This window comes from Loxodonta africana, chromosome 3 (genome assembly GCF_030014295.1).
Source record: "Loxodonta africana isolate mLoxAfr1 chromosome 3, mLoxAfr1.hap2, whole genome shotgun sequence".
NCBI classification, from domain to species: domain Eukaryota; kingdom Metazoa; phylum Chordata; class Mammalia; order Proboscidea; family Elephantidae; genus Loxodonta; species Loxodonta africana.
This window is the reverse complement of record NC_087344.1, coordinates 204167131-204306948: the sequence shown is the minus strand read 5'-3', so window position 1 is coordinate 204306948 and position 139818 is coordinate 204167131. Positions and strand designations below refer to the sequence as shown.

General features: G+C 41.0%; 1 protein-coding gene across 2 annotated transcripts; it reads right to left on the bottom strand.

Annotated features, from left to right (window-relative positions):
• Window positions 1-34580: 34580 nt before the first annotated feature.
• On the bottom strand, window positions 34581-95369 carry MAEL (maelstrom spermatogenic transposon silencer). 2 transcript variants are annotated; one of them, XM_003415217.4, is made up of 12 exons: window positions 95238-95369; window positions 94767-94859; window positions 92828-92927; window positions 91801-91956; window positions 89913-89954; window positions 73859-73983; window positions 72914-72968; window positions 72647-72788; window positions 58467-58529; window positions 57625-57757; window positions 35401-35476; window positions 34581-34831 (listed from the first exon to the last, which is right to left on the bottom strand). In XM_003415217.4, exons 1-12 carry the CDS (start codon window positions 95367-95369, stop codon window positions 34644-34646), a joined length of 1305 nt encoding a protein of 434 aa, XP_003415265.1. In that variant the 3' UTR covers window positions 34581-34643. The 2 variants fall into 2 exon arrangements, with proteins under 2 accessions (XP_003415265.1, XP_010593234.1); XM_010594932.3 differs by lacking the exon at window positions 94767-94859.
• Window positions 95370-139818: the final 44449 nt, after the last annotated feature.

Below are 139818 nucleotides of genomic sequence, written 5' to 3'. Positions count from 1 at the left end.
TCTCCAGGGACTGGTCCCTCCTGATAACATGTCCTTTGTATGTGAGGCGAAGTCTAACTATCGTTGCTTCTAAGGAGCATTCTGGCTGTACTTTTTCCAAGACAGATTTTTCCTTCTTCTGGCAGTCCATGGTACATTCGATGTTCTTCACCAACACCATAATTGAAAGGCGTCAATTCTTCAGTCTTCCTTGTTCATTGTCCAGCTTTCACATGTATATGAGGTGACTCAAAATATCGCACCTTAGTTCTCGAAGTGACGTCTTTGCTTTTTAGTTTAGTACTTGAACAATCTTGTCTCTGTCCCACAGCCAATCATGGGCCATGTGGTGCCCTACCTGAGCACTGTCTCTGTCCTGAGTTAGAGTAGGAGCTTCACGGGCAGGGCCCAGGCCTCCCCATTTTGTTCTCGCAGAAGCTCTGGCAGCCAGCTTCCCAGCCAAGTGGGAGCCTAGACCACCACCAGTTGCCGTTAAGTTGACCCCGACTTGTGGCGACTCCATGTATGTCAGAGTAGAACTGTGCTCCACAGGGTTTTCAAAGGCTGATGATTTTTCTAAAGTAGATTGCCAGCCTTTCTTCTGAGGTGCCTTTGGATGGACTCGAACCTCCAACCTTTCATTTAGCAGCTGAACGTGTTGACCCCTTGTACCACCCAGAGACTCCAGCGGTAGCTGAGTCAAGCTCAGTTTGGAGAAATGCTCCCCGTCTCCGGCCTCCGCGATGTGCCTGTGAATGCACTGACAGCTCCCATCCAACCCCATCTTTTAGGTTAATGAATCAAAGATGAGCTGATTTGAAATTTACACACACGAGCATGTACACATACACAGGCACTTCGCTGCAGGTGGGCCAGGACGCTCGTGTCAGGGTGGCTCCTCTCAAGGCCAGGATAGCTGACGTGCCCATCCCTCTCTCCCCAGCCCATGCTTGCTCCTGCTTGTTCCTGCTCCCTGCTCTCTGGTCCCTGGCCAGGCCGCCCGGCCCTGCTGCTGGCCCTGTCTTGCAGACGAGGCTGTCTTACTGGCCCTCCTACAGCTTTCCGCTTCGTGTTGAGCATTTCTGCAGAGTGCAGGCAGGTCTTCTTGCCCAGAGGCTAGTCTCGCCCAAATGCAGTTCCCTGTTAAATAAATGCTGGTGTCTTTTCCGGATGAGCAGACAAGCAACTCTGTAAATCTATTGTTCACTTGTGTTCTTTTTTCACTTATTTTTTTTTTAAAAAAATACATATTTTTATATATTTTGTTAAATTCTTTGCTCCATTCAAAATGCTTGCAGTAATAATAAAGTTTTCAGTGGAAAATCTTACTGCATCTTTAACGTGGGTTGTGTTCACGCCACAGCAGAACCCCTGCTGCATTCGCATGTACATGTCTTGGGCCTCTTCTGCTTCCAGGGAGGGGTGAGGTGATGGAGTTGATCAGGGGGAGTAGAGGTCCGAATCCTGGGGATCCCATTGCTGGTGGCTGCAGGAGGGTCAGACAGTGTCTCTGGTAGTTGCTGGGACAGGATGGAGCCCTACCTGGTATTGGAAGTATATTCCAGGTGCCTCCAGGTGCACCAGTGGCAGGAAGACCATGGCGGGCCTGGGAGTCAGCCCACGTCCTCAAGAATGATGGTGGGGACGTTCTTGCCAGTTGTGTCCACAACGGCCCGCTTCCTGAGAAGGGGAGAAGGCGGTCTCTTGCTCTCTCTGTTGGAGAGAACTGGTGACTCTGGTTCCATGGTCGGGTCTCAGTGTTGACACTGCCTGTCCTGCGATTCGTTCAAGATTCCCTCCACCATGTTCCTTCCCATGTTGCCATGTGCTCCCTCCTCTCCCGGCACCTGTCACAGTGGTCTGTTGTTACCTGTGTATAGGCCTGTCTCTGCCTGGGCCTGTAAGATTCTTTTCTTTGTTACAATTTGATTGTAGATGATTAGGTTTATGGAATTTTTTTTTTTTTTTACTTTTTTTTAAGCAATAACTCCCCATCCTTCCCTTCCCCACCTGTAAAACTCTTGAGGCTAGAAACTGAGTCTCGTTCATGGCCTGACGTACATTGGCACTTGACAAGTGTTTGTTGAGTGTGTAATGTTTGGGGTCCCAGTATCTTGCACAAGAATATATCATAGTCATCTAGGTACCTTGAGGTGCCGTCTAGCCCTCACAGCATGTTCTTGAGCTATCTGTGCCAAGGGCAGGGGTCCTTCTCCCCCAGTCTTGGCCTGACTTGTTTCTGCCCCCTTGAAGCGCTCTGAAGATTTCCCTACCTTAGCCCCGAGCTTAGCTAAGAAAATGAAGGAAGTGAGTACCCATTGCATTAATTCAACCATGAACGCTTACTGAGCACCTACTATGTGCCAAGCACTGTGCAGTTCTAGGGTATATAAAGGTTGCTAAGATGCTGTCATGAGCCCTGGTGGAGCAGTGGTTAAGCACTTGGCTGCTAACTGAAAAAGGTTGGTGGTTTGAACCCATCCAGTGGCCCTACGGGAGAAAGACCTTTTGATCTACTTTCACAGAGATTGTAGCCTGGGAAACCCTATGGGACAGTTGTTCTCTGTCACATGGGGTCACTATGAGTTGAAAACTGACTTGATGGCATCCAACAACTCAGAAGGAGCGAAATGACAGACTAGGAACATACTGAGGGGTTTCAGGAAAGCTTCAGAGAGGAGGTGACACTCGAGCTGCATCTTGAGGAGAAGCGGAGAGTCTGACACACGGAAAAGGAACGGCGCTGATATTTCTGTCATCCAGCTCGAGACCCCATTACTTGGTCTCAAGTCACGTAATCAGTCGGTAAGGCTACCATCCGGAAACTTGGTGGGAATTAGATTGTTGCAGCTTCTCGTACAGTTAAAATTAACCCAGCAGTATAATTTCTTAGGCTGATAGGCATTTGCTTCTCAATCTGTGCTTTCTAGCTGGCAGTTCAAAGATGAATGGTATTTTAAGAGAGAGAAAAAGGCTACCATTTGTTGAGCAGAGATTGCGTACTAGACATTTATTAGGCACTTGAGATAGTTTTTCAATAACCCTCACTTCTTGTTTCAAGTTTTAAGGCATATGGCAAAGTAAGGTGTGCATGCCATTACTTAAGGAAAGATTCTGGTTGCTCAGAGAGGTCCCCACAAAGTAATACATACCTTGATAAGTTAACCACGCTTCAGGGTCTTGTTTTTAAGTTGCTTTTGTTGGCACGATGAAATAGCATTCATCCTCATAGTCAGAGTCACATTTACCAAGCTCACAGAGCCTGATGTGCAATACCAAACACTTAGCAAACACTTAGGCAGCAATTACTCTGGACAGCCACTGTTCTAAGCACTTTTCATCTATCAACTCCTAGCCCTCACAGCAGTTCTATGAGATATGTGCTATTATTATTCTCATTTTCAGATGGGGAAGCTGAGGCACTGGGAGTTCAAGTAATTTGGATAAACATAGAATGTCAATCTGCTAATTTATACTTGTCAAGTAGACCAGACTTTCTGTCCACATGCATTTCTGAAAAACCTTGCATTCTGTAAAATCACAAACTAAAAACAATGGGGTTTATGGAAAAATTAGGGTTAGAGGCAGACTATATAAAGCCAATGAAACTTTGCAACCAGATTGCTTCCAAAAACAATACCAATAACTGTGAAAATAGAAGCATCATTAAATCCTCACTGGCTAGCATCACATATGACCGTCGGCCAACCTTAAACCTTTTATCCCTGTGAGCATTCATTTCTAATAGAGACCAGTTTATCAAAATTTAAAAAAATAATCTAGGCAGTTCCTCTGACTGTAGAGTTGGGGATCTCTCTCTTAAAAATTTGGCTTTCATTTCACGCAAGTTGATTTTTAGCTATGAGCTTATCTTTGTACTTGAATTTTCTGGTTTATAAATAGACGTATCCTGCCTTCACTGGCTGTGGGGACCAGGGTACGTTGGAGGGTAGGTGTGCTATTAGCTCGTCTTTTTAAAAAAATGGTCAGGGGTGTGGCCTTCTTTCTTGGCCTTTTTTTTTTTTAAATAACACAAGGGGAATGTCTTTTGCATGAGTCAGCTTAAATCAAGTTATGCTGTGGTAAAAAAAAAAAAAAAAAACCCTCAAGATCATGGTTTACAACCGCAGAAAGTTATTTCTTGCTCACTCAACATGTTGGTTCAGCCTTGCTCCACATCCTCCTTGTGATGGTTCATTTTATGTGTCAACTTGGTTGGGCTATGGTGCCCAGCAATTTGGCCAGACACTAGTCCAGTTGCTGTTATGGAGCAGTTAATTAAATCAGTTGGCCTTAAGTAAAGAAGATTACCTGCCCTAATGTGGATAAGCCTCAATCAGTTGAAGGCGAAAGAGCAAACAGGAATTCCCCCAAGGTGTGTGCTGCCTCCAGACAATAAACACACATTTTGGCAGAACTCTGACGTCAGCCTTCCCCTCACCTTGCCCACAGCTCTTGTGACACAAGCCTGCAGGAGTCTCCACTCCAATTTTGAACTTGCCAGCCCTGCACAATCTAGTGAGCCAATTCCTTGCGGTACATCAATTTCTCTCTCTCTTTCTCTCTCACTGGTTCTGTTTCTCTAGAGAATTCTAAGATATTCCTCATTCTAGGATCTAGGCTGATCATTGGATCCAGCTTCTGGAACACTGCTGATCTCATGGTAGAAAGAAACAAACAAAAAAAATGACTGAATCATGAGATGACTCTTGAAGCTTCTGCTGAGCAGGCACTCACATCACTTCTGTTCCTATTCTATTGCCCAGAGCAAGTCACACATCGTTAGGGCAGGGTTATAGCCCTCCCTCAGAGCAAGACAGTGATTGGTTTCTTCATCTGTACTCACAGCTTGCCCCAAACACAATGGAGAGTGAATCAAATCTTGAAATCACTGAACACCCATTTCTTGTAGGAAAGGAAGACCCTTGTGCAGAATATTCAGCATTTTTCTTAAGACCACCATGTACTGCTCAGGCTTTCATTGTGGAAAAATGTGTTCCTCTTTGCTTCAAAACCCTAGAGCATTTAGAGGCATGTGGCCCTGCCCACACCTTGATTTTGGACTTTTTTTTTAGCCTTCAGAACTACGAGAGAGTGAGTTTCTGTTGATTCATGTCACCAAGTTTGTGGTAGTTTGTTAAGGCAGCCCTAGAGGATGAATACAGGAGGGGTATCAGGAAGCAGAAGTTGCAGAGCGAGGAGAGTGGGGTAGTGAAGGGAGAGAAGACAATGGAGCTGGTTAGAGCCATGGGCAGCTAGCGCTCAGGCCCACTGGGGAGCATCTAAGAAGCTGTGCTGCACGTGCCTCAGAAGTGTCCTATTGACAGGACGGGAGGCTGAGGCATTTTCCACCAACCTCCAGCCCGTACAGATTCTGTTGGTGGCTGATCGTCCTCGGGCGTTCAACTCCCCCACACTTCCCAGCTGCGCCTGCATAGCTTGTGTAGCATCCTCCTGAGGCAGGAAAGGACAGAGATTGTAGCATATTCTCAAGTTGCTGCAAAGGTATCATCGTTAGTTGCCATCAAGTAGACTCCACCGCAAAACAACCTTTCCTAGAACAGAACAAAATATTGCCTGGTCCTGTGCCATCTGCATCATCTTGTTCGTCATACCAAACCAAACCAAATCCATTGCCGTTGAGTCAATTCTGACTCATAGCAATCCTATAGGACAGAGTAGAACTGCCCCATAAGATTTCCAAGGAGCGGCTGGTGGATTGGAACTCCTGACCTTTTGGTTAGCAGCCAAGCTCTTAACCACTGTGCCAACAGAGCTGAAATCAGATGGCCAAGGGAATGAAGCGTAGGGACCACAGCATCTGCCTGGGCCCTAGTTCCCAGGTCTGGGAGTCTACAAGGCTGTCCCATCTCTAGGAGCCCCTGACACCAAGGAACCTCTTTACATCTGGGCCTCAGGCACTGCTTCTCTTCAGGTAACTTCTTTCCTCATTGCAGTCACTGCCTCAAGGGTGGGAGAGGGAGGAGGGCCCAGTCAGGGCCTCTCTCTTTGTATTTGCTCTGACTTGGACGGCCTTGCTGCTTGCCACCAATTCTTGCAGTGTCAGGCTGCAGTAGCTGTTCTTCTCCTCACCTCCTCTCCTCATATTTTATTACGCAAATAACACCCACCTTGTATGTTTGTTTGCTACCCACAACCTCCCCCCCAGAGTATTTTTGTAAGTGCGCTATGCTAATTTTTTTTGCAGCAACCTGTAAAAAAAAATTGGCATAGCAGTGCTTACAGAAATACCTCTGGGGGCATAGGGGGCCGTTGGCCGTTTTTTTGCGTAAAAATACGGTAGTGACTAGACAGAGGGTGGTTTGCTCAGGTAATATGGGGAAGAGAAAAAAAGCACAAAATGGAAGTCTTTCCCCAACTTGAGAGTCCCCCTAGACTCTATTCTCTCCTCAATCCAACCAGCAGCTAGTTCAGCAGATTCTCGCCTCTCATTTCTCTGATGAGTCCTCCTCCTCACCATCTCTTTGCTCTCGTGGCATTGACCTTGGCAAAGAGACCTGGGGCCTCATCTACTGATGCATCTCTGGTTTGGAGTGAACCTTGGATTGCTTACTGCCCATTGGTAGTCCCTCAGGCCATCTCCATACAGAAACAGGTGGAGTGACCTCTGCTCATGCAAGCAACTCCATTAGACATGTCAACTTCGTGAAAGGATGTGACTCTTCATCTGTCCCCATGGACTTGCTTTTAAAGCAAGTGTGTCTGCACCTAACTGCTACAGAGAATAGTTACACGACAGAAACTTCAAGAGATTGCAACTTAGGTTGCTGCTCAATATATTCCAAACCTCTCTTAAAAGGAATACTATCAAGAATTGCATAAAATACATAATATTTATTACTTTACCTTTGGCTCCAGCCAAGTAAGCTGCCAGAACTTGGTTTGAACCACCTTGATCCCTCCTGGAATTCTGAGGAACTCCTTTTGCCTTATTCCATTGGACTCTACTGTAGGGGATTGTTAAAACGGTATTAGGTCTCTCATTTCTGAACTTGCTATTTAGGAAGATGTTGAGGGTCTTGCTCACCACACTGCAAATTTCTTGTTGATGAGAACCCATCAGAGAAACTTCTCCCAGGGCTGCTTACTAGAAGTGATTTGGTTACCCTTGAACAACAAATTTACTCTGGACATATGGTTTTAGTTTATGGACACTATGAAGTGTATATATATATATATATATATACAGAGCCCTCATGGTGCAATGGTTAAGCGCTCAGCAGCTAACCAAAAGTTTGGTGGTCCACACATATCTAGTGGCTCTGAGGGAGGAAGACGTAGTAATCTGCTTCCTTCAAGATTACAGCCAAGAAAACCCTACCACACGGAGTCTCTCTGAGTCCAGATAGACTGGATAGCACCCAACAGCATGAAGTATGTATAACTTATGTGGCCTACTTTGCAATGGCAGCCAGGAAGCTCAAAATCAAACTTATGATACATGTCAAGCAACTGTCTAAGACTTTTCTAAATGGATTTGATAAGCTAAATTTGTCCGTTATTTTATCTTTTTCCCCCTCTGCCCTCGTTTTCCTGTTGATTTTGCCTTTATTTAGCTCTCATCAGCACTTGGGAAGTCCCAGGCGTTCAGGAGGCAGGTGAAGCCTTGGGTGTGGAGGAGACGCCCTGGGTAAGGGTGTGGTGGGAGAAAGGAGCCAAGGACGGAGCCTTGGGACATCTTTAACCACATGGAGGAAGAGAACTCAGCAAAGGAGACCAGCGTGAACGGCCTCAGCAAGGTTGGAGGAGGGCCCACAATGCAGCTCCCCGACTTCCTCAGGTCTCCTGTGCCTGATCCGACGTAGCAAAGTAAGGGGCATTCATGGCAAAAAAGAAAATATTGGCCAATATTGTTAAGAAAAGCAGATCTATGAGAGGATTTTTAAAGAATTTTGTTTACCTTTATTTCCTTATTTTTATGCACTCTTTGGGTAGGTAACGCAATCACAGGTTTTGACAATAAACCACACACAAACTTACACAGGGAAAATCTCTGTCCCGTCCTTGTCCCCAGGCATCTAACTCCCACTCACTCGGCCCACCCTCCCAAGGTGACCACTGCCCTGTGTTCTCCCACATCCTTTCAGAGGTGAAGGACATAAACAAATGTCAACATACATGCTTCCCTTTTAGAGTATTTTAGACAAATCCATTGTGTTTCTATTCCACCCTTTTCCTTAAGAAACCAACAAAAGGAATTCCAGTTGAAAATCTTAATAGCTTTTTTAGCCTGACAATCTTCTAATTATTATTATTTTCTGAATCAAAGTAAGACTGCCCACAGAGCTGTTCTGTTTCCACGTAAAGTTTACTCCACAGTTTCCCGGCAGCCTTGACAGACACCTGTTTGGCCTGCGGCCAGGTTTCCTGAGCCTTCCAATATTTTCATTGCCATAGCATGCCCTGGGAGGAGCCCTGGTGGCCCAGTGGTCAACTGCTAACTGCAAGGTGGGCAGTTCGAACCCACCGGCAACTCAGCGGACCAAAGACCTGGTGATCTGTTCCTGTAAAGGTTAAAAAAAAAAAAAAAAAAAAAATTTCTGTAAAGTTTACAGCCTAGAAAATCCCATGGGGCAGCTCTACTCCGTCAAGTGGGATTGCTATGAGTGTGAATGGATTCCACAGCACACAACAACGACGATAATCATGCCCAGGACTGACAAGGTTTGCTCACTGGGTATGCGCCTCTTCTCCAGGTCCTTCCAGGCCAAGGAGCTGCGGCTTTTCGGGCGGCCACTGCAGGGCTGCAGGCAGCACCCCCAGCCTCCTCGGGCCCCCAGGACGCATGTGCAGCGCAAAGCCACAGCCCTGGCTCCGGAGAGCAATAGAGAGGCTGAAGTGGATTTCTGTGCAGAAGACACCTGGACTCATTTAGGCTACTTTGTCTCCCTCCCACAGTTGGCAATCAAAACCGGAGATGTTTTGAGCTTCCTTTGTGCTGCCCAGAGAAGAGACAGGCTGGCTGTGCCAATGGGCGATTCTTCATATGGCTTTAAAAAGCGCAGGCTGCAGCTGTCTTGGAGCAGGCGCTTTGGGAGGTGGAGTCAGCGTCGCATCTCTCCACGCTGCCAGGAATGGCTTTCCAACACCCTGCCAAAACACTGAGCAACTTCCTAGAAAAGGTGGCCTCGGCGAATCATAGCTAGTCTTCCTAGCTCAGTATCTGGTGTGTCTGCACATGCTTGAGGTTGTGAGGGGTGGGGTCAGTTTATCAGCGGTGCATGAATGGCCAGCTCAGGAGCTGAAAGAAGTATTGAACTTTATAAGCCATATTCGCAGATGCACCCACTTTAATCAGAGCCACACTATCAACCAAGCATTGTTAGTCTCGACTTACAGATGAAGAAATCAAGGCTCGAAGTATTGAAGAGACTTTTCCAAGATCATGCAGCTGGTTAGAGATGGAACTGGAACCCAAACCCAGGTCTGTTTAAGCTCTGGGCTTTATTATATGACATTGTCTTTCCGAGGGAGACCCAGACCCCTAAGTAAATGTCCTAATGTTGCTTAAGTACAATTTTTCAAACCGTGAGCATTGGTCCTTCTCTTCAGGAACAATCTGTATGGTTTTCAGCTCAGATCAGCCTTTCTCCTCTACCAGCATGTGCTTTTGGCTTCCTGCTCCCATTTTTCTCTAACTGGCTTTCATTGTCACCCTTACAATATTAAAAGCATCCTGCAGTCCCTTTGAACCTGCTCCATGGTCCCGGGTACAGTTAGGCAGAAACAAGGCCTCCACCAAATAGTGCCCAAGGCCCCATTAAGAAGGGTCTTTCTCTAGACCAGAAAGGATCAAAGGGCATGGTTGCATTGGTGTTATTTTTGCTCCCTTAACTTCTTTACAAGGTAGAAGCTGTGGAAATAATCCAGGAAGACCTGAGAGTCAGGCTCTGTCACTAACTAGGTGTGTGACTTTGGGCAGTGACATGACATCTGGATCTTTTCCATCTTTTTGCTATTGTGAACAGTGCTGCAATGAACATGGGTGTGCATGTGTCTATTTGTGTGATGGCTCTTATTTCTCTAGGATATATTCTTAGGAGTGGGATTGCTGGATCCTATGGTAGTTCTATTTCTAGCTTCTTAAGGAAGCACCATATCGTTTTCCAAAGTGGTTGCACCGTTTTATATTCCCACCAGTAGTGTAGAAGCTTTCCAGCCTTTCCACAACTTCACCAGCATTTATTATTTTGTATTTTTTGGATTAGTGCCAGCCTTGTGGGGGTGAGATGGTGTCTTATTGTGGTTTTGATATGCATTTCTCTAATGGCTAATGATCATGAACATTTCCTCATGTATCTGTTAGCCACCTGAATGTCTTCTTTGGTGAAGTGTCTGTTCATGTCCTTTGCCCATTTTTTGATTGGATTATTTGTCTTCTTGTCGTGGAGGTGTTGCAGTATCTTGTAGAGATTAGACCCTTATCCAATACGTTGCAGCCAAAATTTTTTTCCCAGTCTGTAGGTTTGTTACTGAATGCACTGAGTTCACCACCTGTGCTCTTGTGAAGAATAACCAAGAGTTACGTGAATTTAAAGCAAGGCATAGTTTATTGCTTGCAGCAAGCAAGGAGGCAGGGAGATCGTTCTCAAAGCACTGTCTCTCTGAACAAAGGGCTGGAGGAAGTTTTAATGCTACTTGGGAAAAGGGAAGTCGTACATATTCATTAAATTTCTGGGAAATGGCATGCATATTTAAAAGGGATGTGGGGTGGGTGGGCATGTAGGCTGTGCGTGCAACTGTTGGCTCAAGATGGTGGCCTGTGTTCTCTCAAAATGGCTCCTCATGTACTCTTGACATCTGTGTGTTCCTAAGAAAATGGTGGTGTATGCTGAAAACGTGGTGGCGGGGTTCACCTTCAGGTCACTGTTTTATAGCGCATGCACTAAATCTGGTTCTAGCCGGTTTGCCTGAAAAACAACAGTAAGCAGGAAGATTAAAAGGAAATGTGGTGGAGTGTTTCTTAATCTTAACGGCAATATGCTGTTTATAGTTGTTTTATAAAATTTTTCACTGACACAGCTTTTGGCTCAGGGCCTATTTCCTAGCTGGTCTCAGTTTCTCTTTTTCCTCTTTTGGTGAAGTCTTTTGTTGAGTATAAGTGTTTGATTTTTAGGAGCTCCCAGTTATCTAGTTTCTCTTCTGGTGTTTATGCATTATTAGTTATGGTTTATATACTATTTATGCTATGTATCAGGGTCCACAGTGTTGTCCCTATTTTTTCTTCCATGATCTTTATCATTTTAGATTTTATATTTAGGTCTTTGATCCATTTTGAGTTAGTTTTTGTGTATGGTGTAAGGTATGGGTCCTGTTTCATTTTTTTACACATGGATATCCAGATACACCAGCACCATTTTGTTAAAGAGACTGTGTTTTCCCCATTTAATGCACTTTGGGCCATATAGATGGATGGATTTACATCTGGGTTCTCATTTCTGTTCCATTAGTCTATGTGTTTGTCGTACCAGTACCAGGCTGTTCTGACTACCTTGGCAGTATAATAGGTTCTAAAATCAGGTAGTATGAGGCCTCCCACTTTGTTCTTCTTCTTTAGTAATGCTTTACTTATCCAGGGCCTCTTCCCTTTCCATATGAAGTTGGTGATTTGTTTCTCCATCTCATTAAGAAATAACATTGGAATTTGGATTAGGATTGCACTGTATCTGTAGATTGCTTCGGGTAGAATTGACATTTTCACAATGTTGAGTCTCCCTATCCATGAGCAAGATGTTTTTCCACTTAGGTAGATTTCTTTTGGTTTCTTGTAGTTTTCTTTGTATAGACCTCTTATGACTCTAGTTAGATTCATTCCTAAGTGCTTTATCTTCTGGGGGGTTATTGTAAATGGTATTGATTTGGTGATTTTCTTTTCAAAGTTTTCTTTGTTGGTGTAGAGGAATCCAACTGATTTTTGTATGTTAATTTTGTATTCTGCTACTTTACTGAAATATTCTATTAGTTCCAGTAGATTTTTTTTGTGGATTCTTTGGGGTTTTCTGTGTATAAGATCATATCATCTGCAAATAGGGATACTTTTACTTCTTCCTTACCAGTCTGGATACTCTTTATTTTCTTTTCCTTGCCTTATTGCTCTCCAGCACAATGTTGAATAAGAGAGGTGATAGACAACATTCTTGTTTGGTTCCTGTTCTCAGGGGGAATGCTTTCAGTCTCTCTCTTTAGAATGATGTTGGCTGTTGGCTTGTATAAATGCCGTTTATTATCTGAAGAAATTTCCCTTCTATTCCTCTTTTGCTGAGAGTTTTTATCATGAATGGATATTGAACTTTTTCAAATGCCTTTTCTGCGTTGATTGATAAGATCATGTGGTTCTTTTGTTTTATTTATGTGATGGATTATGTTGCTTGGTTTTCTAATGTTCAACCATCCCTGCATACCTGGTATGAATCCTGCTTGGCCATGATGAATTATTTTTTTGATATGCTGTTGAATTCTATTGGCCAGAATTCTGTAGAGAGTTTTTGCATCTGTGTTCTTGAGAGATATTTGTCTGTAATTTTCTCTTTTTGCAGTGTCTTTACCTGGTTTTCGTATCAGGGTTATGCTGGCTCCATAAAATGAATTTGGGAGTATTTCTTCCTTTTCTGTACTCTGAAATACCTTTAGTAATACTGGTGTTAACTCTTCTCAGAAAGTTTGGTAGTATTCTTCAGTGAAGCCGTCCAAGGCTAGGGCTTTTTTCTTGCTATTTTTGAGTTTTTTTTTTTTAATTACCTCTTCAATTTCTTCTTTTGTTATGAGTTTATTTAGTTTTTCTACCTTGGTTTGTGTTAGTTTAGGTAGGTAGTGTGTTTCTAGAAATTTGTCCATTTCCTGTAGGTTTTCAGATTTATTGGAGTACAATTTTTCATAGTATTCTGTTATGATCCTTTTTATTTCAGTTGGGTCTGTTGTGATATCACCCATCTCATTTCTTATTTGGGTCATTTGCTTCCTCTCCTGTTTTTCTTTTGTCAGTTTGGCCAATGGTTTGTCAATTTGGTTGATCTTTTCAAAGAACCAACTTTTAGTCTTATTGACTCAATTATTTTTCTGTTCTCTGTTTCATTTATTTCTGCTCTAATCTTTATTATTTCCTTTTTCTGGTGCCTGAGGGCTTCTGTTACTGCTCTCTTTCTATTTGCTCTAGTTGTAGGGTTAATGTTTTTATATCTGCCCATTCTTCTTTTTGGATGTGTGCATTTAGTGCTATAAATTGACCTTTCAGCACTGTTTTTGCTGTGTTCCGAAGGTTTTGGTAAGATGTGTTTTCATTCTCATTTGATTCTGTGAATTTGTTTATTCTGTTCTTGATTTCTTCTATAACCCAGTAGTTTTTGAGCAAGGTATTGTTTCCATGTATTTAATTTTTTTCCCTGCTGTTTCTGTTATTGATTTCTACTTTTATGGCATTATGATCAGAAAAGATGCTTTGTGTTATTTCAATGCTTTGAATTCTGTTAAAACTTGCTTTGTGGCCTAAAATATGTTCTATTCTAGAGAATGTTCCATGTGTGTTAGAAAAGAATGTATACTTGACTGCTATTGGATGGAGTGTTCTGTATATGTCTATGATGCTAAGTTGATTGATTGTGGCATTCTTCCATTTTTTTATTGAGTTTCTTTCTATATGGTCTGTCCTTCACCGAAAGTGGCGTGTTGAAGTCTTCTACTATTATTATGGAGCTGTCTTTTTCTCTTTTCAATGCTGTTAGAGTTTGTTTTATGTATTTTGGAGCCTTGTCATTGGGTGCGTATATATTTATTATGGTTATGTCTTCCTGGTATATCGATCCTGTAATCATTATATAATGTCCTTCTCTATCCTTTGTGGTGAATTTAGCTTTAAGGTCTATTAATTTTGCCATTCCTGCTCCTTTTTCATTGTTGTTTACTTGATATATTTTTTTTCCCATCCTTTCAGTTTGAGTTTATTTATGTCTTTGTGTCTAAGGTGAGTCTCTAGTAGACAACATGTAAATGGATCGTGTTTTTTTAATCCATTCAGCCACTCTCTGTCTCTTTATTGGTGCGTTTAGGCCATTTACATTTAGTGTAATGATTGATAGGTATGTGTTGTTTTTTTTTTATGTGTTTACTATGGGGCAGTTCTACTCTGTCCTATAGGGTCGCTATGAGTCGGAATCAACTCAATGGCACTGGGTTGGGTTATGTGTTTACTGCTGTCATTTTGATGTATTTCTTTCTTTTTTTTTTTTTTTTTTGTGGTTCTCATGGATTGAATTGTGTCCTCTCAAAATATCTGTCAACTTAGCTGGACCATGATTCTCAGTGTTATGTGATTTACCACAATATATATGATTGTCCACCATTTTATGTGATTTTGCTATACGTTGTAAATCCTGTCACTATGATGCAATAAGATGGATTAGCAGCAATTACACTGATGAGGTCTACAAGATTACGTAGTGTTTTAAGCCAATCTCTTTTGAGAAATAAAAGAGAGAAGCAAGCAGAGAGACATGGGGACCTTGTACCACCAAGAAAGCAGTGCTGGGAGCAGAACACAATCCTTTGGACTTGAGGTCCCTGCGCTGAGATGCTCCAGACCAAGGGAAGACTGATGACAGGGACCGTCCTCCGGAGCGGACAGAGTGAGAAAGCCTTCCACTGGAGCCCGTGCCCTGAATTCAGACTTCTAGCCTACTGGACTGTGAGAGGATAAACTTCTCTTTGTTAAAACCATCCACTTGTGGTATTTCTGTTATAGCAGCACTAGATGACTAAGACAGTGGTGTTGACAGTTTCTTTGTTCCATTTAATTTTCTGTGCTGAGTTCTTTTTCTTTGCATATATTCTTTCCATCTTTTCCATTTTTGTTGATTTTGTGTTTGCTGAGTCTTTAAGCTTTTCTTCTTTTTTATTTTGATGGTTAGGTTTGCTAGCTTCCTTTGTGGTTACCTTGAAATTTACCTTTATTTTTATAATTTTAAACTAATCTTTTATTTCTTGATACAGCCTTAACTTCATCTCCACATGGAAGTTCTGTGACTACACTGTTTATTCCCTGTTTTTTGTTTTGACATTTTCATCATTTACATAACAATGTCTCTGGGTCTCTATTTCCAGCCTTTTAGCTTCGATTTGTCTTAGTGAATTCCCTATCTGGGTTGATAACTGGCTGATCTGTCCTGTGTCCTAGTTTTAAATTGTTGTCTGATATTGTTGATTCTCTAACCGGAGGACTCCCTTTAATATTTATTGTAATTTTGGTTTGGTTTTTACAAATTCCCTTAACTTCTGTTTATCTGGAAATGACCTAATTTCACCATCATATTTGAGAGACTGTTTTGGTAGATACATAACTCTTGGCTGGCAACTTTCTTCCTTCAAGACTTTATATATGTAATCTCATTGCCTTCTTGCCTGTATGGTTTTGCTGAGTAGCCAGAGCTTAGTCTTATTGGTTCTCCTTTGTAGGTGACTTTTAGTTTATCCCTCGCTGCTTTCAAGATTCTATCTTTGTCTTTTTTGGCAAGTTGAATTATGATATATCTTGGTAAGTTTCTTTTGGGTTCTACCCTGTATAGGGTTCATTGAATTTCTTGGATAACTTCTCATCTTTCATATCAGGGACGTCTTCTACCACCAAATCTTCAACAATTCTCTTGTGTTTTCTGTCATCCCTCCTGTTCTTGTACTCTGATCGCTTGTAGATTTTTCCTCTTGATAATGTCCCATGTAATTCTTAGGCTTTCTTCATTTTTTTAATTCTTTTTTTCTGGTTTTTCTCAAATAAGTTAGTCTTAAGGGATTTATCTTCAGCCTCACTAATTCAGATTTCCATTGTCTTCATTCTGCTGCTATGACCTTCTGTTGAGTTGTCTAATTCCGAAATTTTATTGTTAATCTTTTGAATTTGTGGTTGCTGTCTCTGTATGTTGTCTAGCAGCCTGTTTGTCATTTTATTCTTGTATTGTTTTCCTGAATTCTTCTATTGGTTTGTCTGTGCATTTCTTAGCTTGGTCTGAGTTTTGCCTGATCCCATTCCTGATCTCTTGGAGAGTACTGTATATTAGTCTTTTGAATTCTTTCTCAGGTAGTTCCATTGCCTTATCTTCCTCCAGAAGGTTTCCTGTTTATTTTGGTTACTTGCTGGGGCCACCTTGACCTGCTTCTTTATGTGATTTGATATTGACTGTTGTCTCTGAGGCATCAATAAGTTATTATATTTATTTATCGTATGTTTGTTTACGGTGTCCTGACTTTCTGTTTTGTTTTGATATGCCCAAGTAGGCTGCGCATGTGAGCTACTTTGGTTGTTGGCTTCTTTGAAGCTGTCACATCCCGTCTCCAGGTGGTCAGAGCAACTACTTGCTGTGTGAGCCCAGGAGTCTGTTCACTTTTCTTGTGTGGGTGTGGCATAGGTGTCCAGGTCATTGGTTACCAAGTATGTGGTGTAGACTCTCACCTACAGTCCTAGGTGGGCAGGCTGTGTAGGACTGTTTGGAGCAAAGATAGGTGTCTGGCTGTAGTGGGGGCTATGTGCAGAGCAAGGCAGGAGGCTGATGGCCGGCCCTGGATGCCTGAGTGGAGGGTGTAGCTGCAGCTGGTCCTTGGGCACCTGATGCTGTTGGCTGGAGAGACGGGGAGGCACCACTTATTCTCAGATACCTTTCATGGGTGACTAGGTGGAGTGGGTAGTACCACCAGCCCTCAGGCCCCTGCTGTGGGTGGGTGAGGCCCCTGTTTAGGGGGCAGGATGATGTCAAATGTCACAAATCTGAAACTCCCCCTTGGCTGCTTCAGTTAAAAATGAGCTTGAGGTGTATGCCTTGCTGTTTAATGCTAATAAGGTCATGTGGTGTTGAATCAGGCCCACAGGTGATTCAGGGATGAAGGGTGCTGTAAGCCCATGGACCCCTTATGCCAGTGGCCGGATGAAGGGGCAGGGCCTCCTGATCAGCCCTGAGTTCATGGCTTAGGCGGTGTGGCAGTTCTTGAATACTGTGGGGCTGGTGTCAGTGGGGTGGGATGGGGGGTGGGTGAGGGGAAAGGAGTGCTTCTCTGCTGCAAGATTGTGGGAAGGGGAGGGTTATTTTGCCCCCATGTGGTAGATTAGGAGCGGCACTTAACTTCTGCAGGTCCCGTGTTGCTCCTACTTGGTTCTGGGGGTGCACGCAGATGCACTGCTGCTTGACCGCGCTTGGTGTGGTGAAGCTCGTCTCTGGGTGCTGCTGCCCGCCTCAGCCCACGTGCGGGGCGCAGGCCCCGCCTCAGCCCACGTGCGGGGCGCAGGCTCAGCCAGCAGGGGCCGGCGGCCTCACGACCTGTGCTTCCTCGCTGCTTTTGAATCGCCTCTGATTCACCTACTGCTCAATCTGATTCTTCAGCTTTGTCTTTGATGATTAGGGTTCCTAGATTGTTGTGATAATCGATTCACTTGTGTCTTTGGATCTCCGTTGTAAGAGGGATGACAGTGAGCATCTGACTATTCCATCACCTTGGCCTTGCCTCTTAGTTCTGTTGTTTTAAGCCGCCCAGTTTGTAGGGATTCTTTACAGCAGCCCTAGGAAGATAACACAGTGGTCAATGACCAACACCCTCCAAAAAAGAGACAACCAAACAGTCCTCTATTAGAAGCACAAATACAACCTGTAACGCAGGCTTGGGGGGAATGAAAGAACAAAATGTGACCAAGGCCCTAGAGGCAATGCAGGGGAGAGAGGACACCTGGGTGTGCAGCCATGGAACTGGCAAAGCCCAAACTATAGGGAACGACAGAACAACTGAGCTTGTTCCTTCAACAAAATTGTGCAGAAAATGAAATGTGATGGATGGAGAATCTCTAGAATATAAGAGACACATCAGTCAAACAAAGAAAGGAAAAGGTGAACAAGGGAGTTGAGAGCATATGCAAGGAAGTGATTATCACGCTTGACCATGCAATTTTACTAGGGTAAATAAAAGCAAGGTGAGGACACAGGCCTGGTAAGAGGCGTGTGATAGAATCAGTGGGTTGTAGGTCCCGTGTGCATTGGAAGAATTGTTGAAGTTGAGGTGCCAGAAGCTATGAGCTAAAAAATTGAGGTGGTGAGCAGAGGGTGGAATGCTTGAAATGGAGTGTGTGGACAGGTTGGGTTACTGGTAGTGATGAGGAGTAGGATATGACTAGGAGAGTGGGTAGTTGAGGCAGGATGAAAAACAAGTTCACTGAGGAGAGGAAGTCAAACTGAGATGTCAGGTTTGAGAAGATCATCTCCATGGATATACTGCAACCACCAAGAACCGTGGCAGAAATAATATTGGAAAATGACAGTGAGCCTAGAGCTGAAATCATCAAAGAATGAGGGGGTGTGATCTGCTGGAGCAGATGACAGCAACAAAGAGGGGTGGCATATGTAGCAGGTGATATAATCTGTCGACAAGACACTTGATCCTGGAAGCTTTTAGGGGGAAGGAGGGAGGATGATCAGCAAGCCACAATGAGGAGATGGGGGCACCCCCTCACCTGTAGGCTCAGGGTACGAGCCTAGAAAACATGGTAGAAAACCAACCAGCAGTAGAGAGGGCTAAAAAGCATGAAAGCAAAGGGGATATACTGAGAAGAGTTGGTGTCCATTAATGCCCTTGAGCTCCTGAAGGCTCAGGGGAAGGAAGGGTTTGGTGAGATGGGGAGGGATGAGAGATGGGGCAGGATGAGAGATGGGGCCAGGAAAGGAATGTACAGAGTTTAATGGGGATTTCAGTCGGAGGGAAGAGAGATAACCTGGGAGTCTGGTGTTTGGGGGCCGGGGTGGGAGGGAGCATAGATGACATAAACAGGAACAAAGGGCATAATGAGATTGGTCTGGATGGTCTCAGGGCAGATGGTGGGGAAGCCCCTGTGTATTGGATGTGAGGGAGTGGTGGGGTCTGGAGCAGTGTTGACACTTCTGTCAAGGGAAATGGGGAGATTTGGGGGAGCGGCCATCTATCAAAGCATTCAGAGATGCTAGAGGCATGCAGGGGGCCAGGCAGTGTTGTCTTCCTTAGAACTTACCTGGTGCTAAGCAATGCTCTAAGTGTTTTAATGCTTGTAGTCTTCATAACAACCCCATAAGGTAGGCATTATTATCCCCACTATACGGGAAAACAGAAGCAAAAAGAAGTCAAATAATTTGCCCAAATACTTTGCCCACTAAGTGGTTCAGACCAGATTTGAACAGAAATAATCTGCCTCAGGATTCAATTTGATATTCGTCAAACATTGAGTGCCATCTGCATACCTATTTCTCTGTGGCCTGCCTAAGAGTAGGAATTGCCATTCATTCTTTTCTCCTGCACCTGGGTGGTGGTGGTTGTTGTTGTCGGGTGCCGTCAAGTTGGTTCCAACTCATAGAGACCCCATGTGACAAAGTAGAACTGCTCCATAGAGTTTTCTAGTCTGTAAATCTTTACAGAAGCAGACTGCCACATCTTTCTCTCATGGAGTGGCTGGTGGGTTTGAACTGCCAACCTTTTGGTTAGCAACAGAATGCACTACCAGGGTAATGCTTGGTGTTTAGGAAGTGTTTAATACATGTTTGAATGAATGAATAAAGGAGTGAATGTATTGAGTGAATGAATACGTGAATGAAACAAATTTGACCTTGGAAAAGGACAGAGATGGGTTTAAAAATTGAGTGAGAGAGTTCATCCCTTGCATAGCAAATATTAAACATTTGTTATAAAGCTATAAGTTAAGCAGGAGATTGGGCCAATGAATAGAATAGAAAGTCAGGAATTAGAGCCAAATATCTGTGGGAATTTGTTACGTGAAAAAGTAACCTTTCTGAAATCAGGCGGGAATGTGAGTTAATCAAAAAGTGATATGTAGAAACTGGCTAACCACCTGGAAAAAAACACAGTCTCAATCCCTATCTCACACTGTCACCAGGATATGATTTGGATGAACCAAATAATAAATGCAAAACAATGAAATCCTAAATCCTTGAACCAAACGTGGCATGTATGCTTTTCATCTCAAAGCAGGGAAGGTCTTTGAAGTGTAACACAAAACCCCCAAACGTAAAAGACTGAGAAATCTGACCAACATAAAAATTAAAATTTTTGCATGGCAAAAAAATTAGCACAATTAGCAAAAGTAAAACATACATAGTAAGCTCAAATAAAATATTTGAAATGCATATCACAGATAAGGAGTTAACATATAAAGGGTTTCTACAACAAGGTAAAAACAAACAACTCAATAGCACAGTGGACGAAGGATAGAACACTTAGTTAACAGAAAAGGATAAGAAATATAAGTTGCCCTTAAGCATCTCCCCAGCCTCACTCATAAGGAAATGCAGTTAAAATTATACTGCAATACCATTTTTACCTATCACGCTGGCAAAAATCCCAAAGTTTGATCACATACTCTGTGATAAGACTGTCCCAACATAGGCACACTTAGGTATTCACACATGTGCAAAGTGACATATGTACAAGGATATTCCCTGTGCCTTTGGTTACAATGACAGATAGGGAACAACCTAACGTGCAGGAACAGGGATTGGCTAAATACGGCACACCACACAATGGAGTAACATGCAACGGTTGAAAGGTATGAGGAAACTCTGCAGAATGATGTGGGATGAGCTTCAAGATACATCAAGTGAAAAGAAGCAAAGTGCAGAAGAGCGTATTTTTCAAAGTGGGATTGAGAATATCTGACTGTACGCATGTGTTGGTACGGTTCTACCGGCGCCAAAGACTTTGGAAGGCTACCCAGGAAACGGACAACATCGGCTGGTTGCTTCTGAGAGGAAGAACTGAGTGCATGTGGGTGGCGCTGTCACGCGTGAGGTTTGCGTGCGCCCTTGGGTATCCGTACCCAGGTCGCTGTGTGAACAAGCGGACTGCTAACCAAAAGACTGGGGGTTGGGGTCCAACCACAGGTGCCCCAAAGAAACGCCTGGTGCTCTAATTCTGAAAAATCAGCCACTGAAAGCCCTACGGAGCACAGAGTGACTCAACGGCAACTGGTTTTAACTGTAGCACCTATTTCAAATCACAATGACAATAATAGAAAGTTGCCGCTGAGTCGCCTCCGCCTCATGGCGACCCCACGTGCGTCAGAGTAGAACTGTGCTCCGCAGGGTTTTCAGTGGAAGGAGATCGCCAGGCCTTTCTGCTAAGGCACCTCTGGGTGGACTCGAAAATAATAATGATAATACTTGAAAAGAATGCCTGGTTTTGCCCTCAAGTTGGGGAGATAATATATACATGCACTTCTTTACATCAAGAGGGAAAGTGGTGCCATAAAACAAGGTGGAGATGAGGCCACGCTCTGCACTTGGCTAGAAAGACAGGGCCGCTGGAGACCGAGGCGGAAGCGTGAGCTTGCCGCTTATTTAATACACTCGAATGGAACTGGGATGAGGGCACGAATCTCCAAGTTCTGGTCGTCTTCAGCAGTGCTTTGGCCTCCAACAAGTTTTTCTGGCTAAAAGCAGGTGACTGAAAATTCAAGGAGTTCCAAAAGAGCCCTGAAAACATCTGGTAAAAGTCAAGTGTCTAACGTGACGAATTACAGGCTTTTTAAGCGTTTCTCACCCTCCCTGGCGACCTGTTCCAATGCTAAAAGTTGCTACGCTTAGCACCATTGTCTGTCAGCAGGAAACAGAAAATGCCTGTTATTTTTAGCCGACTGTAGGTTTGTAGTACAAATGGTAGGTGCTCTTTGGACTCTGCTGGCAGACTTGCCCCTCGGCACCAAATTTATGTAAATTGCCATCCTTGTCTGTTATCTCAAGTGATGAAATGGGCTTGTTAGATGCCTCAAAATGTGATGTGGTGGGTGGGTGAATAAATTCTCCAGGTGGCCTCCAACTGGGGCTGGACTGAAAGCTTTTTGATTTTTTTTTTTTAAGCTGAGTTAAGATGTAAGTTTCAGCTCAGCTGTTGATAAAGACATCTAAATTACTGATAAAGCACTCAGAGTCCTCCCCCATTTACTTTCTAAAATAGAAGAAAAGTCTCAGGTTGCTCATTAAATCCAGCCCTTTCCATATGCACTAGTAGAAAGTGTTTTAAAGAAAGAGTTGTTAATTGCCGTCAAGTTGATTCCGACTCATGGCAACCCTATATGTGCGGAGTAGAACTGCTCCTTAGGGTTTTCAAGGTCGTGACCTTCTGGAAGCCTAACTCGAGGCCTGTCTTCTGAGGCATCTCTGGGTGCGTTCCAATCGCCAACCCTGCGGCTACTACTCAAGCCCCTTAACCATTTGCACAGCCACCTAGAGACTCCAAAGTGTGATAAAGAAACTATTTCACTATTGCTGGAGTCACCTAAAAGCCTCTATTAAGATTTGGTCTTTATTATCCTTTTAAATATAATATTTGACACGTACATTCCTCTGCGTTCCTTTCTCCTTCCCAGAGGCAATCACTGTCTTGAATTCTGTGCTTACAATTCCCAGTTTGTGGCTTGTCTTCTCAGATTCTCTCTATGCATTAAAAAAAAATTTTTTTATTGTGCTTTAAGTGAAAGTTTACAAATCAAGTCAGACTCTCATACAAAAATCTATAAACACCTTGCTATATACTCCTAATTGCTCTCCCCCCTAATGAGACAGCACACTCCTTCCCTTCTCTCTTTTCATGTCCATTCTGCCAGCTTCTGACCCTCTCTGCCCTCTCATCTCCCCTTCAGACAGGAGATGCCAACATAGTCTCATGTGTCTACTTGATCCAAAAAGCTCATTCTTCACCAGAATCATTGTCTCCAGCCCAATTCCTGTCTGAAGAGTTGGCTTTGGGAATAGCTCCTGTCTTGGGCTAATAGAAAGTCTAGGGACCATGACCTCAGGGGTCATTCTAGTCTCAGTCAGACCATTAAGTCTGGTCTTTTGATGAGAATTTGGGGCCTGCATCCCACTGCTCTCCTGCTCCCTCAGGGATTCTTTGTTGTGTTCCCTGTCAGGGCAGTCATTGGTTGTAGCCAGGCATCATCTAGTTCTTCTGGTCTCAGGATAATGTAGTCTCTGGTTTATGTGGCCCTTTCTGCCTCTTGGGCTCATAATTACCTTGTGTCTTTGGTGTTCATTCTCCTTTGCTCCAGGTGGGTTGAGACCAATTGATGCACCTTAGATGGCCTCTTGGTAGCATTTAAGACCCCAGATGCCACTCTCCAAAGTGGGATGCAGAATGTTCTCTTAATAGATTTTATTGTGCCAATTGACTTAGATGTCCTCTGAAACCATGGTCCCCAAACCTCCGCCCCTGATACACTGGTCTTTGAAGCATTCAGTTTATTCGGGAAATTTCTTTGCTTTTGGTTTAGTCCAGTTCTGCTGACTTCTCCTGTATTGTGTGTTGTCTTTCCCGTCACCTAAAACAGTTCTTATCTACTATCTAATTAGTGAAAACCCTTCTCCTTCCCTCCATCCCTTCCCCTCTTATAACCATCAAAGAATATTCTCTTCTTTGTTTAAACTACTTCTTGAGTTCGTATAATAGTGGTCTTGTACAATATTTGTCCTTTTGCAGCAAACTAATTTCACTCACCATAATACCTTCCAGATTCCTCCATGTTATGAAATGTTTCACGGATTCATCATTGTTCTTCATCAATGCATAATATTCCATTGTGTGAATACACCATAATTTATCCATTCATCCGTTGATGGGCACCTTGTTGCTTCCATCTTTTTGCTATTGTAAACAGTGCTGCAATGAACATGGGTGTGCATATATCTGTTCGTGTTAAGGCTTTTATTTCTCTAGGATATATTCCAAGGAGCGGAATTGCTGGATCGTATGGTAGTTCTATTCCTAGTTTTTAAAGGAAGTGCCAAATCGATTTCCAAAGTGGTTGTACCATTTTACATTCCCACCAGCAGTATATAACTGTTCCAGTCTCTCCACAACGCCTCCAACATTTATTATTTTGTGTTTTTTGGATTAATGGCAGCCTTGTTGGAGCGAGATGGAATCTCACTGTAGTTTTGATTTGCATTTTTCTAATGGCTAATGATCGTGAGCATTTCCTCATGTATCTGTTAGCTACCTGAATGTCTTCTTTAGTGAAGTGTCTGTTCATATCCTTTGCCATTTTTTAATTGGGCTATTTGTCTTTTTGTAGTTGAATTTTTGCAATATCATGTAGATTTTAGAGATCAGATGCTGATCGGAAATGTCATAGCTAAAAACTTTTTCCTAGTCTGTAGGTAATCTTTTTACTCTTTTGGTGAAATCTTTGTATGAGCATAGGTGTTTGATTTTTAGGAGCTCTCAGTTATCTGGTTTTTTTTTCTGCATTGTTACTAATGTTTTGTATACTGTTTATGCCCTGTATTAGGGCTCCTGGCATTGTCTCTATTTTTTCTTCCATGATCTTTATCGTTTTAGATTTTATATTTAGGTTTTTGATCCACTTTTAGTTTTTGTGCGTGGCATGAAGTATGGGTCTTGTTTCATTTTTTTGCAGATGGATATCCAGTTATGCCAGCACCATTTGTTAAAAAGACTGTCTTTTTCCCATTTAACTGACTTTAGGCCTTTATCAAAGATCAGCTGCTTATATGTGGATGGATTTATGTCTGGATTCTCAATTCTGTTCCATTGGTCTGTGTATTCGTTGTCGTGCCAGTACCAGGCTGTTTTGACTACTGTGGTGGTATAATAGGTTCTAAAATCAGGTAGAGCGAGACCTCCCACTTTGTTCTTCTTTTTCAGTAATGCTTTTCTTATCTGTGGCCTCTTGCCCTTCCGTATGAAGTTGCCAATTTGTTTCTCCATCTCATCAAAAACTGTCGTTGGAATCTGGATTGGAATTCCATTGTATCTATAGATGTCTTTTAGTAGAATAGACATTTTTACAAAGTTAAGTCTGCCTATCCACAAGCAAGTTATGTTTTTCCACTTATGTAGGTCTCTTTTAGTTTCTTGCAGTAGTGTCTTGTAGTTTTCTATGTATAGGTCTTTTACATCTCTGGTAAGATTTATTCCTAAGTATTTTATCTTCCTGAGGGCTACTGTAAATGGTATTGATTTGGTGATTTCCTCTTCAATGTTCTTTTTGTTGGTGTAGAGGAATCCAACCGATTTTTGTGTGTTTATCTTATATCCTGATACTCTGCTGAACTCTTCTATTAGTTTCAGTAGTTTTCTTGAGGATTCCGTAGGGTTTTCTGTGTATAAGATCATGTCATCTGCAAATAGAGATACTTTTACTTCTTCCTTACCAGTGTGGATGCCCTTTATTTCTGTATCTAGCTTAACTGCTCTGGCTAGGACCTCCAGTTACCTTTGAGTCAATATCGGCTCATAGCAACCCCACAGGACAGAGAACTGCCCCATAGGATTTCCAAGGAGTGCATGGTGGATTCAAACTGTCAGCCTTTTGGTTAGCAGCTGTAGCTCTTAACCACTACGCCACCAGGGTTTCCACATGTCTGCCAGTTTGTCGTATGTGGGGGCTTGCATGTTGCTGTGATGCTGGAAGCTATGCCACTGGTAGGTCACCCAAGGAGGACAGGTTTCAGCTGAGCTTCCAGACTAAGAAAGACTAGGAAGAAGAACCCAGCAGTCTACTTCTGAAGAGTGTTAGCCAGTGAAAACCTTATGAATAGCAGCGGAACATTGTTTGATATAGTGCTGGAAGATGTGCCCCGCCAAGCTGGAAGGCATTCAAAAGATGACTGGGGAAGAGCTGCCTCCTCAAATTTGAGAAGAGTTGACCTTAATGATTTGGATGGAGTAAAGCTTTTGAGACCTTCATTTGCTGATGTGGCACAACTCAAAATAAGAAGAAACAGCTGCAAATAGCCATTAATAATCAGAACCTGGAATGTACATAGTATGAATCTAGGAAAATTGGAAATTGAGAAGAAACAGCTGCAAAATCCATTAATAATCAGAACCTGGAATGTGTGAAGTATGAATCTAGGAAGCCTGGAAATTGTCAAAAATTAAATGGAACACATAAATATCGATATCCCAGTCATTAGTGAGCTGAAATGGACTGGTGTTGGCCATTTTGAATCAGACAATCATATAGTCTACTATCCTGGGAATGACAACTTGAAGAAGAATGGTGTTGCACTCATCATCAAAAAGAACATTTCAAGATCTATCCTGAAGTACAATGCTGTCAGTGATAGGATAATATCCATACGTTTACAAGGAAGACCAGTTACTACAGGTATTATTCAAATTTACTCACCAACCACTGGGGCCAAAGATGAAGAAATATAAGATTTTTATCAGCTGCTACAGTCTGAAATTGATCGAACATGCAATCAAGATGCATTGATAATTACTGGCGATTGGAATGTGAAAGTTGGAAACAAAGAAGGAGGATCAGTAGTTGGAAAATATGGCCTCGGTGATAGAAACAATGCTGGAGATCGAATGATAGAATTTTGCAAGACCAACAACTTCTTCATTGCAAATACCTTCTTTCACCAACATAAATGGTGACTATACACATGGACCTCGCCAGATGGAGCACACAGAAATCAAATTGACTACATCTGTGGAAAGAGACGATGGAAAAGCTCAGTATCATCAGTCAGAACAAGGCCAGGGGCCAACTGTGGAACAGACCATCAATTGTTCATATGCAAGTTCAAGCTGAAATTGAAGAAAATCAGAGCAAGTCCACGAGAGCCAAAATCTGACCTTGAGTATATCCCACCTGAATTTAGAGACCATCTCAAGAATAGATTTGATGCCTTGAACACTAGTGACCAAAGACCAGACAGGATGTGGAATGACATCAAGGACATCATCCATAAAGAAAGCAAGAGGTCATTGAAAAGACAGGAAAGAAAGAAAAGACCTAAATGGATGCCAGAGGAGGCTCTGAAACCTACTCTCGAACATCGAGCAGCTAAAGCAAAAGGAAGAACGGATGAAGTAAAAGAACTGAAGATTTTAAAGGGCGTCTCGAGAACACAAAGTAAAGTATTATAGTGACATGTGCAAAGAGCTGGTGCTAGAAAGCCAAAAGGGAAGAACACGCTCGGCATTTCTCAAGCTGAAAGAACTGAAGAAAAAATTCAAGCCTCCAGTTGCAATAGTGAAGAATTCTATGGGGGAAAATATTAAATGACGCAGGAGGCATCAAAAGAAGATGGAAGGAATACACAGAGCCATTATACCAAAAAGAATTAGTCGATTTTTAACCATTTCAAGAGGTAGTGTATGATCAGGAACCAATGGTACTGAAGGAAGAGGCCCAAGCTCTCCGAAGGCATTAGCGACAAAAAAGGCTCCAGGAATTGTCGGAATATCAATTGAGATGTTTCAACAAACAGATGCAGTGCTGGAGGTGCTCACTCATCTATGCCAAGAAAAATGGAAGACAGCTTCCTGGCCAACTGACTGGAAGAGATCCATATTTATGCCTATTCCCAAGAAAGGTGATCCAGCCAAATGTGGAAATTATAGAACAATATCACTAATATCACACGCAAGCAATATTTTGCTGAAGATCATTCAAAAACAGCTGCAGCAGTATATTGACAGGGAACTGCCAGAAATTCAGGCCGGTTTCAGAAGAGGATATCATTGCTGATATCAGATGGATGCTGGCTGAAAGCAGAGAATACCAGAAGGATGTTTACCTGTGTTTTATTGACTACGCAAAGGCATTCGACTCTGTGGATCATAACAAATTAGGGATAACATTGCAAAGAATGGGAATTCCAGAACACTTAATTGTGCTCATGAGGAAGCTTTACATAGATCAAGAGGCAGTTGTTCAGACAGAACAAGGGGATACTGATTGGTTTAAAGTCAGGAAATGTGTTCATCAGGGTTGTATTCTTTCACCCTACCTATTCAATTTGTATGCTGAGCATACCAGAAGCTGGACTATATGAAAAAGAATGGGGCATCAGGATTGGAGGAAGACTCATTAACAACCTGTGTTATGCAGATGACTCAATCTTGCTTGCTGAAAGTGAAAAGGACCTCTTTAAAGTGTTGAAAAGCAAAAATGTTGCCTTAAAGACTAAGGTGCGCCTGACCCAAGCCATGGTATTTTCAGTCGCCGCCTATGCATGTGAAAGCTGAGCAATTAATGACGAAGACTGATGAAGAATTGACGGCTTTGAACTGTGATACTGGGAAAGAATACTGAATATACCACAGACTGCCAAAAGAATGAACAAATCTGTCCTGGAAGAAGTACAACCAGAATGCTCCTTGGACGCAAGGATGGCGAGACTGTGTCTTACTTTGGACCTGTTGTCAGGAAGGATCAGTCCCTGAAGAAGGACATCACGCTTGGTAAAGTACAGGGTCAGTGGAAAAGAGGAAGACCCTCAATTAGGTGGATTGACACCGTGGCCGCAACAATAGGCTCAAGCATAACAATGATTGTGAGGATGGTGCAGGACCTGACAGTGTTTTGTTCTGTTGTGCATAGGGTTGCTATGAGTCAGAACTGACTTGACAGCACCTAACAACAACATCCATGAACATAAGGATTTGTATTTATTTAGTTCTTTATTAAGGAGCCCTGGTGGTGCAGTGGTTAAGTGCTTGGCTGCTAAGCGAAAGGTCAGTGCTTTGAATCCACCAGCCACTCTGCAAGAGAAAGATGGGGCAATCTACTTCCGTAAAGATTTACTGCCTTGGAAACTCTATGGGGCAGTTCTGCTTTGCCCTATAGGGTCGTTAGGAGTCAGAATTGACTCCATGGCAACAAATTAGAGCTTTTTTAATGTTTTATAATTTTCTCTATATAGGTCTTGCATATTTTTTAATCAGATATATTCTTAGATACCTTATAGCTTTTTGCCATTGTTAATGGTATCTTTTGTTTCCTGTTTGTTGCTAGTGTATAGAAAAAAATTTTTTTATTCATCTTACAGACAACGAAACTATTTCTAATTCTTTATTCTTTTGAATTTTTATGTAGGCAACAGTATCTATGAATAATGACAATTTTATTCATTCCTTACTCCACTACTTCTGTCCACTTCCACTGCCACCATCATCTCTCACCTGGATTCATGCAAGAGCCTCCTAGCTGTCTGTCTGCTTCCACTCTTCTTCTACTGCTGCAGTCTCAACACAGCAGCCACAGTGAGCCCATTAAAACCTGAGTCAGCTTCTGTACCCACTCTGCTCACAACCTTGCAGTGGTTACCATTTCACTATGTTCTCCAATGTTCCTCACCTTCTGACCATCTCCACTTTCTGTAACTGTCTGACCACCTCTCCTGTTGCTCTCCCCTTCACTCTGTTACAGGTATACAGGCCTCCTTGCTATTCACCAGACACACCCGGCATGTTCCCTCTGTTGGGCGTGCTGATCTCCCAGCTAGCGACTTGGTTAGGCCCTTACCTCCTTCAAGTCTTTGCTTGAACATCACCTTCTCCACCAGGTCTACCCTGACCACGCTATTCGCTAATCTGCCGCTTATGCACCCCGTGCTGGAACTCCTGACCCTCCTTACGCAGCTCTGCTTTTCTTTTTTCCCACAGCACTAATCAGCTTCTAACCAAATACATAACTTATGTATTTTATTGTCTGACTCCCTGACAACTATCATGTTAGCTCCATGAGAGCAGGGATCTTTGTTTTGTTCAGCTATGTTCCAAGCACTTAGAATGTGCCTGGCACATAGTTGATGCTCAGTAAGTACTTTTCAAGAGGTTTGTTGAGGTATAATTTACATGCCAAACATTCACCTGTTTTCAGTGTACAATTCAGTGATTTTTCAGTAAGTTCAGGGTAGCGCAACTATCACAATTTTAGAACACCTCCATCACCCGAAAATAGATCCCTCATGCTCATTTGCAGTCAGTCTCTTCCCACCTCAATAAATGTTTGCTGAATGAACTATCTACCCTCAGGGGACCCCACCTGGCAGTACCAGCTAATAATCTATGTCATTTTTCTTATTAGGGAGGGAGAACTTGGAGACCTTGCCTGTCTTTTGTGAGAACAACAAAGTCCCAAAGTCCCAAAGTGAGAGGATTTTTATAAACACCTAACCAAAAACCAAACCAAACCCGTTGCCAATGAGTTGGTTCTGACACATAGCAACCCTATAGGACACAGTAGAACTGCGTCATAGGATTTCCAAGGAGCGGCTGGTGAATTTGAACTGCCGACCTTTTGGTTAGCAGCCAAGTTCTTACCACTGCGCCACCATTGCTCCTATGAACACCTACTCAGCTATAATGCGAACACTGGAAATCTATTCATCTATTCAACCTTGCTTTCTTCGATGTAATAGAATCAGCATTCAACTTGGAGTAGGAAGAGCTGGATTCTAGCTCTGATTCTGTCACTTCCTAGTGGTCTGACCACGGGCAACTTTGAATTCTTTTGTGAAATGTAGAGCATGAAGATAAAATATTAAGTTGTTGATTGGAAAGTACTGTAGTTTGCATTTCTCTAGGAGTTTTGCCCTTAACATTTTTTTTTTTGTAACTACAGCTCTGGCTAACGAAGTATCTGCGTCTTCTTTCTCAATAAAGCAAGAACAGGATATACAGGCAGCAGTTCTTGGCATAGTTTTTCTCTTATTTATGGCACTTGGCGCTCAGTGGGCCCCTTCTGTTTAGCAATTCCTCAATTTCTGATCTTGTTTTTGAGTGTGGCCTGTAGAGTCACTTACTTGTGTTTCCTTTTATTTGGGGTAAGTGAGGTAGGCCTGTGCTCAGTACTCTGTTGGAACCTAGCTTCCTGAGTCTTTTTATCAGCAGCACAAAAGCCAGCTACTTGGCATGGCACACTATCTTCTTTTCCACCTCTCCCTCACAAGCATCCCAAATTCCAATCATGAAACATTTCTTTCAGTTCTTCAAATGCACGGCTTTGTTTCAAATAGCTATGCTTTAGCAGAGGCTGTTCCTTAATTCCCTCCCCCCACTTCATCTCTTTGGAAATTTCCTCATTTTTTATGGCCCCAATCCACCACATCTTCCTATAAAATCACCCCAGCCCTCTGTTATATTCTTCTTTCCTCAACAGAGTTAACCATCCCCTTTGTCCGACCCCTGTACTGCATACGTACTTGTTAGCATTTTTTTACTGAGGTATAATTAACACACCATAATAGTCACCATTTTAAAGTGTGCAATTTGACGGTTTTTAGTGTATTCACGAGATTGTATACCATCACCACTAATTCCAGAATATACTTACCACTCCCAAAAAGTGACCTCATACCCATTAACAGTCACCCCCCACTCCTCCCCACCCTCCAGTCCCTGGCAACTGCTAACTTAGTCTTTATTAATTGCCTATTCTTGACTTTTTATACAAATAGAAATCACACAAAATGTGACCTTTGTGTCTGGCTTCTTTTATTTAACACGTTTTCAAGGTTCATTTGCATTGTAGCTCGTATCGGCACTTCATTCTTTTTTATAGTTGAGTAATATTCTATAACTACACCACATTTTGTTTATCCATCCCTGATTTGATGGGCATTTGGACTGTTTCCACTCCTTAGCTATTATGAGATGAACATTTGTGTACAAGTTATGTTTTTATTTCTCTTGTATATATAACTAGAAGCAGAATTGTTAGATTGTATGGTAACTCTATGTTTAACATTTTGAGGAAGTGTCAAACTGTTTCCCACACCAGCCACGCCATTTTACTTTTACACTCCCAGCAGCAACACGCGATGGTTTTAATTTCTCCACGTTCTTGCCCACACTTTTTGTTATTATTATTTAGTCATCCCAGTGGGTGTGATGTGGTTATCATGTTGTGGTTTTGATTTGTACTTGCAAGTTGGAGTCGACTGGACAGCAGTGGGTTTTTGTTTAATGACGTTGAGAATCTTTTCATGTGCTTGTTAGCCATTTGTATTTTTTCTATGGAGAAATGCCTACTCATAGCCTTTGCTCATTTCTTAATTGCATTATTTGTTTTATTGTGGAGTTGTAAGAGTTTATTACATATCATAGATATAAGACTCTTACTGGGTCACTATGAGTCGTAATTGATGGACAATAATGGGTTTTTTTAAAGACCCTTCTAAGTTATTTGGAAATATTTTCTCCCATTCTGTGGGCTGTCTTTTCACTTTAAGTGTCCTTTGATGCGTGTTTTTAATTTTTAAGTCCAATTTATTTTTTTCTTTTGCTTGTGCTGTTCATTGTCCTATCAAGGAACCACTGCATAATTCAAATTCAGGAAGACTTACATCTGTTTTCTTAACCATTATAGCTTTAGTTCTTACCTTTAGGTCTCTGACCCATTTTGAGCTACTTTTTTGTATATGGTTACAAGGTACGGATCCAAATTCATTCTTTTGCATATGGATATCCAGTTGTCCCAGCACTTGTCAAAAAGACTATTCTTTCCCGTTGAATGGTACTGACACCCTTATTGAAAATCAACTGACTGCAGATGTATGGATTTATTTCTGGACTCTTAATTCTATCCCATTGATCTACATGCCCCTTGTGCTTAATATTACTTTTAATAATGCACTGTAATTGTTTATTACCCCCATAAAACTGAATTCCTTGAGAGCAGGGGCCACCTTTTATTCATCTTAGTATTTTTAACCCAGCACACAGCACATCCTCAATGCATGTTCACTGAACAAATGACATTAACCACTTACTTCTGAGGACAGGAATGGGGATGGCATCCACAAGAAAGAAGAACCCCTTTCCCCACAGAGTACTTTACACTTTGAGGTGGCTCTGAAATTCTGGCATCCTTTTCCCATTACTTGCAATGGCAAAAATTCATTCTAACATTTAGTAAACACCTTCTCGCATAGAAATGAGCGCCTCAAAGTTTACAATTAAGGATAGGAGATATGTCATGAACCCAAATAGCTGTAATGAAAAGCACTAAGTGTTGTAAAATAACATAAAGGAAATGCTGTTAGAGGGAGAAGAACTTGCCTCCAGCTAGGATTATCTCGCATCATGATCACTCGTCTTCTTGGAGGGTAATTAATGCTTCAAATTCACTACCTAAAGAACTTAAAAAATAGGAGACAAGTTTGAATTTTACTGATAATATAGGAAAGGGTCTAGACATTTTGATTATTTTTGAAGGGGAAGACCAGATATTCCCCTAAAATAAATCACCAAGGTCTACTGTTTATTTGGCAGATATAACCCAGAAGTAAAAACCAACAATATTTCTAAAAATCCTAATTTGGATTACCACAGGATTAAACTCAGATGAAACAGACTTGGGCTTACTGAGGTGTCTGAGGTATAATTTTAGGCCGTTCCTCTTCCCCAGCTGACCCAATTACTGTCATGCCAATTTTTAATATAGATAAAATGATTTCAAAGCTTGGATATGAGGTTTAGAAATATCTGCTAGTAGAAAATGCAATATATAAACCTACCAGTCAATGAAATAACTTAAAAAACCTGCTATCAGAAATAGATGAAAGGGAGCTAGAGGACAGCGTAGTGTATTAGGAACATGGTCTTCCAGTCAGACAGGCCTGGCTGAGAGTTAAGTTTCGCCACTTAGTAGCTATGTCACCTGAGTCTTCTATAAAACGGTGCTATCTCATCCCACGAAGTGGTTATAAGGATTCCATAAGACGATATATATAAAATATCCACACAGCAGGTATTCCATGGTTATTAAAGGAAAACATGGATATTAAGGGAAACCAGAATCCTGTGACTGAGTGACTCTCTGTAATCAGAGGGACCAGGCGCTGGGCCAGACAGAATGAAATGGGAATGCTGCCTCTGCCATGTGTGGTCTTGGCTTGAGGTTCCAAGTAGGATATAGGTTCCTATATCCATTTTCCTCCTCCAGAATTATGTAATATATCAGCTGGTTTATGTAAGTTACGAACAGGGAAAATGCTTGACTCAGTATGACATCTGCTTGGTATAACGTGAACATCTTTGTGGTCAGATAGACCTGGAATTCAGTCACTTTCTAGGCATGTAATTTGGGACAAATTAAATAATCTCTCTCATTTTGGCTTCTCATCATTCAAATGACTCCTTTTGCCAAAGACAGCATATTTCAGACTTTAAGTTGCTAAATTTTCTTTTTACTAAAAGACTAATTCTTTTAGATATCTATAATGAAAATAGCCTACAAGTTTCTAATGGAAAGCTAGCACTTCCACCCCAGATATACTGAATCAGAGTCTACAGTTTAACAAGATCCCCAGGTGATTCTTATGTATAACAAATGTTGAGAACCACTGCTCTACAGTGGCTCTCAGAATTGGTCCCTAACCAGCAACATTAGCATCTTATGGGAACTTGTTAGAAATGCAAATTCTCAGCAGGGGTTCAAAATGGAAACCAAACAAACTGGTTCAAAGCCCTGGTATAAAGTAAGGTTCCTTCATAATGGGAAGAAACAGGGTAATGCTATCTTAGAACTTTCCACAACAGATATGCAGTACCTTTACTGTAGAGGAAAAGAATTTAGAACACTCCAAAAAACGCAACTCTGAAAATGCAGTTTTGTTCTTGTATGGCTCAAACTTAAACAGTATTCCTATCATACAGTCAGGAAGTAGAGTAAGCCTTTAAGAAAAAAAAAAGCAAAAATCCAAGTTCTTCTCCAACCACAATTATTTTTAATCTATGAAAGAGAATTTCCTTACAAATGAAGTAGTTTTTACAGTAGTGATATATTTATCATGGATGGGATCTGTTGAATGACTGCTGTCAGAAGGGAAGCTGGGCTGTTATTTTTCCAGAAATTGAAAAAAGTACCATCATTAAGATAAGGAAGAGAAAGATTTGTATCCATCTTTTTGGGACATGTAAGGTGTTAGTGAAGTCTCACAGGTGGAGAATTTGTGGATATTGCTGGAGCAACTGGAAATGCTTTCTAGTAAGCGGGTAATCCCTCTTCCCCGAACACTGTTGTTTTGGCCAGAAATTTTCACCCCAGATGGGTAGTCACCTAAGATATTGAAAATACAAAAAAGAGAAATATTAGTGATTTTGTAGTTTTATTACAAAGTGATCTCTTCATTAACTGCAGGCAAGTCACTAAAATAGCCATAATGAACTGGATCTCGAAGACGGGAGAAATTCTTAGAACAAAGGCAAATAGACTAGTTAGACAAGAACATTTTTGTTTTTACATCAGGCCAGGACTTATTTAGACCTGGAAACCTTAACTGAAGTTCTTTATTCAGTACCTGAAATTTTATGTGACTAGTTTTTAAACTCCTCCCATCTCCTGAAAGACATCACAACAAAACTATAAAACTATAGCTGATACCAGAAAAATCAGGTTTTCTTTTATATGCCCTGAACGAGTCTAAGGAATAAGTTAAACTTTATTCAAGTGACACACTAAAATGTGCACATCCAAATTGTTCAAGGTACTAATACCACGTAACACCTCAATTCAACAAGGTCTTTATAGCCTAAACCTAATTTAGAAGTACCACACACCCTGGAATCTTAAAAAACTTTAAGGCTCCAACCTTCCTGAGGTACCTTCTTGTAAATGTAAATGCTTACCAGTGGCTGTGTTTGATCCTTGTCCCTGACTAGAAGAGCTGAAATGAGGAAATCCTGCATTCTCAACCCTTAGCTTCTGTAAGAAAAAGATACCAGTAAAAAAAAAAAAAAAAAATGTTTATTACTGGAGGGTCTACTCCAATTCCAAATTACTCTTTAAAAAATGCAAACACACCTAAATACTTTTTTAATGTCTGATCAACTTTACATTTTACAGATAAGCAATTTCCACCAGATAAGGAACTTGCTTTAAGTCACTTGTTATTTCACTGTCCTTTTTACTCAGCTTAAATGTTGCTTCCATCACCGGAGCAGAGAATGTCATAACACAAGCCTGGCCTAAGCTGTTACTTTCTAACGGTCTGGGAAGTTAACAACATCGACGATAAAGTATAATGGAAAACAGGTTTTGGAGTCAGACAGCCTGGGTTAAAATCCTCAGTCTATTACCAAGTTACATTCTTGTTAAGCCTTGGTGTATCACCTGTAAAAATGAGATATTTACACACAGCAGGAACAGCAGCATTAGCCTGCTTTATTCAATGCTTACCAGGTGCCAAACACTATTCTAAGTGACTGTTACAGATTAATTTATTTCATCTTCATAGCCCTTCAGAAGGGGACTATTATTTCTACTACGGAACAGAGATAAGCACTTTGCAAGGATCCCAAATAGTACGAGTGGAGCCAGTTACACGAACACATGCGGGCAGGCTCCATAGCCTGTGCTTTTCACCACTACTAATGAAGTGAAACCGCACACCAACTACCTGTCACTGAACGCATTCGGTACTGCGTTCCTTCACTCAATTAATACCTACTTAACAGCACAGTGATCAGACTCTGTTTTAAGAAGGGGGGAGGGAACCCACAGTAAAATAATCCTCATGGAGCCAATGTTCTAGTCAGAAAAGAAACACCAAACAAAATAAATTACTAGTAGTTATAATGTTAGGTAAGTACCAAGGAGAAAAGTAAGGTAAGTGATATCAGTACAGCATCCAGGGAAGGCCCCAAAGCACAGGGTGTCTGGGCAGAGAGCAAGGTAAGGGAACAAGTCATGAAGGTATCTAGGAGAACAATGTTTCAGTCAATATAAAAAGCCTGTTCTAGAAACACCAAAGAAGCTCATGGGGCTGTGACACAATGAGTAGGCAGCAGAGTGGTAGGTGATCTGGTCAGGGAGGCAGTGAAGGGTCAAATCACGCACAGCCTTATAAGCCATTGTGAGGAATTTGGCTTTTACTTGAAGTGAGATAAGAAGTTTGGAAGTCTGAACAGAAGAGTCATGTTATCTGCTTTAGGTTTTAACAGGATCACATTGGCTGCTATGCTGGAGAGAGACTGTAGGGAGGCAGGGAGGAAACAAGGAGGCTACTTGTAGTGAATGAACTCTGTTCCCCAAGAATATGTTTTGTAGTCCTAACCCCTGTATCTGTAAATATGACCATGTTTGGAAATAGGGGTTTTCTTTTGTAAATGAAGTCTTACTAGAGTAGGGTGGGTCCTAAACCTTATCACTTCTTCTTAAGTGGTACCTTATAAAAAGAACAAAACAGTCACAGACACACACAGAATAGACATACACCATGTGACAGCCCGTCTACAAGCAAACAACTGCCAAGGACTACCGCCAGACTCCAGAAACCAGGAGAGAGGCCACAAGAGGAATCCGTATGCACAAGATCCTGATTTGGACTTCCGTCTCCAGAACCGTGAGAAAATAAATTTCTGTTCTTTAAAGCCTCCCGGCCACCCACTTGTGGTATTTTTTTGTTATGGCAGGGTCAGGTAACTAAGACACCACCTAAGATGCTACTGCAATAATCATGGTAGCCTGAACCAGGGCGACAACAGTGGAGATGGAGGTGGTAAAAACTGTTGAATTCTGTGTATAGTTTTGAAGGCAGAATATGAGAGAAATATGTAAAGGGTGATTGCCAAGATTTTGGACCTAAGCAGCTGAAGAACAGAACTGCCATTTAAAGAATTGGGGAAAAGCAAGGGAGAAAGTGTTTGTTTTGTTTTGAGGGAGTATAAGGAGGCTGGCTTTAGAAATGATAATTTTGATTATTCAGGAACATAATGAAAAGTTTAATAAGCTGCAAAACTCCACAGAGAGACAGCAAGCAGAAATTCAGAAGATTAACAGTAAAATTACAGAATTAGACAACTCAACAGAAAGTCCGAGGAGCAGAATTGAGCAAGTAGAAGGCAGAATTTCTGAACTTGAAGATAAAGCACTTGGAACCAATATATTTGGAAAAAACTCAGATAAAAGCATTTTAAAAAATGAAGAAAACTTAAGACTCATGTGAGACTCTATCAAGAGAAATAACCTATGAGCAACTGGAGTACCAGAACAGGGAGGGATAACAGAAAATAGAGAGAGAATTGTTGAACATTTGTTGACAGAAAACTTCCCTGATGTTGTGAAAAGATGAGAAGGTATCTATTCAAGATGCTCATTGAACTCCACATACAGTAGATCTTAAAAGAAAGTCACCAAGACATATTATAATCAAACTTGCCAAAACAAAAGATGAAGAGAGAATTATAAGAGCAGCTAGGAATAAACGAAAAGTCACCCACAAAGGAGAGTCAATAAGAATAAGCTCGGACTACTCAGCAGAAACCATGCAGGCAAGAAGGCAATGGGATGACATATAAAAATTGAAGGAAAAAAACTGCCACCAAGCATCATATATCCAGCAAAACTGTCTCTCAAATATGAAGGTGAAATAGGACATTTCCAGATAAACAGAAGTTTAGGGAATTTGTAAAAACAAAACCCAAACTACAAGATATACTAATGGGAGTTCTTTGGTTAGAAAATCAATAATATCAGGTATCAACCCAAGACTAAAACACTGGACAGAGCAATCAAATGTCAACCCAGACAGGGAAATCACAAAAATAAATCAAGATAAAAAAACACTCAAAACAGGGAAACAGTGATGTTATTATGTAAAAGAAGACAACATTAAAACGGTAAAGAGAGACTAAGAAACGTAGTCATATATCTTCCATACAGAGAGGAAGACAGGGCGATACAAAAAAATAAAAGTTAGGTTTAAATTTAAAAAAATAGGGGTAGATAATAAGGTAACCACAAGGGAGACAATCCTACTCATCAAAATAAAATACGAGAAAAAAACAGAGACTCAGCAGAAACACAATCAACAACAATGAATCTGAGGAAAGGACAATATATAATCTACTCAGCAAATAAAATTAAGTCAGAAAAAGAAACTGTCAACACACAAAAAAGACATCAAAATGATAGCACTAAATTCATACCTATCCATAATTACGCTCAATATACATGGACTAAATGCTTCAATAAAGAGACAGAGGGTGGCAGAATGAATTAAAAAACACGATCCTTCTATATGCTGCCTACAAGAGACACACCTTAGACTTAGAGACACAAACAAAAACTCAAAGGATCGAAAAAACATATCAAGCAAAAAAAAAAAAATTTTTTTTTTAACAATCAAAAAAGAGCAGGAGTGGCAATATTAATTTCTGACAAAATAAACTTTGAAGTTAAATCCATCATATAAGATAAGGAAGGACGCTATATAATGATTAAAGGGACAATACACCAGGATGATATAACCATATTAAATATTTATGCACCCAATGACAGGGCTGCAAGATATACAAAACAAACTCTAACAGCACTGAAAAGTGAGATAGACAGCCCCACAATAAATAGTAGGAGACTTCAACACACCACTTTTGGTGAAGGACAGGACATCCAGAAAGAAGCTCAAAAAAGACACAAAAGATCTAAATGCCACAATCAACCAACTTGACCTTGTAGACATATACAGAACACTCCACCCAACAGCAACCAAGTATACCTTCTTTTCTAGTGCACACGGAACATTCTCTAGAATAGACCACATATTAGGTCAGAAAGCAAGCCTTAGCAGAATCTAAACATCGAAATATTACAAAGCACCTTCTCTGAGAATAAGGCCATAAAAGTAGAAATCAATAACAGAAAAAGCAGGGAAAATATATCAACACATGGAAACTGAACAATACCCTGCTCAAAAAAGACTGGGTTATAGAAGACATTAAGTATGGATTTAAGCAATTCATAGAATCCAATGAGAATGAAAACACTTCCTATCAGAACCTTTGGGATACAGCAAAAGCAGTGCTCAGAGGTCAATTTATATTAATAAATGCACACATACAAAAAGAAGAAAGGGCCAAAATCAAGGAATTATTTCTACAACGTGAACAAACAGAAAGAGAGCAATAAAAGGAACCCTCAGGCACCAGAAGAAATAATAAAAATTCGAGCAGAAATACATGAAATAGGAAATAGAAAAACAACTGAAAGAATTAAGAAGACCAAAAGCTCGTTCTTTGAAAAAATCAACAAAATTGATAAACCACTGGCCCAACTGACAAAAGAAAAACAGGAGAAGAAGCAAATAACCCGAATAAGAAATGAGATGGGCGATATTACAACAGACCCAACTGAAATTCAAAGAATCGTATCAGATTACTTTGAAAAACTGTACTCTAATACATCTGAAAACCTGTAAGAAATGGATGAATTCCTAGAAACACACTACCTACCTACCTAAAGCAAACAGAGATAGAACAACTAAATAGACCCATAACAAAAGAAGAGATTGAAAATGCAATAAAAACACTCCCAACAAAAAAAAAAAGCTCTGGCCTGGATGGCTTCACTGCAGAGTTCTACCAAATTTTCAGAGAAGAGTTAACACCACTACTGCTAAAGGTATTTCAGAACACAGAAAAAGACAGAATATTCCCAAATTCATTCTATGAAGCCACCATATCCCTGATACCAAAACCAGGTAAAGAAACCACACAAAAAAAGAAAATTACACACCTATATCCCTTGTGAACTTAGATGCAAAAATCCTCAACAAAATTCTAGCCAATAGAATTCAACAACATACCAAAAAAAATAATTCATCATGACCAAGTGGGATTCATACCAGGTATGCAGGGATGGTTCAACATTAGAAAAACAATTAATGTAATCCATTGTATAAATAAAACAAAAGACAAGAATCACATGATTTCATCAATTGATGCAGAAAAGGCATTTGACAAAGTCCAACACCCATTTATGATAAGAACTCTCAGCAAAATAGGAATAGAAGGAAGATTCCTCAACATAATAATGGGATTTGTACAAAGCCAACAGCCAACATCATCCTAAATGGAGAGAGCCTGAAAGCATACCCCTTGACAATGGGAACCAGACAAGGATGCCCTTTATCACCACTCTTACTCAATGTTGTGCTGGAGGTCCTATCCAGAGCAATTAGGCTAGATAAAGAAATAAAGGGCATCCAGATTGGCAAGGAAGAAGTAAAAGTATCTCCTTTTGCAGATGACATGATCTTGTACACAGAAAACCCTAAGGAATCCTCAAGAAAACTACTGAAACTAATAGAAGAGTTTAGCAGAGTCTCAGGATACAAGATAAACATAAAAATCAGTTGGATTCCTCTACACCAACAAAAAGAACATCGAAGAGGAAATCACCAAATCAATACCATTTACAGTAGCCCCCAAGAAGATAAAATACTTAGGAATAAATCTTACCAGAGATGTGAAAAACTTATACAATGAAAACTACAAAACACTTCTGCAAGAAACCAAAAGAGACCTACATAAGTGGAAAAACATACCTGGCTCATAGATAGGAAGACTTAACATTATAAAGCGTCTATTCTACCAAAAGTGATCAATAGATTTAATGCAATTCTGATCCAAATTCCAACGACATTTTTTAATCAGATGGAGGAACAAATCACCAACATCATATGGAAGGGAAAGAGGCCATGGATACGTAAAGCATTACTGAAAAAGAACAAAGTGGGAGGCCTTACTCTACCTGATTTTAGAACCTATTATACCGGCACATTACTCAAAACAGCCTGGTACTGGTTCAACAACAGATACATAAACCAATGGAACAGAATTGAGAATCCAGACATAAATTCATCCACATGTAAGCCGTTGATATCTGACACAGGCCCCAAAGCAGTTAAATGGAGAAAGACAGTCTTTTTAACAAATGGTGCTGGCATAACTGAATATCCATCTGCAAAAAAAAAATGAAACAAGACCCATACCTCACACCAGGCACAAAAACGAACTCAAAACGGACCAAAGACCTAAATATAAAATATAAAACGATAAAGATCACAGAAGAAAAATTAGAGACAATGCCAGGAGCCCTAAAAAAAAAAAAATACATGGCATAAACAGTATATAAAACATTACTAACAATACAGACGAGAAACCAGATAACTGAGAGTTCCTAAAAATCAAACAGCTACGCTCATCGAAAGACTTCACCAAAAGAGTAAAAAGATTACCTACAGACTAGGAAAAAGTTTTTAGCCATGACATTTCCAATCAGTGTCTGATCTCTAAAATCCACATGGTATTGCAAAAACTCAGCTACAAAAAGACAAATAACCCAATTAAAAAATGGGTAAAGGATAGGAACAGACTTCACTACAGAAGACATTTACGTAGCTAACAGATACATGACGAAATGCTCACGATCATTAGCCATTAGAGAAATGCAAATCAAAACTACAATGAGATTCCATCTCGCTCCAAAAAGGTTGGCATTAATCCAAAAAACACGAAATAATAAACGCTGGAAAGACTGTGGAGACACTGGAACACTTCTATACTGCCGGTGGGAATGTAAAATGGTACAAACACTTTGGAAATCAATTTGGGACTTCCTTAAAAAGCTAGAAATAGAACTACCATACGGTCCAGCAATCCCGCTCCTTGGAATATATCCTAGAAAAATAAGAGCCTTTACACGAACAGATATATGCGCACCGACGTTCACTGCAACAACATTTACAATAGCAAAAACATGGCAACCAAGGTGCCCATCAACAGATGAACGGATAAATAAATTATGGTGTATTCACACAATGGAATACTATGCATCGATAAAGAACTGTGATGAATCTGTGAAACGCTTCACAACATGGAGGAATCTGGAAGGCATTATGTTGAGTGAAATTAATCAGTTGCAAAACGACAAATATTGTATAAAATATAGAACCACTAATATAAGAAGTTGAGAAATCACTTAAACACAGAAGAAAATATTCTTTGATGGTTATGACAGGAGGGAGGAAGGGAGGGAGCATGGGAGAGAGGTATTCACTAATTAGATAGTGGATAAGAACTACTTTAGGTGAAGGGAAGGACAACATTCAATACAAGGGAGGTCAGCACAACTGGACTAAACCAAAAGCAAAGAAGCTTCCAGAACAAACTGAATGCTTCAATGGCCAGTGTAGCAGGGGCAGGGGTTTGGGGACCATGTCTTCAGGGGACAGCTAAGTCAGTTGACATAATAAAGTCTATTAAGAAAACATTCTGCATCCCACTTTGAAGAGTGGTGTCTGGGGTCTTAAACGCTAGCAAGCGGCCATCCAAGATGCATCAATTGGTCTCAACCCACCTGGATCAAAGGAGAATGAAGAACACCAAGGACACAAGGTAATTATGAGCACAAGGGACAGAAAGAGCCACGTAAACTAGAGACTACATCAGCCTGAGACCAGAAGAACTAGATGTTAGCCGGCTACAATCGATGACTGTCCTGACAGGGAACACAACAGAGAACTCCTGAGGAAGCAGGGAAACAGTGGGATGCAGATCCTAAATTCTCGTAAAAAAGACCAGATTTAACGGTCTGAGACTCGAAGGACCCCGGTGGTCATGGGCCCCAGGCCCTCTGTTGACCCAGGACAGGAACCATTCCCAAAGCCAACTCTTCAGACAGGCTTTGGAGTGGACAATGGAATGGAGAGGGATGCTGGTAATGAGTGAGCTTCTTGGATCAGGTGGACATTTGAGACTATGTTGGCATCTCCTGTCTGGAGGGGAGATGTGAGGGTAGAGAGGGTTAGAAGCTGGCAGAATGGACATGAAAAGAGAGAGTGGAGGGAGGGAGCAGGGTGTCATAAGAGGTAGAGCAATTAGGACTATGTAGGAAGGTGTCTGTAAGTTTTTGTTTGAGAGACTGACTTGATTTGTAAACTTTCACTTAAAGCACAATAAAAATAATAATAAAAAAAGAAACAATAATTTTGAATTGCCTATTAGATATCCAAGTGCAGACATCCAGTAGTTGAATATACAAGATAGATTTTAATGGCAAAGGTCCGGCTTAGAGGTATACATTTAAGAGTCATCCAGTGTAGGTGGTTTATAAAGCCACAAGAAAGGATGAGATCATTAGGGTGTGGGTATACATAGTTACGAGAAAATGTCCAAAAGCCCTGACATTCCAACCATTTCAAGGCAGAAACATGAGAAGGAAACAAAGAAACTGGGAGTTATGGCCAATGAGACAGTAAGAAAACTAGGAAGATAGGCCATCCTGGACGCCAAATATAAAACATGTTTCAAGGATAAAGTGTGATCAATTGGTCAATGCTGCTGCTAGGTCAAGTACAAAGAGGCCTTACCATCAGGTTTAGCAACATGGAGTAACCTGGCTCCCATGACATGAACTGTTTCAGTGGTGTCGTGAAGTCAAAAACCTGCCTGGAATGAGTTCAAGGTACAATGGGAGAGGAGCCCTGGAGACAGTGAGTAAGGAGTGGTGCTGGAAGGAGAGCAGAAAAGCAGAGTAGTCTTTGGAGGTGAGTTACAGGGTCAAGAGTGGGTTTGCTTTTTTTTTTTAAAAAAAGGGCAAGATGACAGCATGTTCGTTGCTCATGTGAATGATTCTGAAGAGAGAAAAACCCTGATGATGTAGGGAAATTATCTGAGTCATGTCCCTGAGTAGGTAAAAGGGTGAGGTCTAATATATAAATAGAGTGGTCTGAGATAGGAACACAGACCATTCGTTAAAACAGGAGTTAACAGCAGGACATACGCTTACAGATGCAGACAGATGTGGGGGTAGGAACATGTGGAAAATCTCTCCTAATTGCTTTTATTTCCTCAGAGAAAAAGGAGGCAAGGGCATTAACAAGAAAGAGAGGCTGAAGTTTGAAGAGAAAGAAAGCATGAAACAGCTGTGTAAAAAAGTGGGACATTAACCAGACTAAAGAAATGGATGACTGCCAGGCAATGCTAAGGGCCCACTTGAAGCCAGTGGTGATTAATATTTAGTAAGACCAGTCAGCATGAAGTTTCTTTCCAGCCCATTTAGTTTCACAGGTGTAAGAAGAGTAGGTGTAGAGTTACAATGAACCAGGGTTGGTGTCTGTCAACCAAGTATGATAAGAGGAGTAATGGAGTTGAGGGTGAGCACAAGTGAGTGGAAATGATAGACCAAGGAATCAAAGCTGGAAAGGAAGAAGATGAGGGACAGGGGTACAGCAGGGGTCAAAGGCTGCGGCACTGCCCATGTGAGAATGGCGCCCTTGGACTTATGTGATGCCATGGCTCTGTATGGGAATGTCAAACAGTGCAGGCATTAATGCAGGTCCCAGTAGGGGTCAAAGAATTGTTGGCATTGGGCTGCTAGAGTAAGACAGTGGTAGTCAGAGGGCAGGATGCCTGAAATTGAGATTATGGGGGAGATGCCACTGGGTCCTAGGATATGATCATGGGATATCGGGAAACAGTCAAGGAACTGAGTCAAGGAACTTCCAAGGCAGTTGGAAGAATTATCCATGGGGAAACTGAAACCAAGAATAATGACAAATACTGTTACAGTGACACTGACCAAGGAGCTCAAAGAATGAGGAGGGCCAACTCAGTGGTCTACTGACTCCAAGAAGAGGTTATCAGGTTAATACAGCCTGAATGGCATGCGACTCGATGTCTAGGAACTCTACAGCAGAAGCTGGAAGAAGTCTGGAAGCTGCAACATTAAACAAGGACAATTACCTCAAATCTAGGCTCATGACAAATGAGGGTGAAAATGATGTCACCCTGAAAAGGGCTAACAGGGAAGCAGTGTCCTTAGGGGGGTGCCAAATTTTAGTCAGGCCTTTCCCAAAAGAGGCTGAAGATATCTAAGATTTAGCTAATGACTCAGGTTGAGAAGACCCACTAGAAGGTTTTTTTCAGGAGTTGGGGACGGCTGGGAAATGGGATCAAGCCACAAAATTGGAGTATGGGGAAAAAAAGGGAGGGTCTGAGAGTCCCGGACTTCCTGTAGTGACCAATGTAAACAATGAAAAGGGGCATAATGAGATTAATTCTGGTAGTCTCAATACAGATGATGACGACAGGGACTAAGGCAGGGTTTCTCAACCTCAGCACTACTGACATTTTGAGCTAGATAATTCCTTGCTGTGGGGGCTGTCCTGTGCATTATAGATGTTTAGCAGTAACCCTAGCTTCTACCCACTAGGTACCAGTAGCAACCCCTTCCCCAGTTGTGACAAAAACAAGATGGTAGGAAAACTGAATAGCTTGTAATCAAATCTTGAATCAGGTCTTATATTTTTTGGACATATTCAAAATATTTTTATTACCTACATTCAACTGTTTAGTTTTTTAAAATTATTATTGTACTTTAGGTGAAGGTTTACTGAACTAGCTTCTATTTAAACAGTTAGTACACATATTGTTTCGTGACATTGGTTAACAACCCCACGACATGTCAACACTTTCCCCTTCTCGACCTTGGGTTCCCTATTACCAGCTTTCCTGTCCCCTCTTCCCTTCTAGTCCTTGACCCTGGGCTGGTGTGGCCCTTTAGTCTCATTTTGTTTTATGGGCCTGTCTAATCTTTGGCTGAAGGGTGAACCTCAGTAATGACTTCATTACTGAGCTAAGAGAATGTCCAGGGGCCATACTCTCAGGGTTTCTCCAGTCTCTGTCAGGTCAGCAAGTCTGGTCTTTCTTCTTGGGTTAGAATTTTGTTCTACATTTTTCTCCAGCTCTGTCTGGGACCCACTATTGTGAATCCTGTCAAAGCAGTCAGTGATGGTAGCTGGGCACCATCTAATTGTACATGACTCAGTCTGGCGGAGGCCATGGCAGATATGGTCCATTAGTCCTTTGGATTAATCTTTCCCTTGTATCTTTAGTTTTCCTCATTCTTCCTTGCTCCCGAAGGGAGTGGGACCAGTGGGTATCCTAGATGGCTGCTCACTTCTAAGACCCCAGATGCTATGTACCAAAATACAATATAGAACATTTTCTTAATAGACTATGTTATGCCAACTGAGCTAGATGTTTCCCAAGACCATGGTCCCCACACTCCCCAGCCCAGTAATTCAGTCCCTCAAAGAGTTTGGATGTGTCTATGGAGCTTACATGGCCTTGCCTTGCACAAGTTGTGCTGGCTTCCCCAATATTGCGTACTGTCTTACTCTTCACCATCCCCACCCCTCCCCTTCCTCATAACCATCAAAGATTGTTTCTTTCTGTGTGTAAACCTTTCCATGAGTTTTTATAGCAGTGGTCTCATACAATGTTTGTCCTTTTGGGACTGACTTATTTCACTCAGCACTCTAGATTCATCCATGTTGTGAGATGCTTTACAGATCCATCACTGTTCTTTATCACTGCATAGTACTCCACTGCATGTATGTACCACAATTTATCCATTCATCTGCTGATGGGCATCTAGGTTGTTTCCATCTTTTTGCTATTGTTAACGATGCTGCAATGAACATGAATGTGCATATGTCTACTTGTATGACGGCTCTTATTCTCCAGGATATATTTCTAGGAGTGAGATTGCTAGATCGCATGGTATTTCCACTTCCAGCTTTCTAAGAAAGTGCTGTATTGTTTCCCAAAACGGTTGTACCGTTTTACATTCCCACCAGCAGTGTGTAAAAGTTCCAATCTCCCCACAGCCTCTCCAACATTTGTTATTTTCTGTTTTTTTGATTCGTGTCATCAATGCCGGGAGAGATGGTATCAAATTGTGGTTTTGATTTGCACTTCTCTGATTGGCTAGTGATCTCGAACATTTCCTCATGTGTCTGTTAGCCTTCTTCTCTGGTGAAGTCCGTTCATTTCCTTTGGCCATTTTTTAATTGGATTCTTTGCCTTTTTGTTGTAGAAGTGTTGGGTTTTCCTAAAGATTTAGAGATCAAATCTTTGTTGGATTTGTAATAGCCAAAAATTTATTCCCAGTCTGTAGGTTCCCTTTTTACTCTTTTGATGAAGTTTTTGATGAACATAAGGATTTAATTTTTAGAAGATCCCAGTTATCTAGCTTATCTTCTGGAGTGTGTATCCTGTTAATGCCACATATTAGGGCCTCTAACATTGGTCTCATTTTTCCTTCTGTGATGTTCATAGTTTTGGTTTTATATTTAGGTCTTTGATCCACTTTGTATTAGTTTTTATGTATATGGTGTGAGGTATGGGTCCTATTTCATTTTTTTTGCAGATGGACATCCAGTTTTGCCAGCACTATTTGTTAAAAAGACTGCCTTTTTCCCATTTGATGGACTTGGGGCCCTTATCAAAGATCAGGTGACCACAGGTGGATGGATTTGCAACTGGGTTCTCAATTCTGTTCCATTGGTCAATGTATCTGTGGTTGTATCAGTACCAAGCTTTTTTTTTTTTTTCTTATTGTGCTTTAAGTGAAACTTTACAGTTCAAGTCAGTTTCTCATACAAAAATTTATATACACATTGTTATGTGACCCTAGATGCTCTCCCTATGACAGCTCACTCCTTTACACCCTATATTTCCCGTGTCTATTCAACCACCTCCTGTCCCTCTCTGACTTCTCATCTTGCCTCTAGACATGAGCTGCCTGTTTAGTCTACGTATCTACTTGAGCTAAGTACCACACTCTTCACAAGTATCATTTTATGTCTTATAGTGTAGTCTAATCTTTGTCTAAAGAGTTGGCTTTGGAATGGTTTTAGTTTTGGGCTAACAGAGTCCAGGGGCCATGTCTTCTGGGTCCCTCCAGTCTCAATCAGACTATTAAGTCTGGTCTATTTACTAGAATTTGAGGTCTGCACCCCACTTTTTTACTGCTGCATCAGGGACTCTCTGTTGTGTTCCCTGTCAGGGCAGTCACTGGTGGTAGCCAGGCACCATCTAGTTAGTTCTTCTGGTCTCAGGCTGATGGAATCTCTTGTTTATATGGCCCTTTTTGTCTCTCGGGCTCATATTTTCCTTGTGTCTTTGGTGTTCTTCATTCTCCTTTGCTCCAGGTGTGTTAGGACCAATTGATGCTTCTTAGACGGTTGCTTGCTAGCTTTTAAGACCCCAGACACCACTCACCAAAAGTGCGATGCAGAACATTTTCTTAATAAACTTTGTTATGCCAACTGACCTGGATGTCCCCTGAAACCACGGTCCCCAGACCCCTACCCCTGCTACTCTGTCCCTTGAAGTGTTTGGTTGTGTTCAGGAAACATCTTAGCTTTTGGTTTAGTCCAGTTGTGCTGACTTCCCTTGTACTATGTGTTGTCCTTCCCTTCACCTAAGACAATTCTTGTCTACTATATAATTAGTGAATACCCCTCCCTACCCTTGCAACCATTGAAGAACGTTTTCTTCTGTGTTTAAAACTTTTCTTAAGTTCCCGTAATAGTGGTCTCATACAATATTTGTCCTTTTGTTACTGACTTTTTTTGGTAGTGGGTTAGTTTCACTCAGCACAATGCCTTCCAGGTTTCTCCATGTTCCGAGATGTTTCCAGCATTCATCTTTGTTTGTTATCATTGCGTACTATTCCACTGTGTGGATATACCATAATTTGTTTATCCGTTCGTCCGCTGATGGGCACCCTTGGTTGTTTCCACCTTTTTGCTATTGTAAACAGTGCTGCAGTCAATGTGGGTGTGCATGTATCTTTGTGTGATGACCCTTATTTCTCTAGAATATATTCCAAGGAGTAGGATTGCTGGGTTCCATTTCTAGCTTTTTACGCAAGCACCAAATTGATTTTCAAAGTGGCTGTACCATTTTACATTCCCTCCAGCTGCGTGTAAGTGTTCCAGTCTCTCCACAACCTCTCCAACATTTATTACTTTATGTTTTTTGGATTAATGCTAGCCTTGCTGGGGTGAGATGGTATCTCATTGTAGTTTTGATTTACATTTCTCTAATGGCTAATGATCCTGTGCATTTCCTCATGTATCTGTTAGCCACAGGAATGTCTTCTTTGGTGAAGTGCCTTTTCATATCCTTTGTCCATTTTTAACTGGGTTATTTGTCTTTGTTGTTGAGATTTTGCAGTATTTTGTAGGTTTTAGGGGTTGGATTTGTCGTGGCCAAAAATTGTTCCCCTATCTATAGGTTGTCTTTTTCCTCTTTTGGTGAAGTCTTTTGATGAACATAGGTGTTTGATTTTTAGGAGCTCCCAGTTATCTGTTTCTCTTCTGGTGTTTTGTGCATTGTTAGTAATGTTTTGTATTCTGTTTATGTCATGTATTAGGACTCCTAGCGTTGTCCCTATTTTTCTTCCATCATCTTTATCATTTGATTTTATATTTAGGTCTTTTATCCATTTTGAGTTAGGTTTTGTGAATGCTATGAGGTATGGGTCTTGTTTCATTTTTTGCCAATGGATATCCATTTATGCCTGCACTGTTTGTTAAAGAGATTGTCTTTTCCACATTTAACAGACTCTGGGCCTTTGTCAAATATCAGCGGCTCAGGGTGGATGAATTTACATCTGGATTCTCAAATTCTGTTCCGTCGGTCTATGCATCTGTTGTTGTACAAGTACAAGGCTGCTTTGACTACCGTAGTGTAATAGGTCCTAAAATCTGGTAGTGTGAGGCCTCTCACTTTGTTCTTCTTTTTCAGTAATGCTTTATTTATCCGGGGCCTCTTTTCCCTTTCCACATGAAGTTGGTGATTTGTTTCTCCATCTCATTAAAAAATGCCATTAGAATTTGGGTCGGGATTGCACTGTATCTGTAGATTGCTTTGGGTAGCATAGGCATTTTCATAATGTTGAATCTTCCTATACATGAACATGGTATGTTTTTCTACCAAGAGATCTGTTTTGGTTTCTTGCAGTAGTGTTTTGTAGTTTTCTTTGTATAGGTCTCTCATGGGTCTAGTTAGATTTATTCCCATGTATTTTATCTTCTTGGGGGCTATTGTAAATGGTAATTTGGTGATTTCCCCTTTTAAGTTCTTTTTGCTGGTGTAGATGAACCCAACTGATTTTTGTATGTTTATCTTATATCCTTATACTTTGCTGAAGCCTTCTATTAGTTCTAGTTTTCTTGTGGATTCTTTGCGGCTTTCTGTGTACGAGATCATATCATCTGCATACAGGTGTACTTTTACTTCTTCCTTACCAATCTGGATGCCCTTTATTTCTTTTTCTAGCCTAAAAGCTCGAGCTGGGGCCTCCAACACAATGTTGAATGAGAGTAGCAATAAAGGGCATCCTTGTCTGGTTCCCAATCTCAAGGGGAATGCTTTCAGGCTCTCTCTGTTTAGGATGATACTGGCTGTTGGCTTTGTCTAAATGCCCTTTATTATGTTGAGGAATTTTCCTTCTATTCCTATTTTGCTGTGAGTTTTTATCATGAATGGGCGTTGAACTTTGTCAAATGTCATTTCTCCATCAATTGATAAGATCATGTGGTTCTTGTCTTTTATTTAAGTGATGCATTATACTGATTCTTTTTTTAATGTTGAACAATTCCTGCATAACTGGTATACATCTCACTTGGTTATGGTGAATTATTTTTTTGATATGTTGTTGAATTCGACTGGCCAGAATTTTGGTGAGGATTTTTGTGCCTATGTTCATGAGGGATATAGGTGTAAAACTTTCTTTTTTTTGTGGTGTCTTTACCCGGTTTTGGTATCAGGGTTATGCTGGCCTCATAGAATGAGTCTGGGTATATTTCACCCTTCTCTATGCTCTTAAATACCTTTAATAGTAGTGGTGTTAACTCTCCTCTGAAAGTTTGGTAGAGAACTCTCCAGTAAAGCCGTCAGGGCCAGGGCTTTTTTTTTTTGTTGGGAGTTTTTTAAATACCTTCTCAATTTTCTCTTTTGTTAGAGGTTTATTTAGTTCTACTTTGGTTTCTGTTAGTTTAGATAGGTAGCATGTTTCTAGAAATTTGTCCATATCCTCCAGATTTTCAAATTTGTTAGAGTACAATTTTTCATAGAATTCTATTATGATCCTTTTAATTTCAGTTGCGTCTGTTGTGGTATCACTCAACTTATTTCGTATTTGGGTTATTTGCTTCCTCTCCTGTTTTATTTTTGTCCATTTGGCCAATGGCTTATCGATTTTGTTGATCCTTTCAAAGAACCAGCTTTTGGTCTTGTTATCTCTTTCCATTGTTCTTTCATCCTGTATTTCATTTAATTCTGCTCTAATTTTTATTATTTGCTCTTCTGGTGCCTGAGGGCTTCTTTCGGTGCTCTATATTTTTTCGAGTTGTAGTGTTAATGTTTTGACTTTGGCCTTTTCTTTTTGGATGTGTGCATTTATTGTTATTAATTGACCTCTGACCACTGCACTTTTGCTGTGTCCCAAAGGTTCTGGTAGGATGTGTTTTCATTCTCATTTGATTCTGTGAATTTCTTTACTCCATCCTTAATTTCTTCTATGACCCAGTAGTTTTTGAACACGGTACTGTTCAGTTTTCACGTGTTTGGTTTTTTTCCTTGCTTTTTCTGTTATTGATTTCTACTTTTATGGCTTTATGGTCAGAAAAGATGCTTCGTAATATTTCAATGTTTTGGATTCTGTTAAGCCTGGCTTTATCGCCTTACGTGTAGTCTATTCTGAAGAACGTTCACGCGCATTGGAGAAGAAAGTATATTTGGCTGCTGTTGGGTGTGGAGTATTCCATATGTATCTATGAAGTCAAACTGGTTGATTGTGGCATTTAGATCTTCTGTTTCTTTACTGAGTTTCTTTCTAGATGTTCCGTCCTTCACCAAAAGTGGTGTGTTGAAGTCTCCTACTATTATTTTGGAGTTATCTCCCCTTTCAATGTTGTTACAGAGTTTATGTATTTTGGAGCCCTGTCACTGGGTGTCTAAATATTTATTATGGTTATGTCCTCCTGGTGTACTGGCCCTTTAATCAGAATATAGTGTTCTTTCTTATCCTTTGTGGTGGATTTTACTTTAAAGTCTATTTTGTCAGAAATTCAATTGCCACTCCTGCTACTTTTTCATTATTGTTTGCTTGATATATTTTTTCCCATCCTTTGACTTTTAGTTTGTGTCTTTAAGTCTAAGGTGTGTCTCTTGTAGGAAGCGTATAGATGGATCACGCTTTTTTTTTTTTTAAATCCATTCTGTCACTCTTATTGGTACATTTAGACCATTTACATTCAACATAATTACTGACAGGCATGAGTTCACTGCTGTCATTCTGATGTCTTTTTTGTGTGTTGACAGTTTCTTTATTGCACTTAATTTTCTGTGCAGGGTCATTTTTCTTTAGGTATTTTTCTTTTCATCTTTTTCACCATTGTTCATCTTGTAGTTGCTGAGTCTTTATGTTTTTCTTCTTTATTTTGATGTGTAGAATTGTTAGTTTCCTTTGTGGTTGCCTTAATATTTATCCCTATTTTTTTAAGTTTAAACCAATCTTTTATTTCTTTATCTTACCCTTGACTTCCTCTCCATTTGAAAGATTTATTACTACATTTTTTGTCCCCCTTTTTTGTCTTAATGTTGTCACATTTTACCTATTGACATCTCTGTTTCCTATTTCCAGCATTTTGGTGTTTATTTTTGTGACCTTCCTTTCTGGGTTGATATCTGGTTGTTTTGTCCTGTGTTCTAGGGTTGGGTTGTTACCTGATGTTATTGTAACCAGAGAACTCCCTTGAGTATTTCTCGTAATTTCAGTTTGGTTTTTGCAAATCCCCTAAGCTTCTGTTTATCTGGAAATGCCCTAATTTTGCTACCATATTTGAGAGACAGTTTTGCGGGATACATAAGTCTTGGCTGGCAATTTTTTTCCTCCAAGGCTTTATATATGTCATCCCATTGCTGCTGCCTTCTAGCCTGCATAGTTTCTGCTGAGTAATCAGAGCTTAGTCTTATTGATTCTCCTTTGTAGATGACTTTTTGTTTATCCCTAGCCACTCTCAAAATTCTTTCTGTTTGGTTTTGACAAATTTGATTATGTCTTGGTGACTTTCTTCTGGGATCTACCTTGTGTGAGGTTTGATGAGCATCTTGAATAGCTACATTCTCATCTTTCACAATATCAGGGAGGTTTTCCGCCAACAAATCTTCAAAAATTCTCTCTGTAACAGAAATTCTTTTCTGTTATTGCTCCCCCCTCCCCTTTCTGGTACTCCAGTCACTTGTAGGTTATTCCTCTTGATAGAGTCCCATGTAATTCTCATTGTTTCTTCATTTTTTAAAGTTCTTTTATCTGATTTTTCCTCATATAAGTTGGTGTGAAGTGCTTTATATTCAATCTCACTAATTCTGACTTCCATTGACTTTCTACTGAGTTGTCTAATTCTGAAACTTTATTGTTAAATCTTCCGGATTTCTGTTCACTGTCTCTCTATGGATTCTTGCAGCCTGTTAAAACTGTCATTATGCTCTTCTATAATCTTCTTAAGTTCCTATATCGCTCTGTCTGCGTGTTCCTTGGCTTGTTCTGCATTTCGCCACACCTCCTGAAGAGTTCTGTGTATTAACCTTTTGTGTTCTACCTCTGGTGTCTTAGTCATCTAGTGCTGCTCTAACAGAAATACGACAAGTGGATGGCTTTCTCAGTAAAATAGTCTAAAAGTCCAAATTCAGGGTGTCAGCTCCAAAGGAAGGCTTTCTCTCTGTAGGTCTTCCCATCAATCTTCCCCTGGACTAGGAGCTTCTCTGTGCAGAAAGCCTGGGTCCAAATGACCAAAGGATGAGCTCTGCTCCCAGTGCTTTATTGGTGGTATGAGACTCCCCCAATCCCGCTCACCCCCCCCCACTATCTTCCCTTTCCTTTTTATCTCTTGAGAGAGAAAAGGTGTTGCAGGCCACACCCCAGGGAAACTCCCTTTACACTGGATCAAGAATGTGGCCTGGGTAAGGGTGGTATACGATCCCACCCTAATCCTCTTTAACCTAAAATTACAATCACAAAATGGAAGACAACCACACAATACTGGGAATCATGACCTAACCAAGTCAGCATTCATTTTTGGTGGATGCAATTCATTTCATGACATCTGGTCATTCTGGGAAGTTCTCTTCCTCCAGAAGATTTGATTCTTTGTTTTGAGAGCTTGCTAAACCCATCCTGGTCAGCCTATTTATATGATTTGATATTGCCTGTTGTCTCCAAGCCATCAATAAATTATGCTTATTTATTTTACATTTGCTTATTGTGTCCCACCTTCTTGCTTTGTTCTGATATGCCCAAATAGGCTGCTAGTGTGAGCTAGTTTGATTATTGGCACCTGTGACGCTAACGTCCTGTTACCAGGTGGTTAGATCTATTACTAGGTATGTGAGCCCAGAAGTCTGTTTACTTTTCTTGTATGGATTCAGCTCAGGTGTCCAGGTCGTTGGTCACCAAGTGTGTGGTAAAGGCTCTCGCCTCAGTCCTGGACAAGCAGATGTGACTGGTGTAGGCACAGGTATCTGGCTGCAGTAGGGGGTCATGTGCTGAGCAAGGCAGGGGGCTGACAGCTGTCCCTGAGTGTCTGGGATGAAAGCGTCTCCCTGTTCCCCAGAGCGTGTAAATGGGTGGGTTTTGCACCCATACTATGGGCACCCAATGCTGTTGGCTCTAAGGGCTGGGAGGCACCACTTACTCTTGGACCCGTTACGTGTAGCTAGGCAGCATGGGTGGAGCCAACAGTCCTCAGGCCCGATGTGGGTAGGTGAGGACTCTGCCTATTAGGCAGAGTGGTGACAAACATCACGAAGCTGCCATTCCACCATATAGCTGACACAGTTAAAGGTAGGCTTCAGGTGTATACCTTGTTGCACTGTGCTAACGAGGGCCTACACTGCTGAAATGAACCCACAGAGATCTATGCATGGGTGAAAGCCATTTAAAATCCATGGACCCCTTATTCCTATGCCTAGGCAAAACAGCTGTGCCTGTTCTGAGTTCCCGGCTTAAGGGAAACTGGCAGATTATTTTTTTCTGCTTGTTAACCTGTTCTCTCTTCAAGGCCAGGAGAATGGCTCAGGGTGCGTGACAGTTCCTACATTCGGCCCAGGGGATGGGGCAATTTCTGAAGCCAGCCCGAGACCTGGTGCAGAGCAGGGAGGAAACACATAAATGGGAGAGATGTTTCCCCCAAAGGGGTGGTGCTTGATCCACATGGTAGGTTAGATGTGTGTACTTATCTTCTGCCAACTGAATGTCGCTTTTCACTGGTTCTGGGGGCTTGAGTAGACTCTCTACTGCTCGGTCTCTCCTGATGTGGAAAACCTATCTTGAGTGCCACTGCTTGCCTCACCCCTTGCACCACCCAATCCAGCCTACAGAGTGACAGTTCCTGCCGGGTCAGGTCTAGCAATTCCTTGCTGCTTCTGAGCTGTCTCTCTCCCCTGCTGCTGCTCAGTCCAATTCCTCAACTTTGCCTTTGATGCTCAGGGCTCCTAGATTGTCATGTATAATCCATTCACTTGTTTTTTCAGGTCTTTGTTCTAAGAGGGACCACAGGAAGCGTCTGACTACTCTGCCATCTTGGCTCCACCTCTCATACTGCAGCTATATAGTAGGTTCTGAGTTCAGGTAGTCTAAGTCCTACTTTCTTCTTCTTCTTCAATAGTGCTTTACTTATCTGGGGCCTCGTCCCTTTCCATATAAAGTTAATTAGTTTTTGGATCAGGTTTTGCATTGTATTTGTAGACTGCTTTGGGTAGAATTATCTTTTGCACAACAGTGAGTCTATCCATCCATGAGCATGGTATGTTTTTCCATTTATGCAGATCTCTTTTGTTTTCTTGCAGTAGTGTTTTACAGTTTTCTTTGTATAGGTCTTTTACATCCCTGGTTAGATTTATTCCTAAGTATTTAATTTTTTTAGGAGCTATTATAATGGTATTTTTTTTCCTGATTTCCTTTTCATCATTCTCTTTATCGGTTTATAAGAATCAAACTGATTTTTGTATGTTTATCTTGTATCCTGCTACTCTGCTCAATCTCTGTATTAGTTCCAGTAGTTTTCTCATGGAGCCTTTGGATTTTCTATGTACAGTATCATACCATCCACAAATAGAGACAGTTTTACTTCTTCGTTACCAATTTGGACACCCTTTATTTCTTCTTCTTGCCTTACTGCTGTAGCTAGGACTTCCAGCATAATATTTAATTGGGGTGGTGATAAAGGGCATCCTTGTTTCTGTTCCCAGCGGGAAAGCTTCCAGCCTCTTTCCATTAAGAATGATGGTGGCTATTGCTTTGTATAGATGTCGTTTATTACGTTGGGGAATTTCCCTTCTACACCTAGTTTATTGAGATTTTTTGTTGGACTTTGTTGAACATCTTTTCTGTGTCAACTGAGATGATCATTTGATTCTCGTACTTTATTTAGATGGTGGATTATGCTGATTTTCCAATGCTGAACCATCCTTTTATGAATCCCACTTGGTTGTGGTGTATTATTTTTTTGATATGATGCTGAATTCTATTGGCTAGTGTCTTGAGAATTTTTCCATCTATATTCATGAGAGATAAACCAAAAAAAAAAAACCAAACCCAGTGCCATAGAGTCGATTCCAACTCACAGCAACCCTATAGGACAGAGTGGAACTGCCCCACAGAATTTCCAAGGAGCACCTGGTGGATTCAAACTGCCGACCCTTTGGTTAATAGCTGTAGCACTTAACCACTACGCCACCAGGGTCTTCACATGTTGGTCCGTAATTTTCTTTTTTTGTGGTGTCTTTGCCTGGATTTGGTAACAGGATTATGCTGGCTTCACAGAATGAATTTGGAAATATCCCTTCCATTTCTATGTTCTGAAATGGTTTTAGTACTGGTGCAAACTCTTCTGTGAATGTCTGACAGAATTCTTCAGTGCAGCCATCTGGGCCAGGGTTTTTTTTTTGTTCAGATGTTTTATTTTTATAATAAATGTCTTGATGTGTTTTTTATAAAAACTAAGCACCGATTTTAATTTTCAGAAAGCTTTGTTAAAACTTACGCAAGACCCAACCCGTTTAAGTACTGTTTGACATTCCATAAACAATTTCATAAAAACGTTTAAAGGAAGTGAGAGAACTAAACAAAGTCTTAATCTTTAGTTGCTGGTCCAGACCACATTGACTGTAGCATCCTAATAAATCAATGGCTTGTAAAAGTAAGCTCCTTACCTGGTAACGTCCTGCATCCAATACAACCATTTTGGGTGTCACACTATTACTGGCCTTGTAATCTTGGAGTGGTACATGAGCTTCTGTGAGTTGGATTCCAAAAAGGGTGGCTAAAGAATTACTGATGCAGTACCTTTAAGAGGAATTAAGAAAAGTTCACAATCAGAATCTTATCTAATTCACTCTGAAAGCATTCGCACTGAGAAAAAATTTTTCTAACATAAAGGAAGCATGTAAAAGACACTTTTAAATTGGGAAAAAGAAATTTAGATAATCAGAGAAGAGACGGAAATAAAGTAGCAACACCTATCACAAAACTGTAAGGGGATGGGAATGAGGGTAAAGATCGCCAGGATTGTCAGGTGTTTAAGGCAGGGGTAGGGCAGCACCAGAAGTAAAATTACGACCACAAACACTTATCTGTCCTTACACCCAACAATTACCAGCCATGTAAAGGGAATACCAAAGCACCCAGAGATCTGGGGCTCCAGGTGCTTTCACTACAAAATGTGGAGAAAAGTGTCTATATTTTTGAATACCATCACAAGGAGGTGATGTCCTTAATGATAGCAGGAAACTTCACTCTTTTATGGAGTTCTCGAAGGAAAGTTTTCAGTAAGTGCTTTTGCAGGCTCACCCAAATTGCTCAGGTGCTAACTATACCAGACAAGTAGTGACGCTGGCACAAAAATAAAAGTAACATGAAGTAAAAAGCAACTTCTGTTTTAAAAGAAATAGAAGTGAACAGTGATTCAGCCCAACTGCCAAAGAAATGGCAAGCAAAATGGCACAAATACAAATCAGAAAACAGCACCATGATGAAACTCCTTTCTCTGACTTACGCGATCTTCTTGCAAACAGCTAATGCACAGAAGAGTATGTCATTTTCTTCATGCCACTTGCACCTGTACAAAAAAAGGTAGACTTTAACAATCTAACTGAAATAGCACTGCTTAAGGGTTTTTATATGCTAGATTTCTAACTTACCTAGTTGAAATTTTCAGAAAAATTAGTATTATTCAAAGATTAACTTTTCTAATAAAATACGTAAGAACAGAAACTTTTTAAAAACAGAAAGATTCCTTATGTCACTGCTTCTGATGCGAATTCATGATGCTAGGTGAACTACACATATCATAACAGTTACATTTTACCTTGAAACAAAATAGTGCTCTAGAGGCACATTAGTGACTATGGTTAACATGTATTCATTCAACAAACATTTACTGAGTGCACACTATTTGCCAGGCATTGCTCTAGGAACCAGGGATACAGTATCCAATGCAACACACAAAAATTCCCGTCCACAAATACTTAGTCTAGTGGGGAAGACAGATCGAAAAAGATATCTTAGTATAATACACAGTAAGTTAGATAATGGTAAGTTCTAAGGAAAATAATGAAGCAAAAGACAGTATAAAATGTTGGACAAGGAGTGACATTTTAGATCAGGAGGCTAGGAAAGGCATTACTGAGAAGCTGATGTGTGAGTGGAGATATGAAGGAAGTGACCAAAATAAACGGTATGATTCAATACAAGGCCACACACACCAAACAACATGCTTTCATGATGAGAGTCACTAACAAATTGTATATATCTTTCCACTGAGTATGCACTTAGACTGCTGAGACTTAGAACAGCACTATTTGCATAATACGAAGCTTACCGTGAACTTGACAAGAGCCTTCATCTAAAATTACAAACATGCTGAACAGTAAGTGTAAAAAGTCAGATGTTTCCATCTGGCCACTAACTGAATAGAAGACTACCTAAAGACAAGATTAAAAATTTTCCACTGCTTTCCAAACAAGTGATTCAATAAATGTTTTCATAAAACTCTACCACTAAATGAAACCTTAGGTTAAAACTAAACCTAAGTGCTTAGACAACCACATAGAATTAGTTTTTAGTTCCTAGTTTTGTGCCTTGCCCAGAATTTAAACTTCAACAGTACCTACACCTCCTATACACATTTTCCACTGGAGATCAGACTTGAAATGGAAAGCAGTTAAAAACTAGTAGTACACTTCAGAATTAAAGCAAGCAAATAAGATTATAAAAAAGCTTGATTTCAGGGAAAAATGCCTCAAAATCTAAATTATACTACTAAAAATGACAATATTTTTATTAGTTTTTATTTCCCCCAAATCGCCCCCCTAAACCTCCTAAAAATACAATGTTTACGTCAACACATTTCTGTCAGTTTGTCCTACTGTGCTAGCTTGAGTGTTGCTGTGATACTGAAAGCTTTGCCACCAGTATTTCAAACACCAACAGGGTCACCCCTTGGTGGGCAGGTTTCAGTGGAGCTTCCAGGCTACGAAGAAGGACCCCACAGTCTACTTCTGAAAAAACAGGCCTTATGAATAGTAGCGGAACATTGTCTGATAACAGTGCCAGAAGATTAGCCCCTCACGTTGGAAGGTACCCAAAATATGACTGGGGAAGAGCTGCCTTTTCAAAGTAGAGTCAACCTAATGACATGGATGGAATCAGGCTTTTGGGACCTTCATCTGCTGATGTGGCATGACTTAAACTGAGGAGAAATAGCTGCAGATATCCATTAATAATTGGAACATGGAATGTACAAAGTATGTATCCAGGAAAATTGGAAGTCATCAAAGCTGAAATGGAACGTGTAAATATCAATATCCTAGGCATCAGTGACCTGAAAGGGACTGGTACTGGCCATTTTGATTGAGATAATCATATGCCTACTATGCCAGGAATGACAAACTGAAGAGGAATGCCTCATGTTCATTGTCAAAAAGACCATTTCAAGATCTATCCTGAAGTACAATGCTGTCAGTGATAATATCCATATGCCTACAAGGAAGACCAATTAATATGACAATTATTCGAATTTAGACACCAACCACTAAGACCAAGGATGAGGAAATTGAAGATTTTTACCAACTTTTGCAGTCTGAAATCGATGAAACGTGCAACCAAGATGCATTGATAATTACTGGTGATTGGAATGCGAAAGACAGAAACCAAGAAGTATCAGTAGTTGGAAAATATGGCCTTGGTGATAAAAAAAAAAAAAAAAAATGCCAGAGATTGCATGACAGAATTCAAGATTGATGACTTCTTCATCGCAAATACCTTTTTTCAAAAACATAAACAGTGACTATACACATGGACCTCACCACATAGAATACACAGGAATCAAATCAACTACATTTGTGGAAAGAGACAATGTCAAAGCTAAGTATTGTAAGACAGCAGCAGGCCAGGGGCCAACTGTGGAACAGATTAATTGCTTATGTGCAAGTTCAAGTTGAAGAAAATTAGAACAAGTTCATCAGAGTATATCCCTTGACTACTGTAATGGATTGAATTGTGTGCCCCCAAAATATGTATCAACTTGGTTAGGCCATGTGTAGTTGTCCTCTATTCTGTGGTTTTCCTATGTGTTATAAATCATAATCTCTGCCTGTGGTTAAAAGGATTAGGGTGGGATGTAAACACTCTTGCTCAGGTCAGCAATATAAAGGGAGTTTCCCTAGGGTGTGGCCTGCACCACCTTTTATCTCTCAAGAGATAAAAGGAAAGGGAAGCAAGCAGAGTGTTGGGGACCTCATACTACCAAGAAAGCAGCGCCGGGAGAGAGTGCATCCTTTGGAACTGAGGTTCCTGTGCTGAGATACCCCTAGACCGAGGGAAGACGGATAACAAGGATCCTCCTCCAGAGCCGACAAAGAACGCCTTCCCCGGAGCCAGTGCCCTGAATTCTGCCTTCTAGCCTACTTTCTTAAAGCCGTCCACTTGTAGCATTTCTGTTACAGCAGCACTAGATGACAAGTATATCCCACCTAAATTCAGAGACCATCTCAAGAATGTATTTGGCATGTTGAACGCTAATGATTGAAGACCAGATGAGTTGTGGAATGACATCAAGGACATTATACATGAAAAAAGCAAGAGGCTGTTAAAAAGACAGGAAAGAAAGACCAAAATGGATGTCAGAAGAGACTCTGAAACTTGCTCTAGAATGTAGAGTAGCGAAAGCGAAAGGAAGAAATGATGAAGTAAAAGAACTGAAGATTTCAAAGGTAGCTTTAGTAGACAAAGTATTATATTAAACGTGCAAAGACATGGAGATAGAATACAAAAGGGAAGAACACACCTGGCATTTCTCAAGCAGTAAAAACAAGAAAAAATTCAAGCCTCGAATTGCAATATTCAAGGTTTCTATGGGGAAAATACTAAACGACTCAGGGAGCATCAAAAGAAGATGGAAGGAATACACAGAATCGCTGTACCAAAAAGAACTGCTCGATGTTCATTTCAGGAGGTAGTATATGATCACCAGCCAATGGTACTGAAGGAAGAAGTCCAAGTTGCACTGAAGGCATTGGTGAAAAACAAAACTTCGGGAATTGATGGAATACCAATTCAGATGTTTCACCAAATGGATGCAGCACTGGAAGTGCTCATTTGTCTATGCCAAGAAATTTGGAATACAGCTTGCCAAGAAACTGAAAGAGATCCATATCTGTGCCCATATCAAAGAAAGGTCATCCAAAAGAATAAGGAAATTATCATACAATATCATTAGTATCACACTCAAATAAAATTTTGCTGAAGATCTTTCAAAAGCTGCTGCAGCAGTACATCGACAGGGAACTGCCAAAAATTCATGCTGGATTCAGAAGAAGTCATGGAACAAGGGCTATCACTGCTGATGACAGATGGATATTGGCTGAAAGCAGAGAATACCAGAAGGATGTTTCCCTGTGTTTTATTGACTATGCAGAGGCATTCGACTGTGTGGATCCTAACAAATTATGGATAACATTGCAAAGAATGGGAATTCCAAAACAACTGTGCTCATGAGGAACCTGTACATAAAGCAAGAAGCAGTCATTTGAACAGAACAAGGAGATGTCATGTGGTTTAAAGTAAAGAAATGTGTATGTCAGGGTTGCATCCTTTCACCATACTTATTCAATCTGTATGCTGAGCAAATAATCCAAGAAACTGGACTATATGAAGAAGGTGGTGGCATCTGGATTGGAGGAAGACCCACTAACAACCTGCAATATGCCGATGACACAACCTTGCTTGCTAAAAGTGAAGACTGCTTGAAGCATTTACTGATGAAGATCAAAGACCATAGCCTTCAGTGTTAATTACACCTCTATGTAAAGAAAACAGAAATCCTCACAAATGGACCAATAAGCAACGTCATGATAAACACAGAAAAGATTGAAGTTGTCAAAGATTTCATTTTACTTAGATCCACAATCAACACTCACGGAAGCAGCAGTCAAGAAATCAAACGACGTATTACACTGGACAAATCTACTGCAAAAGACCTCTTTCAAGTGTTAAAAAGCAAAGATGTCTCTGAGGACTAAGGTGTGCCTGACTCAAGCCATGGTGTTTTCAATCACCTCATATGCATGTGAAAGCTAGACAATGCATAAGGAAGGTCAAAGAATTGATGCCTTTGAATTGTGGCATTGGCAAGAATGTTGAATATACTGTGGACTGCCAGAACAAACAAATCTGTCTTGGAAGAAGTACAGCCAGAATACTCCTTAGAAGCGAGGATGGCAAGACTTCATCTCACATATTTTGGACATGTTATCAGGAGGGATCAGTTCTTAGAACAAGACATCATGCTTGGTAAAGTAAAAAAGGGATCAGTAAAAAAGAGGAACACCCTCAACTGGACTGACACAGTGGCTGCAACAATGGGCTGAAGCATAACAATGATTGTGATGATGGCACAGGACTCGGCAGTGTTTCGTTCTGTCGTATAGAGGGTCTCTATGAGTCCAACTTGATAGCACATAACAACAACGTTTACGTTGCAGATTTAAATCTTCATCCAACTTTAATTCATCTCAAGTATGTTTCTTTCATGAATATCCACTCCGAAGTCCTAACATCAGGCACAAGCGAGTGTGTCTTCTGAGTAAGTTCACGGCCTACCCTCAAAGCTCCAGCACTATCTCACTCAAATGACGTGCAGCACAAGGGCCTTTACACTCCTCTTTTTCTCTATCTCAAAAGAACCCAACGATCTCCTTTCCTCCTCTTTTAAGGTTAATAGCTTCTTATTTTTAAAGATAACCTCCACCTCTATCTGCTTTATATTCATAAACCACTGTCATCCTACAGGTATGTATACTTTATGCTCTAGTTAAACTGTTTTTTCTTCAACAGTCTTTGTACTTTCATTCCTCCCAGCCACTGTTTGGGCCATTTTCTTCAATCCAATCTCTGGTTACAGAAATTCTATCCATCTTTCCAGAAGAACCAAATAAAACATTTATTCCATAAAGCATTTCATATTTTTTAATTCTTCCACTGAAGTAATTTCTCCTTTATATGATCTACCATAATCTTTTGGCATTTTTTAGAGTTATCAGAAATTAGCATATGATTGTAGTATCTTCACATGCTTTATTGCTCTTATCAGACAGTAGACTGAGGGCAAGGATGGCCATGTCACTCCTTCCCATATTTCCCACAGAACCTAGTCTGTTGCTGTTAGGTGCCTTAGAGTCGATTCCAACTCATTGCAAACACATGTACAACAGAAGGAAACACTGCCCAGTCCTATGCCATCCTCACAATGGTTGCTAGGTTTGAGGCCACTGTTGCAGCCACTGTGTCAATTCACCTCACTGAGAGTCTTCCTCTTTTGCACTGACCCTCTACCACGCATGACGTCCTTCTCCGGCGACTGGTCCCTCCTGATAACACGTCCAAAATATGTGAGACAAAGTTTCGTCATCCTTGTTTCTAAAGGACATTCTGGCTGTACTTCTCCCAAGACAGATTTGTTCATTCTTCTGACAGTCCGTGGTATATTCAATGTTCTTTGCCAACACCATAATTCAAAGGCATGGATCCTTCTTTGGTCTTCCTTATTCACTGTCTAGCTTTTGCATACATATGAGACGACTGAAAACACCAAGGCTTGGGTCAGGTGCATCTTAGTCTTCAAGGTGACATCTTTGCTTTTTAACACTTTAAAGAGGTCTTTAGCAGATTTGCCCAATGCAATACGTCGTCATTTGATTTCCTGACTGTTGCTTCCATGTGCGCTGATTGTGGATCCATGTAAAATGAAATCCTTGACAACCTCAATCTTTTCTGCGTTTATCATGACGTTGCTTATTGGTCCAGATATGAGGATTTTTGTTTTATGTTGAGGTGTAATCGATACTGAAGGCTGTAGTCTTTGATCTTCATCACTAAGTTCTTCAAGTACTCTTCGCTTTCAGCAAGCAAGATTCTACCATTTCCATATTGCAGGTTGTTAACGAGTCTTTCTCCAATCCTGATGCCCCATTTTTCTTCACATAGCCCAACTTCTCAGATTACCTGCTAAACATACAGACTGAATAAATATTGTGGAAGAGTACACACACCTTTCCTGACTTTAAATCACACAGTATTCCCTTGTATTTTCAAATAACTAACTCTTGGTCTATGTACAGGTTCCTCATGAGCACGACTGAGTGTTCTGGAATTCCCATTCTTCACAATGTTGTCCATAATTTGTTATGATCCATCAGTCTAATGCCTTTGCATAGTCAAAAAAACACAGGTAAACATCTTTACGGTATTCTCTATTTTTGGCCAAGATCCATCTCACATCAGTAATGATACTCCTTGTGCCATGTCCTCTTCTGAATCTGACTTGAATTTCTAGCAGTTCCCTGTCAGTGTACTGTTGAAACTGCTTTTGAATGACCTTCAGGAGAATTTTATCTGTGTGTGATAGTAATGATATTGTTTGATAATTTCCACATTCTGTTGGATCACCTTTCTTTGGAATGGGTACAAATATGGATCTCTTCCAGTCCATTGGCCAGGTAGCTGTGTTCCAAATTTCTTGGCATAGATGAGTGAGCACTTCCAGCGTTGTATCCATTTGTTGCAACATCTCAACAGGTATATTCTGTCAATTCCTAGAGCCCTATTTTCCACCGATGCCTTCAGTGCAGCTTGCAATTCTTTCAGTACCACTGGTTCCCGATCATATGCTACCTCTTAAAATGGCTGAATGTCAACCAATTCTTTTTTTTGATGCTCCCTGCATCATCTAGTATTTTCCCTATAGAATCCCTGAATATTGCAACTTGAGGCTTGAATTTTTCCTTCAGTTCTTTCAGCTTGAGAAATGCTGAGCGTGTTCTTCTCTTTTGGTTTTCTATTTCCAGGTCTTTGCACATTTCATTGTAATACTTTGCCTTTTTCAGCTGTCCTTTGAAATCTTCTGTTCAGCTGTTTTACTTGATCGTTTCTTCCTTTCGCTTCAGCTACTCTACGTTCAACAGCAAGTTTCAGAGTCTCTTTGAGATCCATTTTGGCCTTTTCTTTCTTTCTTGTCTTTTTTAATGACCTCTTGCTTTCTTCACGTATCATGTCCTTGATGTCATTCCACAACTCAAACTTAGCCTAGTTATTATGTATGAGCTGTTCAAAATTTTGTTGAATGTCAAAAGCTCGTTGAATTGAAGAAAAAGTCATTCCAAAGTGATATCAAAATATAAAACTACATCACTTAATACTATTATTAATACAGACTTGGTTCAAGGTGGTCAGTTAAATGACATGCATAAATTTATCTCCTCTTGCTCCCAAGACCCAATCACATAACAGTCAAGAATAAAATGACAGCTTCTACAATCAAGAAAACAGGAGAAATCCTCCATGGAAGAGAACTTAACAAATCAGTGGAAAAGCAGGAAGTAAATGAAGGAGTGGTAACTTATGAAGCTGGACAGAAGAAGTCACAGCTGTCAGTACTCCTGGAACAGGCTGCAGGAGAAGAAGGAGAAGATCTGTCTGTCCAAACTCTGGAGAGGCTCTGAATTTGTGGACATGTCCCTACCCTGAGAATAGGGGTAGAACATGAGGCTGAATTTCTTCTATAAAAAATAGTCAGCTTCCCTGATTCTGTATAAAGAAGTGAACGGTTATTGGAGAACTAAGTAGAAAGAGTGCATGCTGGTACCTTAAAGCAAAGCCCTCCATACTCCAGCATTTAAGATTTTGCCTGTAGCTTAACAAGTTGCTACCTTGTTTGATTTCCCTATGTTGTTAGTTGCCGTCGAATTGATTCCAATTCACAGTCAACCATGTGTGCAGACTAGAATTGCTCTGTAGGGCTTTCAAGGCTTTGGGATGCAGATCGCCCGGCCTGTCTTCCAAGTTGCCTCTGGGTGCGTTTGAGTTGACAACCTTTTAGCTAGCAGTTGAGTGCTTAACTGTTTGTGTTGCCAGGAATGCCTTTATTTCCCTACAGCAAAGCCTAATCAGTTAATAATTCCTACCAAACAATATTGAACACATACTCGTCTTTGTAGCCTCATTTCTAACAGATAACCAAGGATAATCAGATATTCAAGGAAAGCCTGCAATATGAAAAGGACCAAGACAGGAGCACCAAGCTAAACAAGGAAACGTTAAGAACCCACAACTCAAAAGAATGAGATAATCCAGAGAAATAAAGCAAACATGCCCACACCACCACCACCACGATCCGTGTAATTATTGAATCCATGATCCTAGCTTTCGTCCACATCTTTTCAGTCCTCATTAACACCGACAAGAGCAATGGTTTGTGTAACATGGTAATTGTGGCCTAAGTGGTACTGGGACCTCAAGAACTTAGCCTCTGCCCAAGTTTTAAAAGGTCAGAGCTTGCTAGGGTTCTGTCCTCTGCCTAAGTGACCTCATATGCATGCTGTAAGGTCCAGCATGGCAGAGATTTGTCTCTCTTCATAGCCCAAAACAGTGCCTGGCACAGAGTGAAATAAATGCCAGAATTACCAAACCTCTCCAACTGAGTTCAGGAACAGGACGACCAAGTGCTTGCTTGTTATCTCGAGCTCTGATGCATCACAGTGTTCTAAATCTGCGCCTCTCTTTTCCCCATCTACCAGAAACTTGGGCATTGTTGTTGGTTTCTTTTTTTCCTACATCTGGCCCATCAGCAGGGTCTATTGATTTTTACCAATCTACCCATTCCTCTCCATTCTCTACTGTCACCGTCCCTGACCAAACCCATCCTTGTCCGGACTACAGAATTAATCTATTACAGGCTCCTTACTTCCTTTCTTGCCCTCTTCCAATATTTTCATTTAAAAACTCAGACACCTTTTAGAAACCTAAATTGACTGTCACTTCCCTGCTTGATAAATTCCTTCCCACAGCTAACATGGCCCTGTGTTTCTGGCTCCTGCTTCTTTCTTCAACCTCCTCTTGTGCCGCTCTCCCCCTTGCTCACCAGCCTCCAGTCAGCCCCGACCATCTAACAATTTCCAGCAAGCTTTTACCTCAAGGCCCTTGCATCTCTCTGCCCTGGATACTCCTCTTACTTCCATTTTTTGCATGGCTGCACCCTTCTCTTGCTTCAGATCTCAGCTTTAGTGAGGCAGGCTATTTAAAGTAGCCTACCTTTCTCCACCCTCTCCTGTACTAAAGCATCCTGTTGATTTCCTTCTTAGCACTTACTACATGCCAACATTACCATTTTCTGTATTATTTATCGTATGTCTCTTGTTCCCACTTAAATGTTCGCGTCGTGAAGGCAGGGACCTCGTTGATCCTGCTCACCACTGCACTTTCAGTGCAGAACTCAACACAGCGCCCGGCACAGAGGAGGGGCTCAGTCAACACCTGCTGCCACGTCACAGTGAATTAACCCACGGACAACTAGGATACGAGACATCAAGGAAAATGGGAGATCTACGAAAGTTACAAACATGTTAGTCTCCAAAACAACATGACGGCTATTACCAGCCCGCCTACTTATAACTCTAATATTTACTTTGTCTAACTTTACTCTATTTTACCAATATAAAACCTACTCATTTCTCCGAGAGAGGTTATTTACCAAAACTTAACTGAAAACTTTAACAACTTTTTCTAGATCTTTAAGAGTCATGTTAAAATGAGTCCCATCTGCTTATATTAACAGATTCTACTAAGTTTCTATTGTCCTATGGTCCCAACTCCCTCGTATAATACTGTGTGCTGGAATCCCACTACACTATTAAGCTCAGTTAAAGGCAGACCCACCCAGCCCACAGCAATTTATTACCAAAATGCTTAAAGTACTACATAACAGTCTCAACTTTAACAAACCCCACCTTACAAGCCGCAAAGATGTCTTACACCAAAGCTATTCTAGTCTTTTGCAGCCTGTACTTACTCAGATCAATACTGTATTTCTTCAATTCTGAGACATACTTTTCTTAGTTTATTTTTTTTACATTATAACTGAAATTAAATGTATCTTACAATTGAAGGTATCTTACAATTGCTACTGGGCAGTCTGAGAATAAGTGTTATTGCTTAAGCATGTAAGAATTCCATTATTATTCTTGAAGGTAAACAGACAACTGCAACCCCTCAGCATTTTAGCCAATGAACCATTTAAAGATTCTTTGAGGAGGTACTGGTTTGTCTCTGGAAACTTTATATTGACATCTTCTGATAAGATTAAGAACCAGCATCAAAGCTTTTGAAAAGGTGTCAGTGGCTTGGAATATATTGCAGAGACAAAAGCGGGGTTCTCTTTTTAAAAATGCTGTATCACTATCATGGATTAAATTGTTCCCCTCCCCCCAACATATGTGCTGAAATTTTAACCCCTGTACAGTACATATAACCCTGTTTGTTATGTTAACGAGGTCATACCTCAGTAGAGTAGGTCTTAAATCTAATCACTTCTGAGTTATAAAAAGAGCAGACTAGACACACACAGGGGTGAAAGACAAATGTCATGTGAGGACCTGTCTACGAGCCAAGGAAAGCTGAAGACTGCCAGAGACACCAGAAACTCAGAGAGAGGTCTACAGAACGAGGCAACATGGCTGAGACTAATTTGGACTTTTAGCCTACAGAACTGTGAGAAAATTAATTTCTGTTCTTTAAAGCCACCCACCTGTGGTCTTTCTTATGGCAGTACTAGGTAACTAAGACAATCACCAACACTCTTGATGACGTAAAACACACCAATGTATAAAAACATGGACAGCAAATGACTCTGAATATGAAGTTCTAGAAATACTTTTGACGGTAGCTGAGGTAACGGTGGCTACGTAAATCCTAATATCCTAACACGTCAACCACAAACTTCATAGGTTAAGAACAAACAAAAATCCAAACCAAACACACAAAATCTATACCTTCAGTATAACTAAAGAACAGAGAACACTACAAAATTCAAATACGTGTACTAAAAAATAAACCTTAATTTTGAATGGAGAGATTTTTCAAACTCAGTACAAGCTGTATAAATACAGCTTTATACGGAGAGAGGAATTCAGGAAAAAAATGTGGGGACAAGAGAACTGAGAAATGTAAAGCCTAGTATTAATTTAAAACCACCCCCACAATGAGAAAGTCCACTTAAGTGCACCAATACCAAAACAGGGTCCCTGTAGGTCAGAGCACTGACTACAGAAAAGGGACTTCAAAGTGCCTGTGGGACTCAAGGAGACAGTCTTGAATATGATGTTTCTGGAAAATGCACGGAAAAGAAAAAAGCAAGAGAGAGAATTTAGGATCCCGCAAGACAAAATTAAACAAAACAAATGGAAAGACTAACAACCCTCCAACCACCAAACCATCCATTAAAGAAACAATACTTCACTACACAGACAGAACAGGGAGCACTGGAATTAAGAATCTCATTGTTGTTGTGTGCCGCAAGTCGATTCTGACTCATAGCCACCCTATGTAAACCTCCTCAAATCAACAACTGTCTTAAGAAATGCAAAGGAACAATGTGTCTTCATCCATACAGAGTTACTATGGAAGAAAACAGAATATCAAAATTAAACATGTTAGCTTATAACCGCTCCCCTCCTAAAAACAATCACGAAGGAGAAGAAAACTGTAACCTAACATTTTACCATAACATTCTATACTGAATTAAGTATCCTCAGACAAGAATTTGAGGATATTAAAAGATACCTTGCAAAAGAAATGTTAAAACTAAGAACAGAAATGGATATAAAACAAGAGTTGACTAAATTCAGGAAAGAAGTAACACTAAATTATAAGGTGAATAAAGAAAAATAGATAAAAATGAAAAGTTAATCAGGGAACATGAAGAAAGCAGAAAATGATGATGATAAAATTCAGATGAAAGAGAAATAGTAAAAGCCAGAGAAAGTGACTGAAATGAAAGACAGGCAAAGAGGATCAAACATACATGTATTTGACTCCCTTAAGGAAAAAAAAAAAACAATGGAACAGAATTAAAATCAAACTAGAACCTTAAAAAAATCTCCAGAAACAGGAACTGCTTTTACATATTAAAAGGGTTTATCAAGTATCTGGGGAAACTGACCTGCAAAAATAAACTCAGAAAAATATCATACTAAAACTGTAAGAATCTAAAGCTGAAAAAAAAGTATTCTTAAGGTTGCCAGGGAAAAAGATCAAATAACTTAAAAGGCCAAGAGAATTAACTGACCAAACTTCTCAAAAGCAATGCTCAAAAAGCTGCATTTTCTAGAAACGCAAGGAAGTAAATTACAAACCAAAGATTTTAAGTAAACTGTAAACCAAAGATTTTATCTCCAGCCAAGTATCAAGACAATAAAAAAAAAAGACAATAGGAAGTTTTAAACATGCAAGAATGCACGGAATACTGTACTCATGAGCCCTTCTCTATCAATTTACTAGATTAGGGGGTCAGCAAACTTTCTCTGTAAATGTCCAGATAGTAACTATTTTAGGCTTTACAGTCTCTGTCAGAATTACTCAACTTCGCCATGGTGGTGTGATAGTAACCATGTTGTTATTGTTGTTAGGTGCCACTGAGTCAGCTTCCACTCATAGCGTCCCTACGTATAAAGAACGAAACACTGCTCACTCCTGCACCGTCCTCACAACTGTGGCTATGTCTGAGCCCCTTGTTGCAGCCACTGTGTAACTTTCCAATGGAGAACTCTGCTAGACACTATTTAAAGCAAGTTATCAAAGTTACCTAACATCCACAGTGGGACAAACTGACACCACTACGTCTTCAGATATGACTCACTTATAAAGGCAAAACATCGCTTCTTTGGTGTTCCTACCAAAAACACATAATCTCAATCTAACTACGAGGAAATACAAATCCAAATTGAGAAACATTCTAGAAAATAACTGGCCTGTACCTTCAAAAACATCAAGCTCGTGAAAGTCAAAGTTGAACTGAGGAACTGTTCTAGATTAAGTCCAAATGTGATCCTGGATTGGACCCTAAATTTTTTTTTTTTTTTTTTTTTTTGCTATGAAAGACATTACTGGTACAACTGGAAAATACGAACGTGGTCTTTGGATTAGATAACAGTATTACACCAATAGAAGTATCTTCATCCTGTTAACTGTACTGCAGTAACGTAGAACATTCTTGATCTTAGGAAGCACACACTGAAGGGGCAGAGACATCATGGACTGCAATTTACTACAACTTACCATCAAATGGTTCAGAAAAAGAAACAGTTTGCATAAATTGAAAGAGAAAATTAAAAAGGAAATGTTATCAAAATGTTAACAACTGGGGAATGTGAGAATATGATACATAGGACTTTCTTTTAGTGTTATTGCAACTTTTACTAAGTCTGAAATAATTTCAACATTAAAATTACTTTTGCCAATTTATTTCACTGACACATTCCTTTTTATGTAAGCACAAGAATTCTATATAGTAAAAATGTCTAAATCAATCTAAATGTATTCTTTCATCAGTATAAAAATTCTGGTAAGACACCGTTTCAGTTTATTTGACGGTTTGTTTTAATTTTTTTAGCGGTACACAAAATCGTGTACCTTAAAATCAGTGGAATCTTATATTCAAGGAAATGTAATGCTTCCAAGGCTTTACAGGAAAATACTGCAAAAAAAAAAAAAAAAAAAAGGAAAGCGTATACAAGTTGTTGTTAGCTGCCAGTGAGTCAATTCTGATTCATGGTGACCCCACGTGCATATACAAGTAATACTACCGTATTTTCTCAGTTCAGAAAAGTATAAAGTCACTATAAATACCTTGTGTTGCTAGAATAATCCCACATGGCCACATCTAGGAGGCTGCGAACCCAGGTCTTCGAGGGCTCCTTGAGGAATTTTTCCTGGTAGATCCCCACTACAAGGTCCTCTACAGTAAGAAGTTCAAGATCGTGCCTGATTTCTTCCATTGGTAAACAGAGAAACACATACGATTAGTGAATTCAGGTACTGGGAATATGTACATCGAAATGGAAACAAACACAGGTATTATAATGTACTTTTGCAGTAAGGAAGAGTTTTACTTACCTGATGCCTTCGCCATATGCTTCAAACACCAGTTGACTCTGGGTCTATCATCAGACTGGAGAAGGAAAAAGAAATACTCTTGTTTCCTACCCTTCTCTTTAGCTTGAGTTACTTTTAATTTTCATTGCCTTTTCCAATTGAGGGGTGGGAAAGGCTTAAGAGTTTTCGACGACTAAATCAAGAATTATAAAAAAAGCAAAATAAATGATATAAGACTACTGCTATTAAGAACCAGTTACATTTGTACGGCAATGGTAACACACTTTATGAAAAGCAAGTGAGACTTAGAATAGGCTAATGAAGAAACCAACGTTCAGAAAAAGATTAGGGAATCTGTTCACGATTACACTAATGAGTAGTAAGGTTAGAACCCAGTTCTTCGACTCCTAGCCTAGAAGAACTTAGACAAAACAAGGAACAAATACAGACTCTCTAAAGATTACAAAAAGGAGGGCAAGGGCTTGTTACAAATATAGTTTTGAATAAAAGATAATCTTGCTTAGGAGGATGGGCATACAGACTACAACATCCATTCTTCAAGGTAAAAAGATATTGAAGATATTTCAGAAGGAACTCAAAAACATGAGATCTATGAACGTAGAAGGAAACCCTGGTGGTGTAGTGATTAAGTGCTACGGCTGCTACCCAAGAGGTCGGCAGTTCGAATCCGCCAGGCGCTCCTTGGAAACTCTACTGGCAGTTCTACTGTGTCCTGTAGGGTCCCTATGAGTCGGAACTGATGTGATGGCGGTTGTTTTTTTTTTTTTTTCTTAATGAAAGTAGAAGTAAGTTCAGCTTTTCTAGCCTCCAAAATTCCTATAGTTAGGTATCATATCTAATTTTATTCAAAATAATTCAGGATAAACATGTTTTCACACACACGGCTAATACACAAGCAAAAATGCTTTCTGGATACTTTACAAGAAATTCTTAAGCTGAAATTACCTTGCAGTAGACAGGTGGCCAGCTCCCTGGGTTTGGATGAATGAATCTGTAAAGGTTTTGTAACACAGTTGCTTGGTCATGCCCAGATTCAAAGTTTGAAATGGGAATCTTGTGACTAGAATCACCTGGGAGAAAATAAAAAGGAGGGAGTTCAAAATTCGACCAGGACAATATCACGGGGTAGGTATTAGAGAAGTTGGGGTCCATGAAGAGGGCAATGGGTAACTCATATTTAAGCACTTGTACCAAGCCTGGTGATGGTTAGGTACTTTACATATTTTACTTCATAATATTACAGCCATCCTGTGAGGCAGGTGGTAAACACATGTCAAGAAAAGATAACTGAGAATCATACAGCTTGGTCTTAAGTTAACAGCTAGTGAGTAGTGGAATCAGGACTCAAATTCAGGTTTGTTAAGCGATCAAGCCTGCAGTGTTTTCACTATCACTACGCTGCCTTTCACGAATGTGTTTTACTAACAAGGCTGGAAAATTAAATAGTAACAACTGCTTTTTAAAAGGCTGTATGTTAAAGACTTCTACTTGGAGTACAGCATAGACCAGGTCATTCAGACCAAACTTCCCATGAAAAATAAAAGCTTGAGTATTATCAAGGGCACACATAGCAGTGAAGGATCAAGATGAGAACACAGAAATGCAGAGAAGTGAGTCTAGCTTTGGGGGCAGTTTCTCTCCTGGTGTCATTTGCCAGTTCCAGAAGAGCAAGCTGAATGGCTGAGAAGTCTGCTTTCTGACAGTTTTGGGGGCCTGACTTGCTAGCACCCCAGGTTCCCTGGAAGAATATAAAGAATGTAAGTCCTCTCTGACCCTTCACTAAGGGAAATACTGAAAGGTATTCTTCAGCCATAAGGAAAATGATCTCAAATGGAAGTTTAGATGCTGCCGATCTCCTCCTACTCAATTCTCTTTATTCTGATAATTTTTTTCTTATACGACTTATCACATTAAAGTATTACATAATTGACTTTTGTCTTCTGCCTCCATGAGAACATAGATTCCACGAATGCAAGGACTATGTTTTGCTCACTGATTTATTCTCAGCATCTAGAACACCTACCTATCACATGGTCATTGTTGTTCGGTGCCATCGAGTGGATTCCAACTCACAGTGAACCTATGAACTACAGAACAAAGCACTGCCTGGTCCTGTGCCATCCTCACAATCGTTCCTATGTTTGAGATCACTGCTGCAGTCACTATGTCAACCCACCTCTCCTTGACAGTCTTCCTCTCTTTCGTTCTCTACATGATATCCTTCTCCAGGGACTGGTCCTTCCTGATAAAACGTCCAAAGTACATGAGATGAAGTCTCGTCATCCTCACTTCTAAGGAGCATTCTGGTTGTAGTACTTCTTCCAAGACAGATTTATTCATTCTTCTGGCAGTCCATGGTACATCCAATATTCTTCACCAACACCAAAACTCAAAGGCACCTATTTTTCAGTCTTCCTTACTCACTGTCCAGCTTTCACATGCATATGAGGTGACTGAAAATACCATGGCTTGAGTCAGGCACACCTTAGCCCTCAAAGTGACATCTTTGCTTTTTAACACTTCAAAGAGATCTTTTACAGATTTGCCCTGTGCAATGGGTCATTTGATTTCTTGACTGCTGCTTCCACGGACATTGACTGTGAATTCAAATAAAATGAAATCCTTGACAACTTCAATCTTTTGTGTTTATCATGATGTTGCTTATTGATCCAGTTGTAAGGATTTGTTTTATGTTGAGGTGTAATCCATGCTGAAGGCTGTAATCTTTGATCTTCATCAATAAGTGCTTCAAGTCCTCTTCACTTTCCACAGGCAAGCTTGTGTCATCTAAATATCACAGACTGTTAGTCTTCCTCCAATCCTGAGGCTGCATTCTTCTTCATATAATAAACTTCTTGGATTATTTGCTCAGCATACAGATTAAGTAAACAGTGAAGGGATACAATCCTGATGCATACCTCTCCTGATTTTAAACCACACAGGATCCCCTTATTCTGTCTTAATGACTGCCTCTTGGTCTATGTACAGGTTCCTCATGAACACAATTAAGTGTTTTGGAATGCCCAATCTTTGCAATGTTATCCATAACTTGTTATGATCCACTCAATTGAATGTCTTTGCATAGTCAATAAAAATTAGTCAATTAAACAAACATCTTTCTGGTATTCTCTGCTTTCAGCCAAGACTCATCTGACATCAGCAGTGATATCCCTTGTTCTCTGTCCTCTTCTCAATCCAGCTTGAATTTCTGGCAGTTCCCTGTCAATGTACTGCTGCAACCATTTTTCAATTATCTTCAGCAAAATTTTATACACATCTGATATTGATGATATTGTTCAATAGTCCTCACATTCTGTTGGATCACCTTTCTTTGGAATGGGCACAAATACGGTAGATGCTCAAAAATTTAAGTGAACATGACATGCTTCTATATTTTCTCTTGTCCGTCTTTTCTTTTATGGCTTTCTCTATTCCCAGGATTATAAAGATTCTCCTGTGTTTTCTTAAGTGCATTTAACTGTTTTTAATATTTTTTCACATATAGTTCTTTAATCCATCTGAAATCTATTTTATGTACGGTAAGAAAGGTCTAGCTTTTAATTTTAAATGGTATGCAAATGGGCCAATATGATTGTACTAGTTGCCCATTCTCTTCCACTGATTTGAAATGCTGCCTTTATAGTAAGTTCCCATATTTGAATGGGCTTATTTTTAGATTGTACTGCCATCCCCATTTGCCTGTTAATTCTTATTCTCACACTACACTGTTTTTAACTACTACAGCTTTACACGTGTGGGTTTGATAGTCAAGCCATCTCTCCAATTCCCATGGTTCTTTTTCAAGCATTTCTTGGCTACTTTGCAAGTTCGTTTCTAAAACTTATTCCAAATTAGAATAACCACCAGTGTCAATGACCGTTCTCCACAACTCCAATGGGTAGGGACAGAACTATTCTACTAAGTCATTATTAGTTTCTTTTATAAAGAAAAACTATTTACATGGAAATCTTTTACCTTTAGACTATAAAACCTCTTCAGAGGGAAGATTCTGGTGGTTTACTGGGCATTTTGTAAATCAGGACCCTATGTACCAATTCTTCAAGCTTCAAAAGTTTTCCCCCAGATCTAGTATCTTGGTGATGCAGAAAGGCTTACAGGTGAATTCTACAGAACATTCAAGAAATAGGTCATTCTAATACTAAAGATATCTCCCAAATATTACAAAGCGGGAACATTCCCCAACCCATTTTATGATGGCAAAATAATCTTGATAACAAAATGAGAGAAACAAGGTTAATCTCAGTCTTTAACATCAATGCACACATCCTAAAATATCAGCAAACCAAATTTAGCAATTTAAGAGATACACTGTGACCACGTTAGCTTTGCTCCTGGAATGCAAGGTTGGTTTATCATTACTAAATCACCATATGAACAAAAAACTACACGATCATCTGAAATGCAGAGAGAGCATTCACTAAAATTGGCATGTTTCTAGACAAACTGGGGATAGAACGGAACTTCCTCATCCTGATAAAGAGCACACACCAACAAAAAAAACCCTACAAGGAACAGTATACTCACTGGTGAAACATTAGAAACTAGCCGCCCTAGACAGTATACTAACATAAAACAAATTTAAACTGAAAATATATATACATATACACACACAGATTAAAAAGAAGTCATCTCACAGATATGACGATAAAAAAGTTTACTCAAAACACAGAAATTAGAGTTTAGTAATTAGTGGGATAAAACCCTAAAATACAAAAGCAAACTATTAGGAAATATAATTTCAAAAGAGCTATCACAGCAGTAACAAAAAGCGTAAGCTAAGCTATAAATTTAATTAAATATACTCAGATCACTATGGAGAATATTATAAAACTTTACTGAAAGACCTAAAAATAAGAGAATAACTCGATTTTAACACAAAGACTCAATATCATGAATATGTCAGTTTTCTTCAAAATCTCTATAGATTCAAAAGTGATTTCAATATAAATCCCAATAAGGCTTTTGTGAAACACGGAAAACCCAAGGGTCAAGAACAGCCATGACAATCCAAAAGAACAAAATTGAGGAACTTGTCTAATTAGATGAATGTTATCAAACCACAGTCACACATCAGTTAAGGTTCATGATATGTTCTGTGGAACAAGACTTTATGTGATTTGGACATTGTGGGAACATGCCTAAACCTTCGTGCTGTTTAATAACCTCCTGTTTCAATTTCAAATCGATACTTCTCCTTCTCCCCTTGTTGCTATCGCTAGCACTGGTTTTGCTGCATTTGGGGGCCATGATACAGCTCATGGTAATATTTTTTAAAGAAAATTAAACCAAGAGATAACATCACAACATTCAAGAGATGTGCAAATACACAATTGGGCGCCGCTACATACAAGTCAAAGCATACACTGTTATACGGTAAAATTATGTAGGGAAGTGCATATTAAAATAATGATAGAAAGTACAGTATGGTACAAACATAAGCCAGTAACATGGGCATTTATCATGACTATCGAGACATACGTATCATGTCATGTATTTACTGTACCATCATACACCTGGCAGCGCACTCACTTTGTATACAAGAGACATCGGATACGTGTGTTGCGTGTGGGAAGCTACTGTATTTACTGTGTCCAGTTACGTCTACTACGTCCCATTCTCCGATTGGGATTTCTGAACTTTATTATAACCTTAAAGGACCATGGACGTATATATAGTGTCAGACAATGCCTGAATGGATGCTACCCTGTGCATGACTGTGTTATGGTTAAGAATACGGTATTAACACCAAAAAACAAATAGACCAATAGAACAGAGAGAAAAGACCAACATACAAACTGAAACGTGACACAGGTGACACCACATAGTGGGAAATGAATTGATTATTCAATAAATGAGACTGAGGCAACTGATTATCCAAATGAGGAAACCTGAAACTAAATCTCTACCTCACACCATACGCAAGTTAATTCTGGCTGGAATATGGACTTGGACACAAAAAACAATCCTTCATAACTGTTAGAACAAAACAAAGACTACCTTTAAGACCTGGGAGTAGATGAGAAGTCTTAAAAACAAACAAAAAAAAAGGCCTAAGTGAAAAGATTGATACATTGAATAACTTAAAAACGTCTGTAAAAGGGTACAAAGTGAGATGCTATAAAGCACAAACTGAAAGTATCAGCACACAATTAAGAAATCAGTAAGTAGACATAAAACAATTTTCTACAAACCAGTAAGACAAATAAAAAAACAGAAAAATGGGAAAAAGATATTGCTGCACTAAAAAAAAAAGGTACAGAAAAATATAATTATATCAAAGTTCAAAAATGAGGCGGGGCCAAGATGATGGAGCAGTCAGATGCTTTCAGTGGTACCTCTTAGAACAAATACCTGAAAAAACAAGTGAATCAATTATATATGACAACCTAGGAGACCTGAACATCAAAAGCAAAGCTGAGGAATCGGACCGAGTGGCAGGGGGAAGGAGAGATGGTTCAGGAACGGTGAGCAGTTGCCAGACCTGACCTGGCGGGAACTGACACCCAGCAGGCCAGATCCACTGGTATGGCGCTAGCACGATGAGACAAGCAGCTGGCATTCGAGACACATTTTCCACATCAGGAGAGACCAAGTAGCAGAGAGTTCACTCGCATCTCCAGGATCAGTGAAGAGCGGCACCCTCAACATAGTACTTGCGTCTAATCTACCACACAGACCAGAACACACCCCCCTTTGGAAAAAAACTGTCTCCTATTTAACTGACCCCTTCCCACTCTGCGCCGGGTCCTGAGCCGGCTTCGGTGATAGTCACTTTCCCGTGACTAGAAGTAAGGCCTGTCACGCACCCTGAGGCATCATCCCAGCCTTGGAGAAGAAACTAGCAGGAGAAAAAAATAATCTGCCGGCTACCCTAAACTGAGAACTCAGAGCAGGTACAGCTCTTTTGCCTAGGCACAGGCATAAGGGGTCCACGGACTTTGAATGCCTTTCACCCCTGCACAGACCTGTATGGGCCCATTTCAACAGTGTAGGCCCTCATTAGCACAGTACAACAGGGTATAAACCTGAAGCCTAATTTCAACTGTTTCAGCTACATGGTGGAGACGCAGGTTCGTGATGTTTGACACCATCCTGCCTATAAAGCAGGGTCCTCACCTACCACACGAGGGGCCTAAGGACTGGTGGCTTCACCCATGACACCGAGCCACTCCAAGGACAAGTGGTGCCTCCCAGTCCTTACAGCCAACAGCACTGGGTGCCCATAGTCTGGCTGCAAAACCCACTCACCTAGGTGCTCTAGGGAACAGGGACACACTTTCCTCACAGACACTCAGGGGCGGTTGTCAGTCCCCTGCCTTGCTCACCACGTGACCCTCTACTGTAGCCAGATACCTGTGCCTACATCAATCACACCTGCTCATCTAAGACTCTAAGTGACAACCTGCACCACACACTTGGTGACCGAACAGCTGAATCCACACAAGGAAAGTGAACAGACTCCTGGGCCTGCATACCTAGTAACAACTCTAACTACCCGCTAACAGGACGTGAGAGCTTCAAAGGTGCCAATAATCAAACTAGCTCACTCAAGCAGCCTACTTGGGCATACCAAAATAAAACAAGAAGCTAGGACACATTAAGAAAACATAAAATAAATACAAGAACTTACTGCTGGCTTGGAGACACGAGTAAATATCAAATCACATAAAAAGGCAGACCATAATGTCTTCAGCAAGCTCCCAAAACAAAGAATCAAGAAATCTTTTGGATGAAGAGAACTTCCTGGAACTACCAGAGACAGAATACAAAAGATTAATATACAGAACTTGTCAAGAGATCATGCAAAATACAGAACAAGCCAAGAAGTGACGAGACAAAGCATTAGAGGACTTAAGAAGATTATAGAAGAGCACAAGATCATAATGACAAATTTAATAGGCTGCAAGAATTCATAGAGTGAGACAACAAACAAAAATTCAGAAGATGAACAATAAAATTTCAGAATTAGACAACTCAACAGAAAATCATAGGAGAACTGTGGTAACAGAAATCAGAATTAGTGACAATGAAGATAAAGCACTTGACACAGGCATATTTGAAGAAAAAGCAGATAAAAGAATTTTAAAAAATGAAGAAACCTTAAGAATTATGTGGGACTCTATCAAGAGAAATAACCTACCAGTGATTGGAGTACCAGAAGAGTGGGGGATACAGAAAATACAGAGAGACCTGTTAAAGATTTGTTGGCAGAAAACTTCCCCGATATCATGAAACACGAGAAGATATCTATCCAAGATGCTCACCAAACCCAACACAAGGTAGATACCAGAAGAAAGTCACTGAGATATTATAATCAAACTTGCCAAAACCAAAGAGAAAGAGAGAATTTTAAGAGCAGCTAGGGATAAACAAAAAGTCACCTACAAAGAAGAGTCAATAAGAACAAGCTCGGACTACTCAGCAGAAACCATACAGGCAAGAAGGCAATGGGATGACATATACAAGCCATGAAAGAGAAAAACTGCCAGCCAAGAATTATATATCCAGCAAAACTGTCTCTCAGAAACAAAGGTGAACAGAGGGTGGGAGAGAGATGCTGATGAAGAGTGAGCTAATAATATCAGGTGGACACTTGAGACTGTGTTGGCATCTCCTGTCTGGGGGGGGATGGGAGGATAGAGAGAGTTGGAGGCTGCCAAAGTTTTCACGAAAGGAGAGACTGGAAGGGCTGACTCATTAGGGGGAGAGCAAGTGGGAGTACGGAGTAAGATGCATATTAACTTATATGTGACAGACTGACTTGATTTGTAAACGTTCACTTGAAGCTCAATAAAAGTTAATAAAAAAAAATGAAGGTGAAATTAGGACATTTCCAGATAAACAGAAGTGTAGGGAATTTGCAAAAACCAAACCAAAGTTACAAGAAATACTAAAGTGAGTCCTCTGGTTAGAAAATCAACAACATCAGATAACCTGAGCCTAGAACGTAAGACACAGCAACCAGATATAAACCCAGATAGGGAAAGCACAAAAATAAAGCTAAAACTCTCAAAACGGAAAAAGAGACATCATTATATAAAAGATAACAACATTAAAGTAGTCACAGGTCTTACATATGGAGAGGAAGTCAAGGCGATATAAAGAAATAAAAGTTTAAACTTACAAACATGGGTAAATATTAAGGTAACCACAAAGGAAACTAACAATCCTACACATCAAAATAAAAAGCAAGAAAAACATAAAGACTCAGCAAGTACAGAGGCAATAACAATGAAAAAGAGAAAAAGAATATATAAAGAAAAACTAAAAAAAAAAAAAAAGAAAAACTACTCAGCACAAAAAAAAGTGGAATAAACTGTCAACAGCATACAGAAAAAGACATCAAAATGATAGCACTAAACTCATACCTATCAATAATTATGCGGAATGTAAACAGACTAAACACACCAATAAAGAGACAGAGGGTGGCAGAATGGATAAAAAAAAAAAAAAGATGCATCTATATGCTCCCTACAAGAAACACACCTTAGCCTTAAAGACACAAGCTAAAACTCAAAGGATGGAAAAAAAAATACATCAAGCAAACAACCAAAAAAGAGCAGGGATGGCAATATTAATTTCTGACAAAATAGACTTTAAAGTAAAATCCACCACAAAAGATAAGGAAGGACACTATATAATGATTAAAGGGACAATATACCAGGAGAATAAAAACATTAATAAATATTTACGCACCCAATGACAGGTCTCTTAAATATATTAAAAAAAAAAAAAAGAACTCTACCAGCATTGAAAAGTGAGATAGACAACTCTACAATAATAGTAGGAGACTTTAACACACCAGTCTGGTGAAGGACAGAACATCCAAAAGAAGCTCAATAAAGACACGGAAGATCTAAATGCCACAATCAGTCAACTTGATCTCATAGACATATACAGAACATCCCACCAAACAGCAGCCAAGTATACTTTCTCTTCCAACGTACATGGAACATTCTCCAGAGTAGGCCACATACTAGGCCATAAAGTAAGCTTTAACAGAATCCAAAACACTGAAATAGTACGAAGCAACTTTTCTGACCATAAAGCCATAAAAGTAGCAATCAATAACGGAAAAAGGAAAAAAAATCAAACACATGAAAACTGAACAACACCTTGCCCCAAAACTACTGGGTTACAGAAGAAATTAAGGATGGAATAAAGAAATTCACAGAATCAAATAAGAATGAAAACACATCCTACCAGAACATCTGAGACAAGCAAAAGCAGTGCTCAGAGGTCCACTTACAGCAATAAATGTACACAGTCCAAAAAAGAAAGAGCCCTACAACTCAAACATAAAGAGAGCAGCAAACAAAGCCCTTGTTCACGAGAAGAAAGCAAAAAAAAAAAAAAAAATTGGAGGAGAATTAAACGAAATAGAGAACAGAAAAACAACTGAAAGAGTTAACAAGACCAAAAGCTGGCTTCAAAAAGATCAACAAAATTCATAAACCACTGGCCAAATTGACAAAAGAAAAACAGGAGAGGAAGCAATAACCCAAATAAGAAAGGAGATGGGCAATATCACAATAGAACCAACTGAAATTAAAAGAATCATAAGAGGATACTATGAAAAAACTATACTCTTAAAAATTTGAAAACCTAGAGGAAATGGACAAATTTCTAGAAACACAGTACCTACCTAAACTAACACAAACAGAGGCAGAACAACTAAATAAACCCATAACAAAAGGAGATTAAAAGGGTAACTTAAAAACTCCCCCCCCCCCAAAAAAGCCCTGGCCCTGACAGCTTCACTGGAGAATTCTACTAAACTTTCAGAGAAGAGTTAAGGTCACCACTACTAAAGGTATCTCAGAGCACAGAAAAGGACAGAATACTCCCAAACTCATTCTATGAAGCTAGCATAACCCTGATACCAAAACTAGGTAAAGACACCACAAAAAAGAAAATTACTGACCAATATCCCTCAGGAACTTAGATGCAAAAATCCTCACCAAAATTCTGGCCAACAGAATTCAACAACATATCAAAAAAAATAAATCACCATGACCAAGTGGGAGTCATACCAGGTATGCAGGGATGGTTTAACATTAGAAAAACAATCAGTGTAATCCATCACATAAATAAAACAAAAGACAAGAACCACATGATCTTATCAACTGATGCAGGAAAGGCATTTAACAAAGTCATGATAAAAACTCTCAGCAAAATAGGAATAGAAGGAGAATTCCTCAACATAATAAAGGTTACTTATACAAAGCTAAGAGCCAACATCATCCTGAATGGAGAGAGTCTGAAAGCATTCCCCTTGAGATCAGGAACCAGACAAGAATGCCCTTTATCACCACTCTTATTCAACATTGTACTGGAGGTGCCAGGCAGAGCAATTAGGCTATAAAAAGAAATAAAGGGCATCTGAATTGGTAAGGAAGACATGAAAGTGTGTCTATTCGCAGATGATATGATCTTATACACAGAAAACCCTAAAGAATCCATAAGAAAACTACTGGAACTAAAAGAAGGGTTCAGCAAAGTATCAGGATACAAGGTAAAGATATAAGTTCAGCTGGATTCCTCTACACCAACAAACAGAAAGTCAAAAAATAGGAAATCATCAGATCAATACCATTTACAACAGCCCCCAAGAAGATCAAACACTTAGGAATAAATTTAACCAGAGACCTATACAAAGAAAACAAGGCACTACTGCAAGAAACCAAAACAGACCTACGTAAGTGGAAAAACGTAACTGGCTCATGGATAGGATGACTCAACATTGTGAAAATGTCAATTCTACTCAAAGCGATCTATAGATACAACGCAATCGTGATTCAAATTCCAATGTCATTTTTTAATGAGTTGGAGAAACTAATCACCTACTTCATATGGAAAGGGAAGAGGTCCTGGAGAAATAAAGCATTATCGAAAAAGAAGAATGAAGTGGGAGGCCTCACTTCACCTGATTTTAGAACCTATTATACCGCCACAGTAGTAAAAACAGCCTGGTAGTGGCAGAACAACAGATACATATACCAATGAAACAGAACTGAAAATCCAGACATAAACTCACCCACCTAAGAGCAGCTGATATTTGACAAAGGCCCAAAGTCCATTAAGTGGGGGAAAAGGCAGTCTCTTTTAATAAATGGTGCTGGCATAAGTGGATGTCCATCTGCAAAAAAATGAAACAAGACCCATACCTCATGCCATGCACAAAAGCTAACTCAAAATGGATCAAAGACCTAAATATAAAAGAATCTAAAATGATAAAGATCATGGAAGAAAAAATAGGGACAATGCTAGGAACCCTAATACATGGCATAAACAGTATACGAAACATTACTAACAACAGGCAAACACCAAAACAGAAACTAGATAATTGGGAGCTCCTAAAAATAGAACACTTAAGATCATCAAAAGACTTCACCAAAAGAGTAAAAAGACAAACTACACTCTGGGGAAAAATTTTTTGGCTATGACAAATCTGATCAGCGTCTCATCTTTAAAATCTACATGATACTGCAAAAACTCAACAACGAAAAGACAAATAATCCAATTAAAAAATGGGCAAAGGGTATGAAAAGGCACTTCAGCAAAGAAGACAGTCAGGCAGCTAAGAGATACATGAAGAAATGCTCATGACCATTAGCCATTTGAGAAATGCAAATCAAAACTACAATGAGATACCATCTCACCCCAAGCTGGCATTAATCCAAAAAACACAAAATAATAAATGTCGGAAAGGTTGTTAAGAGACTGGAACACTTGCACACTGCTGGTTGAAATGTAAAATGGTACAACCACTTTGGAAATCAATTTGGTGCTTCCTTAGAAAGCTAAAATAGAACTGCCATACGATCCAGCAATCCCACTCCTTGGAATATATCCTAGAGAAATAAGAGCCTTTACATGAACAGATATATGATATGCATACCCATGTTCACTGCAGCACTGTTTACCATAGCAAAGAGATGGAAACAACCAAGGTGCCCATCAACAGATGAATGGATAAACAAATTATGGTACACTCACACAATGGAACACTATGCAACAATAAAGGACAATGATGAATCCGTGAAACATCTCATAACATGGGGCAATGTAGAAAGCATTATGCTGAGTGAAATCAGTCAGTTGCAAAAGGACAATTATTGTATCAGACTACTACTGTAAGAACTCAAGAGAAGGTTTAAACACAGAAGAAAACATTCTTTGATGGTTACAATGGTGGGGGAGGGAGGGAGAGGGGCATGCACTAATCAGATAGTAGATGAGAGTTTTTTTAGGTGAAGGGAAGGACAACACACAATACAGGGGAAGCCAGCATGACTGGACTAAACCAAAAGGTAGTAAGTTTCCTGAATACAACCAAACACTTCAAGGGACAGAGAAGCAGGGGTGGGGGTGTGGGGACTATGGTTTCAGGGGATATCTAGGTCAACTGGCATAACAAAGTATATTAAGAAAATGTTCTACATCCCACTTTGGTGAGTGGTGTCTAGGGTCTGAAAAGCTAGCAAGCCACCATCTAAGACACGTCAATTGGTCTCAACCCACCTCAAGGAAAGGAGAATGAAGAACGCTAAAGACACAAGTAAAATATGAGCCCAAGAAACAGAAAGGGCCACATAAGCCAGGGACTCCATCAGCCTGAGACTGGAAGAACTAGATGGTGCCTGGCTACCACCAATGACTGCCCTGTCAGGGTACACAAGAGTGAATCCCTGATAGAGGAGGAAAAAAGTGGGACCCAGACCTCCAATTCTAGTAAAAAGGCCAGACTTAATGGTCTGAGACTGGAGGTACCCCAGAGGTCATGGTCCCCAGACTGTTAGCCCAACTCTTCAAAGATAAACTAGACTACAAGACAAAATGACACTGATGAGGAGTGTGCTTGTTAGGTCAAGTAGACACATGAGATTCTGTGGGCAGCTCCTATCTGGAGGTGAGATGAGAAGGCAGAGGTGACAGGAGCTGGGTGAACGGACACAGGGAATACAGGGTGGAGAGGAGTTTGCTGTCACCTTGCAGGGAGAGCAAATAGGGTCACATAACGTGTGTCTAAGTTTCTGTATGAGAAACTGATTGGAACTGTAAACTTTCATTTAAGCACAATAAAAAAAAGTTCTAACAAAAAACTGTACACACCATTCATATAAACACGTATGTATGTATACATAGTAAAACAACTGAGAAAATAACATGCAGTCCAAGATAGCGGTTCTCTTCTAAAGATGGAAGGGGCTGCAACCAGGGAGAGAGAGAGTTACTGGCAATGCATCGTATCTTCAGCTGACTGCAGATGCACTGCTGTTCGTTAATGACGGCACAGTGGTTGAGCGCTCAGTTGCTAACCGAAAGGTTGGTGGCTCGAACACAGCAGCCGTTCCACACAAGAAGTATGTGGCAGTCTGCTTCCTTCAAGATTACAGTCTTGGAAACCCTACGGGGCAGTCGTACTCTGCCATACAGCAACGCTATGAGTCAGAAACGACTCCATGTTAACAGGTTTGGTTCGGGTTTTTATACCTTATGTGAATGTTATATGCTTTTTGTACATGACGCTTCACTTAAAAAGCTGATTTGGGCCTTCTGTGTAGGAAGCTGAAAGCAGTAATTTATAAAGCGGAACTTCTCTCTCGAGAAACATCAACCAGTAAAGTAGACAAAAGCAGAGCTTCTCTGGTTGAGGTAGCAGAGAAGGGCCACATTCACGAAGAACCTGAAACACCTCTTCAGAGGGACACAGTTCGGGGCAAGTGGGGATGAAATCACTGGACTCTGAATCAAAATCCCTTCCAATCTCGAGATCCTGATGATTCTAACGTGCGAAACCATGATGATGAAGCATTCATGAGGCTTCACTCACCCACACTTCACGGAAGGTTAGATGGCGCCAGAGCACGGGACAGATCTACGTACACATTAGTTACCCACCAGTCAGACTCATCATGCCCGCGTGTCAATCCGCTTCAGTCTGTCACTGTATAAAACACAGTCTTCTCATCAGTCTGCTTACACGCGCACAGGCGTTTTCAGTTTTTACATCGACACGGCTGTCAGTCTGACAGTCGTTTATCCTACTTAACTGGCACATTTCCCAGGGTCATCAAGTTGACAATTTAACACGTGCTGAAACTGGTGAGTGCTAAACATTTTGAGTTTCCTGAATGGGAAACATTGTGCTTGGTTTCAGTTCAATTTCAATCATAAATTGAGAAAACATCCCCAGAATCTTTAATAGACTTTTTTTGAGAGCTACACTTTCTGTTAAGTTGGTTAATCTGGAAAAGTTGCACAAATAAAGCCTTTAAAACATGATTTTCAACTAATTTTACCACAATCAAAATAGCAAAGAAACAATAAGTCCAGTGATAATCTCACAAACAAGTGACTGGCACAGTAGGAACTGCAATGCACCCAACAGATGAACAAACCAGAATCAACTTAAGTGAAAACTAATTGACCAGCTAGGTTTCTGTTTTTTTTCTTTTTACTACTACTATTTAGTCCAATAATCTCAGATGATATAACACTTGGGGGAATTTGGCTGTGCTCACACTTCAAAGGTACTACAGAATTCATTTTATTACAAACTTTTTCATTCAAAGCTACATAATTGTTGTGAGGGGCCAATTCATAGCAACATTATGGATAAAAGAACAAAATGTAGCTCAGTCCTATCATCTCCATGACTGCTGCTATGTTTGAGTCCACTGCTTTACCTACTGTGTTAATCCATCTCATTGAGGGTCCCCTTGTTTTTGCTAACCCTCTACTTTACCAAATATGATGTTCTCTTCTAGTAATTGGTCTTTCCATATAATAGGTCCAAGTAAGCGAACTGAAGTCTTGCCATCCTTGCTTCTAAGGATCATCCTGGTTGTATTTCTTCTAAAACTGATTGAATTGTTCTTTTCAAAGTCCATGGTATATTCAATATTCTTCGACAACACCACAGTTCAAGTGCATCAATTCTTAGTCTGTCTTCCTTTTTCGTGGTCCAGCTTTTGCATGCATATGAGGCACATGAAAAGACCGTGGCTTGGGTCAGGTGTGCCTCAGTCATCAAACTCACATCTCCACTTTTGAAGAGGACCTACTAAAAATCTCTCAAACTCCCTATTCTATAGCTTACAGCCCTGATTTCAAGTAAACAAACAATATACTGCATATTTTTTTTTATTAAAGCTTAAAAATACAAAGAACACAAGTAAAAGCAAGTCTAAAATACTCATTTATAAAAAGCATTCCAATATAGTTGCCTGCCATCACAGGTTTGGAAAATTTAATTCTAATTTCAAATACTTTTACAGGCTAATTATCTTCATTTTAAGTAAAAAAATAATAACTTAGGTATACGAATCGTTAAATGGTCCTTAATAAGATAGTTTTGAGTTAATATAAAAGATAAACCTATTATCAAAAATTTCACCCTAATCAAAGAGGAAACTGTTAAAAACCTAGATTCTAGAAAAGTTTAGTTCAAGAGTTTAGTTATACACAGTCATGTCCTTTGGTCATGAAATACTTGAAAAAAAAAAAACAAAACAAACCTGTTTTCCTCAACTACAAAATTAATTCAGAGCTAATGTATCATCTGTTTACTACTAGCATCCTATTTATTTTTGACCCATCAGCTTCATTTATTTTTTTAATTTTGAGTGGACATTCCTATAAATGGCCTTAAATCTATATAAACTGAGACCTCTTAAAGAGCTTATCTAAGTACCTGGCCACTAATAGCAGCTGATCTTGATCCAAAAGTTATACACAGGAAATGAAACCACAATTCCCTTAAAGAAAAAGGGATATTATACTATGGCAATAAGTTTCAAAGTTTTTAAAGATCAACATTCCCTATCTACCACTCCTTTGAAGACCCTTCAATAACAACTTAAGGTAATTCTTCTCCTCAAAGTAGGTTTTGTGTGTCTGTTTAAAGCAGTAAGTCTTAGCCACGTGAGATACATACTCAATCCCATGTTCTATTCCACTCCTTTATACTTACTTGCAGCCTGACAATGAAACCTAAATCCTCGTGGAATTTCACCTACAATACAAAATAAAATATTTTTTTATTGAGAACAGAAATCTGGAAGCCCTCTGGTTAAGCTACAGTAATACATTACAGAATTACCAGTCACGACATAAGTAGGTAATTTTTATTACTATGCGAAAATAAAAAAGATGCAGTCTTCAGGGTTTTTTTTTTTAAACAAACAGAATTGACTATCAAACAATTTTAGAATATTGTCTATTTTAAAAAGCAAATTATTCCTTACAGAAAAATAAATACCAGGTAAGGAAAAAATGACTCTTAAGCATCATGAAGGCCCTAGATGTGTCAAGTTACATGCATTTCTTGGGAGGGGTCTCTGAATTCTTTTTAATGTTTTATAACCTATATAAAAAACAGTAGCCATCTGACTGATCCTAAGCAGCAACTAGGGTCCCTCGGTAGCATAAATGGTTACTAATCTTAAGATTAGCAATCTGCCTCCATAAAGATTAAAGCCAGGAAAACCCCATGAAGCAGTTCTATTCTTTAACACACGGATCACGATGAGTCGGAAAAGACTCGAAGGCATTGGGTTTAGTTTAAAGGAGCCTGGGTGACAGGAGCAATTTGTGCTCAACTGCTAACCTAAAGGTGGGCAGTCTGAACTCACCCAGTGGCTCTGCAGAAGAAAGGTCTCGAAAAACACTTCCATAAAAAATTACAGCCAAGAAAACCCTATAGAGCAGTTCTACTCTATAACACATAGGGACACGATGAATTGGAACTGATGCAATGGCAACAGGTTTGGGCTTTCTTAAGCAGCAACTATCACAAGCCCTGGCGGCACAATGGTTAACGGCGTGACTGCTAACAAAAAGGTTGGTGGTTCGAATATAGTAGCTGCTCACTGGAAACCCTAAGGGGCAGTTCTACTCTGTCCTGTAGGGTAGCCATGAGCCAAAAGCGACTCAACAGCAACGGGTTTGGTTTTTTGGTATCACAAGTATACTTAGAATGATTAGTTTTGATATCATCTAAAAATATGGAGAAAAAACGCTGGGGTGTCCTAATGAATTTTAAAGCAACTGACAAAACTAATGATGACATTCTTTCTTCTGCTTTACTCTTCTTTAGATTCCTCACACAATACTTACTTTTAAGGATATGGTGTGCCCTTATCCACTCTATCCTCTTGGAGACAGAATCAAATCCTATCTCTCCATAGCTATCTTGCCTTTAATGGGGAGGAAGAGTGGGAAGAAGTGATACTGGTAACATGTAAGAGCCTTGTAAGTACCAGGCTATTTACATATGTTCTCATCTATTCCTTACAGCAGCCCTTCAAAGGTATCACCCCCACTTTACAGATGAGCTAACAGATTCAGAGGTTAAGTAATTTGCTCAAGGTTACATAGCAATTTCCGTTGCTGTCAGTCAATTCTGACCTACAGCAACCCTACAGGACAGAGCAGAGTTACCCCACAGGGTTTCCAAGGAGCAGGTGGTGGAATCAAACTGTCAACCTTATGGTTAGCAGCCAAGCTCTTAACCACTATGCCACTAGGGCTCCTAGTAACAGCAGTAAAAATCTTTTAGAAAATCCCAAGACGTAAGGCCCCAGGTAAGCGACCAGGAGGCTATGCATTAATCAGATATTCTAGCCATCTGACTCTAATGTGTCCTTGAGGTTAGAAGTATAAACTCACAACCCTGTGCCAATATCTCATACCTAACAGTTTTTCAACAGATTGTTATGAAGCCCTGTTAAAATCAGCTGTGTATCAGCTATTATGAAAATATCAAATGAAGTCTATTTAAAAAAAAAAAAAAAAGCACGTGCATATACACTTTTAAGATCTAGCATTCTCTCACCTACCCACTCTACCTAGCTACTTACCAGGATTTATAAAGCTGTGGAAATCTGCCAAAATACCTTCTTGGAGAGAATATTTAACACAGCCAATTTCACAAGGGAGGAAGCGCTGTTCACAATGAGGAGGTAGCTCACCATGGCTAAAAATGTTCAAGAAATAAAAAATGCCTCCAAGGAGAGCTAAAAAAAAAAAAAAAAGACAAAACCGACAGATGAACATCTCAAATTTATCCCTTCCACGAAAGCCTCGTATTAGAATCATTTTCAAACTTGTGTTCTCGTATTTCAAAATGAACTGGAAGAGAGAAAACTACTCAGCTGCAGCAGACGAATGAATTCAAATTCTTAAAATTATACTTATCAAGGGTTAAAGTAGTGACCACTCTTTGCATGAAGCAACAAAATTATTCAAACTTGGAGATGGCTCTACATAATCCAGCTACACATAAACCCTGAATCTCAGAAATGACATAAGAAAAACTGTGATCCATATTTAACAAATATAAGGGCTTGGGGAAATAAAACCAAATAGAATCAGCGTGGAAAATGTGACAAACTATTGACAATTTAGTTCATTCCTTCTTTAATTTTTACCAATAAACACCTGAAATCACCTACAAATTCTCTACAAGAAAAAAAGGAACGTGAGAAATGGATGGGCCACACTTAAGACTATTAAAAGCTTATTAATCTTCAATAGTCAAAGTCAGGACATAATTAGCAAAAATAGCCAGAAGAAATAGTAAAGATCCTTATTAGTTATGTCCCCTTCTAGACTAGCTTAAAAATTTATCTTTACCTTTATAACTTAAATGTATTCAAGTGTCTCGTTACAGACACTTAAGTCTAAAAAGTGCCTATGTTTAGCAATCTGTGAAGTGGTAGAAAACGAGATCAGATTTCTGAACAAAACTCTATTATTACTATCATTTTTAATCACCTGTAGTCTACTACTTTGAAAAGCAGGAACAGAAACATTTTTACTCATTAATATATCACAGTATTTTGAGCACTCAAATCTATCTAGGCAAATATTTTAGGATTACTCTACCTTGATCACTGTCTAGAGACAAGCTTGAAATGTCTGGGGGTGAAAAACTCTGCTTTGACACAAGCATGCCAGGCCTCCTCAGTGGTGTGGAAACAGGTTTCTAAAGAAGAGAAGACTGGGCATGTAAACTCCTGCTATGCACATTATATCATATATTTAAATTTAGCAAACAACAACAAAACAGCCCAGAGTTTACTTCAGCGACCTCTCCAGGCAAAAGAACCCAATAAGTAAACATGTATTTGTCAATTACACCAACACCTAAAGACAGACAATAGCAAAATCTATAAATATTCTAAATTCGTAGGTGAGTACTAAGTAATTATTTCATCTGTTACTGAAAGCCACTATCCAGCCCAGTACCTATACCTAGCTAATCTTACTGAGCCACCTACTATGGGCAGTCGAGAACTCAAAGAACACATTCATTGCATTGTGCAAACTGACTGCAAAAGACCTCTTTAAAGTGTTAAAAGGCAAAGATGATACCTTGAAGACTAAGGTGTGCCTGACTCAAGCCATGGTGTTTTCAAACGCCTCATATGCATGCAAAAGCTGGACAATGAATAAGGACAGGAAAAAAAAAAAAATTAAAAAAACTGACGCCTTTGAATTGTGATGTTGGTGAACAATACTGAATATACCATGGACTGCCAAAAGAACAAACAAATCTGTCTTAGAAGAAGTGCAGCCAGAATGCTCCTTAGAAGCAAGGATAGCAAGACTATGTCTCACATACTTCGGACATGTTATGAGGAGGGATGAGTCTCTGAAGAGGGACATCATGCCTGTTGAAGTAGAGGGTCGGCTAAAAAGAGGAAGACCCTCAACAAGATGGATTAACAGAGTGGCTGTAACAATGGGCTCAAACACAGCAACAATTGTGAGGCTGGTACAGGCCCTGGCAGTGTTTCATTCTGTTGTACACAGGGTTGCTATGAGTTGGAAATGACCTGAGGCACCTAACAACAACAGTGTGCCAGGCCAGTGACCAAAACAACATAACTTGCTCTCATATTGTTTTTCACTTAAAGTAAAAACCAGATCATGCTGACTCCAGGTCTCACATGAGATACATACACAAAACGTATCTTACATTTTAAGAGAAATATCTCATAAAAAATTAGTGTAAGAAGAAGAAAAATCAAGCCTTGCGAGTATCAAAACGAAGTACAAATTCAACTGACTAGAGTTTTTACTCAAACGAATTCACAAAATAAAAATATTTCAAATATAAACCAAATGTCTCTTGGATTGCAATCCAATGTTGACTGTTCAAGAGAAAAAATTTTTACTATGTAAGCACAGAAACAGAGGGAGAAAAAAGACCAAAAAAAAAAAAAAAAAAAAACTCCACAACTGACCTGCATTTTCCTGATACAAATCAGCAAAAAAAAAAAAAAAAAAAATTTATTTACTACTGTAAACATTCTACTATGCACAAATTTACCCAAATACACGTTATTCCATTATTCTATCTGTGAGGCATACAAGCATTCATTATCTCCAAATCCTGTTATTTCAAATATTTTAGCACAGCAGCTGGCCTGGTTCCAGGTATCACTTAAAAAGAGAATGGTCCAAGCTGCTTTTAAGCATCTGAAAAAAGGTCTTCGATCAGAGAAGAAGTGAAATGGACCCTCAGAGATCATCTAGTACAACCTCTAAATACCACTTTCATTGCTGACCATGGTTTACTGGCTGCAGGTTTCCTGATAGGGATTCCCCTGGTCTTTCAACACTACATGAGATACCAAAGTGTGCTCTCATTAAGGACCCTGTTCATTTATTAACAGTCATTCTGACACCAACAAAACAAAATAAACATTATCTTCTGCGCTAACTAACCGAAACCCCAGTACTCCACACGTGCATTCATTCATCACATTTATCAAGCGCGCCTTTGTGCCAGGCAGGTGCCCGCTCTTCTCTGATTTACCTGCTTCTCTGAAGGCCCAGAATCCTTTCCCTGGGCGGCCCTCCACTCTCGAGCCATTTCTGCGTACTTCTCCTTTTCTTCCTCCCTCAGGAGCTTGGGGAGATTGAAGAAAGGAGACAAAGGAGAGAAACAGCAGTGAGGCCCCAATACCCTCGGCCAAGCTGGTCAACGCCTGCGCAGCAAGGGAGGCGGTTCCAGCGTCGGTTTGCCCTGGGCCGGGAATTAGGGGTTCTCCTCCCTCCACCGCGAAGAAAGCTGTGGTCTGCTCCCCTAAAGATTACAGCCTCATAAACCCTGTGGGCAGTCTGCTCTGTCCTATGGGGTCGCTACGAGACCCGAAGGCAGCGGTTTGGTGTTTTTGGTTTTTCTCCCTCCAGCAGGGAGCAAGCGGCCCCCTTCCTTCTGCAGGCCTCGTCCTCTCCCGCCTCGCCCCAACTGCCCTGCCCGCCCGTTCACCCCCTCCGGCCTTACTGCCCAGTCAGCAGAGCAGTAAGGGATGGCATCAGCTACTCGAGCCACGGGCAGGCCTCGCCGCCGTAGTTCAGGGATCTTCTCCTGCACGAAGAAATAGTAGGCATTACGGCTGGCCTTGCGGTTAGGCATGGCGAGCTGGGCCAGGCTTCGAAGCGGGCCGAGACAGCACAAGCTGCCGGCGCCCTCGCAGGGCTCCCAGCCTTAGTAACCGCGGCAGGCGTGGCGCATGCGCGAGCCGGCGGCTCTCGGCCAATCAGGGCGCGGCGCGCAGCTGCAATGGCGAGACTCGGAGAAAAACAGTCTGAGGCCGGAAGGGTCCGCCTCGTGGAGTGCAGGAGGGGTTGTGGGGTCACGGGTGAGAAGCAATCTGATTGGCTGGGATGAGTGGCTGGAGGTGGTGTCACGTGGAAGGTTGAAGCCATTTCTGTGCATTATTGCGTAATATGCGTCAAAGTAGGTAGAGAAAGAGGACCTTAGCGGGTCGTTTAGGTTTTCCCATGTTCTCTTAAGGGCCAATCTTGTACCAAGCACTGTGAAAGGTATTAGGTGGGGAATACAGCGACGAACATAATCAACAAGGTCTTTACCCTCAGGAAGTTTACAATGGAACGGGGTAAAAAATTACAAAAACAAGTGAATCAAAGAATACAGTTATCGTTGGGTTTTAATCTAGGTTTTTATAACTGTTAAGAAGGAAACAAATACAGTAAGAGGCTAAGATCTAAAATAATGCCCTTGAACAAAGTTTTATAGATTTCCTTATAAAGGTCTGCCTTGTTACTTGTTGGTTTTATTCGTAGGGAGCAATATTTATGATGCAGTTGTGAAAGATTTTATTTCTGTTATATTTGCTAATTGGTTACTGCGAGTGTGTAGAGAAGGTATTGATTTTACTGTTGCTGTTGTGTATTTAGTTATCCTGTTGAACTGTCATTGATTCAAACAGTTTCGATTGATTCTCTTGGATTTTTTACTTAGATATGTGTTTCCCAGAGAAAATTCCCTTGTCTGCTTAGTTTACTAAGTGTGTGTATACATATGGTATGTATACGTTTTAAAATCATGAAGGAGAGTTGGGAACTTATTAAATGTTTTTTTCTGAATCTTGTGAGATCATACGGTTTTATCTTTTAATTTGTTAAATAATAGATAATATTGGTAGAGTTTTTCTAATGTTGAAGGATCCTACCATTCCTAGTATAAACCCTTCTTGATTATGATGCATTGCTTATTTTAAAAAACCTTTCGTTGGGATTTTTCTTTCTTTGGTTATAGTGAGATTGAATCATATTTTTGTGCTATCATCACCAAATGGTGGTATCAGGGTTGTGGTAGTCCATAAAATGTACTGCCATCATGTTCTCTGCTCAGATTAAATAATAGGAATTATTTATTCTTTACAGTTTGGTACAACTTACTAGTATAACCATTTGATCCTGGTATACCTTGGGGGTATAGACTACCATTTCAATATTTTGCATGGTTATTCGCCATGGTATTTTCAATTGTCTCATATGCATGCAAAAACTGGACAATGAATAAGGAAGACTGAAGAAAAAATGATGCCTTTAAATTATGGTGTTGATGAAGAATATTGAATATACCATGGACTACCAGAAGAATAGACAAATCTGTTTTGGAAAAAGTACAGCCAGAGTGCTCCTTAGAAGCAAGGACGGTTGAGATTTCATCTCACTTAACTTTGGATATGCTATCAGGAGGAACTAGACCCTGGAGAAGGACATCATGTTTGATAAAGTAGAGAGGGTCAACAAAAAAGACAACCCTCAGTGAGACAGATTGACACAATGGCTGCAACAGTGGGCTCAAACACAGGAACGATTGTGAGGATGGTGGGCAGTGTTTTGTTCTATTGTATATAGAGTCACTATTATTCGGAACCAACTCGATAGCACCTAACAACAGTTGGCCTTTTCAGGTTTCCTAGTTTTTCTTAAGTCAATTTTGGTAAATTTTAACTCCCTAGAAAATTGTCTATATCATTTAGGTTTTCAAATACACTGGTATAAAACGTTGGTGAGGATGTGGAGCAACTGGAACCCTCTTACATTAATAGTAGGATGACTACTTGACAGTTTATTGTAAACTTAAACATATACTTACCATGGACCCAGCAATTCCAGTCATTGAAGATAAATGAAAATATATATTCATATAAAGTCTTGTACATGACTGTTCATAGCAGCTCTACTCATAATAGCCCAAAACTAGATAGCCCAAATGTTCATCAGTAGATGAACTGAGAAACAAATTGTGGTGTATCCATACAGTAGACTACTTCTCAGCAATAAAAAGGACTGAACAACTGAAAACACACATCAACATGGATGAATTTCAAAATAATTTTGCTGAGCCAAGGAGGCGTGCATAAAAGGGTATATACGGTATAATTCTATTTAAATGAAACTTGAGAAAGGCAAAACTATAGTTACAGAAATCAGATCGGTAGTACCTGGGCCCAGGATGTGGAGGGGGGTTGACTAAGAACTAGACACAAGGAACCTTCTGGGTGTCGGAGATACCTATACCTTGATTTTGGTGGTGGTGGTGGTGGGCAGAGGGGGTATATATCTGCTAAAAATCATCAAGCTATATACCTAATTTTATCGTGTGTAAGTCATACATCAATAAAGTTGATTTAGAAAATAAAAAAATTATAATATTTCCTTGTACTTTTAAAATGTATATTCTAACATTTTCCCTCTTTTTATCCCTAATTTTGTTTATGCCTTCCATTCTTTTTCTTCTTCATACTTGCCAATGTTTGTCTATTTTATTGATCTTAAAAAAAAAAAAAAGTTTGGGTTTTAACAACCAAATTGTACAATTTCCTGTGTCTTTTTCTCTCATTTCTGCTTTACGTTTATTCCTTTTTTCTACTACTTTAGGATAGTTTGTGGTATTTTTTTTTTCTAGTTTCTTGAATAAAGAGTTGAATTCAATTCTTTTCAGTTTCCATATACTATGTTTGTAGGTTTCTTATTTTCCTCTTTTCAGCTTTAGTTCTTTCATTGGTATTTTTCGTTCTTTCTCTTCCACTGGTTTCAAAGTTACATATTCAGTTTTTTTTTTCATTCAGGGGTTACCTATAAAATTTTAAGATACTTGTTTTAAAACTTACATTTCTCTAACAACTTCTACAATTAAGAGGTATCCGTATCCTCTCTTCTCGAACAAGAAGCTTAGAAAATTACTGTTTTCCCACTTACATCCCATCCCACCCCTCCTCCATTCCACCCCCATTTCCTTTGTTAATATCATCTGGAATTTTGGCTCCAGATTGCTTTTATTAATACCAATGTTGAGACTTAATTAATGTCTAATAAACTTCATGTTTTTAAAGCACACAATCTGATTGAGTTTTGTGTACTCCTCTGAAACCATCACCTCCATCAGGGTAATGAACATATCCATCACCTGCAAAAGCTTCCTGACTACCCCTTTAGGCTGCTTGAAGTGCTCCGTGATTAATAGATGCTCTCTGCATTTGTTTCCAGTCTTTTTCATTTTGCATACTCTCTCTTGTTATGTCCTCATGTTCACTAATCTTCTGTGGTGTCTAATCTACTATTAATCCTATCCAGGGTAATTTTCATCTCGGATAATTTAGTTTTCATCTCTAGAATTTTTTTTTTTTTATATCTTCCATATCTCTACTTATGTAACAATGGCTTGGGAGCAGTGTCAGACCTCCTCCAACCCCAAAAAGGGGAAGGAGAACCAAGATCAACAGCGCAAGGCTGATTCCCATGGGATGGAGGCGAGACAAGCCTCCTCTCTCTGCCATATCTATCAATTCTGACACCAACTGTCCCTCCCACAGCACTCTCTACTTCTCTGCTGGATTTGATAATTCATTGCAATGGCCACACAGAACTCTCAGACCATACTCATAATTACGAGGTTTATTAGGGAAGTAACAGTTACAATCGAGGCTCAAGAACACTCAGGATACAGCTCTTTTTTCAGGATAGCCTCTCCTGAGCCATGCTCTCCCTGGTCCTCAGTCTCTGCCCAAAGGCACTCAGCTTTCTCTCTGGACCGAGAAGCCCACTGCGCCATCTCCCTCTGCCAGGTCTCTGCTGCTGGGTCTCCCCGTCCTTGGTTGCGGTGGGCTCCTCTCTGCTCTGGAATTACCTCTCTTTTAAGGCAAAACTGACAATTCCCCTTAAAAAAAAAAAAAAAAAACCTTATGCTGTTAAGTCAATTCTGACTCATAGCAGCACTATACGACAGAGTAAAACTGCACTATAGACTTTCCACTGCTATTCATAAGGTTTTCACTGGCTAATGCTTTTCAGAAGTAGACACAGAGTCATAAAACCAAAAAGAGTTAGTCGATGTTCAACCATTTCAAGAGGTGGCATATAATCAGGAACCTGTGGTACTGAAGGAAGAAGTCCAAGCTGCTCTGAAGGCATTGGCGAAAAACAAGGCTCCAGGAATTGATGGAATATCAATTGAGATGTTTTAACAAGCAGATGTAGCGCTGGAGGTGCTCACTCATCTATGCCAAGAAATATGGAAGACAGCTTCCTGGCCAACTGACTGGAAGAGATCCATATTTATGCCTATTCCCAAGAAAGGTGATCCAACCGAATGTGGAAATTATAGAACAATATCATTAATATCGCACGCAAGCAAAATTTTGCTGAAGATCATTCAAAAACGTCTGCAGCAGTGTATTGACAGGGAACTGCCAGAAATTCAGGCCAGTTTCAGAAGAGGGTGTGGAACCAGGGATATCATTGCTGATGTCAGATGGATCCTGGCTGAAAGCAGAGAATACCAGAAGGATGTTTACCTGTGTTTTATTGACTATGTAAAGGCATTCGACTGTGTGGATCTTAACAAACTATGGATAACATTGCAAAGAACGGGAATTCCAGAACACTTAATTGTGCTCATGAGGAATGTTTACATAGATCAAGAGGCAGTTGTTCAGACAGAACAAGGGGTTACTGATTGGTTTAAAGTCAGGAAATGTGTGCATCAGGGTTGTATTCTTTCACCATACCTGTTCAATCTGTATACTGAGCAAACAATCTGAGAAGCTGGACTATATGAAGAAGAACAGGGCATCAGGATTGGAGGAAGACTCATTAACAACCTGCGTTACGCAGATGACACAAACTTGCTTGCTGAAAGTGAAGAGGACTTGAAGCACTTACTAATGAAGATCAAAGACCACAGCCTTCAGTACGGATTGCACCTCAACATAAAGAAAACAAAAATCCTCACAACTGGACCAATGAGCAACATCATGATAAATGCAGAAAATATTGAAGTTGTCAAGGATTTTATTTTACTTGGATCCACAATCAATAACCATGGAAGCAGCAGTCAAGAAATCAAAAGACGCATTGCATTGGGTAAATCTGCTGCAAAGGACCTCTTTAAAGTGTTGAAGATGTCACCTTGAACACTAAGGTGTGCCTGACCCAAGCCATGGTATTTTCAATCACATCATATGCATGTGAAAGCTGGACAATGAATAAGGAAGACCGAAGAAGAATTGACGCCTTTGAATTGTGGTGTTGGCAAAGAATATCGAATATACCATGGACTGCCAAAAGAACGAACAAGTCTGTCTTAGAGGAAGTACAACCAGAATGCTCCTTAGGAGCAAGGATGGCGAGACTGCGACTTACATACTTTGGACATGTCAGGAGGGATCAGTCCCTGGAGAAGGACATCACGCTTGGCAGAGTACAGGGTCAGGGGAAAAGAGGAAGACCCTCAATGAGGTGGATTGACACTGTGGCTGCAACAGTGAGCTCAAGCATAACAACGATTTTAAGGATGGCTCAGGATCCAGCAGTGTTTCATTCTGTTGTGCATAGGGTCGCTATGAGTCGGAACCGACTTGACGACACCTAACAGCATCAACAACATAGATTTTCCAAGGAGTGGCTGATGGATTCAAACAGCTGACCTTTTGATTAGCAGCTATAGCTCTTAATCACTACTCCACCAGGGTTTCCAACCCCTTTGGTAGGCCACAGTTACCATATCACACAATTACCTGGGCGGGAGTTACAAGACCATGGCTAGAAAGGCCACATACAAAAGTAATTAATGCACCGCAACGTAACATGCTGTCTTTCCTCTACCTTCTTTAACATGTGGAACATAGTTATAATAACTATTAAATGTCCTTATTATTTACTACTGTATTACCTGTGTCACTTCTGGGTCTGTTTCTACTTCTTGCCCTGCTTCTTTGCCTGCCTGGTAATAGTTGACCGGATGCTAGATATTGTGAATTTTAGCCTATTGAATGCTGGATATTTTTGTATTCTTATAAATATTCTTGTGTTTTCCTCTAAGACACAGTAACATTACTTGGAAACAGGTTAGGCTTGCTTTTTGCTCCTTTTAAGGCTGGCTTTTCTGTTTTGTTATTTGGGATCAGAGCAACCTTTAGGACTAATTTTACTCTCTGTAGGCATAACTTTCTGAGTACTTTACCCAGTATTTCATGAATTTGGAGGATTTTCTACTTTGGCTGATGGAAACACAATTTATTTCCGGCCCAGTGTGGGTTCCAAAGATTGTTCCTTTCAATCCTTTCAGGTTGTTCATTCCCTGGTCCCATGCAGTTTCCTCCCACATATGCACTCATCAGTATTCAGCTGAAGCTTCAAGGGAGATCCTAAACAGATTTCCAGAGCTCTTTTTTTGTGCTACTCTCTCTTTTATGGTACTCCACCTTACAAACGCTAGGCACCATCGCTTGCCTGGACACTGAACTCCATCTCCTCAATTCCAGGAGACCACGTTTGCCTAGTTTACCTGTCTTGATGTTATATTCTGGAAACTTCTGCTGGGGCTTTCCTTGCTTGTCCCCTCCCTGCCCCCTGCCTCCCAGGGATTACCAAAAATTCCCTGATGCCCACTGTCTAAAAACACTTTCGTATATTTGTTGTTAGCTTTTCTTCTAAGTTATTTCAGGCTGTGGGATAAACGTGTTCCCTATTATTTCATCTTGTCTAAGATTGCTTTTTCTTAACATTTTTAAACAATACTTAGATTTGACAGCTAAAGTTTAGGTAGGTGATCTGGGAAAACTCTTTAAGAAACAGATGACATTTAAAATGAGAAAGAGTAGAAAGAAATGGAGCTAGTTATGTGAAGAATTAAAAGAAGAGTGTTCCAGACGGAGGGAACAGCATATGTGAAGGCCTCAGACAATAAAGTGCTGAGCTTATCATCAGAATAGACGGAAGACGGGCTGGTGTTGCTGTGGGTTATCCCACATGGTATATGCTGAGGTCGGAGCAATCAGCAGAGATTTGTTGTTATCAGCGGCCGTCAAGTTGGTTCCAACTCATAGCGACCCTATGTACACCAGAACAAAGTACTGCCTGGCCCTGTGCCGTCCTCACAATCTTTGTTATGCTTGAGCCCATCGTTGCAGCAACTGTGTCAATCATTCTCCTTGAGGGCCTTCCTCTTTTTCTCTGACGAAACATGATGTCCTTCTCTATGGACTAATCCCTCCTGATATAGTCTCGCCATCCTTGCTTCTAAGCAGCATTCTGGCTTTATTTCTGCCAAGACAGATTGGTTTGTTCTTTTGACAGTCCATGATATATTCAATATTTGTCACCAACACCGTAATTCGAAGGCATCAATTCTTCAGTTTTCCTTATTCATTGTCCAGCTTTTACATGCATTTGAGGTGATTGGAACATCATGGCTTAGGTCAGGCATGCCTTAGTCTTCAAGGTGACATCTTTGCCTTTTAACACTTTAAAGAGGTGTTTTTGGACCAGATTTGCCCAGTGCAATGTGTCGCTTGGTTTCTTGACTGCTGCTTCTATGGGTGTTGATTGTGGATCCAAGTAAAATGAAATCCTTGACAACTTTGATCTTTTCTGTGTTTATCATGATGCTGCTTATTGGTCCAGTTGTGAAGATTTCTGTTTTCTTCATTTTGAGGTGTAATTCATACTGAAGGCTGTACTCTTTGATCTTCATCAGTAAGTGCTTCAAGTCCTCTTCACTTTCAGCAAGCAAGGTTGTGTCATCTGCATAACGCAGGTTGTTAATGAGTCTTCCTTCACTCCGATGCTCTGTTTTTCTTCATGTAGTCCAGCTTCTCAGATTATTTGCTCAGCATACAGATTGAATAAGTATGGTGAAAGGATACAACCCTGATGCACATCTTTCCTGACTTTAAATCATGCAGTATCCCCTTGTTCTGTTCCAAGGATGGCGTCTTGATCTACGTACAGGTTTCTTATGAGCACAATTAAGTGTTCTGGGATTCCCATTCTTCGTATGTTATCCTTAATTTGCTATGATCCACACAGTCGAATGCTTTTACATAGTCGATAAAATGCAGGTAAACATCTTTCTGATATTCTCTGCTTTCAGCCAAGATCCATCTGACATCAGCAATGATATCCCTCATTCCACACCCTCTTTTGAATCCAGCTTAAATTTCTGGTAGTTTCCTGTCAATGTACTGCTGTGGCTGCTTTTGAATGCTCTTCAGCAAAATTTTACTTGTGTGTGATATTAATGACATTGTTTGATAATTTCCACATTTGGTGGGATCACCTTTCTTTGGAATAGGCATCAATATGATCTCTTCCAGTCCAGTGGCCAGGTAAGCTGTCTTCCAGATTTCTTGAGATAGGCAAGTGTGCACTTCCAGCACTGCATCCGTTTGTTGAAACATCACAATTGGTATTCTGTTAATTCCTGGAGCTTTGTTTTCACCAATGTCTTCAGGGTATCTTGGATCTCTTCCTTCATTACCATCGATTCCTGATCATATGCTACCTCCTGAAATGGTTGAACATCACCAATTCTTTGTGATATAGTGACTTGGTGTATTCCTTCCATCTTCTTTTGATGCTTCCTGCATCATTTAATATTTTCCCCTGTAGAATCCTTCGATACTGTAACTTGAGGCTTGAATTTTTTCTTCAGTTCTTTCACCTTGAGAAATGCTGAGCATGTTATTCCCTTTTGGTTTTCTAACTCCAGGTCTTTGCATATATCATTATAATAATTTACTTTGTCTTCTCAAGCCACTCTTTGAAATCTTCTGTTCAGCTCTTTTACTTCATCATTTCTTCCATTTGCTTTGGCTACTTGACTTTCAAGAACAAGTTTCAGAGTCTATTCTAATGTCCATTTTCATCTTTTCTTTCCTCTCTTTCTCACTCCCTCTCTTTTTTATTGTACTTGAAGGTAACAAAACAAGCTATTTTTTTATTAGTACACATATTGTTTTGTGACACTGGTTACCAACACCACGACATGTCAACACTCTCCCTTCTAGACCTTGGGTTCCGTATTACCAGCTTTCCTGTCCCTCCTGCCTTCTAGACCTTGCCTCTGGTGTGTCCCTTTAGTCTCATTTTATTTTACAGGCCTGTCTACTCTTTGGTTGAACAGTGAACCTCAGGAGTGACTTCATTACTGAGCTAAACGGGTATCTGGGGACCATACTCTTGGGGTTTCTCCCATCTCTGTCAGGACAGTAAGTCTGGTCTTTTTTTGTGAGTTAGAATTTTGTTCTACATTTTTCTCCAACTCTGTCTAGGACCCTCTATTGTGATCCCTCTCAGGGCAGTCAGTGATGGTAGCCCAGCACCATCTAGTCATACTGGACTCAGTCTGGAAGATGCCATGGCAGATGTGGTCCGTTAGTCATTTGGACTAATCTTTCCCTTGTATCTTTAGTTTTCTTCATTCTCCCTTGCTCCCAAAGCGGTGAGACTGGTGCAGTATCTTAGATGGCTGCTTAGAGGATTTTAAGACCCCAGACACTACTCACCAAAGTAGAATGTAGAACATTTTCTTTATAAACTATGTTATGCCAATTGAGCTAGATGTTCCCTGAGACCATGGTCCCCACAGCCCTCAGCCCAGCAATTTGGTCCCTCAGGGAGTTTAGTTTGGATGTGTCTATGGAGCTTCTATAACCTTGCCTTGTACAAGTTGTGCTGGCTTCCCCGGTATTGTGTACTGTCTTACCCTTCACCAAAGTTTCCACTTGTCTATTTAGTGTTTTTCCTTCCCCACATCTCTCCTCCCTCGTAACCGTCAAAGACCTTCTTTTCGTGTGTAAACCTTTTCGTGAGTTTTTACAGTAGTGGTTTCATACAATATTTGTCCTTTCATGACTGACTTATTTCACTCAGCATAATGCCCTCCAGATTCATCCATGTTGTGAGAGGCTTCACAGATTCATCATTGTTCTTTATCGTCACGTAATACTCCACCGTGTGTATGTATCATATTTTGTTTATCCACTCATCTGTAGATGGGCATCTAGGTTATTTCCATCTTTTTGCTATTGTGAACAATGTTGCAATTAACATGGGTGTGCATATGTCTATTCATGTGACGACTCTTATTTCTCTAGGATATATTCCTAGGAGTGGGATTTTTGGATCATATGGTATTCCTATTTCAAGCTTTTTAAGAAAGAGCCATATTGTTTCCATGTTGTATCATTTTGCATTCCCACCAGCAGTGCATAAGATCTCTTTGTAGCCTCTCCAAAATTTGTTACTTCCTGTTTTTTTTTTTTTTATGATTTGTGCCAATAACCTTGGGGTGAGATGATATCTCATTCATCTAATGCCTAATGATTGCTAGCATTTCCTCATGTGTCTGTTGGCTGCTTGAATGTTCTGTTTGGTTAAGTGTCTGTTCATTTCCTTTGTCTATTTTTTTATTGGATTATCTGACTTCTTGTTGTAGAGGTGTTGGATTTTCCTGTAGATTTTAATGATTAGACCTTTGTCGGATTTGAAATAGCCAATTTTTTTTCCCAGTCTGTAGGTTCTCTTTTCACTTTTTTGGTGAACACTTTTGACGAGCGTGTTTATTTTTAGAAGATCCCAGTTACCTAGCCTATCTTCTGGAGTTTTTGTGTTGTTGGTTATGGTTTGTATCCTGTGAATGCCATGTATTACGGCCTCTAGCATTGATCCTATTTTTTCTTCTATGAATTTTATAATTTCGCGCTTTATATTTAGGTCTTTGATCCATATTGAATTAGTTTTTGTATATGGTGTGTGGTATGGGTCCTGTTTCATTTTTTTGCTGAGGGACATCCAGTTTTGCCAGCACCATTTGTTAAAAAGACTATCTTTTCCCCATTTGATGGACTTTGGGCCCTTGTCAAAGATCAGGTGACCGTAGGTGGATGGATTTACACCTGGATTCTCAATTCTGTTCCGTTGGTCAATGTGTCTGTTGTTGTACCAGTACCAGGCTGTTTTGACTATGGTAGCTGTGTAGTAGGTTCTGAAGTAGTGCAATTCCTCCTACTTTATTCTTCTTCTTCAAAAGTGCTTTACTTATCCAGGGCTTCTCCTCTTTCCATATAAAGTTAATGATTAGTTTTTCCATCTCTTTAAAGAATGTTGTTGGTATTTGGATTGACATCGCATTGTATTTGTAAATCACTTTGGGTAGAATTGTCATTTTCACAATGTTGAGTCTACACATCCGTGAGTATGGTATGTTTTTCCATTTATGTAGATCTCTTTTGGTTCCTTGCAGTAGTGTTTTGTAGGTCTTTTACATCACTGATTAGATTTATTCCCAAGTATCTTATTTTTTTAGGGGCTGTTATAATGGTATTGTTTTCCCGATTCCCTTTTCATCATTCTCTTTATTGGTGTGTAGGAATCCAACTAATTTTTGTATGTTTACCTTGTATCCTGCTCCTCTGCTGAATCTTTCTATTAGTTCCAGTAGTTTTCCTGTGGAGTCTTTTGGGTTTTTAAGTATAGTATCATACCATAAATAGGGACCATTTAACATCTTCATTACCAGTTTTGATGCCCTTTATTTCTTTTCCTTGCCTTATTACTCTAGCTAGGACTTCCAGCACAATGTTAAATAGGAGTGGTGATAAAGGGCATTCTTGTCTTGTTCCTGTCCTCAAGAGGAAGGTTTCAGTCTCTCTCAGTTAAGAATGATGCTGGCTGTTGGTTTAACATAGATGCCCTTTATTAATTTGAGAAATTTCCCTTCTATACCTATCTCATTGAGAGTTTTTATCAGGAATGGGTATCAAACTTTGTCGAATGCCTTTTCTGTGTCAACTGAGATGATCATGTGATTCATTTCTTTCTTTTTTATTTACGTGGTGGATTACGTTGAGTGATTCTCTAATATTGAACCATGCTTGCATACTTGGTATGAACCCTACTTGGTCATGCTGTACTATTTTTTTGATATGATGAGGAGTTCTATTGGCTAGAATTTTGTTGAGAATTTTTGCATCTATATTCATGAGAGATACCGGTCTGTAATTTTCTTTTTGTGTGGTGTCTTTGCCTGGTTTTGGTATCAGGGTTATGCTGGCTTCATAGAATGAATTCGGAAGTGTCACTTCCTTTTCTGTGTTCTAAAATAGTTTGAGTAGTACTGGTGTAAGCTATTCTCTGAGTGCTTGGTAGAATTCTCCAGTGAAGCCATCTGGGCTAGGACTTTTTTTTGTTGGAAGTTTTTTTTTTTTAATTAACTTTTCAATCTCTTCTCTTCTTATGGGTCTGTTCAGATTTTCAACATCACTTTATGTTAGTTTGGGTAGGTAGTGTGTGTCTAGAAATTTGCACTTTTCCTCTAGGTTTTCAAATTTGTTGAAATATAGTTTTTCATAATACTCTGTTATGATCCTTTTTATTTCATTTGGGTCTGTTGTAATGTCCCCCATTTTATTTCTTATTTGACTTATTTGCTTCCTCTTCTGTTTTTCTTTTGTCAGTTTGACCAGTGGTTTGTTGATTTTGTTGACCCTTTCAAAGAACCAGCTTTTGGTTTTGTTGATTCTTTTTATTGTCTATCAATTCTGTATTTCATTTATTTCTGCTCTGATGTTTATTATTTCCTTTCTTCTGATGCCTGTGGGTTTTTTTTTTTTTTGCTATTCTCTTTCTATTTGTTTGAGTTGGGTAGCTAATGTTTTGATTTTGTCCCTTCTTTTTTGATGCGTGCGTCTATTGCTATAAATTGAACAGCGAGGACTGCCTTTGCTGTGTCCCAAAGGTTTTGGTATGATGTGTTTTCATTCTCATTTGATTCTAGGAATTTTTTGATCCCATCTCTGATTTCTTCTATTACCCAGTGGTTTTTAAGCAGGGTGTTATTCAGTTTCCATGTTATCATTTTTTTTTCCTTACTCTTCCCGTCGTTAATTTCTGTGTTGATGGCATTGTGATTAGTGAAGATACTTTGTATTATCTCGATGTTTTGGATTTTGTCGAGGGTTGCTCTGTGGCCTAAGATGTGGTCTATTCTGGAGAACTTTCCAAGTGCATTAGAAAAGAATGTGAGCTTTGCAGCTGTTGGGTGGAGTGTTCTATGTATGTCTATGAGGTCAAGTTGGCTGATGGTGCCCTTTAGCTTTTCTGCATCTTTGTTGAGTTTGTTTCTAGATGTTCTGTCTTTTACCTAGAGGGGTGTGTTGAAGCCGCCTACTATTATTGTGGAACTGTCAATTTCTCTTTTCAGTCCTGTTAGAGTTTGTTTTATGTATTTTGGAGGCCTGTCACTGGGCGTGTAGATGTTTATTACTGTTATGTCTTCATGACAGATCGTCCCTTTAATCATTATATAGTGCCCCTCTCTGTCTTTTATGGTGGATTTTGTTTTAAAATCTATTTTATCTGAGATTAATATTGCCACTTCTGCTCTTTTTTGGTAACTATTTTCTTGGTATATTGTTTTTCATCCTTTGATTTTTTAATATATTTACGTCTTTGTTTCTAAAGTATGTCTATTGTAGACACCATATTGATGGATCCTATTCTTTTATCCACTCTGTCACTCTCTGTCTCTTTATGGGTAAACTTAGGCTGTTTATATTCAGTGTAATTATTGATAGGTGTGAGTTTATTGCTGTCGTTTTGTAGTGTTTTGTGTGTGTGTGTGTGTGTGCACATGTGTGTGATGCTGACGTTTCCTTTGTTCCTCTTACTCTCTTGTGCTGAGTTCCTTTTGTTTGTGGATTTTTTTTCATTTCTTTCGTTTTTGTAGATTTTGTTTTTGCAGAGAATTTGTGTTTCTCTTCTTTATTTTGATAAATAGGTTTGTTAACTTTCTTTGTGGTTATCTTGAAATTTACCCTTATCTTCCCAGGTTTGAACCTGTTATTACTTGGTATTGCCTTGCCTTCATCTCCATTAGAAAGCTCTATACCTACACCGTTTATTCTTTCTTTAATTGTTCTGACATTCTTGTCATTTACAGATTAACCTCTCTGAGTCCGTGTTGTAATTCTTTTGGTTTTGGATAGTCCTTGAGAGTTCATTTCCTAGGTTGGTATCTGGCTGGTACAACCTTGCATCCTGGATTCAGGCTGTGGTCTGATGTTTGTTCTCAGAGTGAAGGACTCCCTTTAAAATTCTTGTAAGTTTGGTTTGGTTTTTACATATCCCCTTAATTTTTGTCTATCTGGAAATTTCCTAGTTTCACTTTCATATTTCAATGAGAGTTTTGCAGGATATATTATTTTTGGTTGGTAATTTTTTTCTTTCGAGGTTTTATATATGCCCCCCCATTGCCTTCTGCCTACATGGTTTCTGCCAAATAATCAGAACTTAGTTGTATTATTTCTCCTCTATATGTGAGTTTTTGCTTTTCTTGAGCTGCTCTCTTGATTCTTTCTTTGTCTTTGGTTTTAGCAAGTGTGAATATAATAGGCATTGGTGATTTTCTTTTGGGGCCTATCCTATATGGGCTTCATTGAGCTTCTTGGATGGTCACCGTTTCATCTTTCAGGATATTAGTGAAGTATTCTGTCAGTAATTCTTCAACAAACCTCTCTGTGTTTTCCTTTTTCTTTCCCTATTCTGGAACTCCAATCACTGGCAGATTTTTGCTTTTGATTGTACCCTACGTAATTCTCGGAGTTTCTTCATTTTTCTTGGTTCTTTTTTCCTCAAACAGAGTTGTATCCAAGGGTTTGTGTTCAATTTCACTGGTCCTGCCTTCCTTAATTTCAAACCTGCTCCTCAGCCTTTCCATGACACCATCGATTTTTGAAATATTGTTGTTTATATTTTGGATTTCTAATTGTCGTTTTTGTTTGATTTCTAGTTATGAATTTATTTTGGTATTTTGTTCCTGTATTATTTTCCTGAATTCTTCCACTTTTTTTGGTACGTATTTTCCATGAATTTGTCTTTTCTTTCTTCATCTTGTCTGCTTTTTGCTTCAACTCTTGGATAGCTCTGATTATTAGAGACTTGAATTCCCTATCAGGTAGTTCTAGTGCTTTTTCTTCTACTGGAAAGTCATCTGGTGTTTTATTTTGGACGCCTACTGGAACCATCCTGTCCTTTTTATTTTTTATGCTTTGATATTGTCTGCTGTCTTTGGGGTATTCAGTAGTTATTTTCTTCATTTATTGGTTATAGATTTGTTTGTTTCATCCTGGTTTTTTGTTTTATTTGATTATGTCTGAACAGGCAGGCTGTGCATTATTTGTTGTTTGCTTGTCTGTGGGCATGATACTTTCTACCTCCTTGTCCAATGGGCAGGGTCAGTTGCTCAGCTATGGTGCAGCGGGGCAGGTCCAATGAAGGGGAAGGACTGAGATGGGTTGTTTGTGGCACGTACTAGGGCTGACAGGGTGGGCTGGATATCAGTGCAGGGCAGGTTATGATAGGCTGTGCCTGTGCTGCTCCGGGTTGTGATGTTTAGCACATAGTACAGGTAGGCAGGAAGGAGGGAGGACATTGTGATGTGTGGAGCTAAAATGGTTATGGGAAAGAGGAGAGAGAGAAGAGAAAAATAGGAGCCAAAAATAAACAAACGAACAACAACAAAAAAGTGCTTAGGGAGCTTGCCATTGGAGTGGAGAGATGAGAACCCAAGAAATGGAGAAAAACAAAAAGGGGGAAAAAAAAGAAGGAAAGAAAAAGGGAAAAGAAATAAATAAATAAAAATTAGAGGAAAAAAGAAAAGAAAAGCCCCCAGGGATCCCACTGGTGCAGCTTTGGAGACTGCAGAAGTGGCTTCAAGGCTGAGCAGTACAGCCTGGCTAGAAGGGGTAGACATGTCACACAGCACCAGGTATTCAGGAGTCAGGAAAAGAAGTTAAATATAAAGAGATGAGAAACTTCAAAATGAAGAAAGACAAAAAGGGGGAAAAAGAAAAAGAAAGCCCCCAGGGGTTCCACTGATGTGGCTGTGCAGATTGGGGAAATGGCTCCCAAGTCGCACAGTACAGCTCAGCTAGAAGGGGCTCTCAAGCTGTGAAAAGAAAAAGAAAACAAACAAACAAAACAAAACAATAATAGCAAAAAAGCCCTGGGAATCCCACTAGCATGGCAGCATAGGCCGGGAATCAGTTCCCTAGTCAAGTGGTGCTTCACAGCCTTTCAAGAAGAAGCAAAGATGGCATATGGAGCCAGGTGTTTGAGAGAAAGGAGGCGGAGGTAGTGAGAGGCACAGAAGAAGTGGAAAACAGCAACATCAGCAAAAAACAAATGGGTCTCAGGGAGCAAGTCAGTGTGGGTAGGGCAAATCCAAGTGACACTGGGCCAAAGCCAGTGCCTCCTGGCCAAAAGACTGCAGCTGCGGGAATCAGAGGAGGCTGAGCCAGGGTCAGGGAGAAGGGTGGGGGGTGGTAAAGCATATTTTGCTGGTTACTGGGTGCTCTGTCTTCTCCTGGGTGCTCCGTGAAGCTGCCTTCCCATCCTCCCTGTCCACTAATCTCCGACAGGAGCCCAAGATGGTGAATTTGTGCTGTGTTAGAGAAGAACACCGCACTTATCTCCCCTCACTCTCTGTTCTCTGCCAGTTTCTTATTCCATTCAGTGCTTGGCTGAGTTCTTTATCTCTTCATTTGACAGGGTTTCAGGATTGACGTTTGTCTCTATTTTGCTTAGTTTTTCAGGTCTTTGCTGTGGTGGGATGGTGTGGTGCATCTGTCTATAGCACCATGTTGGCTCCGCCCACTTTCCTCTCTTTTTAATGACTTCTTGCTTTCTTCACGTATGATGTCCTTGATGTCATCCCACAACTCATCTGGTCTTTGGACATCAGAGTTCAATGCGTCAAATCTACTCTTGAGATAGTCTCTTAATTCAGGTGGGATATGCTCAAGGTCATACTTTGGCTCTCGTGAACTTGTTCTAATTTTCTTTAGCTTTAACTTGAACTTGCATATAAGCATTTAATGGTCTGTTCCACAGTCAGCCCCTAGCCTTGTTCTGACTGGTGATACTGAGCATTTCCATCACCTCTTTCCACAAATGTAGTCAATTTGGTTTCTATGTATTCCATCTGGCGAGGTCCACATGTATAGTCACTGTGTATATTGTTGAAAAAAGGTATTTGCAATGAAGGAGTCGTTGGTCTTACAAACTTCTATCATGTGATCTCTGGCATCATTTCTATCACTAAGGCCATATTTTCCAAATACCAAGCCTTCTTCACTGTTTCTAACTTTCACATTTCAATCACCAGTAATTATCAATGTATCCTGATTGCATATTTGATCAATTTCAGACTGAAGAAGTTGGTAAAAATCTTCAATTTCTTCATCTTTGGCCTTACTAGTTGGTTTGTAAATATGAATAAATATGAATAACAGTCATATTAACTGGTCTTCCTTGTAGGAGTATGGATATTATCCTATCACTGACAGCATTGTACTTCAGAATAGATCTTGCAATGTTCTTTCTTATGATGAAAGCAACTCCATTCCTTTTGAGTTTGTCATTCCTAGCATAGTTGGCCATATGATTGGCTGATTCAAAATGCCGATACTAGTCCATTTTAGCTCACTAATGCCTAGCATATTGATGCTTATGCATTCCATTTTATTTTGGATGATTTCCAGTTTTCCCAGATTCATACTTCATACATTCCACCTTCTAGTTATTAATGGATGTTTGCAACTGTATCTTCTCATTTAGAGTCAAGCCACATCAGCAAATGAAGGTCCCAAAAGCTTGACTTCATCCATACCATTAAGGTCAACTCTACTTTGAGGAGACAGCTCCTCCCCAGTCATCTTTTGAGTGTCTTCCAATCTGAGGGGTTCATCTTCTGGCACTATATCAGACAATGTTCTGCTGGTATTCGTAAGGTTTTCACTAGCTAATTCTTTTTAGAAGTAGACTGCCAGGTCCTTCTTCCTAGTTTTAGTCTGGAAGTTCAGCTGAAACCTGTCCCCCGTAGGTGACTCTGCTGGTATTTGAATACTGATAGCGTAGCTTCCAGCATCACAGCATCACGCAAGTCCCCACAGTAAGACGAACTGACAGATGCATGGGGTGCAGAGATTTGGGCATGGCACTTAAAGCCATTGAAAAGAGTTCAAATGTTACTCTCAGTACAGTGAGTGGTCATTTAAGGGTTTAAAACAAAACTATCATGATATGGTTTACAGTTTAAGAAGATAAGTCTCGATGCTCTTTGGAGAATGGGTTCAAAGCAGCAAGAATGGGTATGGGAAGACCAGTTAAGAGGCTTCTTCTGGAGTCCATGTGAGAGATAATGGTTACCTGGAACAGAGAAGAAGCAGCAGAGATGGAGAGGATGGGTTCCAGCTGTATTAAAAAAAAAGGAAACCCTGGTGGTGTAGTGGTTAAGTGCTATGGCTGCTAACCAAAAGGTCAGGTGTCCAACTGTATAGTAGGAGAAAAATAGAATTAACTAATGGATTGAACGTGGAAGTGAGAGAAAGAGAGGAATCCTAGGGTTTGGGCTTGAGTAACTCAGTGGAAAACGGTGACTTTTACTACAAAAGGAAGAACTGAGGGGAGGCCAGTGCTAATGCCAAGGGGGGTTCAAAGTACCACCATAATTTCCACTATCTGCTCCTCCCCTTCTTTATGTAATTGATTTTTTTCAATCTTACTTAAGCAAATCCTATATAAACTGAACAGTTTTCTTTCCTTTCCAACGTGATTGCACTTCCCATTCAGAAATCCTGGAGGGTGGCAAGTTTTGATTGGAGTTTCTGTGTTGGAGGGTGGGTCATGGGTTCAGTTACGGACATGTTACTTTTGCGATGCCTATTACACATTCAGGTGGAGAGGTCAAGGGGGCAATTGACCACAAAGTCTGGAGTTCTGGGCTGGAGGCAGAATTTGAAAGCAAGACACATAAAGATGGTATTTAAATTAGTGGAAATGGATGAGATCACCTAGGGAGTGAAGAGAGAGAAAAAGGACCCATGATGGAGTCCTGAGGAACACCAGCCTTTAGAGATCATCTAGAGAAGGAAGAACCAGTAAAAGTGACCAAGAAGGAGCATCAGAAGAAGCAGGAAGAAAAAAAGGAAAGCAAGAGAGGAGAGTGTTTCGAGAAGACAGTAGTTCATTCATTCAATAAATACTTATTATGGGCCTAGTGAATGGCGTTGGAATAGGGTTGAACAAAGCAAAGTTCCTGTCTTCATGAAGCTTGGAATATACTGAAGGACATAGGTAATAAGGAAACACTATATACAAAATGTTGGGTAACAACAAGTGCAATGAAGAAAAATAAAGCAGGATAAGGTTCAAGGAACTGATGGAGAGCGCAATTTTATGGTGATCAGAAAAAGCCCTGTTTTAGGAAATAAAATTTTTTGAAGACTGGAAAGGAAGTGAGGATGCTAACCATGCAGATGTCAGGGGAAGAGCAGTCCAGGCAGAGACGACGGCGAGTGCAAAGGCCCTGAGGTTGGAGCATACCTGGAACATTTGTGGAACAGCAAGGCAAGTCTTGTGGCTGGAGTGAAGTGAGTGAGGGGTGAAGTAGAGAGGCTGTTGGAGAGGTAGCTAGGGCCAAATCATATTGGGCTTACACAGCCATAGAAAGGACTTTGGATTTTAGTCTAAGGTGGTGAGGAGCCTTTGGAAATATAAATTATGTGGTGTGATTTTCAGCAGAGTGAATGTTATGAAAACCACCCAAGAATACGTCAGCATTTTAGGAAAATAGTTGCATTCTTTCCGTGATGATAGTTTAAGTTAATGTCCTGACATTGTTCAGGGTGCCTCCTTCCACCTGTGCTAATGATAATAATGATAACTAACATTCTTTGAAAGATACTGTGTAAGACTCTTTGCTAAACATACCACAGGGCTAGCTTATCTCCTCCTATTTGCCCTCTTAATAGATTCTATGAGATTGTGCCCATTTTGCAGAAGAGCATAATTGAGACTTAGAGTGGTAAAGTGACTTCCCCAGGCCACAGAGCCTGCAAATGGCCCTGAACTCTAGTTCTTTACCACTCTTATTTGAAACTGTTGATTTAGATGATCAGGGATGTTTATCATATGATGCTTTGCCAAAGGAAAAATGAGAATTTCCAAGTACCTGCTAGACATCTCCTAATTGGAATGACACATTCTTGAGTAATTCAACTTGAAGTCTGATTGATTCTGATTGCTCAGTCTACATACATCTATTACAGATTGAATTGTGTCCCCAAAAATATGCGTTAGAATCCTAATCCCTATAGCTATAATCCTGTTTGGGAATAGAGTTTTCTTTGTTATCTTAATATCAGTGTAGTGGTGTTCCTAAACCTAACCACTTCTGAGTTATAAGGAGCAGCACAGACACAGAGACAAGGGAGCACAAACAGGGGTAAGACAGGTGCCACACGAGGATCGCCAAGTGCCTGAGTCATCTAGTGCTGCTATAACAGAAATACCACAGGTGGACGGTTTTAACAAATAGAAAGGTATTCTCTCACAGTTTAGGAGGCTGTTGTTGTTGTTACGTGCCATTGAGTTGATTCTGACTCATAGAGACCCTATGTAAAATAGAATGATACTCTGCCTGGTCCTGCACCATCCTCACAATCTTTGTTATGCTTGAGCCCATTGTTGCAGCCACTGTGTCAGTCCACCTCTTTGAGGGTTTTCCTCTTTTTTGCTGACCCTCTACTTTACCTAGCATAATGTCCTTCTCCAGGGACTGATCCCTCCTGATAACATGTCCAAAGTATGTGAAACATAGTCTTGCCATCTTTGCTTCTGAGGAGCATTCTGGCTGTACTTCTTCCAAGACAGATTTGTTCATTCCTTTGACAGTTCATGGTAAATTCAATATTCTTCACCAACACCACAATTCAAAGGTGCCAATTCTTCTTCAGTCTTACCTATTCATCGTCCAGCTTTCACATGCATATGAGGCGATTGAAAACACCATGGCTTGGGTCAGGTGCACCTTGGTCTTCAAGGCGACATCTTTGCTTTTCAACACTTTAAAGAGGTCTTTAGCAGTACATTTGCCCAATGCAATGTATCTTTTGATTTTTTGACTGCTAGAAGTCCGAATTCAGGGCACCAGCTCCAAGGGAAGTCCTTCTCTATCGACTCTGAGGGAAGGTCCTTGTCATCAATATTCCCCTGGTCTAGGAGCTTCTCCACACAGGGACCCTGGGACCAAAAGATTGCTCTGCTCCTGGTTCTCCTTACTTGGCGGTAATGAGGTCCCTCTCCTCTCTCCTCACTTCTCTCTTTTAAATCTCAAAAGAGATTGACTAGAGATACAACCTAATCCTGTAGATTGCATCCTGCATCATTAACAAAACTGCCTCTAACCCTGCCTCATTAACATCATACGTGTTAGAATTTGCAACACATAGGAAATTACATCAGATCACAAAATGGCGGACAACCAAACAATACTGGGAATCATGGCCCGCCCAGGCTGACACACATTTTTGGGGGACACAATTCAATCCATAAAACAAAGGAACCAGAAAGAACTGACATACAGAGAGGGTTCCCCTGTAGCCAGTGCCCTGAATTCAGATTTCTTTCCTCCAGAACTGTGAGAAAATCAATTTCTGTTCTTTAAAGCCACCCACTTGTGGCATCTGGGTTACCGCAGCACTAGGGAACTAAGACAGCATCTAACCTCATGTCAGATTGTGTGGATTCTCTCTCTTGTGGCTCCTTGTAATGTTTACCTTGCTTGCTGTTTGCTTCCCATTCCTCTGCCTTGAAGCCTAGTTTTGCTCTTGTTGCTGGGTTTTGGGCTGTTGTAATAAACTCTTGTATGGAAGATGCCTCTGCCTGTTGTTTCTCTCTCCACCTACCTGCTGAAACACAGGTTTGATCTTGTTCTTCTGCTTAGAAATCCTTATGGGTGATTCACTGACTGTGGAATTAAGTCCAGACCTGGAAGCCTGGCTTTCCTTGGTCTGACTTTAGCCTTTCTTTTTGCCCTATTGCTGGCTCTGCACTTTGTGAACCCAGTGTGTTCCAGCCAGCAGGCTCCATTCTCATCACTGCCTGTTGCTTGTGTACCTGCTCTTTCTCTGCCCTTTGGAATTCTGTCTAGATCATGTTTAAGACTTAGCTCGGCAGTCACCTTTTCCATGAAGGCATCTGTCTTAGTTGTCTAGTGCTGCTATAATAGAAATACAAGTGGGTGGCTTTTAACAGACAGAAATTGATGTTCTCACAGTTCCTTGGCAGTCTTCATGTGGCATGTGTCTTCCACTCCATTTGTGCTTCCTCCCTTGTGCCTAATCTGCTCTTTTTTTTAAATCTCAAAGGTGAGTGACTTGACACAACCTGCACTGATATGGTCTCATTAACATAACAAAGAAGCCCTATTCCTAAATGGGAATACATCTATAGGTATGGGGTTTAGGATTTACAACATATTTTGGGGGGGACACAATTGAATCTATAACAGCATCTCTGACCAGCACCCCTCATGGATAATTGACCTCTCCTCCCTTGTGCCCCACCTTTCCTGCTACAGGCCTCTAACATAGGCCCTGCCACACTCTCACACTTAAAGACCACATGTCTGCCTCTTCCCAACCAAGGCTACAATTCAGCTGTAAACTCTTTGACATAAGGGGCTGTGACTAATTCATCTTTGATGATGCATCTTGTATTCTCATACATCTTGATTTTCTAGACAGCATAATGCCTAGAATACAGTTGTTGTTGTTGTTAGTTGCTGTCAAGTTGATTCCAACTCATGGCAACTCCACAGACACTCAATAAATGTGTGTGAACTAAATGAATGAATCCAGGGAAGGAAAAAGGGGAGTCAGCAAGGAAAGGGTAAGATGAATACCCTGGAGCAGTTTATAATTCATAAGGCCAATATATATTGATCATTTTTATGTGTAAGGCACCCACTCAGAACTGGGGTAGGGGTACAGAGTTAACACTTCTATTAAAAATTCACACCCCAAACACATCTAGCTCAATTGGCATAACATAGTTTATAAAGAAAATGTTCTACATTCTACTTTGATGAGTAGTATCTAGGGTCTTAAAAGCCTGTGAGCGGCCATCTAGGATACTTCACTGGCCTCACCCCTTTGGGAGCAAGAAAGAATGAAGAAAACTAAAGATACAAGGGAAAAATTAGTCCAAAGGACTAATGTACCACATCTACCATGGCCTCCACCAGACTGAGTCCATCCAGTACAACTAGATGGTGCCCGGCTACCACGGACTTTTCTAATTGGGATCACAATAGAGGATCCTGGACAGAGCCGGAGAAGAGGATAGAACAAAATTCTAACTCAAAAAGAAAGACCAGACTTGCTGGCCTGACAGAGACTGGAGAAACCCTGAGAGTAAGGCCCCCCAACACCCTTTTAGCTCAGTAATGAAGTCATTCCTGAGGTTCACCCTTCAGCCAAAGATTAGACAGGCCTGTCTTAGTCATCTAGTGCTGCCGTAATGAGACAGATAGAGTTAACTGTGCTGGTGGAACAATAGAGCTGTTAAAAGATTGCCATCTAGAAGTTGGGTAAACAGGAACCACACCCTGTCAACATAAGATAAGGCTGAAACAACCCATGAATTACTATCTCCTTCTTAGTGTTTTTCTAGTCCCTTCCCCCTTTACAGGCTCCTGCATTCATAGAAGAACAAAGTGTGACCGCTGTTTAACCTTCCTTAGTCCTCTGAAGATGGTGATGTAGTGCCAAATATCAGTGTGCTTGCACTATATCCCGTAATAAGTGATGCCAAGGGCTGCTGAGAGGAGTCCATCTTGAATATCAGCAGGTTCCATCTTGGATTCCAGATGCTCAGGCAACCTAATTAACATGCACCGCCATTCTGAGAAGTACCCGCCCCTTGAAAGAAGCCCACTAAATATTCATTACTCTATTGTCTCCACCGAACCCATATAAGCCCTAGCCTTGCTTCCCTGTTCAAGTCAGTCTTTTGGGGAGGCTTAGATCCTCGCTGACTCTAGCAAAATAAAGCTTGCTGAAGATAAAGTTTGTCTTTCACGTGTATTCTTACTCGGGAAAAGACAAGGACCCTTTGTGTCAGACTGGCAATTGGTAACAATAACAGAAATACCACAAGTGGATTGCTTTAACAAAGAGAAATTTATTTTCTCACAGTCTTTAGTAGGTTACAAGTCCAAATTCAGGGCGTGGGCTCCAAGGGAAGGCTTTCTCTCTCTGTTGGTTCTGGAGGAAGGTCCTTGTCCTTAATCTTCCCCTGGTTGAGGAGATTCCCAGGCGCAGGGACCCCGTGTCCAAGGACGTGCTCTGCTCCTGGTGCTGCTTTCTTGGTGGTATGAGGTCCCCAACTCTCTGTTTGCTTCCCTTTCCCTTTTATCTCTTGAGGGATGAAAGGCGGTACAGGCCACATCCCAGGAAAACTCCCTTTACATCAGGATCAGGGATGTGAACTCTGTAAGGGTGGTGTTACAATCCCACCCTAGTCCTTTTTAACATAAAATTACAATCACAAAATGGAGGACAACCACAGAATACTGGGAATCATGGCCTAATCGAGTTGATACACACATTTTTGGCGGGACATAATTCAATCCATGACAAAGCCCAGAAAACGATATGAGACTAAAAGGGTACAACAGCCCAGGGGCAAGGACTAGAAGGCAGGAGGAGACAGGAAAGCTGATAATAGGGAACCCAAGGTCTAGAAGGGAGAGTGTTGACATGTCATGGGTTTGGTAACCAACATCATAAAACAATATGTGTACTGTTTAATGAGAAACTAGTTTGTTCTGTAAACCTTCATTTAAGGAAAATAAAATTAAAAAATACATACACACACACACACACACAATTCATACCCCAAAACTCTAAGACAAAGGTCAAGGCCACTGTCCTTTAACACTATCCTTTAACACTGAAAGCCCACAAATGACCCCCTCTTTTTTGAGCTGCTTCCTTTCGTGATGCTCAGCGTTCTCGCCTCCTCATTCCAGTTCCCTTCCCTGCCTGTTTTCTAAGCGTGAGGTATTCTGGCTCGCTTCCGTCCATTAGGTTGTGTCTTTGACCTGTGCCAGAGGAGATGGCCTCTAGGAGAATGCTTAGGGCTCTGTGAAGCCAATTGCTGGCTTGATCACCAAGACCTAGTGCCCAAGGCTTTGGTGAAATACCCGCAAGCCAGGAGCCGTTTCTTCTTTCTCCTTTGGCTGAAGGGGACTGCTTGGCCACTGGAATCAGAATCTACTCCAGTGCTCATTTTAGGGAATGTCAATGCTCTTCTGGTGTGTAAAAGATATTAACAGTGAAACAACAAACGAAAGCAAAACCCCGGGCAGAGCTCATAAAGGAGAAATAGCTTTCCTTCATCTTTGGTTCTGTAACTTACAGTGAAATTATAGGTTGAACTATCAGTCAGTAAGAGCTAAAAAGGATATAGGCTTGACAAACACCTGTCACCCTTCTTCCTGCTTCTCTCCTTTCCCCAGGGATGTTGCAGAGACTGAGTCATATTTGGCACGGTGTACCTTTTGTCCAGCAATTTTCTCTACATTGTGGAAATATTGGAGAGTATACAAAAGTATAAAGAAGAAACTATGAATGAATGACTGTCCTACCCAGAGAAACTATTACTCTTTGGCTGTTTCCTTTGTCTCTTTTTAATGCATTTGTCTTTGTTTCCTACAAATTGGGTGGCTTATAAGAATAAAAATCTATTGTCTCATGGTTCTGGAGGCTAGAAGAATAAATCAGGGTATCTGCCATGTTGATTCTTTATGAGGGCTCTGAGAGAGAAGCTGTTCCATGCCTTCTCCCAGCTTTTGGTGGCTCCCAGCAGTCCTTGGCTTGCAGCTGCATCTGCTTCCTTTGGCTGTTCTTCCTCTGTCTCCCTGTCTCTGTGTACCTTCTCCTTTTTGTAAGGACACCAGCCACCTATGTATGACCCATTCTATTTCAGTATGACCTCATATTAACTGATAAAATTTTCAAAGACTATATCCAAGCAAGGTCACATTCACAGGTACCAGAGATTAGGACTTCAACATATCTTTTTGGAGGACACAGTTCAACCTGGAACAGCAGTTTCCCATACTTGAGGCCATCCTATAAACATAATTTCATGTTTTGCTTTTCTCCCTCACCTTCTCCTTGGATGGACCTTCCTAAGGAAAGCACTGCCAGAGAGCCAGCTCAGGTGGAGGCTGCCCTGCTCTCCAGTGGGATCAGGCTCCAGGAGGTGGCACAGCCGGCATCACCTAGTTCTGCACCCAGCACCACTGAAGCCTGAGACAGCAGGCTCTTTGGTTAAATCTGCCCGAAGTAAGTGGAATTTTCAGCACATCTCCCAATCTTTTACTTATTATAATACTTACCGCTGTTCTTGGCATTTCAGCTCTTTTTTGGCATCATGCACTTTATGTTTGCATTTCTTTAAACTACTTTCTGAATGCAAGAATTTATTCCTCAATACGAAAGGGCTTCCAGACGGCAAATATGTCCCAGTTTCCAGTATACGGTACATATCGTCTTTTCTCCATTTTTTTTAAATCCTTGGTTTAATTTGGATTTTTAAACTTGTGGTTCATTCAGGGTAGTTTTGAAGATATGGAGGGTAGGGAAGATAGCAAACCCAAAAGGTAGCACCCGGGAAGGAGAGATGAACAGAACTCAGATAAGAAGCCTGATATCTGTTTTTAAGGCAGACCTCATATGTTCCTCCTGGAACTCAAGAGAGAAGGAGAAATAGGATGTTGTCTGGTTGCTTGAGAAAGACCTCCATTAAGCAGGATTCATGTGTGCGCATGCCTGTGTGTCTGCAATGAAATTATGTTTTGAAGAGGATTTGGCTGCATTATATTTATAACCGTGTGGTTGCTACCAGCTACCAGCATGTCTCCTTGCTGTGGTTCACTTCCCCATGTCCTAATTCCACTCTGGAGTGTGCAGATCTGATAAAGCAGCTTGTTAGCTCACTCCCCCCTCTCAGCTGTGGCTTCCTGAGAATTCTGCGGGGGTCCCACATAGGACCATGTTACGTCATGCATGTCCTTGGTTTCAGCTGAAAATCTGAAGTGCTGGAGGTCCAGACTCTCCCTTGTCTATGATGAATTAATCTCTACCTGGGGGTCCTGTCCTATTTGGCCAGGATAAGTGGACAACAGGAGCTTGAAAGAAACCCCAGGTTCCTTTGCGAATATGAACTCAGCAGCTCCCAGAACAAAAAGATGATCACACAGTGTTTCTTAAACATTAATGTGCATCAGAAGTACGTGAGGAAGATGGTTAAAATGCAGATTCCCAGCCCCCGCTCCCAACTCTGATCCCACAGTTTTTTGTAGTGCCTGGGAGTTTCTATCTTAAGCAAACACCTTAATGTGAATCTGATGCTAGAAATTCAAAAACCACACTTGGAAGACAACTGGGTGACCTGTCCTACTACTACCACCAATAAGGCAAAATAATACTATTGGGCCAGTCTCCTTCCACCTCCATCCCTCAGACTGCGTGTTTTGAATCATTAGGTCAACATTTTTATGTTACCTCTGATCACTGTGGTAGTAACGGGTGTATTTTGGAGGAGCACACGTTGTGGCTTATTCCAGTTTAGCATCCCTTTAGGGATGGCCGGTGGCCCCACTCACCTTGAAGATCCAGGATAGACCAGCTGGACCCCTCTAGGCACCAGGCAGATGTACAGAAAACAAATTCCCAGGAAGGCAAGCAAGGCACCTTGCATTCTACGATTCACTCTGGCACAAGCTCTTCTCCAAGTCTTTTGATTTCTTACTGAAGTACACATAGGCACATACTGTGAGCACACATTCAGAGCTCCCTTCTGTGGGCTTCTGCTTTCTGCTTCACATGCACATCCAGGTTCTCCTTACCCAGCCCACCTCCCAAGCATGAACTTGCCCTTATGTCCAAATTTTGCAGAAAATATCATAGTTACGTGTGCTTGGATGTAGAAGACTTTGATCTCTTTCTGCCACACACACACACATACACAAAATGACAGAGCATAATATATCACTTCGAACCTCTGGTCTAGGTGTCCCTACTGTATGGTGCAAAAGGTACAGGCTTTGGAGTCAGAAAAACTGATTCAAACCCTAGCTCTGCTGTTTACTAGCTACCTGATCTTAGAGAAAAAAAAAAAAAAAAAGCCAAACCTACAATTTATTGTAGATTCTAACTCACAGTGACCCTCTAGGACAGAGAGTTTCAGTAAATCTCTGAGTCTGAGCTTCCTCTTTAGAATTAAAGGAGAAAGCTTATTAAATGTGTAGAACTTTGCCTAGAATCTAAGAGGAACACCACAAATGATAGTTACCTCCTTTATTTTTATATTCTATTCTTATTTTTTTGTGCATGAAAAGAAACAGTCCTCCAAATTTCTCTCACATCATGTAGCAGTCAGGGTTCTTAACTGCAAACGGAAACAATTTCTGGCTAAAATAAGTAAAGAGGGAATATAGAAGGATACTGCATGGCTCACAGAATTGCTGGGAAGGCCAGGGTCAGAAGATAGGCTACACAGCCATGACCACAGGCAACGTCACACCTCAGGGCAGCATGGTGGCCTTGCCTCTGCCACCACTGACACTGGACTCACTCTGGATGCTGCTACTGCCCCAATGGCAAAACCGATCCTCCACTGTCTCTGCTTCTGGCGTCACTTTCTTCAGATTCAAAAGGCTCTGAGTGAGATCAGCCTGGTGTCCAGACGTGCACTCTGGCTGGAGGGGGGAATGGGGGTGCAGAGTGTGCATCTAGACTTTTTGGCTTCCGTAGCTGGAATTCATCAACAACAAGAATGGAATTCAGATGTCAGGCAGCCATAAAAGACCATCATCCAGGGTCCGTTCTTAGCTTTTCTCCTGTGTTTACTTACCTTCGCTGTTTCACAGGCATATTCATTCTCAACTGTGCGGTCTTTCTGCTTCAGAAAGTCCCCGCAAGCCTGGAAGCACTCTGATTTCAGAGACAATTTAATACCTTTCTGCTTTGTCTCCTCCTTTTTCTTCTGCTTGGAATGCCCCCTGCCCTGCTCCCTTTCCAGCACCCATCCTTAAAATAAACAGCGCAAATCTTGCTCGTTCGGCAGGTGCCCATTCAGACGGTACCTTCTTTATTGCAGTGCCTTCTCCCCGCCACCCCCAGAATAAATCGCTCCTTCCCCTAGGTTCCCACGGAACTTTCTCTGTATCTCCATAGTCACACTTAGCCCGTTTTGCTATGAATATATATGTTTAAGCGTCTGACCTTCCTCCTTCCTCTGGACCTAAGATGCCGCTCCTTAGGGCAGGAAATCTGTCTTACTCGTTTGTGTAGTCTTGGTTCTTGGTACCTAAACCAGGGCCATGGAGCCACTTCTGACTCACGGAGATCTCACGTGTGTCAGGGCAGAACTGTGCTCCACAGGGTTTTCAACGGCTGATTTTTCTGGATAACCAGACCTTTCTTTCAAGGCACCTCTGAGTGTACTCCAGCCTTTAGGCATTAGCAGCCAAACGTGTTAACCCTTTGCATCACCCAGGGATTCCTCTTGGTATCTATTAGGTGCTTAATATATATACCTAATATGTAAGCAAAGCATACATCTCTCAGTTCTCTCTCAACATCTACATTTTAACTCCTTTCCTACATACACGAAACAAATTCGTCTAAAAACCCCCGAAATAATCCATGGGATAGGCGCTGCAGATTATAAAGTGCTGGACAAGTGTAAGCCGTTACAATGGTTCATTTTATCTAGTTTTACATATTTTCAGTCAAGGAGCTGTAGGCTCTTATTTTACCTAACAATGTTGTAACGGGAAAAAGTTCTGATGTGGGATTCCCGCCTACCTTTTTCAGTTCTGCCGAGGCTTCTGATTCCCGGCACTGTCAAAAGCGGAACCAGGCTGGAGGGAGAGGGGGTGCACACAATCAAACGCCCTTGCCTAAAGAACCTGCTAGGCGAAGTCCCGTAAGTCAGGCCAACTCCCTGCATGCGGGTCCTCCACGTTTGCCGCTCTGTCCCTCTCTGGCTGTAGTCACAGGCATACACAGACCCCCGTCCTCGAGTCCCCAATCTGGCACACACGTTCCGGGACTGGCTGGGGTCCGATCGCTCAGCGTTCCGAAACACCGGCGTCCCCGGGCGCAGCGCCGCGCTGGCTCCCTGCGCTGCCTCCCCGGGGCCTCTCCCTGCCCGCCGCCCCTCTGCCCCCTCTCCCCGGAGGACTTTGTTACTCCACGGTGACCTCCCGGCTGCCGGGGGCGCGCACGTGACGGCGAAACTTTGGCAGCCCAGGCCGCGGGCGCAGGGGCGGGCGGGGGAGAGGAGAGGGCGGCGCGCGCGGGCGGGCGGGCTCGGCGGCGGGGAGGCGCTCGGCCCGCGCCGCGCTGCCTGGGCGTGCGGCTGCTCCGCGGTGGCGGCGGTGGCGGCGGCGTCGGCGCGGCCGGCGCGAGGGGATGCACCGCCCGAGCGCCGCGCGGTCCCCGGGAGCCCGCGGCTGCGCGCCTTTCCCCCGCGGCGCGGTCCAGCCGGGGGCCCTGCCTGCTCGGCCCGGCGGACGGCGGCGCCCAGGGACGCCCGCTGCCCTCTCCGGCCCGCCGTCGCTGCTCCGCAGCTGCCTCCTGCCGCGCGGTCACAGCGAGCCCGGGATTCCGGCGGCTTCCCACTCGCCGCGCTCCTGGAGCTGGATGGGAAGTTGGGGAAGATGGACAGGGTCGTGTTGGGGTGGATTGCTCTCTTCTGGCTAACAGGTAAAGGTCGTTTTCTACAGAGACGGATAACTTTGTATATATCACCCTGTGGTACTGTGCTCACCCCACCCCCCGTCTTCTACCTGATTGACTGCGTTTAAAGCTGCTTAGCAGGCTGGTGTCAATTGGGGGAGGGGGACAGAGTGTGGGATGTGTGTGTGTGTGTGTGTGTGTGTGTTAGAGTGGGTGAAGAAGGAAACGCAGGTGTTTGACTATAGGAGATGTGCATTTTCCCCCATATAACGGTCCCTCAGTCTTGTGAGTTTGTAATGTTGTGGAGTCCAGGAAAAATGAAAGCTCGGAGGAGACTGATTAAATGATAGAACTGGTTTCCTGGGGAGGTTGGGAGGTGGACCTCCTTAATTCCTTCCCTAGAAAAGTAGGGAGACCCAAGGCATTCTCTCTATGGCTCCCTTGTGGGCTGCTGGGAGCGGCAGTGTGAAGGAAGATGGGCACAGAGGCTTGACTCCTTGTGGAGTTTTAGGGCCAGGCTCTCTCTCACTTGGTATCATTTGGGCAACAGTCCCATGGAGGAGAATAGCCTTCCTAAGAGATGCACCCCCCACCTCATAAAGACAATTTGCAGAGACTCAGAGATTCAGAGTCGCACTAATGGTGTCTGGGAGAGGAGCTGGGCTTCTCCCCGGCACCAGAGTCACTTTGTCCAGCCGGGTCCTCTGGCTTCCCCTCCCTTTTTGTGAACTTTCAGGGGCTTGAGGGGTCAGAAAAGGCTTTTGTCCCCCACAGATTGTCCCACATGATGATTCAGTACGGTTAAGGGACAGTTGGTGGAGGAGGGTGGCCAGCCCTGCTGAGGAGGGTGAGGAAGGTTTGGTGGCTTGGACTGGGTGAGAGAAAGTTCAACGGAAGGTGGAAATGGAGGCAACAGAGGCAAGGGGCCAGAAGGGTGGGGGCAGCGAAGGGCAGGAGAGAAAACAAAATAGCACCAAAAAGTGAAGAAATTTGTAAAAAAAAAAAAAAAAAAAATTTTTTTTTTTTTTATGATTTGGAAAAATCCAGTTAGTGGGAAAAGGCAAAGAAGTTTAAATATCCAAAGCAAATCCCCGAGAGAGGGGAAAATACATTTACAAAGAAAGAAAGGCAAAAAAAAAAAAGAAAGAAAAACTTCCTATCTCTTAGCTTCAGAATAAGATTACTGGTTGTTTAATATTTTCTTATTCCAAATGTAGGGCCCCTAACACTCGGCCTTGCCCCCGCTGGGTTTAGTTTGGGGGGCACTGAGCAGGATTAGCCTCTTCTTTTGGCTGCTCTGAGTCCATTCCTTCCACATTATTCAAATATGAATCATCTCTAATTTCAGGGTTTGGCTGATCCATGCCTCCCCCTCCCCTGGCCTCCTAGTGCCCTCCACTCCCACTCTCACTGATTCTGCACGTCCTTATTTGCCTTTACTCAGTTATCATATTTGAGGGAAACTTAGCCCTTAAGCCTGTATCGTGCCAGCCAGGCATCTGGGGAGGGGGGTCCCTGGGCCAGAAGATGGTCTTGCAGAAGGTGGTGCGGTCTGCCTAAGAGAAGCTTTCTGGGGTAGAAGGGGACCCTGTAAACCTTGCTAGAGTGTTAATAGCTTTTTATGCAATAGAATCTTTCCTGGAAGGGATCACAGGAAATCCGGTCCAACCTTCTCTAATAGATGAGGAAACAGAGGCCCAAAGAAGCAGTATGCAGATGGCCAGTTCGTGGTAGAGTAGTGACCAGAACCCAGTTCTTTTAAACTCCGGGCCAGTCTCCTAAGGCACTCTGCTAAGCTGCCTCTCTGGTTGTTCTGTTGTTGGGATTTTTGTTTTGAGCAAGGCTTCAAACTGATTGTTTCCAGTTTGCGTTTCCACCCCAGATATACTGGATCAGAGTCTACATTTTAACAAGATACCCAGGTGATTCTTAGGTATAATAAATTTTGAGAACCGCTAGTGGTTCTCTGAATTGATCCCTAACCAGCAGGTTAGCATCGCCTGGGAACTTGTGAGAAATGTAAATTTTGAGCAGGGGTTCGAAGTGGAACGAATGGGCTGGAAGCCCTAGCTTTGAGAGGGTGATGCTTTGTGTGACTTCTGCCATCTGCACCTGCAGAGGCCACTTCTGCCTGGCAGCAGGCAACAGGTTAGTTATCAGGGCCATCTCAGCTGTCAGGTGGCCCCAGCTCCTGTGTTCTGCAGGTGCAGCTGGCTCCTGACACCCTACGGATCTCCCAGCAGCGTCCCCTGATCCCAGCTTCTGCTTGCCCCCCATCCCGTCATGGTTGTGGGAGGTGACGGTGGACAAGCTGCCTCTCCATTTGAGCAAAAGTGGAGGAGCTAACAATGGCGGCTGGGGAGGGGCGGGAGGAGAGAGGAGCAGTGGAGGATGAGATGGCTCGGACTCATTCTTCATGGAGAAACCTTGGGAGGAAAGGTAAGAAATTTTAGTGTAGCCCAATCAAAGAATTCCTTCTGGAGGGTGTGGTAGAAGGGGAGGGAGAAAGGAAAGGACCGAATAAAAATGAGACAGAGAGCCAGGTGGGGGGAGGGGGACTACATCCATTCTCCCCCTTCCTTCCTCTCTTTTTCTCCCTCCTCCCTCTTTCTCTCTCCATTTCTTCCCCCCCTCCGGCCACCCCACCCCGTTTCTCTCTTTTAGTGCAGGCTGAGCAATTTCTAATCAACACTTCAGTTTTTTTCCTCAGGCTCTATAGCAGCTCCTTCCTTGTCTTTCATTGCTAAAATTTCCTATTTCTTTCTGCTGTATATTTAGCCTCATGATTTCTGATTGTCATTGTGATGCTGCTTCCTGTAATTGATGGTTTTTTGTTGTTGCTTTGAATAAAACAAAATGCTAATCGACTGCTGTTTTAGCAACAGGTACCATCCAGCAATAAGACTTGAAGGAGGGTTCGCACTGTCTTTGTCCCTGATTATGGGTGGTGTTTCAGCCTTCCTGGCAGCAGAGGCTGCGAGAAATGCTGGGGCTGTGTCGATATTCTGGGAACACACTCCAGAGCAGGCAATGTGTTTTCTTGGAGACTCTTCTGGGTCTCTTTAATGAAGATTGCTTTTTCTATTAGCACTTCTTTTGGTAACCATTTGGTTTCACTCATTCATTCTACAAGCATGTGGTAAATTCCTGTTATTTCTAAGTACTATTATGATAGGTGCTGAGCATAAAGAGATACAAGACACAGTCTTTGCCCTTAAAGAGTTGTCAGTCTAGCCTGTGACTCTAACAAGTGTTCAGGTAATTTTGATACGGTGTGAAAGGTCCCATGGTGAGAACTGGACAGGTGCTATGACAACATGCAGGAGGCATACCCAGCCCAAACCAGGTGGGGGTGGAGCAGCTCAGAGACCAACACCCAGAAGAGGCGATGGCCGATGGCTAAGGCATTTATTCATGCATGGTTGGTTACCGAGTTACTACCATGTCCCAGGCATTGCGCTAGGGTTAATAAGATGGATAAGACACAACCATTGGCTTCAAGGAGCTCACAGTCTGGTTGGTGGTGGAGCCAGGCCTGTGGACACACTGTTATGGGGTAACATTGTGAAAAAGCAATAATAGCTATCAGCTCCAAGTATTGTGGGGTGCCCCGGAAGGGGTCCTAACCCAACTTACAGAAGGTATGGAGGTACCTGGGGATGGTTGTTACCTGGTCCAGTTCGCGTTCAGGTAGATGCCTGGTGACTGTGTGAGGACAAGCTTAGATATAACCAAAGCCAAACCCGTTGCCGTCAAGTCGATTCCCACTCATAGCGACCCTACAAGACAGAGTAGAACTGTCCCATAGGGTTTTCAAGGAGCACCTGGTGGATTTGATCTGCTGCCCTTTTGGTTAACAGCCAGACTCTTAACCGCTACGCCACCAGGGCTTAGGTATGGAGAATTAAAATGTTATTAGACCTGGAAAATGAAGAGTCCCTTAGAGATTGCTAATGCCTCAATTTCCATTATCCCCTTTTGTCCTCTATACTTGCCAATTTCTCTCCCTCCTCTGTTCCACTTCCCCCACAGAGCAGACCTTGGTCATACCAGAGAATCTTCTTTCAACACTTTATCACAGGTCTCCCTACTCAACTTCACTTCAAGCCTTAATGCTTCTCTCTGGACTAGGAGAGGGGGTTGTTTTCAGTATCTCCATTACTCTTTAGATTTTAGACTCACATGATTTCTATTAGATTGCTAGTTTATATAGACTTGTGAATTAGTATTAGTAATCTCAAGCAAGCTAGTATTATGTTGGTAGTATTAGTACCAGTACTTGGTTAGTGGAAAGAGCCCTGACTTGGGAGTTGAGCGGTGGGTTACGGTACTCTTCTTCATAAAGTAAGCATGTTACAATGGGCAGCTGGAAGTCTTGGTCCTATAATCTGTTGAATGAGGTGACTTCTAATTAGGTCATTTTCATCTGTAAGATTTTAGAGTTCTGAAGTTTTCTCTTGATGATAACCTAGGAGTTGGAAATACAAACTAAAGAGTGACAGATCTAAACTTCCTTTTATAATTCTCTTGGGGAAGAGCCATTAGCAGCTCCAGTTTCCTTCAGTCTTTCCCAAACCATTAATGACTGGAATGAAAAACACCAGTTGGGAAGAGGGAATTCTTGTTAGCATTTTCATAGGAACAAATATAGTTGTGTCCAGCACTTGGTGGACAGAATAGGGTCCACTATGAGCAATTAAATGTGTTCATACTGGGGCCTTGTAGAGCGAGGCAAGGACTCACGTCCGATGGGATGAATCCTATTCCAGCCAACATGGCCCAAGAATGTCCCTTCCAGTCTCAACTTTTGTTCCACTATTCACACTTCACTCCTTCTAACTATTTTAGCTCCTATATCTCCTTTGGAGCCGTGGCGGTGCAGTGGTTAAGAGCTTGGCTGCTAAGTAACAGGTCAGCAGTCAAATCCACCAGCCACTCCTTAGAAACTGTATGGGGCAATTCCACTCTGTTATGTAGGGTCACTATGAATCAGAATCAACTTGACAGCAACAGGTATACCTCCTTTACCTTATTGAGAAATATAAAGAAAGGTATAACATGATGGTTGTTGTCCTTGTTAATTTCCATGCTAGGGTGCTTTTCTCTGTGTTAAATGGTTTTCATATGCATTGTCCCATTTGATCCTTCTAAGTAAGGCTGGTATTACTTTCCGACACGTAAGAAGACCAAGTCTCAAAGGGAATGTGACTTGTCCAAGTCCATGGTATCTTATTAATTAAAAGAGTAAGAAATATTGTTGCTGACTTAATATGACCTGGTTGTTTCAAATGCCTGTATCCAAGGGAAACATTCTTTTCTGGTTAAGGTGGATGTTACTATAACTCCTGATTTAAATGAGCATACGTGGTATCTGCTAAGGGACGTTGGGTTCTGAGGCTTAGAGTTCATAGGATGCAGGTAAACATTGCAGGGAAAAAGCAAGAAAGAATGGCAGTCAGTATTTCTGATTAAATCCTGAGATACATGGGAAAAGTGAATGAGGAGTGGTCCAGCAAGGCACAGAAGATCAGAGGATGTGACCCAGTGATGAAGCAGATGCTGCGGGGATGTCAGGGCCCATCTGAGCCTAGGCACTGGGGCTGTTTACCCAGCACCACCCAGGATGAAGCTGTGGCATATGTGTGCTTAAAATCTTGGTCTTCAGACAGTTTTTGACTCTGTGCAAATGAAAGGAGGCATTTTGGATGACTAGAGTTCTTTATGGGCCAAGAAACAAGGACAGACTCGGAAGGACATGCTGCTGCTTCTGTTCTCCTTCAGAGCCTGGAGCCCTGCAGGAAGCGGTGCCCTGAGTTAGGGGCAGGACTCTCACCTTCAGCTGGGATCCTGCATCATTACTTCTTTCCTGCTCTTGGCTCATCAGGAGCCAGGCTCAGAGGTGGAATGTGGGGGCATGAGACTCAGACTGACCTGGATTCTGGATTTGAATGCTAGTTTAATATCTCTTGATTTATTTTCTTTGGCTTTAACATGGAAGCTTATCTACCTTATGGGGTTATTGTGATAATTAAAATAAAACTATGTAGAGCTCCAAGCACAATGTTTGGCACATTGTGGATTGTCGGGTTTGGTGGACTTGGATCAGTTCCAAGTGTCTTCTCATCCCAAGACCCAGGATGAAGGAGCAGCCACTGACTGGGGCTTGATATACTCATGATGGAGGGCAAGCGCTCGAGGTGGGAGGAGAGGGGATGTAAAGCCACATCACACAAGTGCCTTTAAGGTGTGTTTGGACATGGCTTATGCTACATCTGCTCACATTCTATTGGACAAAAAAGTCACATGGCTATGCCCACAGCCAATGGGAGGAAAGTATATTCTGCCTACCGGGAACAATCCAAGGTGGGAGGGAACAAATAAATTGTTGCTGGTAGTGGTGTCGAGTTGATTCTGACTCATAGCAACCCCATGTGACAGAGTAGAACTGCCCCGCAGGGTTTTCTTGGCTGTAATCTTTACAGAAGCAGATTGCCAGGTCTTTTTCCCATGGAGTCTCTGAGTGGGTTCAAACCATCAGCCTTTTGGTTAGCAGCCGAGCACTTAACTGTTGCACCACCAAGGCTCCTTGGAACAAATAATACAGTCTATTAACTGGGTTAAATCGTTGAACAAATGTATCAAATTATAGGGTTTTTAGGAGTCTGCAAATCTGTTACTGTTGCATCGATTCCCACTCATAGTGACCCTATAGGACAGGATAGAACTGCTCCATAGGGTTTCAAGGAGCGGCTAGTGGATTTAACCTGGTGACCTTTTGGTTAACAGCCAAACTCTTAACCACTGTGCCACCAGGGGTCACTAGGAGTCTGTAGGAGGGGGCTTTATGTTAGTGGAAAAGACTAAATAGGAAATTCTCAGATAATGTAATGTGATTCCCCTGGGTGCTGTGACTGTAGTCAGAGCAGGAAAAAGCTTCTAGAGGCAGTGGTAGCTGAGCTGAGTCCTAAAGTATAAGTAGGAGGTACCAGGGAAAGTGCTGATGGAGGAAAGGGAAATTTGCGGAGGGAATAGCATGTGCAGAGGCCAAGAATGAACGGAAGACATGTTTTCTGGCAACTAAATACTTTAGTATGGGTGGAACATTTAGTGATGCTGGCAGAAGAGAGGGGAGTGGCCCAATCTCAAAAGGCCCTTTGTGCTCTTGAAGGCTTATTGCTGTTGTGTGCTATTGAGTAGATTCCAACTCATAACAACCCTATAGGACAGAGTAGAAGTACTTTGTAGGGTTTCCTAGGCTGTAACCTTTATGAGAGCAGATGGCCAGGTCTTTTCTTCCACGGAGCTGCTGGTGGGTTCGAACCGCCAACCTGTACAGTAGCAGGCAAGTGCTTTACCTATTGCACCACTAGGGCTCCTTCTTGAAGGCTAGGGGGAGTCTTTAAAGGGTGAGAGCAAGGTAGTGCCATGATCAGATGTGCATTTTAGAAAGAACTTTGGACGTCAATATAGAGAATGGATTAGACATGGGCAAAACTTGCAGCAGAATCCAGCTAAGACACCCTTGCCAAAAGACAGGCTAGACATGATGAGAGCCTGTACACACCTGGTGTAGTAGGGGTGGGAGATGTGGACAGAGCAACCAGAGATGGAGAAAGCAGGAATGACTCCCTTGGACATGGGATTGAAGGGGAAGGATGGTCAAAGATGCAGGTTCCTGACTTGGGTTGGTGAGGATGTATTTCATGGACATGGACTAATGCAGGAGGAGAAATACGTAAGGGAGAGACAATGTTTAAAAAAAAAAAATTAGTTTTTGGCATTATATTAAAGTATAGGCTAAGCTGTTGTAACAAAGAGACCCAAAAATATGGTAACTCGCACGAAATAGTTTCTCTCTCCTATAACAGTCCATTTGTGAACATGCAGGCTCTAGTGAGGGTAAGTCTGCCATTGCTAACATGTGGCTCCCAAGACTGCCCCAGTCCTAGCCATTTCTTAGCCAGTAGGAGAAAGGAAAGCAGAGGTCCAGGGAAAGCATTTTGTCTACAGAGCAATGACCCAGAAGTTGGCACACATCATTTCTCCTCACATCCCCCTGTCCTGAACTTAGTTCCATGGCCACAGTTAGCTGCAAGAGAAGCTATGAAATGAATGTAGCCCTTGGCTGGCCAACTTAAAGCCCAGGAAGTTCTATTCCTAAAAGGAAGAAGAGGATGGTAAGCATCTTCATCTCCAGAGTGAGGGGTCTGAGGTACCTGTGGAACATCCAGCTGGACAGTGAAGTTGTGTATTTGGGTCCAGAGCCCAGAAGAGAGGTCTAGACTGGAAATACAGATAACAAATAGAAAAATGTTGATAAGAGCCTTCTTACAGGAGTTTTCTCTATCCAAATGGCAAGTCCATCCCAGAAGTCTGACCCATTTGAACCAGGACAGTTTCTAAAGTGCCTCTGCCCTGCAGAGTAGAAACTGATCTCTTTTAGAACTGCTTTGGTCCCTTTGGAACAGGATGTGAGCCAGCTAGACATCACCCACAAGCTCATTTCAGATCTCTGGTGGACCAGGTAAATCAGACAGAAACGAGGTATGCTTCTGGCTCTTATCTGCACAGTGGTGGCAGAGGATGGGAAAGCATGGCTCAGTTGGACACACGGAACATATGCTTAATGAACGACAAACGCTGTGTGCATGAGGACCAGATGTTTTTTGCAGCTAATAATAATTGAGCCATGAGCAAAGACTACCTGGGCAATGGCAGCATTGGCATTTACCATAGCCATGTGGAAAAGGGGGACATATTTGCTGCCTTTGGGACTTTGGGGGAAAACATACAAGAGTACGGTCGTGTTGTTTATTCTCAAAATGGTACATTGGTCGTCCTAACCCTAAAGTGGATTGAGCTATCAAGTACCATGGTAGCAAACAAGAGAAACTGATTCTGGCCAATTTAATCAGGAAAGGAATTTATTGGAAGGAAGTTGATTAACTCACAGAATCAATGGAGAACCAGGCTCAGAAAACAGGCAGATGCCAAGGGAAAGTCTACTATGTTTGGTATTTTTTTCTTAAGTCTATCAGGAAGATGAATGGTTCCTATTTCTGGGGAGGAAAAAAAAGGGATCAAGACACGTTTCTTTGGCTTTATACCTTGAGCTTGTAGGTAGACATGTCCCAAAATGCTTTGCTCCCATCTCGACAATGCTGTTAAGGGATGGACAAGCTTTCTGTCCTGTGTACCAAACCTAGAGGCCCAAGAATACCCCCTTTTCATTTCCTACACTTAGAAAACCTGACTATCACTTGTCCCTAAAAATTGGGAAAGCATGCCAAAAATGTGGAGACAAAAGATAAATTTCTTTAAAAAGCTCTAAACTGAAGGCAGAAAAAGATTTGTGTTGGCATACCGAGTGGAAGAAAACCCTTAGGAATCAGAAGACCAAGATGTGCCGGAGAGTTCTGAGGTCTAACCTTGCTTCCGGGATTTAAAGCATTAAGGGATGCTTGTTTCTAAGGATGATAATTTTCCATGACCTTTTGCAGCAATCTCCATTTCTCTAAAATGGGGCTGTACTTGTAGGTCTACCTCTCAAAGATGCTAGCTGGCATAGCTTGCAACTAGTGGGGAACAGGAACTTGCTTTGAAAAAAATGAAAGTGCTAAAATAAGAACAGCATTTTTTTTAGATACTGCTTTTGTTATTCTTGCAAGAACACAATTCGTCATATATAGAATCCTTTTCTTTACATGAGAATTGGGGCAGGGCCTTGTTTTGCCACACGCAGAGAAGCATCTTCTGCACAGATCTAATCTTCCCTGGCTCAGTGACTACCAGTAGTTATCCCACAGCTGATGTGGGGGCTGCTGCTCTGAGCTGCCACTCAGCACTCTCCCTTCAGGTGTCTTTTCCTATTTTTTGGGCAGAATGCATTCTCAGCACAGGGTACTGCCTGCTAAGAAAGTCCTCTTAGGTCTTAAAAGCTTGCAAGTGGCCATCTAAGATACATCTATTGGTCCCATTCCGTCCAGAGCAAAGAAGAATGAAGAAAACCAAAGACACAAGGGAAATATTACTCTAAAGGACTTACGGACCACAAGTACCACAGCCACCACCAGCCTGAGCCCAGAAGAGCTAGATGGTGCCTGGCTACCACCACCAACCACTCTAACAGGGATCACAATAGAGGGTCCTGGACAAAGCAGGAGAAAAATGTAGAACAAAATTCAAGTTTATACACACAAGAAAGACCAGACTTACTGGTCTGACAGAGACTGGAAGAACCCCCCAAGACTGTGGCCCCCAAACATCCTTTTCACTGAGAACTGAAGCCACTCCCGAAGTTCACCCTTCAGCCAAATATTAGACGGATCTATGAAACAAATAATAACACACGTGAGGAATGTGCTTCTTAGTTCAATCATGTATACGAGACAAAAAGGGCAACACCTGTACAAAAGCAGTGAGGAGAAGGCAGGAAGGGACAGGAAAAATGGATGGATGGAAATGGGGAACTGGGGTGTGGAAGGGGAGAGTGTTGACATATTACAGGGATTTTAACCAATGTCCTGAAACAATTTATGTATACACTGTTGTATGAGAAACTAATTTGCTCTGTAAAGCTTCACCTAAAGCACCACAATAATAATAAAAAATCCCCTCAGACTCACTTGTTTGTTTGTTCGTTCAATCATTCATCCGTCTCTCTATTCATTCCACAGACATTTTTCAAGCTCCAACTCTATTCTGTGGCTTTGCAGTGTTCTAAGGATACAAAGTCAACTAATTCCTGGTCCCTGCCCCGGGGCCTTGTAGTTAGAAACCAGTTTATATTGAATTGCTCAAGATCAGAGACTAGTTGTTTTCCCAGCACTTAGCATATTGTTTTAAAATATGCTTTTGACTCAGTTTGAATTAGATAGTCAAGGGCCGTTTTCCTGGGGGTCGGGCACAGTAAAAACTGAAAGAATGGTCTGGTGGTCTAGAATGATGACTCCCTCTTCTACAAATGTAGAGACTCCCCCTGTGATCTTCAACATGCCATCTAGTGCTTCTTTCAGTAAGGACTCCCTTTTCATTTAGGAGTTCTGATTTTCACAGGTGTGTTCTATATGGTAGAATCCCTTACCTTGCTTCAGTTCTTTTGCTCTCTTCCCTAAGCTGCCTCTCTCCAGGTTTCTGGAACAGCTGCTTTAGTTTGTAGGATGAACTTGCACACACACTTTCTGCACCTCTGTACTTTATAAGGGTTTTGAAACTCAAGTCCCCTATGATGTCACCAGTGCCTGGGCTCAGAAGCCCAGCCTTCCCGTAGTGCCAGGTGTTCATGTGTGTGCATAGCCCACACTTGGTGCTTCTCTCTGTCTACTTCCAGGAGCTCCTTCAGGTATTCTCCATGGTATTTCTTCAGGTGGGGAGAATTGCATTTATAACCCAGAGATGGAAAGTACTTCAGTGTGGCTGGAGTGTGCTTGCAGCCAATAATAGGTGAGGCTTTACATGCCATAAAATCCAAGGAATTTTATCCTGGAAGGAATAGGGAATCAATGGAAGCCTTAAAGCAGGGAACTGACATGAATGGCTACGTGCTTTAAAAAGAATGTGAATAGCAGTGGAACACTGTTTGATATAGTACTGGAAGATGAGCCCCTCAGGCTGGAAGGCACTCCAAATATGACTAGGAAAGAGCTGCCTCTTGAAAGTAGAGTTGACCTTTATGATGTGATTGGAGTCAAGCTTTCAGAAGAGATCCATATTTGTACCCATGCCAAAGCAAGGTGATCCAACAGAATGTGGAAATTTTCGAACCATATCGTTAATATCACACACAAGTAAATTTTTGCCAAAGATCATTCCAAAGTGGTTGCAGCAGTATTTTGACAGGAAACTTCAAGCCGGAAATTCAAGCTGGATTCAGAAGAGGATGTGGAATGAGGGATATCATTGCTGATGTCAGATGGATCTTGGCTGAAAGCAGAGAATACCAGAAAGATGTTTGCCTGTGTTTTATTGACTCTGCAAAGGCATTTGACTGTGTGGATCATAACAAATTATGGATAACATTGCAGAGAATGGGAATTCCAGAACACTTAATTTAAGTGCTCCTGAGGAACCTATATGTAGACAACAGGCAGTCATTTGAACAAAACAAGGGGATACTGCATGGTTTAAAGTCAGGAAAGGTATATGTCAGGGTTGTATCCTTTCACCATACTTATTTAATCTGTATGCTGAGCAAATAATCTGAGAAGCTGGACTATATGAAGAAGAATTTGGCATCAGGATGGGAGGAAGACTAATTAACAACCTACAATATGTAGATGACACAGCCTTGCTTGCTGAAAGTGAAGAGGACTTGAAGCACTTACTGATAAAGATTGGAAACTATAGCCTTCAGTATGGATTACACCTCAAGATAAAGAAAACAAAAATCCTCAAAACTAGACCGATAAGCAACATCATGATAAACGCAGAAAAGATTGAAGTTGTCAAGGATTTCATTTTACTTGGATCCACAATCAACACCAATGGAAGCAGCAGTCCGGACATCAAACAACATATTGCATTGGGCAAATCTGCTGCAAAAGACCTCTTTAAAGTGTTAAAAAGCACAGATGTCACTTTAAGGACAAAGGTACAACCTGACCCAAGCCATGGTGTTTTCAGTCGCTTCCTATGCACGTGAAAGCTGGACAGTGAATAAGGAAGACCAAAGAAGTATTGATGCCTTTGAATTATGGGGTTGGTGAGGAGTATTGAATATACCATGAACTGCCAGAAGGACAAACAAATTGTCTTGGAAGAAGTATAGTCAGAATGCTTATTTTAAGCGAAGATGGTGAGACTTCGTCTCACATACTTTGGACATGTTATCAGGAGGGACCAATTTCTGGAGAAGGACATCATGCTTGGTAAAGTAGACAGTCATCGGAAAAGAGGAAGACCCTCAATGATATGGATTGACACAGTGGCTGCAACAGTGGGCTCAAGCATAGTGATTGTGAGGATGGCACAGGACTGGGCGGTATTTCATTCTGTTGTATATATGGTTGCTGTGAGTCAGAGCTGACTTGATGGGACCTAACAACAAGATATAAGGAGCCAAAGGGAGAGTATTCCCAGGTCAAATTTTAGTGTCCCTGGAGAATGGCAATCCTGGTTCCCCGCTCATTCAGCTACCATTTCTGAGGGGCCTGATCTGGGGGGTGGCTCCTGTGAGAGGTATTATTTGAAGTTGGTAGGTAGGAGTAGATTTGGATCAGATCTGAATCAGCCATGCATGAGGGGCATAAAAAGCAATACTCAATCCACAGGAGAAGGGGCTGGTGTTAAGGTCCTGGGCAAGTAGAGTGGAGTTCAGGATAAAGCTTCAGTCCCAGCACGGCAACTAGATTGTAAATCAGGACACAAAGATGGAAAGCCAGTCTCTGGCACAAGGCACCTGGGATCCAGGGTTTAGCCAGAAGAGCAGTTCTAGACCCCACCTTCTAGTAGGAATGAGTTCCTTATATGCTGGGTCAGGGTAGACTCAGGAATTGGGTGGTATTCATCCTACAGTTTGAAGCCTTGAAGCAGGGATTGACATTTTCAAATTTATCTCTAACTTTTCATTCTCGTGGTCTTCAAAATCCAACAAAGTGACATTTCCTTGAAATTTCTAGTCTGTTCTTCTCCATCTATCTAGATCTATCCTTAGCTTAGATTCCTGGG

Excerpts from the sequence above, each read along its gene's own strand:
- MAEL (XM_003415217.4), bottom strand. The coding sequence starts at position 95,369 with ATGCCTAACCGCAAGGCCAGCCGTAATGCCTACTATTTCTTCGTGCAG. Across the intron at positions 92,928-94,766 it reads CTGGGCCTTCAGAGAAGCAG|AAACCTGTTTCCACACCACT; the intron begins GTAAATCAGAGA and ends TCTCTTCTTTAG. Across the intron at positions 72,969-73,858 it reads GGCCACCTGTCTACTGCAAG|TCTGATGATAGACCCAGAGT; the intron begins GTAATTTCAGCT and ends TTCCTTCTCCAG.